This window comes from Delphinapterus leucas, chromosome 3 (assembly GCF_059928025.1).
Source record: "Delphinapterus leucas isolate spDelLeu-1000000601 "Yukka" chromosome 3, BTC_Dleu_Yukka2, whole genome shotgun sequence".
NCBI classification, from domain to species: domain Eukaryota; kingdom Metazoa; phylum Chordata; class Mammalia; order Artiodactyla; family Monodontidae; genus Delphinapterus; species Delphinapterus leucas.
In genome coordinates, this window is record NC_143131.1 from 159,772,521 (window position 1) to 159,906,086 (window position 133,566).

Below are 133,566 nucleotides of genomic sequence, written 5' to 3' on the forward strand. Positions count from 1 at the left end.
AGGTAGGGGAGGAAGCTCAATATATATGTGATTTTGGTGAAGGGGGAGTACATGCAATCAAGCACTTTTTTTTTGCAGAAGGTCTTGTGAGGCTTACTGCTAGTCATGAGGAGCAGACGTCACCATGAAGGAATTTAGTGCTTTTCTAGATATGAGGGGATGCAAGAATTGGGCTCATAAAGTCAGGTCCTGAAACTATCCAACTATATCTGAAGACCTGATCTGCCAGTTTTTCCAGAGCAGAGAGTGCCTCATTCCTGATCTCCACCCTGAATTCTTTTATTTATTTATTTTTGGCTGCGTTGGGTCTTCGTTGCTGAGCACAGGCTTTCTCTAGTTGTGGCGAGTGGGGGACTACTCTTCGTTGTGGTGCATGGGCTTCTCATTGCGGTGGCTTTTCTTGTCGCAGAGCACAGACTCTAGGCGCGCAGGCTTCAGTAGTTGTGGCTCACGGGCTCTAGAGCGCAGGCTCAGTAGTTGTGGTGCACGGGCTTAGTTGCTCCGTGACATGTGGGATCTTCCCGGACCGGGGCTCCAACCTCTGTCCTCAGCATTGGCAGGCAGATTCTTAACCACTGGGCCACCAGGGACGCCCCTCCACCCTGAATTCTTTCAGGGTGTGTTGAAGGTCAGCAGCTGCAGTGGCAACTGATTTAACTGATTTGTAGAAGTAGATGGCAAGTGCCCATGGCAAGTGCCAATTTGTAGTTGACACTAGAATAAAAAGATAAGCCATAGACTTAGAGAAAATATTTGCAAACATATGTTTGATAAAGCACCTGTATCCAGAATATATAAAGAACTCTCGCGTGGTGATCACTTGTAATGTTTAAAGATATTGAATCACTATGTTGGACACCTGAAACTAATATAATATATTGAGTCATTTATACCTCAAAAAAAAAAAAAACTAAAAAAACTAAAACTCTCCTACCTTGTTAGCAAGAACACTGACCTGGGTAAATCAGGCAGATCCCTTTAGGGGCGGATGGAGGAAACACTGGCCATGCATTGCAAAGTTTTTACGAGGGCCCTGGCCTTGACTTCAGTCAGTAGGTTCTGGGTCTGAGAAGTGATTCAGGTCTGGAAGTGGGACAACGGATCATGAATTTTCCCGGGGCGGCTAACTTGGCTTTCTGCTTACCCACCTCTCTTGGCTGCAGCTGTTTAACAGTCCACCCTGTCGACTGCCCATCTCTCCCATCCCTAGGAACATCGTTCTGTGAGCCGTCCCTCCATATCCCAGCATCCTGATCTTGCTGTGACCATCATGGTCATCACTGACACTTTGTTTCTGACAGTTCTGTGCTGCCATCTAGCCTCTATTATTTCTGATTGTTATCATTTCCATCTTTCCCATGGTACCCAGTTCTATAATGGCATTTCCTATCATCCATCCCAGACTGCAGAGGATGGCCACTATGGGCTTTTGAGCAATGTTCCTGCCCCCTCACCAGTGCATCCCTTGTTGCCTTGGTAAATGGCATTCCCTAGGGAAAGAGCAATACATACTCTCGGGTCTTTGAGGACTGTGGGATAGAGAATTGATTTAACACTGACACCTAGGGACCCAAAGCACCATCACTGGCTCCATTCTTAGTGCAGGGGTGTACTGTGGGGGTCAGGTGACAATCCAAGCGTGTTCCAGGCCCTCCAAATAGAGTCCTAGCCCAGGTCCATTTCACAGGAACCCACTGGGTCCAAGACCTCTGGGTCATTTCCCTGGTTTCTGGATGTATCGTTAGAATGGTCATATGAGGCAGTTGGCAGTGTACAAAACACAGCAAACACAACAGTCCTGAGACTAATGCCCTTGCAACCTGCTTGCAAGGCTGGCCCTTGGCTGGTGTCTGGGAACTTCGATTTTGGGAGCGTTCCCACTACTAACTGATAAAAATAGCTCACTGTGCCAACCTGTTTGGGTTTACGTTGAACAACTGCTTTCCTTTTGGGACTTGAATTTTAGTTCATGTCAGCAGAGGGTACTTAGGTGACCAGCTGCCAGTAAGAACCCTGGGTGCTGAGTCTCTTATGAGCTTCCCCGGATGACAACATTTCACACGTATTGTCACAACTCATTGCTGGGGGAATTAAGCGAATCCTGTGTGACTCCTCTGACAAGGGATTCTTGGAAGCTTGAGTCTTGAGTTATCATATTGATGATGTGGTGTGAATTGGCCTGATGAGCAGGAAGTGTTGAGCACATCGAGGCTTTGTTAAGACACAGGCCCTCTGGAGGGTCACGGGCTTGTCCCCTCGGTGAGGTCACTAGGCAGCGGCATGTCAGACATCCCTCGGAATTAAATACAGGCTATTGCACTTTGCACCTCCCACCACGATAAAAGGAAGACAAGACTTGGGTTTTGGATGCAGCATATTCCACACTTGGGGACACTGCCAAGACACATTTATCAGGTGGCACAGAAGGCTGTCAGCTGTGAAGAGGACCCAGAGGAAGTAAAGGGCTTTGCAGCAGGGCCAAGCTGCAGGGCAAGCAAACTCCTGCTCAGTCCACAAGGTCCAGCAGGTCCCCTGGTACTAGAAGTAGACAGAGATGTGAGGTGTTTCCGGCAAGTCCCAGTAGGAGTCCTAGTGCACACCCTCAGGGTCCTGGAGCAAAGCTGTGCCTTACCCAGTGACTGAACACTGTTCCAAAAATGAAGCTAAACTTGACCATGGGACCTTGGGACATTGGGGCACCAAGTGACTATGTGGCCAGATCAGCCTGTCACATGAGCTGGTTCTGTGGGACCAAACATTCACAGCAGTGGCCCATCACACCATGGAACGGCTGGGTTTGTGGCACAAGTAAGAGTCACCCACCACTGTGGCCACAGCACTTCTCCCTTGGCCACTGTCCAAAGCCAGCTTGGGGAGGGACTCCCTCTGACCGGAGGCTAGTGTCCGCAGGGTCCACATGGTGGCTTTTGGTACAGGAGCTCTTAATTTTACTATAAGACATTAATCCATGTTTTACATTATGGTTAACTCTTTTCCCATCTTGTTTAAGAAATTCTTTCCTACCCTCAGGTCATCAAGATATTCTCCTACATTACCTTATTGTAAAAGCTTGATAACTTTCACACTGACATCTTTAATCCACTTGGAATTAATTTGCTTATGATGTCAGATTGGGCTTGCATTTTTCCCCCCCAATTTTTTTAAAACATAATTTCATACTTAAAGAAAGTTTGCAAGAAGAATACAAAGGGGACTTCCCTGGTGGCACAGTGGTTAAGAATCCACCTGCCAATGCAGGGGACACAGGTTTGAGTCCTGGTCTGGGGAGATCCCACATGCTGCCGAGCAACTAAGCCCGCGAGCCACAACTACTGAAGCCTGCGTGCCTAGAGCCCATGCTCCGCAACAAGAGAAGCCACCGCAATGAAAAGCCCATGCACCGCAACGAAGAGTAGTCCCCGCTTGCTGCAACTAGAGAAAAGCCTTCACGCAGCAACGAATACCCAACACAGCCAAAAATAAATAAATAAATATATAAATACATAAAAAAGAAAAAAAAAGAATACGAAGAATTGCAATATAGCCTTAACCCAAGTTTCTATTGTTTTAATGCTGTATTTGATCTGTCTCGTCTCTCTCTTTTTCTCCATACACACAGACACACACAAACACACACACACACATTATCTTTCTGAGCCATTTGAGGGTAATTTGCAGACAAAATACATCTTTGCTCATCAATACTTCAGTGTGTATGAACATTCTCTTATATAGCTACAGTACAATTAGCAAAATCAGGAAATTAATATTAAGACAATACTATTATCAATATACACAAATATTGAATCATTATGTTGTTACACCTGAAACTAATATAATGTTATATGTCAGTTATGTCTCAATTTTTAAAAGATAATACCATTATCTAATCAATAGACCTTAGCCAGATACTGCCAATTGTCCCAATACTGTTTGTTTTTAATTAATTTATTTATATTTTATTTTTTGGCTGCATTGGGTCTTTTTTGCTGCGCACTGGCTTTCTCTAGTTGCGGCGAGCAGGGGCTACTTCTTGTTGCGGTGTGCAGGCTTCTCATTGTGGTGGCTTCTCTTGTTGCAGAGCATGAGCTCCAGGCACGTGGGCTTCAGTAGTTGTGGCACATGGGCTTAGTTGCTCCACGGCATGTGGGATCTTCCTGGACCAGGGCTCGAACCTGTGTCGCCTGCATTGGTAGGTGGATTCTTAACCACTGCGCCATCAGAGAAGTCCCCAATACTGTTTTTATGGACTCCAGGATTACATGTTTGTTCAGCTGTCAAGAGTCTTCAGTCTCCTTTAGTCTGGAAGAGTTCATGAGTTCATGGATCTTTCTTGGTCTTTCATGATCATAGGTCAGTTATTTTGTAGAAATCTACCTATTGGGGTTTATCCAAAGTTTCCACAGATTATAACTGATGATACTCTTTGGGTGGGAATCTCAGAGAAGTGGTGTCTTTAGAGCACCATCCGTAATGTCAGTCTGTCCCATACCTGGGGATAAACCTGTGCTGTTAACATGGTGTCTGCTGGTTTCTATACCGTAAAGTGAGAACTGCAAGAACTCTCAGCCCACCCTCCCTGGACAAACCCCTCACACTAAGAGGTTTTGCCCAATCTCAGCCTAAGGCTCCACATGTCCCTGGGATGACCCAGCCCCCTTGAGTGCCAGGAAAACTCAAGGCTGACACAAGAATTTACCATTTGTTCCAGCCAACACCTGAAGCTAGGCTCTTGACCTCCCTGTTCTTAGAGCATTTATTTAAAAACCCTACAATTGTTAAGAACTTCTTCTTTCCCTTTAAGATGTATTTGTATCTCCTACAACCCAGGAGTGTCCTTCTCAAGGAGCTGAAAGTCATCCCCTTGAAAAGTCATCATGAGCTAGGCTGGGGCCTCTGTCTTCCAATCTCTGAGGGAGGAGAGAAATCTAACTTCAGTAGTGCCAGTTAGCAGACAAGGATGGCCTAATCACTTTGACACTGGCCAACCCTCTTACCGGCCTTTTGTAATCTTTCACTTCCTGTACTCTCCTGGAGTCCCCACTCTGTTACCTCCCTTACCTAATGTGTGACTTTGTTTATCTTTGACAAAAGTAACTTTTTTCCCACATTGAAATAAGTATCTTTGTAGGGCCACAGTTTGAGATTGTGTAAAAAATTCTGTTTCTTCTCATTCACCCCCCAATTTTAACAAGTATTGTTGATTCATGCCTGAATCACTTATTATTTATTATTAGATGATTGCCAAATGGTGATTTTCTAATTCCATCATTCTTTTTACCTTTATTACTAAGAAAGAACTTTCCCTTCTTCTCCACTTAATTACTTAACTGAATCATTGTGGATTCATAAGTTCTTAAATTAAAAATAAATTCTTATTTTACTTAATGGGTTATAATTCTTTATTGCCATTATTTATTTTGATGTACATATTGTCCCAGATTTGGCTAGTGGGTACACCTTTGAACTGGCTTCTGTATCCTTTTTACATGTCCCCATCTTCCTTTGAGCATTTCCTTATTTTCTATCACAACAGGATTCTCAGAGTGCATCTAAGTACTTTCCTTATTCCAGCTCTGGAATCAGTCATTCCTCCAAGGACAAGAAGACCTGTTCTTTTTAGTGGACAATGGTATTTAGAAACCAAGATCTGGGTCCAGGTGTGCTCACTGCTACTCTGATCTCATTGCTTCTATGCCTTCTCAGGAGAAAAAACTGGGAAAGAGATGTATGTATACACATACACACATACATACAGGTGTGTATGTATGTATATATATAAATATATATAGTGTGCATATGTATATACACACAGATATATATAGAGATACATATATTTACATATATCTCTATGTACATTAAAAACCATGAGTTTACACTAAGTTTTAGTTTTAAATCTGAAACCACAGGGTGCATTCTATCCCTCCTCCTTTCCATATTTATAACTCTATCTTTCTCTACTAGTGAAAAATCTGGCTCCCATTATCCACAATGTTATTTACTTACTTGCACAGGCAAGAGTTCCAGAATTGGTAACTTATGCCTCCAGAAACCTACAAGCTAGAGTTGCGCATTTGTTTAGCTTTCCCTTTGTCTTCAGCCTGAGGGTATGTAGTCCAAATGTTATACATTTGAAAAACTGGTTCATGTGTTTGTCATCCTTGTTTACTTTATTTATTCTCTTTTATTTGTGAATGTAAAACATTCACAAGTCTCCAAAAATCGGCTCAGAGAAACATCTCTGCTTCCATCCCATTTCTTCAGTCTTTCCATTCCATCCCCACCCGCACTCCTAGTAACTATCCCTTCAGTTTCTGGCTTATCTTCCCTTTTTTTCTTGTTGCACAAATGAGCAGACACATGCAAATTTTCTTATTTCCTCTTTTTTCTTATACAAAAGGTAACATACTAGATATGCTCTTCTGCACTTTGCTTTCTTTCCTAACGAAAGAGATCTTAATTCTTTCTTACGGCTGCAGGCAACCCCATTGTGGGGAGATCCTGGAGTTTATCCAAAGATCCTGCTGCATGGGTAGTTAGGGTGATTCCAATATTTCGCAATTACAGATGAAGCTTCAGTGAATACTTAGTTGTATTTTTTTTAATATAATGATTTTAGAAAATTTAATTTTTATGAATAGCTGATACATTCACTTGAATAAAATATAAAAATACAAAAACCAGCTATCTTTATAAAATGAAATTACATCGATACTGATTTAAACATCATAGGCAGTAAGACTTTTTGATGACGTTCACCAAAATTCTCTACCTGGCAGTTTTCTTTTCTTTTTTTTTTTTTTGGCCATGCTGCATGTGGGATCCTAGTTCCCCGACCAAGGATTGAACCCGCGCCCCCTGCATCAGAAGCTCAGTCTTTTTTTTTTTTTTTTAATTTATTTTTTGGCTGTGTTGGGTCTTCGTTGCTGAGCGTGGGCTTTCTCCAGTTGCGGTGAGCGGGGCTACTCTTCGCTGAGGTGCGTGGACTTCTCATTGCGGTGGCTTCTCTTGTTGCAGAGCACAGGCTCTAGGTGCATGGGCTTCAGTAGCTGTGACGTATGGGCTCAGTATTTGTGGCTTGCGGGCTCTAGGGTGCAGGCTCAATAGTTGTGCAACGGGCTTAGTTGCTCTGTGGCATGTGGGATCTTCCCGGACCAGGGCTCGAACCCATGTCCCCTGCATTGGCAGGCGGATTCTTAACCACTGCGCCGTCAGGGACGTCCGAAGCACAGAGTCTTAACCACTGGACTGCCAAGGAAGTCCCTACCTGACAGTTTTAAGAGAGTTTAAAATCAGAAGGAAACATTCCACAACACTGAAAATGTTCATTTCGCAGAAGCCCCACACACATGCTGGGAGGCCACAGTGCTGGGAAATAGCTGTTCTCATTCCTGTAGGCTATTCTAGAGGCTGAGGAGGGTGGGCTTTCAATTGACCTGTTTTGGGCTGCAAAAGCCTTTGAAACGCTGATAAATCTACCCTCAACAAAAACATACTTAAATGTAAAACCTTCCATTTTTATGGATTGAGTTCCTCAGAAACAGAGGATTTGTGTGCGAGGAGTTTCTTGGGAATGGGGCCTGGAAACATCAGCTGTAAAAGACAGGAGGAGAGTAGGGCAGGTCACAGGGAGTGTTGAGCTGTGATGTGGTTGCAGCCAAGCTTCAGCTTGCCCCAGAGAGGGCCCTGGAGCTGGAAAGTCCTTCAGAGTGGCCCCAAATTGGGGCAAGCAGGTTAGGCCTGTGCATCCCCCACACAGGGACCAGGCATTGTACGCGGGCGGCCCTGGGTCGGAGTTGTAAACTGGGGCCAGACAGCTCCCTTGCCAAGGTGATTCCCAGGGAAGGGATCCTGCTGCCATGTACCCATGGTAGCACTGCTGTGGAGAGGGTCCCTTGGTCCAAAGCAACATAAGATGTATTCTGTACTGGCAGGTCAAACACTCTGATCCCTTGGATAGCAGTGCTGGTCCCCACTTACCTGCAGGACAGGCAAAGCCACACCCGGACTTTGTGCCCATTCCAGGAGATGTGAATAGCTGGTGCCAAGAACATAAACAACAAAGACATAGGAACTGTCACAGACCGGGGATACTAAGGAGACTTGACAACTCACTGCAGTGTGATTCTGGATAGGATCCTGGACCAGAAAATGGGCATATGAGACATTTGGTGAAATTTGGATAAGATCTCTCCATTTGGGACTTCCCTGAGCCTACAAGCCACAACTACTGAAGCCCGTGCGCCTAGAGCCTGTGCTCTGCAACGACAGAAGCCACTGCAATGAGAAGCCCGCGCACCACAACGAAGAGTAGCCTCCGCTCACTGCAACTAGAGAAAGCCCGTGTGCAGCAACGAAGACCCAACGCAAAAATAAATTAATTAAAAAAAACACATTTGTCCATTAGTTAACAGTCTTTGTTTCAATATTAATTTCCTTTTTTTAAATAATTGTACTGTTGCTATAAAAGATGTTAACATATGGGGAAGCCGGGTGAAGGTATATAAGCATTCTTTGTACTATTTTATTTTTTAACTTAAAAAATATTTATTTATTTGGTTGCATTGGGTCTTAGTTGCAGCAGGCAGGCTCCTTAGTTGTGGCTCGTGGGCTCCTTAGTTGTGGCAAGTGAACTCTTAGTTGCGGCATGTGGGATCTAGTTCCCGGACCAGGGATCAAACCTGGGCCCCCTGCATCGAGAACGTGGAGTCTTAACCACTGTGCCACCAGGAAAGTCCCTCTTTGTACTATTAAAAAAAAAACTTTATTGAGGTATATAATTTATATACTATAACATTCAGCCAATTAAAATGTACAGTTCAGGGCTCCCCTGGTGGCGCAGTGGTTGAGAGTCCGCCTGCCGATGCAGGGGATGTGGGTTCGTGCCCCGGTCCAGGAGGATCCCACGTGCCGCGGAGCGGCTGGGCCCGTGAGCCATGGCTGCTGAGCCTGCGTGTCCGGAGCCTGTGCTCCGCAACGGGAGAGGCCACAACAGTGAGAGGCCCACGTACCGAAAAAAAAAAAAAAAAGGTCAGTTCAATGACTTTTAGTAAATTTACCCAGTTGTGCAAGCATCATGATAATCTGATTTTAGAACATTTTCATCTCCCCCATAAGATCCCAGTCCCAGGCCACCACTGATCTGTTTTCTGGACGTTTCATATAAAGGGAATATACAATATGTGGTCTTTCATGTCTGCCACAACTTCACATAATGTTTTTGAGGTCTTTGTATTACTTTCACAACTCTTTTTGTAAGTTTGAAATTATTTAAAAATGAAAAGCTGCAGGGAGGGAAAAAAGAAGGAAAGGAAAGAAAAAAAAGACGAATGTCTTCCCCTTTTCTGCATGGAAGGGACCAATGTGCCACCAAGTAGCTAGTTGGTCTCCTCGAGGGATAGATTGACTCAGAGGCTTGGCATTGGTCTCTGTCACTGGCAGGATGGACATTCAGCAGTGACAGAGCTAGAGTAGCCTTGGTGAGTTGGGGCAATACTGCTGGGATCATGTGGAGCCTCCACCACTGCCATCATAGCTAGTCCATTCATAAGCCCCTTTTTTCAGCACCAGGGTGGTTGATGGCAGAAGTTGGCTGATGTTCATCGCAGCTGCAGTTTGGACTCAACTAGGCTGAGTTTGCAGCAGTCCAAGTTCTCTGGCAGGGACTATCTGCTATTTGTAGTGGCTGGTGGATTAAATGAGCATATGGGAGGGAGACCACCACCTCTGCATCCTATAAGGCTTTTAAAACGGTGGCACTAATCTCTGCTTTTCCCTCTGGAATGCAACATTGTTTTTTATATACTCTCTTGGCTGGGAGGAGCAGTTTCCAAGGCTTCCACTTGGCCAGTGGGAGGGTTCTGTAATGATAAGGTGTGTCCACTCTGATTAAACCTCAGGGCTAGGGAAGTAGTCAGGTGCAGCTGTGAATCCAGTGGTCCCATCGTGAGCTAGACCTGGGCCAGGGCTCCATTTCATGTATTGCTCTTACACCCCTAACCTAACTTGGGAGCCACGAAGACTCCTGGCACCCCCAGTTGTCAATGTCAACTCAGACTTCATATCCAAGTAACCTAGCAAAATCTAGGTATTCCTCCTCCCTGGGGTATGGTTGTCTGAGTAAATGACTATGGGTCCCTTTGGGGAGGACAGGGAGAATCATTACTGTGTCACTCGCAGTGATGGCTGCCTTTCTGGAAACTGGGCAGTGTTTTGTAACTTTTGTTTTGGGACAGCTTCCCTCAGCCAACCAATCAATGACCCACTGTTGATTCCTTCTGCTTGTATAAAGGAAGCCAACCTCTTGTCAGCTGCCCTGCACTACACTGTTGTCCCTGCACTACATTGTGATCCATTAATAGCTCCCTAGTTCTCTGTGGGTTAGGTCCTCCAACCTGGCCGCTCATTATGATAACTGTTCACATCTGGCTTCTGAAATGTCCATGCTGCCACCTGGCCCTATTGCTTTAGGATTCCCCACAACCCCACTGCTATCAGGGAGGCTGGTTCTGTTATGCCTTCTACTGTCAGTCTGGGCCTTGGAGGAATGGCCACCCAGCTTCTCAGTGATGTGGTGCCCCTCTCCAGTGTGCCTTCTCTTTTGGGTAAATGGGATGTCCTCTGGGTCCTCTTGCAGAACATAATTGGCTGGTAGGTTTTGTGGCCCATCACAGTCTGTCCACTCTAGCATGTCCTTCACCGAGCGTGTGGAGCCCTGCCTCTACTGCCTGCTGCAGCAGCTCCTGCATTTCTACTTCCCTGAGCACAGGCCATGGCTTTCTCAAAGCTTCCAAGAGCCAAGCTAGGGGCCTATTATCAATGTTTCCTGGGAGTGTAGCGTTCAGGGTAATAAGTCCTGTGTTACAGCAGGGCACTCCCATATGGATAAAGCCCTCCCTGGACCGATTTCCTGTTAGCACTGCCTTCCCCCCACCCCAGCCCTTTCAGTCCCACACACTCCTGGCTCCTGCCCATCCATCTTGGCAAGGTCCTTCAGTGCCTTCGGCATATTGTCCCTTTCTTCTCTCAACAGGCCCAACACTTGCCGAGACAGGTTGTAATTACATCACCCTCATTATTGATCCAGTGGCCAGAAGGGGAGGTGGGGAAGAGGTCTGTGCATGATTTTTAAGCAAGATGAAGGCACCAATCCTTAAGAGGGAGAAGCAGGCTGTGTTTGCAGGCCCAGGGGTTGCAGGGGGACCTGGGCTTCCAAGGCTTTCTAAGGCATCAATCAGATGTTCCCATCCCAAGTGTCAGGGACCCTCTCCTTCCTAATGAGGACAGTGACTTTTGTGTAGGAGATTTGGTGGGTTGAAAGTTCAATCTGCCCTCTTAACACCTAAGGCCTGGCTTGATCCCCTCAGCTTTGTCTGCCCTTCTCAGAGCCTGCCAAAGAGGCCCTCTGATTTCACACTCAGTCTTTTTTTTTTTTTTTTTTCAGCCGCTCCGTGGCATGTGGGATCTTCCCGGACCGGGGCACAAACCCGTGTCCCCTGCATCGGCAGGCGGACTCTCAACCACTGTGCCACCAGGGAAGCCCAATACAGTATGCTTGACTGCTGTTATAGAGCAGATCTCTAGAGCTTCTTAGTCTTGCTTCACTAAAACATTTCGCCTATTCATTGGCATCTCTCCATTTCCCCTCCCACAGCCCCTGGCAGCCACCATTCCACTCTGATTCTGTGAATTTGACTATTTTCAGTACCTCATCTCATGTAAATGGAATCATACAGTATTTGCCTTTCTGTGGCTAGCTTTTTTCACTTAGCAAAATGTCCTCAAAATTCATCCCTGTTGTTGCATATGGCGGAATTTCTTTTGTTAAAGGCTGAGGATATTCCATTGTATGCATGTACTGCACTTTCTTTATCCATTCATCTATGGGTGGACATTTAGATTGTTTCCACATCTTGGCTACTGTGAATAGTGCTGCAATGAACATGGTTGTGCTAATATCTGCTGATTTCTGTACTTTTGGATAAATAAATGGCCAGAACTGGTATTGCCTCATCACGTGGTAGTTCTAATGCTTTGAGGAACACTCATACGGTTTTCCATAGCTGCTGCACTATTTTGCATTCCCACCTTCTCCACATCCTAACACTTTTTTTGGCTTTTGTTCCACAGTTCTTATAATTACTCCTTCCCTTAAACTTCTTGGAGGCGTAGGATATTGCATTCCCTTCTCCAGTATCCTATCCCGGTATCACCATGCTGAAAGCCTGTTAACTTCAGCATGCTAGTGGCTTTTCCTGCCCCATGGTTACCAGTGATGGGGCTCTCATGGCCGGGCAGCTGGCAGTAAGCCAGCTCCAGCCAGCTCTGAGAGCACTCCCCACTCCTACTGTCTCAGGTTGGCTTCCCCAGAAGCAGATTTTGGTGAGTAGGCAAGGGCAGCTGGACTGGGCAGAGGGGTGTTGAACCGAGAGGCAGTCGCAACAGAGGCCTCAGATGGTCCCACTGGCACCGTGGATCTGGGTGGCCCTTTCATGCCCCAAATTGAGGAAAGGGGCTGGGCCTTTGTACCCCCATATTGGCCAGGCTCCAGATGTGGGCTGCCCCTGAGTAGGGGGCATAGCCACAGGCAAGGCAGCTCCTTTCCACTGAAGGCAATTCCCAGACTCAGCTGAGAGCTGGCAGCAGCCAACATTCCTGGCATTTGATGGAAGGAGCCCCTCGGTCCTGAAGAGTCAGCTGGGCTCACACCTTGTCTGTAGTGGCAGGATTGGGCTCAGACAAGCCTGTTCTCTTGTTCTAGTCTTCCTATAACACTATGGCAGGGCTAAAAAGTTGGATGGATGGAGAGAGGAGCCAACAGAGGAGGCTGGATAGGTTCAACAGAAGGAACGAGAGGCAGCAGCAGAGTTTAAGCGTCTTTTACTGCACAAGCAAGTATCAAAAAGAAGAAATGGCATGGGGGGAGATACAACTAATAGAGCAGATTTGGATTTTTTTTTTACTACTTGGGTGAAGGATTTTCTTGGGCCTCCAACTCCAAGGGTAATGTGACATGGTAGGAAGGACGGCAACATTTGCAGCTCTTGACTTTGAAGATGACTGTATGTGGTTGGGCTTCGCCCTGCGTTAAAGAAGTGGGTACTTAAAGTATACAACCTATCTAGAGCCTTAAAACTCAAGATGAGAGATGGTGGAGGTGTCAGTAGTGATAAATCCAAAGGTAGGGCAGCAAGTACTCACCTCAGCTGCATCAAGTGGAGCTAGATCCTTCACAACTTATTAAGAATATGTATCTCCAGCTTTTTTTCTCTGTAACCTTGAAAAATTCTGCTTTCCAGATACAAAGACAAATGGAGCCTTCTGCTTGGACTCCCGGCGCCGACCACCTAACAGCCCCGGAATGCATGGTGTGCCTGTCCGGCCAGGACCCGCCGTGTCACTTGCAGCAGAGGACTCTTCCCACCCGGCCTCATTAGACAGGAGAGGGAATCCTGAACCCCCTCACCCCACCCTCGGGCAGCTGTTGTATTTGTTGCCATATCTGTTTTTGCAGCAGATATCTTTTTCTCAGACACCTTCCTATCTTTTTCTCACACAGGTTACTTTTCTCAGAGTTTGCATTCCAGAACATTGACATCGAGGTGGAGCCGTGTGTTCTGTCCTTGCCATGCTGGATTTCACTTTGAGTGAGGGTCTGAAGCTACTTTTTCCAACTTCCATGAAATGGTCTGCAGGTACTGACTAGGGTCTGCAGCCCAGCTAACTGCAACCATTCAGAAGGCAAATTATCTTTGCCACATAAGCATAGCCTATCTGAAAAGTGGCAAGTGCATCACCAGCTTTCCAGTAAGGCAAATTGATCCCATGTGCAGAAGAGCTGACCTGTTTCCAAGACATCACCTACCATTCTTTGTGCTGGTCCCGGAGTACCTGGCACTTTTAGTTGACTGGCCTTGGACCAAGTTCACAGGCAACCACCATTTTGCATCTTTCAACACCTTTACCACTTCCACACCCTCATCAGCTGACTGGCCTTAAGGTTGTCTAATTGATAAAGCTGCTAATGATGGCAGGAGCAGTCCAACCCCAGGGATGAATGTGGGACCCCATCTTACCTTCAGCATCTCCTTGGGCTGGGCTGGCAGAGGCCCCAGAGTAGCACAGGCTTGCACTGCGGATGCTGCAGTGCTGGGGTCACCTGGCAGAGGGGCAAGGGCTCACTCTCCTACTATATGCAACATATGTCCTTTGTGCTTTTAATTGAACATGTGTTGGGCATCTGTTGATTTTACTTTCTCAGCGTTCCTCCCTTCCTGTTAACAGCACCCTCTTCCTTTGGGGAATTTCCTTTCCTGTTCCATGTGGCTGTGAACTGCTCTTCCCCAGAGCTCTGGCTGGCTCCCTTCCAGTACTCGGCCTCAGTTAGGTGTCTCCTTAGAGGGGCCTATTCTGCCCACCACATCTAAAGTCTCTCAGGCCTCCCCTCCCCCACGGCAGCCTCTACCTTATGCACTGCTTTAGTTTCTTCCTGACACCATTTTGAAATCATCTGTCACATGTTATGACATCCCCTTCACATGAGACTGAAGGTCCACAGAGCAGGGCCCTGCTCTCCTATACTGCTGCTACTTTCCCTGCTCCTAATACAATGCCTGGACATAGTGGGTGCTCTATAAACATGAGCTGAGGGAGCTGTGCCTCAAGAAGGCTGCCTCGGTCACCACATGAGTCTGGCTTGTAACTCTCGACAGACTTGGGAAGGTGGTCAGGAAGCAGAGACTGGAACGGCCTGACCCTTGGCACTCCTGAGGCCTGGCTTGTTAAACACCTCCTCTGATTCTGGGAATTAGCTGGTAACCTAAAATACAGACTGGGGGCAGGGAACGTTCAGGGTTTTATTAGCCAGTTTTTCTGTTGGCTCCCAACAGGAAGCCCAACAAAACCAGCATTCCAAGTTGCAATGTTCAAAACCTTCCTAAATATTTAAAGTAACTATATTGTATCTCATCAAGAGGAAGTACTGCAATTTACTTAACCAATCCCCTCTGACAGCTCTTTAGATTCTCCTAGTTTTCTGCAGTTATAAATAGTGCTACTAGGAACACCACTGTGCTATATAACCGTTTTCTGCACTCAGAATTATTTTCAAGGATGGCTTCTCAGAATTGGAATTTCTGGGGTGGACAGACAGCACAAATATTTTAAGGCGCTTGCTACCTTTTTCAAAATTTCTTCCCACAAAAAAGTTGTACAGCAGCCTGCCTCATCACACTGCAGTCAGCACTGAGGATGACTGAGGTAATCTGACAAGCAGAATCATCTCCCTTTGGTTCTGTTTTGTACTTCCTTCACCACTCATGAGAGCGTGTCCCCCACCCCACGCCAAACAACACACACATTCTGTGCATTCTCAGCCAAGACTTCATGAGTCTTGTGTTCTTCCCTTTACTGTGCCTTATATACATGGCTATGTTAGGCTTCATTAGAGTAATTAAACCTTTTAATTCCATCACATGACAGGCTTCCTCCCTGAAGGGTGCTCTTTCCTGCCCTTCTAAGAGCTCCAGCTTCTCTAGGTCTGACCCGCTTCCAGCCTATGGCTGAGGTGAGAGGTCACTGAGAAGACTTGCCTTCCAGGCTCCCGGGATGGCTTCTGTCATCATTTGATGCCCCTTCACAGTGTGACACTGACAAGAGTGGGTGGGTGAACATGCCAGAGCACACACTTTCTTACAATAAAAAAGAAAACGAAACAAGACCTAGAGAACTGCACTGACAGTAAATCTAAGGGTTTAAGCAAAACATCTGAACTGCTAAGGATCTAAAGTATCCCTTAAGTCCAACTTCCCTCACATTAGACTTAAGGGCATGGATGAGGTCTAGAGAGGGGAGAGACTGGTGGCCCTGGGCAATGTCAGTGCTAATTTCCTATGTATCACCAAAAAACAAACCAAACACCCCCACCACCAATGTGCATTAAGAAAGCAGCTAAATCACAAAGGAAATCAACTACCAAACAAAGCAGCTGTGTACTGGTCCACCTCCTGCCTGTGGCACAGCCATGTGAATTGAAATACATGGGCAGTTTCCATACTAGCAAAATACTTTTATTATTTTATAATGATAAAACAGGAAAGTAAAGATTTCTTTTTGGTGTATACCAGAGTTAAGGGAAGTAGAAGAATAAGGGAATTAATAGGACTTTTATGTACTTTGATGACAGTAAAAAGTTAACAATACCGTTTGACATAAAACTTATAGCCCCCAAAACACATATATAAAGGATCATAGTTTTAAAATCTATAAAAGTAAAAAATATACAGTCAGAAGCTCTAACGCTTATTCCATCTTTAATATAAAATTGTAAACATTTATTTACACAAAGCAAGTGTGTATAACAAAAGTCCAAGCACCCTTTTCTTTTGAGTCATGGCTCCTGGAAGATGGGGATTTGCACTGAAGTGGAGTTGTCTCCTTCCCTGACTACCCAAAAACCAGATTCATAAATAAAGCCACAGGCAGCTCCCTGGGGGGACTCCAAGCATCACATTTTATTGCTCTGACACTGCAGCAAGTGAGAAGCCTGCTGTCTGTCTAGGTGGCCCCAGGACTAAGGCAGGGGCAGCCCTCCTCACAAGGGGGAGGCAGAGGCGCGAGCGCCCAGGGATAGAGGTGAGCAGCAGCCAGAGGGAGACCAGGAGAGGAGCAAGGACCCACCACCAGCCTTCCGCCTGCTATTTTTGGTAGAAAACCCGCTGAAGTCACCCTCTTCCCCTTCAGATTGGGGAACTCACTCAGAGGGTGGAGTCTTCACTGGCTTTATGATTCATTCCCTTCTTTGAGAGTTATATTCAGTAACTGGGGAAGGCAGGGAGGGTGTTTAAAGGGGAAATGGCCCAAACACCACCCATGGTGGCAAATGGCTATTAGAGAAGAAGATCTGAGGGTCCAAGTACCCCCATGAAAGGCACTGCTGGTGCAAAATAATTACCAATGTGTGTACAACCCTTTGTCCCCTCAAAGCCACTCAAGCTGGTTGTGTGAATATTTTCCTTGGCTCAATTCTTTACATATGATACTCCTTGAATTATCCATTCTGAGGCTCCAGGGAAATAAAAATGGGGTTGTGGTTTCGCCAGAGACCACTCTGTATATACGCCACTCTTTTCAGTGTACTATTTTCTCTCCGACACCCCATTTAAAAGGGTCTCACCTTGTGCTTACCATGTTGCTTTCGTTACATCGAAGTGCTCTGTCTTCATTTCCCACAAACAGCCCACAGGTTGTTGTGGACTCTTAGCTTAGTCAAGACCTAAAAAGTCATAGACCTTAAGAGAGAAATCCATTTGAATCTTTAGAAAGGATGTATTAGTGTTACAAAACAATTCTCTTTAAAAAGTGCAAGTCATCTGACAAGGGAGTGGCAGAAGTAGTAAAACAAAGTGGAATTCCTTCCTCTGGCCCGGCCTGCGTCCTCCCTGCCAAACAGGGCACACCTATTTTTCTCCTTCCCACAAACCTTTGCTTTCTGGGGAAGGGATACCCAGCTCCTTACTATGCTAGGCTTCCCTAGGGAATTCTAATGACTCTTTCTTTTTCTCTCCAATCCAGTAAATCAGTGGCTTAAGGAGTTTTTCCATTTGGGCTGGAGAGAGAAAGAAGGGGAGGCAGAAAGAAAGGTTATGGGAAATGAAGACAGGGTGCAGGAAAGACATCTGTTCATAACTCGACAATGATCACCTTCCTAACACATTAAAGATGAGTTTTCGGAGAAACAACAAAAGAGGACACAGGAATCCCAATTGTTTCATTTCAGCATTTGGCCTGGGGGCCACCTGGGGTCTTGCTACCAACACATGGGAGGAAGGGATTCCTCAGCCCACATCCTCCTAAATGCCAGCCTGGAAGAACAGCATTCTGGGAGAAGGAGGAGCTGCTGGTAAGACCAGATCTGTGTCACTAACTCTGCTTTCTCATGGCATCCTGTTCCTTTTTGGCACATGCAGTCACAGCCTGCACTTACGGAAATGATTTTCCAGTGAGCCTCCCTTTGCCCTGAAAGCTGACAAAGAGCAGGAATAAAAAAGGCTCTTAATCAGAAGGAAACCCTAAGTTTCCAATGCCACTTATCAATTTAAACCACCACCTACCCTAATCTGTTTTAATACCTTAAAAAAAAATTTAAATCTTTTCTATGCTACAAATTGCAAATAGTTCTGCTATGAAGTTTCAACAAAAATTTGTCCCAAAATTGGGGCAAGTGGAGAAATCTTGGATTAAGTCAACATGATAGCATAGATTTTTATAAGCCTGACATCGTGGGGTTTCACTGTTGGTTTTTTGGTCATTTGGATAGAAAACCACCTGCAGAACCCTGTCCTGCTGTCCCAAAACCAGATAACGACGCCAGCAGATGGGGTGGGGCCAGCCCAACATACCACAACTGCTGGCTGGGAGCCCTGGGCCCCACAGAGCCTTGGAGGACCAGGCCTCAGCCCCATGGCTCTAGCTCTACCTGCCCAGCTCCCCGGGCTGTGGGCTTTTGGTCCAAAGTAGTTGCTCTTTCTTGAATTTGAGAAGAAAAATATAGGCTGTATGAACACTGAAAACACCACAAATCCTCCTGTTACTGAGGCCCTAGAAGGTCGTCCAAATCATTCATCCACTCCTCCGAAGTCCTGTTCTTCAGCAGGGAGTCGATCAGGTCGGCATCTCCGGCCATGCTGGCCAGCCCGCTGCTACCTGGCTGCCCACTGTAGGCAAAGGGCAGTTCTTGGCCTGCGGTCCTCACAGGGTAGGCTTGGGCGCAGTGTAGCCCTGCCCGGCCGCCCACTGTTGGGGCGGGGCTCTGGCTGAAGGCCCCCAGCTCAGGCCCAGCTGGGCTCAGGCCTGGCAAGGCCTGCTGTGGGGCTCCCTGGGGAGGTGCTGGGGCAGGGGCACTGGTCCTCTGCTGTGTGCTCACAGGGGGCAGCATGGACCCTGCTGCAGCTGCTGAGCTCATGGGGGCCATAGGCCTGCTGGGCATCGCCTGGGAGAACTGCGGGCTGGACATTTTCAGGTGGGCCTGCTGCATGTGGAAACTGGAAGCTGCAGTGAAGGGACTTACGGAGTTGTTCCCTGGGGTTTGGCCACTCAGGTTCGGCATTCCCTGATGTTGCCATGTGGAATTCTGGCCTCCCATGGTTGCCGATACCCTTGGGACCTGTGGCTTAGTTAAACCAGAGTTCAGGGTCCCCTTATTGTGCTGTTGGGAGATACCCGAGTTCCCCAGAGAGTTCTGCCCATAGGCAGCTGAAACCGAGGTGTTCGGGCCCACACCGGTCTGCCGTGGAATGTGGGCATGTCCATTGGTGGCCTGTGGCGGGGGCTGGGCAACTCTCTGGGTCATACCAGAAGCCATGCCATAGAGGCTGCCCTGTGGCATGCTTTGCGAGCCAGTGAACTGAACCACACCCCGGTCCTGCTGGCCTGAGCTTGAAGGGAGAGAGGAAACCGAAGTGTGTCCAGGACCCATTGGTATCAGATTCCCGGCCTGAGGGAACACTCGAGGACAGCTGGAGTTAGATGGACCCAAGTTGTTCATGCCAGGCATGGCAGAAGAGGACCCTAGAAGACAGAGAAAATTCTGTCAACTAAGCTAGCATTTCTTCACCACCACTATGGAGATACCTCCAAGACCCATGCTGCAGCTGCTATCCCACAGGCCTGAAAGGCAAAATCAGAACACCAGATACCTCATGATCAGTGGAACCTCAAAGAGAACCCTGGGGGCAAAGGTTTCCCACAGGGTGGAATGGAGGCCAGTCTGGAGCAAAAAGGAGATTAAGACAGGCACAGAGGAAGGGGCAAACTCTATGGCTAGAATGTGGGGAGAGTATCGAGAGATAAAAGGAAGAGATGGTCCCGGCCAGATTCAGAAGAGCTGCAGCCACCATAGGAGGGGACAGGGTTGCAAAGCCAAAGGGTAACTGGACTGTGACTCTGGTTTAGACCTAGCTCGGCAGGGACTGTCAGGATCACTTAGATGAGGCCCACACAGTGTGGCACTGCAGGGCGGTGAAGGGAGGAAGGAGTCTGGACTGAAATCAGAAGATATTTACTGAGCACCTGCTCTGTGGTAGGTTCTGTGCTGGGGAGACAGCACGGAATGGGACAGAGAGGTCCTGTCCTCAGGGAACTTGCTATTTGGGACTCTGTCTTAAGCAGTGGATGCATGGTGACAGCCCTGACTGAGACTTTTGTTGGTAGGTGAGCGATTGTTCAGGGATTGGCCATAACTGAGTACACTTTGTTTCTCCTCTTCCTCTCTCCATCAGCACCTAAACTAAAAACTGAGTTGAAGACAAAAGGGAAATGCTGAAACAGTCCACTTCTCTACCACTGATAGCCCACAACAACATCAGATGGGATGAAGGCAGGAAAGCTGGCCAAGACCCAGGCTTCTGAGATGCCCACAGACTTCAACCCCTGGTCCGTGTTAGCACAAGCATAAAACCCCACTTAAGAGCTTTCCTGGTGGCGCAGTGGTTGAGAGTCCGCCTGCCGATGCAGGGGACACGGGTTCGTGCCCTGGTCCAGGAGGATCCCACATGCCACGGAGCGGCTGGGCCCGTGAGCCATGGCCGCTGAGCCTGCGTGTCCGGAGCCTGTGCTCCGCAACAGGAGAGGCCACAACAGTGAGAGGCCTGCGTACCGCAAAAACAACAACAACAAAAAAAAAAACACCCCACTTAAGTCTCCTCTGGAATGCACAGCTGTGGTCAACTTCTCTGGGACACTTTATAACGAGAATCACTGACCAAGAGAAGCACAGGTTTCGAAGATATTCCAAGAGCTAGGAAGGCAGGTATGGCCTAGATTTTACTGCATTTGTCAACTGAAATCTCTATTTCTGGAGCAACAGCCTGAGCAATGGCAGTCAGGTTCCCTCACATATCTGAGACAAGACAGCTGAGACCTCAGAATGCTTCCTGCCCCTTTCTGGTCAACTGTCTGCTGCTGATACTGCCATCCGTGACACCAATATGAGCAGACAGGAAGAAAGAAAAGAAGCAAAAGGCCATACAAGTGCATTAAGTCTCTCCTTATCTGGAAAATAGGAGAGGGTCATTTTTTGAACAGACACATAATGCTAGAAGCAAAGAACTTTCTTAAGAATTACAGAAGCCACTTCCTATTGATAAGATATCTTCCAACTACAGATGATTTTGCCTCAAAAGATTATACAGCCAGGGACCCAGCCAAAGCACTTAGCCAAAGTAGTCTGCCTCTATGACTTTCTTCTCCTGACCTGTAGGGTAACCAGAACGCTAGGCTCCTTATGCAGAATGGAGTTACAGGAGCATATACATCCATTTAGCATCTATAGCATAAAACTGGGCAGATAGCAGGAACTCAGCATGAGTGGAACAGACTGCCTGTTCTGTCCAGTGCCTGCCTTCCCTTGCCCCACTCCACTGCCTCAGACACTCCTCACCTGTGAACTGTCCAACCTGTTGTGGGAAGGTGCTCTGTGTTGGGTCTTGGTACTGGGGTGGCGGGCGGGTCAGATGGCGCTGAAACTGTTGCTTCTCCTAGAAAATGCCAAGAACAACAGAAAATTACAAGACCCACATAAAACAAGAACAAAGCGATTAGAGAAAAGTAAACTGTCCAAGTTTGTTACTCAGAGGGACTCCTGTGGAGATAATGCTTGTAATCTCATTTGGGGGGCTCTTAATAAATTGTAGTATGAGACAGAAGGATGGGGCAATGATTTAAAAAAAAAAAAAAAGGTGATGTATCAGTTAAAAGAAAAAAGAATGGCAGACCAGGGAAATGCAAATCAAAGCCACAATGAGATAGATACCACTTCACACCTACTAGGATGGCTAGAATCAAAGACAGATAAGTGTGTCAAGGATGTGGAGAAACTGGCCCCCTCACACACTGCTGTGGGAACGTAAAACGGTGCAGCTGCTTTGGAAAACAGTTTGGCAGTTTCTCAAAAGGTTAAACTAAAGAGTTACCATATGACCCAACAATTCCATCCCTGGGTGTATACTCAAGAGGACTGAAAACCTATGTCCACAGAAAGGGGAAACAGCCCAAACGTCTATAAACTGATGAACAGATAAATAAAATGCAGCATATTCATATAATGGAATATTATTCAGCCACAGAAAGGAGTGAAGTATGGATACATCCTACAATATGGTTGAATCTTGAATGCATTTTATATGAAATGTCCAGAACAGGTAAATCTATAGAGATAAAAAGTAGATTAGTGGTGCCCTAGGCTTGGGAAGATGGGGGAACAACTTTTAATGGGTACAGGGTTTCTTTTAGGTAACGTTCTAAAAGTGGCTGTGGTGATGGTTTGTATAACTCTATGAATAAACTAAAAACTATTTGAATAATACACTTTAAATGGGTGGACTGTATGTCATGTGAATTACATCCCAATAAAACTGTTATTTAAAAAATGGCAGAATTGAGGCAGTAATGTGGGCTTTAAAGTCATCCTCAATCAACTTTATTCTCTGGGTAGCTAGTTCTCTTATGTCTTAAGGATGTAATTTAAAATCCTGAGAACTCCTGTAACCTTGGTACCTGAACACTACATTTGGTGACCAAGTGGGTGAACTGCAGGACTGGGAGGGGGCTTGTCAGTCCTGATTCTTGAACCCCAGGACCTCAGGGATGTCTTCATTTCCCCGCTTTATGTTCTCCCTTATAGCAATCTCTACCTTTACAAAAAAGCTGGATCCCACAGCAAACTGGTGGACCAAGTGAGCTCAGTGCTTTGGTAGCTGCTGACAAGGGACATGGAAAAATGTTCCTAACACATACAGTTTTAGCCACAGATTCGGCCTTCATTAATCCCCACTAAGTGACATAAAGCTGCTCTGACACAGGCTACCACTGTCTGAGAAACATCACACTCCTGTTTCAAGGATACTCTAATACCGGGCATACAAACAATCACAAATCCACATACATACACACTGGAGCTTGTAGCCACTGCAGTGACTTGGGAGGCAGGAAAACATGGGAAGGGATGGTGGGGTTTTCTTCCACCTTTCCCTTTACCTGTTCTGCCAGAAGGTGCTGTTGCCTTTGCAAAAACTGCTGTTGTTGCAAATGCTTTTGTTGCTGCTCCCTCTGTTTCTGTTGGTCCAAAAGCAACTGATGCTGCTTCATTACAGCTGCCTGCTGCTGGCTACTGAGAAAGGAGGTGCTACTGTGAGTGCTGGCTACGGACACGGCAGGTGGCTGAGTCCCCACACTGGCAGCCTGGGTTGGTACAGGGACGCTGGGAGGGTTCTGGTCCTGTCAACACAGAAAAGGGGGTCTCAAGTCAGGTGGGACACACTGAAGACTATAAGCCCTGATCAGAGAAGATGAGCTGCATCCAGTGAAAACCTGGCTCAAGGCTCTCTCTTGAAGCCTCTTCTTCCCTGCAGGCGACTCCAGTGAAACCACCCTCCAGGGCGGGGCTGGAGACCAATAGCACTAACACCTGAGTATCCAGGCATGGCAATGAACAGTCACTAGCTGCATGTTAGGTTTGTTTCCTATGATTCACCAGTGGCAAAGGTGTGATTTTACACTTAAGCTCGTATATTTGTATACATAGTTCCAGTGGCAACTGTAGCTTATAAATGCTCCCTTACTGGAATGCATGGGTGTGGATAGGCCCCCAGAGGAGGAACTTCTGAGGGGCTCTGGTCGATGGAGATGCTACATTCTGAGTGTGCAAACCTTGGGCCCCTGGTGGCAGGGCTGTCCCTGAACCTCCTGAAATTATATGGTTTGTCCACATGTGTACAGCATTTTCCTGGGAAGAGACTGCTTGACTTTTGTCAGATACTCATGCTCAAAAAATACTGAGTACCAATGAGAATTTTAATGGATATTCTCTATTAATACCTGGACCTAAAGTGAGAGTCATGTCAAAGGTTACCACAATATTACCCCAACATCATTACTTACCTTTAAAAGAAAAGGAAAAATTTTAACTCATACAGGAAAAAGGCAAAAAGCAATTATCATTTGAACAAATTCAACTTTTTGAGCTTTTACCCAGTCTTTATTTATTTGTATGTATGTATGTATGTATGTATGTATGTATGTATGTATGTATGTATGTATGTATGTATTTGGCTGCACTGGGTCTCAGTTGGGGCATGCGGGATCTAGTTCCCTGACCAGAGATCGAACCTGGGCCCCCTGCATTGGGAGTGTGGAGTCTTAACCACTGGACCACCAGGGAAGTCCCTCATTTGTATATTTAATCTTTCTACAAGATTCTAATCTTAGAGTAGACAGATTCTGAAGTAATCTCCTCACTCCAATCACCAGAAGCTTATGGACTACAAGAGTGCCTTGTGAGGTGCAAAGTACTACTGAAATGGCAGGCATCACTGTGCCGCTCTTTCTTTAGGATGCTCTCAGTGGCTGTGTAGCAGTTTAGTGGCTGAAATAATTAGAAGTATGAATGTTTACACATGCATTCTTCTGCTGACAGATGCTTAGACTGCTTCCAGTTTTTGGCTATTAGAAATAATCATGCAATTAGTATCTTGTATGTAACTTTCTTCCTTTTTTTGGATTATTTCCTGCGGGGGTATATAATGTGTCAATGCTTACGAACATTTTTATGGCTTATGAAAAATACGAAAAGTCAAATTACTTTCCAAAAGCATTGTGCCCATTTACACAACCTCACTACTATCTGAACATGTCAATTTCCTCATGGTATTACTAGCATTTTTTTTAATTTTTAAAATTTTAGAGTGTGCTACAAATAGACTGCAGGCTTACAGCAGTGAAAGAAAGGAGGCAATGCAATACACCCAACTGCATGTGACACAACTATTGTCACACAAGTGTTAAAAAGTATCAATGGATCTATATAAATACGTCTTCTATAGATATAGAAGACAATCCAGGACACACTGTGTAGTAAGAAAAGCAAGTGCTAACTTTGAGGAAGTCCGGGAACACTCTGTGTTTGTTTACTATACAAGCCCTAGGCATGAGAAGGCTTCCAGTGGGGAGACATTTTAGAACATATTTGAATGTGAGTAGAAATGCAAATAATGATCATCATAGAATGGTACTTGACCATTCTCCACCCTACAAAGCCATGTGATTCTGCAAGGCTTGAGTGTTTTGACTAAATAACCTGTTAGGAAGCAGCACTCACCTAAATGTTATAAGCTTACTAAAACTTATGGTATTTTGAACACACATGTTTGAAAAGTGGTATAAAAAAAAAAAGCAGAGCCTCTAAGGACATTAAATGTGATCTTGCCACAAATAACTTAAGTTGTATGGCATGAAAGAGACACTAGACCAAGTGCAGGGGATTCCTCAAATGAGTATACAGTTAAAACCAAGTTACACTAGGGAATTTTACCCTATTTTTGTTTATTAAGAATCAATCCTCGTTTGCTTGGTCAATTTTCACTCCCAAGGGAGTCAAAGGAGGAAAGTACCAGCTCCCTCCCTCCCTTTGTTCCACAAGTACCTGGGACCTGGTAACCACACTAGGATGGATGTGGATGCAGAGTAACAGAGTAAAGCCCCATGCTCACCTGGCTAGGTGGAACCAGTGATCGGAAGGGCAAATTTCCTGGCTTTGGTTTCATTAGAAATAAGGAGTTCTGCTCATTGTTCAGATGAGACAGCTGCTGGGGAAGATAAGCCATCAGGGCCGGCTTGCTCTGGCCAGCCCCAGGGCCGCCTTGCCCACAGTCTGCTTTGTAGTGAGAAAGGGGTTTGGTGTTGCCGTAGTCCAGCACGGATCCTTGGTTAGCCACGGGATTCTGATTCAAGTTACTTGGTGGCTGGTGACTCAGCAGGTTCACATGGCTGGGCTGGAGGTAGGGGCCTCCTGGCCGAGGGGAGCTCTTGTTCACACTGGGTATCATGAGCAGTTTGGAGCTAGTGAAGTCTTGCTTGTAACCGGGAGGGCTGGCAGGTTTTTCCATGGAATAAGGGACATTTAAGGGGCTGTGGGAGGGGCCTGTCTGCTGCCACGTGGACATCTGGCCTGGAGCTGGTGCTGGGGCAGCCTGCTGTGGGTTCTGGAGCATCTGCTCACGCTTCTGCTTGGCAGCGATCTGCTGGAGTTGGTGGGCAGAGGACAGCTCTGAGCTCCCGCCTGGGCCCTGGCTAGGCAACACCACACTGGAGAGGGCTCTTTGTGCATTCTGGGCTTGGGCTGATGCTGACATCAGGTTGGGACTGGGATTGTCCACCCCAGGCTGACCAGAGGTGTGGAACAGGGGCTGAGAGCCCCCTAGGCTGGGTGAATCTGTGTTCACAGGGCCAGACGAAGGCCCCATAAAGGTCTGTCCTGCAGATCCAGCCCTCACTTGTGGAGAGCCTAACTGTTCTTGTTCAAAGGCTGCTGGAGAGAATTCTGTTTTAATATTAATGTCCTGTGCCAAGGGGGTCTGTGTGGCAGAACCAGAAGACTCTGGATCCTTCTTCTCTTCAAAGTCCTCATTAAATAGATCCTTCATGTCTTCATCAGGCACTGACCTGTTCAGCTCCTCGATGAGCTCCTTCCACTCCTGCTCATTAAGGTTGAGGTCAGGCATGAGGTTGCTTTGAGATATGGAGCCTCCGGCCCCTGTGATCATGCAAGGCAGGTCGTCCACGGGCTCCTGCTTCAGTTCTTTGTTCAGGCTCAGGGGAAATGGCTCACTGGGGTTGCTGCCTCCATTCAAGTGGAGGCTCGAGTCTGCCAGACACTTCTTGTTGATGGAGTCCAGCCCCAGTGAATGCTTCCCGCTGGCCTGTAGGGCCTCTGTGCCAGGCTTGTCAGGCTGACCAAGGGGGGAGGCTGGAGGCAGGCCATTGGAAGAGACGGCAACTCCCAGAGGGGCCTCCCGGCGGGTCTTCTTATGCCCAGGAAAGAAGTCTCCATAGCCATTCTGTTGATCACCATTCTGAGGGGATGTGGCACTATCGAGATTCCTCTTCACTGTATCATGGAGATGCTGAAAAACAAGAAAAAGAGTGACTTATATATACACCACGTATGAGGCCCATCTGCTTCTCATGGTGACTTAAACCAGGGGCCTGTATCCCTGTAGTGCTCTCCTGCCGATTTTGCTTGCCCAGTTTACAACCCTCACTTCTGGGAACACACCCCCATTCCCCCTCCAGGGTTGTCTCTGCCTCTTCCTCTCTTGTGGCCTTGCCTGAGTGAAGACTAGCTCAGCTGTGGGAAAGTAATCCGGCTGCAGTCAATGTGTCAGTCCCTGGACTCCTGCAGCTCTTTTTGCAGGACACAAGCCTGATGCAGCCCACAGTCGTCTAATCTGAGGGTGTGACTGAGAATGGAGCTAATGAGAAAGAGCCAAAGGATACATATACATTCTTGAGGACATCATTTGCATCCCGGATCTAGGTTATACACGAGACCAGCCATCCCCCTGGACTTTTCACTTATGGGAACCAATAAATTCCTCCTTGTGTTTAAGCTGGTTTAACTTGGATTTCTGTTGCCTTCAGCTAAAGGAGACTGGGCTAGTATAGGCTCTTTTTCAGGCCTTGTTGCGGGCTGATCACAAGCTCCAGGCCTCCATCTTGGTGCACAGGCATTTTCATGCCCTTCCTCATCTTTCTAGGTGCCCTTGCCCAGCTCCACCCCTTCTCTCCAGGCTAGGCTGCTTCCTCATATGCCTTACAGGCCTCTGCTTTTCGGCTTTTGTCCCACTCTGCTCCCCACCAACCGTGAGCATCTTCTAATCCCCTGCACCCAGTCACCAGCCCTCCCAAACCCTGCCACTTCTTAACAAGACCATTAATTTGAACACAGTCATGTCTGTCTGGCAGTTACTTACTTCCCCATGTTCTCCTCAACTGGATTTGTTCAACTAACCTTATTAAGAGTCTACCGTGTGTCAGGGACAAGTGCTGTGGGGATATCAAGACAAATGAGGTGGTCCCTGCTCTTCATGGGCTTCCAATCTTCTAGGATATGGGACATACATGGACATGGCTACAGAATAAGACAAACACCATATGCAAGCCGTAGAGCAATAAGCACCCTGAGAGTTCAAGGGCAGGAGTTTCATGAAGAGAACATGACAGGGAAGAGAAGAGGTGGTATCTTTCCGTTATTTCCCAGCCTCGTTTTCAGCTACCAGGACACAATTCTTCCACTAACAGAGGCACCTGCACTCAGCCTCTATACATGTCTGCTCCTTTCCTATGTTTACTTCTGTTACATTTTTGTCCTTTATCCCCCACTCTCAATTCCAACCTCCCCCCCAACCACTGGCCCTAAGCATTTATACTGTGCTATTTACAACATTCCAATTACAGCTTTCATTATTAAAGATAAGCAGATTTCAGAGGAATCAGAGAGTAGCACAGGACACTCTGTGCTGCTTTCTTCTGCTGCAGAGAAGGGCCACAATGACCCACCACATCCACCCCAGGAGGCTGAGCACAGAAGTACCTGACGCCCTGGGCGGGGGGTGGAGGGAAGGAGGGGGCCAAGGGCACCAGCTCTCAGCAGCAAACTACCTGTAGACACAAATGTGTAATGAGCAAGAAAACAAGGAGGGCAATTTTATCACTCCCTGAGTTCCAATTTTAATGTTCCATTCCCTCTCCTTCAAGATTTTCTTATTTCTTAACTGTTAAAGCTGACTGCACAGTGTTCTATAAATCCTGGCTAAGTATTTCTTTAAATGCATATCTGGGTACTTAAGTTAGCTCAGAAAAGGCTAGGAATGCTCAATAAATGGAACTGTAGGGCAGAAGTATAAGCAAAACATGATCCTAGGACTCAACTCAAGAACACAGCCCCTACGTATAGAGGGAACATATCTCAAGATAATAAATTTATGACAAACCCACAACCAATATAATATTCTGTGGTGAAAAGCTGAAAGCCTTCCTGCTAAATTCTGGAACAAGACAAGGATGCTCACTCTCACCTCTTCTATTCAACACAGTACTGGGAGTCCTAGCCACAGAAATCAGACAAGAAAAAGAAATAAAAGGTATTCAAATTGCAAGAGAAAAGGTAAAATTGTCATTATATGCAGATGATATGATACCATACATAGAAAACCCTAAATACTCCACACAAAAACTACTACAACTGATAAACGAGTTCAGCAAGGTAGCAGGATACAAGATTAACATACAGCAATCAGTTGCATTTCTTTACACCAACAATGAAATATCAGAAAAGGAATGTAAAAAAAAAAACCAATACCTTTTAAAATTGCACCCCCAACAATAAAATACTTAGGAATAAACCTGACCAAGGAGGTGAAAGACATACACTGAGAACTATAAAACATTAATAAAGGAAACTGAAGATGATTCAAAGAAATGGAAAGATATCCCATGCTCTTGGATTGGAAGACTTAATACGTTAAAATGGCCATACTACCCAAAGCAATCGACAGATTTAATGCAATCCCTATCAAATTACCCATGACATTTTCCACAGAACTAGAATAATCTTTTTTAAAACATTTTTTTAAAGATTTATTTATTTAGTTAGTTTATTTTTGGCTTGAGTTGGGTCTTGGTTGCGGCACGTGGGATCTTCATTGCAGCACATGGACTCTTTGTTGCAGCATGTGGGCTTCTATCTAGTTGTGGCATGTGGGTTTTCTCTTCTCTAGTTGTGGCACGCGGGTTCCAGGGCGTGTGGGCTCTGTAGTTTGCAGCACGCAGGCTCTCTAGTTGAGGCGTGTGAGCTCAGTAGTTGTGGCACATGGGCTTAGTTGCCCCACAGCATCAAACCCATGTCCCCTGCATTGTAAGGCAGATGCTTTACCACTGGACCACCAGGGAAGTCCCTAGAACAGATAATCTTAAAATTCATATGGAACCATAAAAGACCCAGAATTGTCAAAGCAACCCTGAGGAAAAAGAACAAAGCTGGGGGCATAACCCTTCCAGACTTCAGACAATACTACAAAGCTATAGTAATCAAAACAGTGTGGTATTGGCACAAAAACAGACATATGGATCAATGGAACAGAGGGTCCAGAAATAAACCTACACACCTACAATCAATTAATCTTCAACAAAGCAGGTAAGAATATACAATGGGAAAAAGACAGCCTCTTCAGCAACTGATGTTGGGAAAGTTGGACAGCTGCATGTATATCAATGAAGTTAGAACACACCTTCTCACCATACACAAAAGTAAACTCAAAATGGCTTAAAGACTTAAATATAAGACATGACACCATAAAAATCCTAGAAGAGATCATAGGCAAAACATTCTCTGACATGAATCATACCAATGTTTTCTTAGGTCAGTCTCCCAAGGTAACAGATATATAAACCAAACCAAACAAAAAACCCAAACAGGACCTAATGAAACTTACAAGCTTTTGCACAACAAAGGAAACCATCGACAAAATGAAAAGACAACCTATGGAATCGGAGAAAATATTTGCAAACGATGAGACTGACAAGGGCTTAATTTCCAAAATATACAGACAGCTCATACAACTCGACAAAAAATGGGCAGAAGGGCTTCCCTGGTGGTGCAGTGTGGTTGGGAGTCCGCCTGCCGATGCGGGGGACGCGGGTTCATGCCCGGTCCAGGAGGATCCCGCATGCCGTGGAGTGGCTGGGCCCGTGAGCCGTGGCCACTGAGCCTGCGCATCCGGAGCCTGTGCTCCGCAACGGGAGAGGCCACAACAGTGAGAGGCCCGTGTACCACCAAAAAAAAAAAAAAAGGGCAGAAGACCTAAATAGACATTTCTCCAAAGAAGACATACAGATGGCCAATAGGCATATGAAAAGATGCTCAACATGGCTAATTATCAGACAAATGCAAATCAAAACTACAATGAGGTATCTATCACCTTACACCAGTCAGAATGGCCATCATCAAAAAATCTACAAATAATAAATGCTGGAGGGCTTCCCTGGTGGTGCAGTGGCTGGGAATCCACCTGCCAATGCAGGGGGCACGGGTTCGAGCCCTGGTCCGGGAAGATCCCACATGCTGTGGAGCAACTAAGCCTGTGCACAACTACTGAGCCTGCACTCTAGGGCCCGAGAGCCACAACTACTGAGCCCACACGCCACAACTACTGGAGCCCCTGTGCCTAGAGCCCATGCTCCGAAACAAAGAGAGGCCACCGCAATAAAAGGCTCACGCACCGCAATGAAGAGCAGCCCCCACTCGCCGCAACTAGAGAAAGCCCACGTGCAGCAACTTAGACCCAACGCAGCCAAAAATAAAATAAATTTATCAAAAAAAACACAACACCCTTTAAAAAATAAAATAAATGTTGGAGAGGGTGTGGAGAAAAGGGAACCCTCCTATACTGTTGGTGGGGATGTCAGTGCAGCCACTGTGGAAAACAGTATGGAGGTTCCTCAAGAAACTAAAAATAGAATTACCATATGATCCAGCAATCCCACTCCTGGGTATATACCCAGACAAAACTATAATTCAAAAAGATACATGCACCACTATGTTCACAGCAGCACTATTCACAACAGCCAAGACCTGCAAACAACCTAAATGTCCGCTGACAGATGAATGGATAAAGAAGATGTGGTACATATATACAATGGAATACTACTCAGCCATAGAAAAGAAGGAATAATGCCATTAGCAGCAACATGGATGCAACTAGAGATTATCATACTAAGTAACGTAAGCCAGAAAGACAAATACCATGATATATCACTTATATGTGGCATCTAAAATACGACACAAATGAACTTATCTATGAAATAAATAGAATCACGGACATAGAGAACAGACTGGTGGTTGCCAGCGGAGAGGGGTTGGAGTGGGAGGTTGGGGTTAGCAGATGTAAGTTTTTATATACAGAACGGATAAGCAAGTTCCTACTGTATAGCGCAGAGAACTATATTTACTATCTTATGATAAACCATAATGGAAAATATAAAAAAAGAATGTATATATATATATGTATAACTGAATCACTTTGCTGTACAGCAGTAATTAACACAACATTGTAAATCAACTATACCTCAATTAAAAAAAAAATACATGCTCCCAATGCAGGGGGCCCAGGATGGATCCCTGGTCAGGGAACTAGATCCCACATGCCACAACTAAGAGTTCACGTGCCACAACTAAAGATCCCGCTTGCCGCAACAAAGATCCCGCGTGCTGCAACTAAGACCTGGCACAGCCAAATAAATAAATAAATATTAAAACAAAACAAAACTAAGAACACAGCCCCTACAACACAAGGACATGTGTGCTTTACTTTCATGTAGGTTTTTCTGCTTCCTGCTGCCACCTAGGGGTGAGAGGGGGAAAGGAACCATAATCCTAAAATGGACCCTTTATAAGATCCTTTGTTTTAAAAGTTTCCTTCTGGGAAGGTAAATTCATACCCATTTAGTCCGTCAGAAGGAAATAAAAATGAGTTGCTAATTTTAGGGGGGGTTATTCTTTCTATTCTTTCTTTTTTTTTTGAAAATCATTTGTTCCTCAGTGTCAGGTTTGGGCTCTGTAAACCTGGGAACTCAGTTTTCTATTTTCCTAAGGAGGAAGATGGACACCTAAGAGGTCAACGCACCTGATGGGTCAGCTGATTGTCCCAGATTAGAAACAGAATCCTTCTTTGCCATAACAGTTATAAAAGTTACCACGTCCTCTTTCAATATCCACATGCAAACAGCTGCAGACAAGTTCCAAAGTAACAACTTAATTTTGCAATACCGATTGCTTTTAGCCAAAGGAAACGCCAGGTCATTTTCTCAACTGTGCACAAAATTTAACTGGAATGATATAGGTGGGCTTGGGAAGTGTGGAATACGGTGGCTCTGGCAGATTTTTGAGTCTTGAGCATTTGCCGGAGTGCCTGATATGTGCAGGGCACTGCAGAGGAAGACAAAGATGAGTAAACCATGGAACCTGATCTCCAGGAATTTATAACAGATGGGAAAATGGTCTGAACTGATTATAAATTATTTAAGAACAAACGCAGTAAGAGCTATAAAGCATACAAGACTGGCTGTCCTTGTGCTTGCCCTCAGTGTATCTGGTACTTCTGGGTACTCAGCTCAGAGGTTTCTGTTGTAACTACCTAATGGTCTCCTGATGCACAGGGTTTCAGGAGGATTCAGTTCTGGGATAATGTGATCTGGTGCTCATTTCCTCCACAAGGGGGTTTTGTTGAAGAATACTTCATGCTTGATGGTAAACTGGAGGCCTTGCATGCTCACCCAGTCAGTCCTGACTCCTACCCTAGCCTCCTAACCCATCATCTTCTACTCTGCGAGAGGGGCCCCAGGATATCAACGGTGAGTCAAGCTGGAGTTGCCACACCTTACGGACACCAAATCAGTATACTGTACCCACACACCCACTAGATCTCACTTAGTGAGGACAGTCCCTCACCTAGTCTCTACTTCCACCACCTACCAATGAAATTCCAGTGTGCTTTGTGGTAAAACTTCCCCAAATGAGAGTTCTCTCACTCTGAATTAACAAACAGATGTGGCTGTTTAAGACAGGGGTGGCTCTCTCATCAATGTTCCTTATGCACTGACATGTAGATGAAAGTATAGGTTGACAGGGACTTCCCTGGCGGTCCAGTGGTTGGGACTCTGCGCTTCCACTGCAAGGGGGCGCAGGTTCAATCCCTGGTCAGGGAACTAAGATCCCGTATGCTGTGTGGTGCGGCCAAAAGAAGAAGGAAAAAAAAAAAAAAGTATAGGTTGACAATATACAGGTTCCTCAAAAAACTAAAAATAGAGTTGTCATATGTTCCAGCAATCCCACTCCTGGGCATATATCCAGACAATAATATAATTCAAAAAGACAGGGACTTCCCTGGTGGTGCAGTGGTTAAGAATCCGCCTGCCAATGCAGGGGACACGGGTTCGAGCCCTGGTCCAGGAAGATCCCACATGCCGCAGAGCAATTAAGCCCATGAGCCACAACTACTGAGCCGGCGCTCTAGAGCCCGTGAGCCACAACTACTGAAGTCCGTGTGCCCTAGAGCCCATGCTCTGCAACAAGAGAAGCCACCGCAATGAGAAGCCCACGTACCGCAACAAAGAGTAGCCCCCGCTTACTGCAACTAAAGAAAGCCTGCGCACAGCAACGAAGACCCAACGCAGCCAAAAATAAATAAAAAATAAATTTCTAAAAAAAAAAAAAAGGAAATAATGCCATTTGCAGCAACACGGATGCAACTAGAGATTATCATACTAAGTAAAGTACTTCAGAAAGAGAAAGACAAATACCATATGATATCACTTATATGTGGAATCTAAAATATGACACAAATGAACCTATCTACAAAACAAAAACAGATTCACAGACATAGAGAACAGACTTGTGGTTGCCAAGGTGGGTGGGGGGTCGGGAAGGGATGGATTGGAAGTTTGGGGTTAGCAGATGCAAACTATTATATATAGAATGGATAAACAACAAGGCCCTACTGTATAGCACAGGGAACTACATTCAATATCCTATGATAAACCATAATGGAAAAGAATTTTTTTTTTTTTTTTTGCCGCAGCGCAGGGCATGCAGAACTTCTCCGACCAGGGATTGAACCTGTGCCCCCTGCATTGGAAGTATGGAGTCTTAATCACTGGACCACAAGGGAAGTCCAAAAAGGATTTTATAAAAAAATGTAATATATATGTATAACTGAATCACTGCTGTACAGCAGAAATTAACACAACATTGTAAATCAACTAAACTTCAAAAAAACAGAGTATAGGTTGAAACATATAAAATCATTTAACTTTTTAAGGTAATATTGGTAATTTCAACCTAATACCATGCTCACTTTTCTTTCCCCCATGAGCTCTTCTAGTACCCTGTACATACAGTGAGGACACTCAGGAACCCCGACTGTTGTTGGAAAAGATCCTCTAAAGGTAAAGTGGATCTATTTTCATGCAACATTAAAGGTTTCAATGATTTGAGGAAAAATCAGTGAGGTCCAAAGTAGCAACTCTGATAAGGCACTAATCTGAGCCAAATGCTACAAGGACAAGTCATTACTTCCTTAGTGTGCCTCGAGGACCACTCAGCACCTGCACCTACTATTCCCCACTGATTCAGAATCTCACTCAATCTTCAAAGGTACCCTGAAGATGAGTATCACTGTTTCTGTTTTACGGCAGACTAAAGTCAGATTACATGAGGTTTCCTAAAGTTTGAGCATTCAGAGGTCTTGGGAAGGATCTGCAGCAGATCCCCACAGCCCTGCCCCTCCCCTGGTCAGTCTGAGATCGGGCCCAAATTAATCCCACCTCCACCTGTGAAGCTAAAAGAGTTTGGTAAAAAACAAGCAGCAGGGAGTGAGTCAAGAGTTTCAAACTGTAAGGAGAACCTCCCTGAGACCAAGCACAAAGAGCCCTGTTAAGACGTTACCAGAAAAATGGGCTGTGCTGAAAAATATCTCACACACCAAGGCTACAAAAGATTCTTTGTAAAATATTTAAAGAAAAAAATGTTACAGAACCTTCTATAATTTGCTACTAAAGATTCCCACTCTTAAGACATGTCTTAATAGTTTGGTATCATCACTGATTAGAAGCACACTGAGTACTAAGGAGATCTGTAAGCACCACTCCTTGCCACTAAATCTGCCTACAAGGACATACTGAAAATGCCAAGTTTTGAGAAATGTATTTTCCAGAAAACTTTATAGTTTCGTGCCTAGACATTTTTATCATCACCTTAAAATTTTTTTTTATTTTGAAAGAGTTATAGATTCATAGGAAGTTGCAAAGAGTACAGAGGGTCCTGTGTACCCTTCACCCAGTTTCCCTCAACAGTTGTATTTTACCTAATTATAGCAAAATATCAACCAGGAAGAAGATATGGGTAGAATGTGGGTGTACAGTTCTACGTCATTTTAGCAAATGACTATCACCTTTTTAAAAAAATTTTATTTTATATTGAAGCATAGCTGATTAACAATGTTGTGTTAGTTTCAGGTGTACAGCAAAGTGATTCCGTTATACATATACATGTATCTATTCTTTTTAAAATTCTTTTCCCGGTTAGACTATCACCTTTTTTGATAAGAAAACTTTTAAAAAGCTCTTTTATAAAAAGCTATTTAAGAAAGCAGGACTATGTATTTAACACAATGTAATCTCTTCCTGCAATGGTTATAAAGCAGAAAGTTAAAATTCACACTGTATACTGAGAATCAAAATTGATAAACAGATTGGTTCTCATGCTTGGCAAGCAGTCCGCACATTCTCTTTGCTATAGAAAAACCTATTTGGGAAGCCACGTGAGGCTCAGAAGGTTGCATGGTGTACATGAAAACAAAGCAGGCTACTGCTAACCGGCTGTGTGATCTTGGTTAAGATGCAATTCTTCTAGGATCTGCTTTCATGCCCTATAAAATTAAGATCCTGGGTAAAATGACCTAAAGTTCCACTCAGCTTTAAAGGTCCACACTGCTGTCCTGTTAATATCGATCAATGCCCTGTAGAGGGAGATACCCTCACGGGTTCATGCAGTGCTCATTCACCGAGGTCCTACTATTTGACAGATAATGCCCTATACAGGCTGTGCACAAAATAATGGTGAATTCAGATATTCACTAGGTTTTCACTATATGCTAGGCAGAGCACTAGTTACTGGGGATAAAAAGATAAAGAAGACATGGGACTTCCCTGGCGGTCCAGTGGTTAAGACTCCGTGCTTCCACTGCAGGGGGCACAGGTTCCATCCCTGGTTGGGGAACTAAGATCCCACGTGCAGCAAGGTGCAGCCAAAAAATTAAAAAATAAAAATACTTTCACTTAAAAAAAAAAAAGGACAAGACATAGTTCCGGCTCCACCCCCAGAATCTGATGGAGAATCAATGAAGGCAGGCCCGAGTGTTATGGGAGGAAAGAGAACAGAACAGTGTGGGGATGGCATGCTAGACTTTCCGGAGAAGGGGATGCAGAGAAGTCATCCAGAAGAGGCGGAAGGCACTTCGGCTGAGAGGCAAAGGCAAGGATATACAAATGAGCACTGAATGGCAGTAGATGGAGGGAGGTAAGCAGAAAAAAATGAGTTGTTTAATGTTGATGAAGCATAAAGGGCACAACAGGGAGTACTGAAAGGGAAAGGCTGGAATGGACTATGACTGTCCCAAATGTGATTTAATGAAAAATGTTTAAAAATACACAAAACTAGAGAGAACAGTATAATGAATCCTAATATGCCCATCACTCAACTTCAACAACCATTAGTATCTGGGCATTTTGTTTCATTTCCATCTCCTTATCTTCCCCACCCACCCCCCCCCAAAAAACTGGATAATTTAAAAAACAAATCCTAGGCATAACATCATTTAATCCACAAATACTTCACTATGTATCTCTAAAAAGTAAGAACTCTTAAACATATATGCATGTAACAACACAATGTCATTATCACACCTACAACATTAATAATTCTTTATCATCACCACCTCAAACCCATTAGGATGGCTACCATCAAAAAGCCAGAAAGTAACAAGTGTACAGAGAAACTGGAACCCTTGTGTACTACTGGTGGGAATGTAAAATGGTGCAGCCACTATGAAAACAGTATGGTGGTTCCTCAAAAAAAAAAAAAAAAAAAAAGACTTACTGTATTAGCCAGCAATTTAATTTCTAAAAGAATTCCATTTCCAAAAGAACTGCACAGGATTTGTACATCCATGTTCATAGTAGCGTTATCCACAATAGCCAAAAGGTAGAAGCAGCCCAAGGGTCCATCAATGGATGAATGGATAAACAAAATGTGGTATACCCACAGAAGCCTTAAAAAGGAAGGAAACTTGGACACATGCTGTAACATGGATGAAACCTGAGGACATTGTTAAGTGAAATAAGCCAGCCACAAAAAGACAAATACTATATGATTCTACTCATATAAGACACCTGAAGCAAATTCATTAAAGACAGAAAGTAGAATGGTGGTTACCAGAGGCTGGAGAGAGGAGAAAATGGGGAGTTATTGTTTAATGGGTATAGTGTTTTCAGTTTTGCAAGATAAAAGAGTTCGGAAGAGGATGGATGGCGGTGTGGTTGCAGACAATGTGAACATACCTCATGCCACTGAACTGTACACTTGAAAATGGTTAAGATGGTAAATTTTTATGTTACATGTATTTTACCACAATTCAAAATTTTTAATTCTTTATTATTATCCTATATCCCATCAGTGCTTACATTTCCCTGTCTCATCAATATCTTTTGCAAACAAAACAAATAAAACAAAATTAAGCATAATAAATTATGGAAAATTTCAAACATACAATACAGTAGAAAGAAAGTACAATGACCCCCATGTACCCATTGTCCAGCTGAAGCAACACAGCCCATCTTGTCTTATTCACACCCTACCCATGCTCCCTGGACTAACCTAGGAATCACACCATTTCTCCTTAAATACTTCAGCATGTATTGCTAAAATATAAAAGCTTTTTAAAAGACAATCACCAAAGAACTCTCCAAGCACTTTAAAAATATGATCTAAAAAACGTTGGGACTTCCCTGGTGGTTCAGTGGTAAAGAATCCGCCTTCCAATGCAGGGGACATGGGTTCGATCCCTGGTCAGAGAACTAAGATCCCACATGTCTTGGGGAAACTAAGCCTGCGCGCCGCAACTACTGAGCTCCCGCGCCTCAACTAGAGCCCCCGTGCTGCCAACTACAGAGCCCACACACTCTGGAACCCGCGTGCCACAACTACAGAGCCCACGTGCCGTGGAGCCTGTGCCGTGGAGCCTGTGTGCCACACCTAGAGAAGAGGAAAAAAACCCCACACACCACAACTAGAGGGAGGCCCACACACCACAACGAAAGACCCTGTGTGCCACAACTAAGACGCAACGCAGCCAAAAATAAGTAAAATAAATAATAAAAATCTTATAAAAATAATAAAAATAAAAACGTTATTAGGGATAATCAAGCCACTTTACAGATGGGGATATCAAGACTTGGAGAGAGAATGTATGTTGCTGAAGGTTGCATAGCAAAATTAATGGAAGATCTGGACTGCCTGATGATGTTTCAAAAAAATATGGTCTACACAAGGATGATTCTAGTTAACTGAACCTTAATCACTTGTAAGCAGCATGGTGTTAGATTTTTTAAAAATACACGCTTTCAAATAATATAGACTTCATTTAAAATCCACCTCGGTCGCTAACAAGCTATATGATCTTAGGCAATATGCTTTACCTTTTGAAACTCATTTCTTTCATTTATATGCAGGGACTAATAATATCCATTCCACAGACTTGTGAAAAATAAAGTATGTTAGAAAAAAATTATGGTTAAGTACTTACCTTAAAATTTATGGCTAACTACCAAAAAAATAGAAATATGGTTTTTAGCTTTAGAACCAGCAATAGAACAAAAGGGATCACAGAAAACACTATCAATCTATCCAAAAGTAGGAAAGAAAAAGGAAGAAACAAAGAAGGGAGACAATAAACCAACAAGTACTAAAAGAACAGAAATAGTTTCAAATATGTCAGTGATTATATAAATGTAAATGCATTAAATTCTCCAATGAAAAGTTAGAGACAAAAAAAAAAGATAACCATAACACCATTACTGAATGTTAAAAAAAAAAAAAATTGTTGCTACAGTTGGTTTATTCAAATCAGTATCCAACACACTGCATTTGGTTGACATGCTCATAAGACCTTCAATATGTTAACAGTTCTTTCTCCCTTTCTTCCCTTTGTCATTTATTTGTCCAAGACGTTTAGTCACTTGTCCTGTAAAATTTTCCACTTCCATAGTTGGCTGACTGTGGCCCCGTGGTGCCCTTTACAAGTTCTATCCTCTGTATTTTCTATAAACTGGTAGTTAGAAGCTCGATCAGATTCAGATGGGGGGGTGGGTGGGGCATAAATACTTATAGGTGATGTGTTGCATGTCATTTTAATGGGACCTTAGCAGATGAGGTCAGATTTGTCTTTTTATAAGCTCTCTATAATGACTGTGTGGTGAATGGATTTCGGGGAGGGAGGCTGAGGGAGGCTACAAGCCAGAGTAAACAAGTAGGTAATTGCAGAAATAGTTCATGAAAGAGATGAGGATCTGACATGGGTATGGGAAAAAAGAGATGATTTCAGATTTAGGGAGGAAGAAAAGTCAGCAGATACTGGAAACCGATTTCAAATTGAGGGTGAGGGAGAAAGGAGTTTCTATCTAGTTTGCATACATGGGTAAGATAGAGAACAAAGGAAAAGCAGGGTTTTTTTGGGGTGGGGGGAGGGTTCCGTCAGTTTTAGCCACAAAGAAATGACTGGACCATCCAGGTAATGTCCATGAGGCAGTGAATAATACTGACTATGAGTTCCATGGAAAGACGGTCATCAGCAACACATGCAGCTAAAACCAAGAGCAGATCCATTTACTCAGAAAGAGTGAGAAGCCAGCCAAGGGGCAGATAAAGAGCCCATACTGAAGACAGAGCACAAGGGACAGTGATGGGTTAAATGCATCCGAAAAGTACATTGGGTCTGGTCACTAAACGATCACCAATGTTGTTGCCCAGAACAGTTCCAGAAGAATGACTGGAGTAAAAACCCTTGACTTGAGACGTGAGTTAAGTAGAGAGAATACGGATTGTTCTCTTCCTAGTTTAAAAAGGGAGATATAGAGGACTTCCCTGGTGGCGCAGTGGTTGAGAATCCGCCTGCCAATGCAGGGGACACAGGTTCGAGCCCTGGTCCGGGAAGATCCCACATGCCGCGGAGCAACTAAGCCCGCGAGCCACAACTACTGAGCCCACGTGCTGCAACTACTGAAGCCAGCGCGCCTAGAGCCCGTGCTCCGCAACAAGAGAAGCCACCACAGTGAAAAGTCCGCACACCACAACAAAGAGTAGCCCCCACTCGCCGCAATTAAATGTGAAAGGGTTAAAGGGGGGTTATTTTGGAATGATACATGAGCTCACTTAAAGAACAGCAGATAATTACTTATCGATTAGACTAGATCTCTCTGAAATTCTCTGGAATTCTGTTATTCTATGAATGCAATCAGGCACAGGAATATGAATATGAAAAATGTATCATAACAACTACCTAAAGCATAAACACCATGATCTTCCTGTTTATGGGGAAATTCTGACTTAATTAGGGACTGTGTATATAAAATCAAGGCTATGCCCTTCCGAAGCCAAGCCCTCCTCCACTTGGGTTCTCTACCCCATTTGGCCTCCTCAAGGTTCTTGCTCATTCAATTACCACCTTCTTCTCTATTTCCCATTCATCTCCCTCTTTACCAGTTCCTTCCTCCCCTGAGCACTGACACATGCTCAGTACCTCCCATCTTTTAACTTCCATCCTACTCTCCATACCATTTAGCACAGTGTTAAGAGCACAGCTAGGCTGGGTTTGAATCCTGGTTCAGTTGCTTAACTGCTGTGTGCTCACAGAGAAATTGCTAAACATCTACAGAAGCTCTGGCTCATCTAAAAAATAAGGGGTGGCGGTGGTAACAAGAACCACTTCCAGGGGGTGGGGAGGAGGGGCTGTGAGGCGTGTCACTACCAGTTATTGAGCAGCTAACGTTCTTACTGTTCAGCTAATCCTCTTCCTTCGCTTCAGAGCTTCTTCAAAGAGCAGTCTCTACTTTGTCATACTCACCAAGGTGATCTCCTGGTTCTTAAATCCAAGGAACTCGTTTCAAACTGTATCTACCTGACCTTTTTCAGGCACTGAGCTCTGACCTTCTCCAAACGTCTTCCTCCCTTAAGGCCCACACAACCACACTGGACCTGCTCCTGCTTCCAAGGCCACTGTTTGCAGGCTGCTCCTTCTCATGCCTGCTCCTTCAGTGATGACACCTGCAAGGCATTCGTCCCTCTTCACTGCTGTCACCTCACCAGGCAACCCCGTCCACGGCCTGACAATCTGGCACAGGCACGCACCCAAATATTTACTAAGTGAACATTTCCCAAATCATCACCTTTGGGCCCAGCCCTCTGTCCTGTACTCTAGACAACTGTAAACTGGTAATCTCCAAGTGGATATCAGGCAGGATATCCTCCAAACTCAGCTCTTTGCCTTCCTCCCCAAATCCGTTCCTTCTCCTTACTCCCTGACTCGGTGCATGGCTCAATCCTTGACCTCTTGGATGATCAGGCATTGATTTCTGCTGATTCTACCTTTTTAATCGCTCTCCAGTAAGATCCCTCCACACCACCTCCATCTTAGTTCAACTCCTCATTATTTTTTTAACCTAGATTACTGAAGTAACTTCATGCTGATCTATTCTCACTCTGTTCTAACCCACTCTTTATGATGCTTTCAACGTGATCTCTAAAAAACACACATATTTGAACCATTTAAAATTCCTTACTTCCCCATCACTTACACATGAAGTTCCAATTCCTTAACCTGGCATGTACAGGCCTGTTTGATCGGATCTCAATAAACTCCGTTCAATCCTCTGCTGTTCCCTTGAAGCCTAGACTTAAATGAACTCCTTTCAGGACTGAGAATATATCTCTGGCCTGGCGACCTCCTACTAATCTTTTAAGATTTAGCTCAAACCTCAACTCCTCTAGAGCATTTTTTCCCTGGCCACTTACCCCAAACCTGGTCAAGTTCCTTATTCCATCCCTTAGTGCTCTAACAAACCTTTGTACTTGTATTCCATGACGAGTCATACTGCAAATACTCACTGATCTATTTCTCTACATCTCCCTCCATCCGTGGAGGGCAAGAGCCCTGCCCTTTTCACCCCCAGTACCAAGTCCAATGCTCAGCAAGTTACAAGCACCCAATGAACATTTCTAGAATTAACCCTCCCACCTTCGCCATCACTCCCTTTCACAGTCACTCTATTGTTCTTTAGCCCCATGGATATTTGTCCTTCAGTTTTGTGGGATCTCTGCCCAAAAATGGAGGCAGTACTGGTTCACCTAATCTCCACAACTACCTATGGGGTGGGCTTATAGTGAATGGAAAGTGAGTGCTGAACCAGGATTTGAACACAGATCTATTTGATTCAAAGTCATTTCCCAAAGTTCAACTTCTGTGATTCCTTCAAATGTACCTCTTTTTCACCTCAAAACTTAATGTCTTTACTTATCAACTCTCTTCTTTCCCTCTTCTCTGAGAGGGAAACATCTCTCCTTGCAAAGATTAACTCCCTTCAGCTGCACCTTCTTATTCCCTCTGGACCTGCCTCATCTGAGACTTTTCCCCTTCAAATTCTTCCCCTCCCCACCTCAAAAAATAATTTCAACCTGTTTTGTTCTAGAGCAGTGGTTCTCAAAGTGTAGTCCCAGACCAGTAGCATCAGCATCACCTGGGAACCTATTAGAAATGCAAATTCTCAGGCATCAACTTGGGTTAATGAGACTCACTGAGTGAGAAACTTGGGGTTGGGCCAAGGAAACAGTTTTAAAAAGCCCTCCAGGCGTAGTCACATCAAAAATAAACAGGTGAAGCTAATTTTAATAATTTATTTAACCCAATATATTCCACTCCAAATGTAATATTTAAAAAAGATTTTGCATTCTTTTTTGGTACTCAGTTTCAAAATCCAGTACATATTTTACACTTTTGGCACAATTCAATTTGGACTAGACACACTTCAAGCACTTAACAGCCCTCCGTGGCTGGTGACTACAGTACTGTACAACGCAGCTCTAGAAATTAGCTCTGAACCTAAGTGTTCAGGACAGCACTAAGACGAAAGGGAGCGCCCCTAAACCTGCTGCCTGCTTCTGGCAGCAGGCTCCTCACTGCACACAAGGCTCCTCGTCACAGCCTACCCTCCTGTGTCAGGAAAGCTGAACTTCAACATACCAGGACCCTTTGTGCCTCTGCATGGGCGGCTTCCTGGCTGGGAAGCCTCTACGTTGCCCCTTCTCACTTTCTCCCAAACTGCTTCTCATTATCTCATTCAGGGTATTCAACCAAAATCTACTTAGAGCTCATCAAGCCAGCAACTGTCTGGGCCTTGGGGATATAGCAGGGAAGGAAACAGACAAATCCCTTGCTCTCCTGGAGCCTACATTCCTATCAACTTGTGCTCCCAAGGAAATAAAGCACAGAAAGGGAGTTTGTGGGGGCTTGTGATTTTTAAAATGTGCTCAGTAAAGGCCTCACTGAGTGTGAGAAGTTTGAGCCAAAATCTGTGAGAGATGAGTAAGAGGTGCCATCTCTGGAAGAGGGTCCAGGCCTAGGGAACAGTGATACAGAGGCCGAGTGGGAGCGTGCCTAGTGGTGGTGGTGATGGGGAGCCTGAAGTGATGGTGCCAGAGGCGATCCAGGGGGAGGAGACCGAGTGAGAGAAGGCAGGAAGGACAGGAGTACCAGGCTGCACAGGGTCTGTGGGCCCTGGTTAAGGGTTGGTTTTATCCTCAGGTGAGATGGAAAACCTGTGGCAGGGTCCAGCAGGGGAACAAGATCACTCTGGCTGCTGGGCAGAGACCAGATCATAGGAAGATTAGGGCAAACAGGAAGACTGATTAGGAGGCAATAATCCAGGTAAAAGAAACAATGGCTTAGACTGGGGTGGTAGCAGCAGAGGTGGTGAGATGTGGCCAATTCTGAATGTATGCTGAAGGTGGAACTGTTGAGGTTTGCTGATAGGGTTTTGCCCAAGGGTCTCTGGGAAAAGAGTGTCCCTGGCAGGCTCATGTGTGGCTAGAGCACAGTGAGTGATGACAGGTGGCAGCAGAGAGGTCAGGTTCACTGGTGCTATTCTGATGGACTCTGAGGCTGGCAGTGGGGAGAGGCCATGGGTGTGTGGCAATAAGGATGGAGGTGAGCAAGCAGAAAAGTGGATGTGCCAGGAGCACAGGGAGCTGTGTGGGCATCCCCCTGCACTCAACAGTAAAGAGCACCTAGTGCCCACCTTAAAGTCTTCCTCAATTCCCAGAGGCGACTGCAGAGTTTGCCACTGGCTTTTCGTGCCACCCTCTAATGCAGCACATGTAACACAGCACAGTGATGTCCAGTCCAATCCCGCATCTGTCTCTGTCAGCTCCAAAGGCAGGGTCACTCCCTCATTCACCTCTGGTCTTTTCAGCACCAGAACGGGACCTGACTCATTAACACTGCTCAGTAAACAGACCCCTAAATTTTGTTCGTTGGGATTGGCTAGTTTGCCAAACCAGCTTATACCTGATTTGATGAAAAGAGGCAGGCAGGAGATCAAAAACAACAACAAAAAAAACAAACATTTAAAAAGAAATCTCCTAAACCAGTAAGAGCTACCAGTTATTAGGCACCTATTCTGTGCTAGGCAGAGCAACTCTGCAAAGCAGGTATTATCACCATTTCACAGGGAAGGGAACTAAGGCTTGGAGAGGGTAAAGAGAGCAAAGAGGAAGAAGATTGGCAGTAACTGTAGCTCAGAAGCAGTATCAGAGTGTGTGTGTGGAGTGAACATGGGAGTGATAGCTGCTCACATCTTTTTTGAAAAAAATTAATTAATTAGTTTGTCTTTGGCTGCATTGGGTCTTCATTGCTGTGCGCGGGCTTCCTCTAGTTGCAGCAAGCAGGGGCTACTCTTTGTTGTGGTGTGCAGGCTTCTCATTGTGGTGGCTTCTCTTGTTGCAGAGCATGGGCTCTAGGTGTGCGGTCTTCAGTAGTTGTGGCAGGCGGGCTCAGTAGTTGTGGCTCGCTGGCTGTAGAGCGCAGGTTCAGTAGCTGTAGCGCACGGGCTTAGCTGTTCCGCAGCATGTGGGATCTTCCCGGACCAGGGCTCAAACCCATGTCTCCTGCATCGGCAGGCGGATTCTTTTATTTATTTATTTATTTAATTTTATTTAAATAAATGGTGCAGTGGTTGAGAGTCCGCCTGCCGATGCAGGGGACGCGGGTTTGTGCCCTGGTCCAGGAAGATCCCACATGCCCCGGAGCGTCTGGGCCCATAAGCCATGGCCGCTGAGCCTGCACCTCCGGAACCTGTGCTCTGCAACGGGAGAGGCCACAACAGTGAGAGGCCTGCGTACCGCAAAGAAAAAAAATAAAAAATGTTTAGGACAAAGGTGTAAAAAGGTTATATTCTTTTTGCTTATTTTTTGGTTTTCCATACATTTGCCAACCCCTGACTCTATGCCAGTGTTCTAGATGTCTCTCGGGATGTGCATTCACATAAGACATTGTCTCTTCATCTTCTGGCAGAGTCTGTCCAGGAGTCCTCTGACAAGCTCTTGTGTGGACTGGCTACTGTCATCCTAAGGTCCCTCTTATCTCATATCTTCCTCCTTCTTGGTTCATTCCTTTGTTTTATGAAACACACTCTCCCATAATTTCCTAAGAAAAAGCATGTAGATTAATTTTTCACATGTCTGAAAATGTCTTCCTTCTACACATGCCCTTGACTCGTATTTTGTCTGGATAGATAAGTCCAGTATGGAGATCATTCTTCAGAATTTGGAAGGAACTGCACCATTGTCTTTTAGCTCCCTGTGTTGCTGTTGAGAAATTCTAAGTCATTCAATTTCTTAACATTTGTTCATCAACCTGACTGGGCCATGGGGTGCCCAGATATTTGGTCAAACATTATTGTGGGTGTGGCTATGAAGGTGCTTCTGGGTGAAATTAATACTTGCATCAGTAGACGGAGTAAAGCAGATTGCCCTCCTGATTTGGATGGATCCAATCAAGTGGGATCCTGAACAGAATAAAAAGGCTAAGCAAGAAGGAACTCCTCCTGCCTGATTGCCTTGAGCTGAGACATCGTTTTTTTTTTTCCTGCCTGTGAACTCAAACTGTAACACTGGCTCTTCATGGGGTCTGGAGCATGCCAACATTCCGACTATTGGTTCTCCTGGGTCTCCAGCTTGCCGACTACAGATCTTGGGACTTGTCAGCCTCTGTCACTGTGTGAGCCAATTCATTACAATAAAACCAATCAATACTCCCCTCCCCTCCATATATATATATGTCTCCTAATGGTTCTGTTTCTCTGGAGAACACTGATTAATACAATAAAGTATGCAAGGCTTTTATGATTTGACATGTTTACATCTCCAGGATTTTTGCTCAATACATCCTTCTCATATTTTCCTTTGCAATTAAAACCTTTTTGTTGTGAAACGTATCACACATACGTGCATACATCAAGAGTTAACAATAAAATGAACACTGTGCATCAACTGCTCAAATTAAGAAACAGTAATGGCACTTTAGAACACTGGCACTCAAAGTATGGTCCCAGGACAGAACTAGCATCACCTGGAAGGTTTAAAAACTGCTGAATCTCAGCCTCCCCCTGCTCTGGCTTAGAATCTGCATTTTAACAGGGTCTCCAAGTGATTCACACGCACATTAAGTCTGAGGAGTTCTCCTTAGAAGCCCCTGTATCCCTTCTCTTCAACCCGTGACACAGATATCTAATACCCTGATTTTGTGTTAATTGCTTTTAATAATAGTTCTACCACCAACATTTAATCTATCCCCAAACAACATTCCACCTAGTCTTGAAAAGGGAGGGCAAGCAAACACCAGCCATGCAAGAAGCAAGCTGCACTGATCTCACTGGACAGAGGCTCCAGAAGGAGGTGAGCAGAGCAGTCTTGGGTCATGGTCTGACTTCTGCTTCTATGGAAGTTGACAAGGTCCCCTCTGAGGAAGTTGCAAGCGAGGTCATGAGTGAGTCTTGGGAAACACAGGTTTCTCCACAGTTGGGCACATGGCAAGACATGCAGCATGTAGACCAGGCGCTGGACATGCAGCAGAAGTCTGGTCAGTGAGAGTGGGCTGCTCTGTACTTCTGCTTCTGACCCCAACGTGGCCTACCTCCCACTCTCAGGGAAAAGCTGAAAACTTCCATGAGTGTCCTTGGCAAAGCATGAAAGGAGAGACATGATCAATACAAGCCATCCTGGTATCACTTATCATCCTCCTCCAAGTAAACCCTTGTCATTTTTTTTTTTGTTGGGTCTCCTGTTTTCTGTATCTAATGTCTTACTCTTTCTTGATTTATTCTTTCAATATTGATGGAGTATTTCTTGCAGTAGCTTCTTAAAAAGGGTGACAGGTAAAATTTTTTAAATCCTTAATTTCTGAAAATGACTTTATTCTATACTCATTCTTGTTGTATACTTTGCCTAGGTATAGAATTCTAGGTTGGTAATCATTTTACTTCAGAATTTCAGCATCGTACTGTTGTCTTCTTGATTCCTATGGTGCCGCCAAGTAGTCCAAAGATACTCTGATTCTTGATATATGACCTAGTACCCTACCCTCCCCATGCTGGAAGTTTGTATCTCTTCTTTAAACTGAATGTTCAGAATTTATAACTGGCGTGGGTCTATTTTCTTCCCCAGTGCTGGGCACAGTGCGCCCTTTTAATCTGGCAACTCATGCCCTTAAATTCTCAAATTATTATTATTTTTAAAATATTTATTTTATTTATTTTCCTTATTTTTTGGCTGCGTCAGGTCTTAGTTGCGGCACACGAGATCTTCGTTGAGGCACGTGGGATCTTTTGTTACAGTGCGCAGGTTCTTCGTTGCAGCGCTCGGGCTTCTCCCTAGTTGCGGCGCTCAGGTTACTTTCTAGCTATGGTGTGCAGGTTTTCTCACTCTAGTTGTGACGTGCAGGCTCCTGGGAGCATGGACTCTGTAGTTGTGGTGCGCAGGCTCCAGAGCACGTGGGCTCTGTAGTTTGCAGCATTCAGGCTCTCTCGTTGAGGCATGCGAGCTCAATATTGTGGTGTGCGGGCTTAGTTGCCCCACAGCATGTGGGACCTTAGTTCCCCGACCAGGGATGGAACCCACATCCCCTGCATTGGAAGGTGGATTCTTTACCACTGGACAACCAGGGAGGTCCCTCAAATTATTTTTTAAATCATTTCTTTCTTCTAGTAACTTCTATTTTTCAGATGTTCAACCTCCTACACTGGTCATCTAATTTTCTTCTCTATTTTCAGCTTTGTCTTCTTTTTCTTTACTTTTTGGGAAAATTACTCATATTTCATACGTATAGTTCACGCACATATTTCATATTTTTATAATATTTCCAAGATTTTGTTTTCTGAATTAAAAAATTATTGTTTCATAAATACAATATATCCTCCTATCCCTCTCATTAACATCTCATTGGCCAAAGCAAGTCATATATCCAAGTTCCAAATCAAGGAATGGGGACGTATACTCTGCCTGCTCTGAAACTATGGCAAGGGTGTAGGTGTATAATATGACCCAAAGAGTGAAGAATTGAGACCAAACCTCCACACAACTAAGGGATATGACATATCCCCATGAATAACAGTGACTCATTTTAGCAGTGATAAGGGATGAAAGTCAGGGGACAGGTGGAAAAGGGAGGGCATCAGTAGGCAAGAAGATATATAGTTAAAAAGTGCCCCAAGTACAGTAGTTCCCCCTTATCCAGGGGGTTGCACCCCCAGTGGATGACTGAAACCGGGGATAGTACTGAAATCTATACATTTCACTTAAAGGAAGCACTTTACACTTTCTCTTTGGCATCTCTGAAATTCTGGCATCACCACTCTTGTGTTTTGGGGCCATTATTAAGTAAAATGAGGGTTAGATGCACTTAAATACCGTGACTATCAATCTGATAACCCAGATGGCTAAGTGACTAAAGGGTGTATAGGGTATACAGCGTAAATATGCTAGACAAAGGGATGATTCATGTCCCCAGGGGGACAGAGCACAAGATTTCATCACACCACTCAGAATGGCACCTAATTTAAAACTTATGAATTATTTCTAAAATTTTCTACTTAATATTTTTGGACAATGGTTGACCTCAGGTAACTGGAACAGTGGAAAGCAAAACTGCAGATAAGTGGGGACCGCTCTAATTCTGATATACATGACACTCTGCCACAGAGTATCCTTTTTTAAATAAATTTATTTATTTGTTTGTTTATTTTTGGCTGTGTTGGGTCTTCATTGCTGCGCACAGGCTTTCTCTAGTTGTGGCCAGTGGGTGCTACTCTTTGTTGTGGTGCACAGGCTTCTCATTGTGGTGGCTTCTCTTGTTGTGGAGCACGGGCTCCAGGCGCACAGGCTTCAGTAGTTGTAGCACACATGCTCAGTAGTTGTGGTGCATGGGCTTAGTTGCTCCACGGCATGTGGGTTCTTCCCGGACCAGGGCTCAAAGCCGTGTCCCCTGCACTGGCAGGCGGATTCTTAACCACTGCATCTCCAGGGATGTCCTGATATGCCTTTATTAAGAAGCCCTTATTAGGGACTTCCCTGGTGGTCGAGTGGTTAAGACTCTGTGCTTCCAATGCAGGGGGCACTGGTTTGATCCCTGGTCGTGGAACTAAGATCCCACATGCCAGCAAGGTGTGGCCAATAAATAAATAACTAAAGTCCTTATAATTGCTAAAAATTTTCCAAGCATATGGTTTGGAAAATCATAGTTTTTGTCTTGTAATTAATTTTTAAAAAATTGTGGTCACAAATGAACCTATCTATGAAACAGAAGTAGAATCAGGAACATAGGGAATAGACTGGTGGTTGCCAAGGGGTTGGGGGGAGAGGGTTGGATGGGGAGTTTGGGATTAGCAGATGCAAACTGGTATATATATACTGGGAACTATATTCAGTATCCTGTGATAAACCATAATGGAAAAGAATATGAAAAAGAATGTATATATCTATGTACAACTGAGTCACTGCTGTACAGCAATAAGTAACACAACACTAATTCAACTATACTTCAAAAATAATTTGTGGTCAAAAACCATATCATAAAAGTTACCATCTTTTTTATATGTACAGTACAGTAGCGTTAACTATATGCACACTGTTGTGCAACAAATCTCTAGAACTTTTCATCTAGCAAAACTGAAACTCTACGTCCACTGAACAACTCCCACTCCCTCCAACTTCCCTCCAGCCCTTGGCAACTACCATTCTACTTTGTGTTTCTAAGAGTTTCACTATTTTAGATATCTCAGATAAGTGGAATCATGCAGTATTCCTCTTCCTGCAATTGGCTTATTTCATTTAGCATGATGTCCTCAAGGTTCATCCATGTTTCAACATACGACAAGATTTCCTTCCTTTATAAGGCTTAATAATAGTCCACTGTATGTATACACCACATTTTCTTCATCCATTCATATCTGTTGATGGAAACTCAGATTGCTTCCACCTCTTGGCTATTATGAACAAGGCTGCAATGAACATGGCAGTACAAATCAGGGTCTACTGTCTTACCTCTGTCAACTCCACCTCTGAAATGATCCCAGCCTAAAAACATACAGCTTCTGACTCTTAATTCAGGGCTCCTTCCACAGTATCATTAACATTCGTTCAACAGATGCTTGCTGACTGCCAAATATGTGTGAGGTCTGGTGCTAAACTACTGGTCTTGCTCTCAGATTGCTCATAGTCTAATGGAGAGCAGCAAACACGCTAATTAAAGCTCAGTGTGATTGTTCTGGCACAGGTTTAAGTAACTAGCCTGGCTAGAGGAGGGACTTAGGAAAGAGGTCCTAGAGGAGATGGCACATGAGCAGAGTTCTGAATGGTGAGCAGGTGTCAGGCATTATGAGACTAGGGAAGGGCATACGCGTAAAGACACCTAGAGAAATTAGGCCATTTTCAAAGAACTGCATTCAAAGTATTTTAGGGAACTTGGAGTGTTGCACATGGGTTTCATTCCCATGGTGCCAGATGCCACCCCAATGACATGCTGCTCCAAATGTTCACCGTATACCAGTCTCTTCTGTTGCTCTGCTAGGCACAATAGTTCTTCACTGACTTAAGGGCCCTGAGCACTTAAATTGCCAAAGTTTGGCCTGCGAGTTGGGATGCTTTGAATTAAGACTGCCATAGAGTGGGCAGCAGGAGTGGTGATATTTTTCATTTAAAAACATCATTCTTCCATCCTCAACTAACCAAATAACATATAGCTCTTCAAATGAATGCTTAATATGAATAAAATACATGCAGGCAATGCACAGTATTTTATGCAGGCAACAAAACTCATGACAAGGCTCCATGCTCTTGAACTCTCCCTTAGAATTCAGAAGTGAGATGGTACTCACAGGGTTGTATAGTATTATTTGTATTTGAAAAATGAAGCAAACTTTTTCTGACAGAAAGCTGATTAACTTGAAAATGGAGACTCATTTTGCCAATTAGGTAGACATTTTTCATACATTAAACAAGCTACAGTCACAGCTCTAAGGTTCTGATGAAAATATATCTAAAGCAAATAAAAATATTTTATCAAAAAATACTGTATTGGCAAAGGTGTATTGAAATGAACAGTATTTTGATTTTCCCAACCAATTTTGAGTACATTAGGTTAAACAAGGTCCTTCTAAGTGAAAGAATAACAGGTATAATCAACAATCAATTGATAAATGTAAAGCCTTTGTGTTTCATTTCTCCATAAATGAGAAAGTGAATGACTGATGACTAGATTATCCTTTTGTAAGTGAGATGGTTTCTAATTCTCTGCTTTCATTAAAGTTGAAAGTATACCAAACCAAGCTGTCGTCTAATTGGTAAACTAATTTTGATGATACATATCACTGTGTGATTTTTGGCATACCAACTCAAATTTCAAAAACTTGATTAACATTGTATAATTAAATTTCTTCCTTTCTTTTATACTTATATGAACAAGGATTACTGGAACTTAAATGTATAAAAACAAACAAAAAATAGGAAAAGAATTAAGAACTATCATTTTGTCAACAAGTAATATTCATCCACAGTTATGTGAACAAATTGAGGTGGGAAAAGCCTCATCCATCTCATTAAGGGAGGCATGTATAATAAACCTGTACTTTTTTTGCTTAATTATTTATAAAAATTTATAATGTGCTTGTTATTTGTTGTATAATAATTTACTGTAATTCTACTTACTGAAATAAGAAATATATATAACACACAGGACCTATAAATGCTACATACATTCTTTTGTATAAATCGACTTTTTTTCTGGCCACGCTATGTGGCTTGTGGGATCCTAGTTCCATGACCAGAGATCAAACCCGGGCCCTCAGCAGTGAAAGCATGGAGTCCCAACCACTGGACTGCCAGGGAATTCCCTATAAATCAACTTTAAAGAGAGCAAAAAGGGAATTTACTGTATAGTAATAACCTATAAGAGACAAGAATATGAAAACGGATATATATGTGTGTAGGGCTGAATCACTTTGCTGTGTGCCTGAAACTAGCACAGCCTTGTAAATCAACTATACTCCAATTAAAAAAAAAAAGAAAGAAAGAAAGAAAAGGAAAAAGAAATGCAAGTTCCAAGAAAAAGGAATGATTTAACATTTCTGTTAGGACTTCCCTGGTGGCACAATGGTTAAGAATCTGCCTGCCAATGCAGGTGACATAAGTTCGAGCCCTGGTCTGGGAAGATCCCACATGCCACGGAGCAACTAAGCCTGTGCGCCACAACTACTGAGCCTGCGTGCCACAACTAGTGAAGCCTGCACGCCTAGAGCCCGTGCTCCACAACGAGAGAAGCCACTGCAATGAGAAGCCTGCGCACCACAACGAAGAGTAGCCCCCGCTCACTGCAACTAGAGAAAGCCTGCGCACGCAGCAACGAAGACCCAACGCAGCCAAAAATAATAAATTAAAAAAACAGGGACTTCCCTGGTGGCGCAGTGGTTAAGAAACCTCCTGCCAATGCAGGGAACACGGGTTGGAGCCCTGGTCCGGGAAGATCCCACATGCCGCGGAGCAACTAAGCCCGTGCGCCACAACTACTGAGCCTTGCTCTAGAGCCCGCAAGCCACAACTACTGAGCCCGCGTGCCACAACTACTGAGCCCACGCGCCTAGAGCCAGTGCTCCGCAACAAGAGAAGCCACCGCAATGAGAAGCCCACGCACCGCAACAAAGAGTAGCCCCCGGCTTGCCGCAACTAGAGAAAAGCCCACACGCAGTAAAATAAATAAATTAATTTAAAAAATAAATAAATAAACCTTGTTAAAATAAACAAAATTTCTGTTAAAGAAAAGCATTCTTTAAATGGTTGATGAAAGCATATCACTAAGGTATTCAGGTTCCACTGGCGACATTTTAAAAAATGATATAACCATTTTATTTTTAAATGTTAGTATTTATAATTCTCTGGAAGTTATATCCTCTGCAACTATAAACAGCATTTTTACCCTTTTTCTTTTCTCTTTTTAAAATAGTTGATTCACATTAAACATATGTAGCACTTATGTGTTACATAAATTTCTTATTTCATATATTTCACTTAATAAATTGTTACAGTAATTTAATATACAATTGATTAACACAACCAATGCATTACAATTTTTCATAAGCTTAAAAACTTAGGATGAAAAGTTCAAAATGTCAACATAAAATGTGTGAGGCAGGATTCAAAATGTTTCAAAATTATTCAGTCCAAACACCCAGTATCAAACACAAAGCTTTTCGTGATATGACTCCTACCTTTCCAGTTTTATCTTCCAGCCTCTCTGGCACTTTAAGCCTTAAATTCAAAGATTTACTCACTGTCATAATTTTGTGCTTTTGCTTAGTTTCTCAAAGAAATCAAAATCCTATTAGATGTCCCCTGATAAGAGCTCAAGTCCGCATGCATATTAGCCTATTAAATGTTTGGAAATATCCTAAATAAAGGAAACTTTAAATTTGTTTATCCCAGTGTCACCCAAATTTGCTCAACTCTAGAACTGTTTTAACAGCCCATGAAATTAGCGTTTCATATAACGCCCTTTGGGAAAACATCTGGCAAAATATTAAGACCCATTTTAAAAGTCAAGTCTTTAAAACTTTCCCAACTTCACCCAAGGGGCATCCCTTTTCTAGTATTCCCACAGGCTTTTCAGCCCTCAACAGGGCTTTGCAATGAACTGTTTACCACCTACTCCCCAAGAGACTGCATGACACACAGGTCTGGCACCACCACAATTTCTGGCTCCCAGCAGGAGCTCAATGTTGGTTGAACAAATAACCAACTTAAAGACGGAAATAGAGACTTCCTTGGCGATCCAAGTGGTTAAGACTCTGCTCTCCCAATGCAGGGGGCACTGGTTCAATACCTGGTCGGGGAACTAAGATTCTGCATGCTGCAGAGCGTGGCCAAAAAAAACCAAAACAAAACAAAAAAAACCCCCCAAAACACAAAACTCAAAAAAACAGGAAATGAAGAAAAGGAGTGGATAATTCCCAAGTTTCTACTTTGGATGACTGGACTAGGGAAAATACTCTGAAGAAACATAAGACTGGCAAGAAAAAGGGAGAGTCCCTTTTGGACATGTGGGAAATCAAAGTGGAAATGTCCAAGAGACAGCTGGACCTGAACCTTGGTAGAGATATCTGGAGAATCTCATTATTACAGGTGATAGATGAAGCCATGAAAGAATCAATGACAGGGACTTCCCTGGTGGTCCAGTGGTTAAGAATCCGCCTTCCAATGCAGGGGATGCGGGTTCGATCACTGGTCGGGGAACTAAGATCCCATATGTCGCAGGGCAACTAAGCCCGCAAGCCACAACTAGAGAGCCCACGTGCCACAACTACTGAGCCTGGGCGCCCTGGAGTCCGCACACCACAACTAGAGAGAAGCCTGTGCACTGCAACAAAGAACCCGAGCGCCACAATCTTAAGATCCCACATGCTGCAACGAATATCCCACATGCCACAACTAAGACCCGATGCAGCCAAATAAATAAATATTAAAAAAAAAATGACATTAACCCAGGAAAAGAAAACTGAGTGAAAAAAGTAGAGAATTTAGTTAGTTGGGGACCATGAATGTTTAAAAAGTGTGCAAAGAAAGTTTCTCAAGCCAAAAAAATTGGAATTCCCTTCAATGCCTCCCATTTGCCCCCATCCAATCCATCTAGTCCATCAGCAACCTCTGTCACCTCTGCCTTAAGAAGCTGTCCAGAATCCATCTCCTCCTCTCCATCTGCACTACTACCACCAGCCCCAGCCTAGACAGTGCAAAAGCTTTAACTGCATCCACTCTTGCCCAGACCAATCCCAGACATCCTCCATCTAGCACCAGAATGGCCTTTAAAAAATGTTAGATCATGTGATGTTTTTGCTTCAAATCCTGCTATTGCTTCTCGCTGCACCTGATCTGATCCTTGCTTACTCATACCAGCTGCATACCTGCTGCTCTGGCCACACTGACCTCCTTTCTGTCTTCATGCAAGCTCAGAAGGTTCCTGCCTCCGAGACTTTGTGCTGGTGGTTCTAACTGGAATGTTCTTTTCTGAAACTTTCAGCTGATTCATAAACTCCTGTCATTCAGGCCAAATTAAGACAAAGCTGCTACTACCATATCTAAAGCTGCTGCTACAAATCACTCAGTATCACATAACTCTTTAAATTTTTTCTTAGCATTTATTATAACTTAAAATTAATTTAAAAAATTATTGATCTCTCTCCGTAAGAGTAGAGTTTCAATCTGTCTTGTTCACTGCTGTATCCCTAGCAACTAAAATATGCTCTGGCCCACAGTAGGCACTCAAATATTTGTTGCATGAATTAATAAGGGAAAGCAGGAAGGAGACAGAAAAAAAGTCAGAAAGCTGGAAAGAAAATCAGAAGAGAGTAGAAGCTAAGAGAAGAGTCTTAGGAAGGAGGAAGTCAAAAAGAATGATGACTAAGAAGCCACTGAATTTGGTAATTCCATCTTTGGTGTCCTTTAAGGGGGCAGCTTTGGAAAAGTAAAAGAGGTAGAAGGCAGATTACAATGGGGCAATGAGTAAATGGGAAGTACAGTGGAAAGCACAAAGGGAAGGAAGGAGATAGAATACTATTTTGAGGGTGAGAAAAGACAAAAGAAAGGAGAATATGTGCTCCTGTTTCAAGCTAAAGGGAAGGACCCAGTGGGAAAGGGGATACTGAAGATAAAAAAGGAAAGATGGTACTATGACAAGGCCGCAAATGTTACAGGAAGAAATGAGATTCTAAAGCCACATTAGTCATCTGTTCTCTAAAATTATCCCACATGATTACAGAACAATGTCTGTTTTATGTTTAGAAATATCTACTCCCTGAAAATAATTTGTTATTTACATAATTCCTACACAAGTTCGGTCTACAAAATCATTATTAAAATTTCACACATCTTTCTTAACTCTTAGAAGGTACACACTGGGTGCTTGGGGTAGAGAGCCATATGCACAGTGTTCTCACAGGTGGTTCAGAGAACAAAAGTTTTAGGGAGAAAGAGAAGACAGAAAGAGGTATGTATGCAAATGATAAAGCAAATGGGGCATGATGATGACAATGGGTAGAATCTAAGAGGAGGGTATGCAGATGTTCTTTGTACTATTTGTGCAGTTATGTATCTATGTATCTTTTATCTATAAAAGTTAAAAAGAGAGAAGAAAGAAAAAGAGGAAAGAAGAGAGAAAGGAAGGAAGTTACAGATTAACATTTTTCATGAACTTAAATGCAAAAAATCCTCGACAAAATATGAACATTTTGAATCTAGAGATATATAAAAGAGTTCTTAAACATAACACCAAAACACAATTCATAAAATAAATGATTATAAACTGGATTTTATCAAAATTAAATTTTTCTGTCCTGTGAAAGATCTTATTAAAAGGATAAAAAGAAAAAGAAAAAAAAGAGAGAGAGAGAAACACTGCATGCCTAAACTAAGCAGGAAAGGCAACTTCCATGAATGGTTGGCATGCAACCGTCAAATTTCTTGGTAGACTATCACAACGACTTAAGGAGTAAGCAGCAAAAGTGTGACAATGGTGGATAAGGGGATGTGGCATAAACCTTTATAACATTTTACTAAAAGAAGGATTTCCCTGGTGGTCCAGTGGCTGAGGCTCTGCACTCCCAATTCAGGGGGGCCCGGGTTCGAGCCCTGGTCAGGGAACTAGATCCCACATGCATGCTGCAACTAAGAAGTCCACGTGCCATGGCAAGGATCCCGTGTGCTGCCACTAAGACCAGGTGCAGCCAAAATAAATAAATATTAAAAAAAAATTTTTACTAAAAGGAAATGTTCAAGCTATTGTAGAAGACTATTTTCATGACAGAATGAATGTATAAAGTGAGTGGATAATTCTCTATTATCTGGCATCCCTAATACAAAGAAGTCAATCTGGACTTCCCTGGTGGCGCAGTGGTTAAGAATCCGCCTGCCAATGCAGGGGACACGGGTTCCATCCCTGGTCTAGGAAGATCCCACATGTCGCGGAGCAACTAAGCCTTGTGCCATAACTACTGAGCCTGTGCGCCACAACTACTGAGCCCACGTGCCACAACTACTGAAGCCCACATGCCTAGAACCCGTGCTCCGCAACAAGAGAAGCCACCGCGATGAGAAGCCCGTGCACCGCAATAAAGAGTAGCCCCCAATCCCTGCAACTAGAGAAAGCCCCCGTGCAGCAATGACGACCCAACGCAGCCAAAAATGAATAAATAAATTTTTAAAAAAGTCAATCCTATCATTAGAAAACTACTATTTGGTTTTTAATGAGCACACACAGTATGAAGAAAACCTAATGAGGTAATTCCTTGACAATTAGAGTAGAAAAAAGTCTGAAGCACTGTTTCTGATCCATCTCTAACAGTATCTACAGTAGGAAGATAGTGGTCAAGGTTTTGTTGTGGTGGAATATCCTAAGAAGGGGAAAAACATAAGCAGAAGGTGTACTCTACTAGTAATTTGACTTGATCCCTTTTCACTTGTACAAATGGTTTACCGATGGTAACTTTGCTATGAAATGACTGCCTAAGAGTACTACAGGACATTTGGAAAAAAAATAAGAATAATATTCCTTATGTAAGGAATATTAATTAGATCAAATACATACGCAGAATTGTCAAAAATAACAATGACTAAGAGGCACTTTCTCCCCTCCATTTCTCTGGCAAAGCTGTGCTCTCTCTCCAAGCCAAAATCCTACCAAGGCAAGGACTCTCCCCCTCTCTGAACTGAAGGAGCCACTAAAACGGAACAAGCCACTGTGTTCTTAGTGACACTGATCTTCCATTCCTAAAACCCCACTCCAAGGCCAAAGAGCTCACCTAGAATCACTTGGAGACTGAAGTGAAAAAGGTCCTTCTTCCTAGTAAGGAGGTTGAAGAGCAATTCCATTCTAAAGTTTAACTCATGAAATCCATGGGTCAAGGTTTAATGTGATAAGACATCAACATAACATGGCACACCTAATCACCCAAAAGAATGACTGACAGGCCAGACTCAAGTTCTAACACACTCAGAATTAATTTCTCTTCAAACAGCATGTCCAATTTCTCTCTAGTAGTTTAGGACTAAAAATATCATAGGGGATCTAAATTCTTAGTCTCTTTAAACAAACTGAATCACTACTAATATACATTCTAGGGGGTGGTTCAAGGTAACTATGTGAGTGTAAAATTGAGATTTTTATGAGCTTTCACTATTTACTTAGACGGAATTACCACCCACAACTCTTTTTTAAAATTAATTAATTTTTGGCTGTGTTGGGTCTTATTGCTTCGCGTGGGCTTTCTCTAGTTGCGGTGTGCGGCCTTCTCATTGTGGTGGCTTCTCTTGCTGCAGAGCACTGGCTCTAGGCGCACAGGCTTCAGTAACTGTGGCACGTGGGCTCAGTAGTTGTGGCTCACGGGCTCTAGAGCGCAGGCTCAGTAGTTGTGGAACATGCGCTTAGTTGCTCCGCGGCATGTGGGATCTTCCCGGACCAGGGCTCCAACCCATGTCCCCTGCATTGGCAGGCGGATTCTTAACCACTGCGCCACCAGGGAAGCCCACCCCCGACAACTCTTAAAAGTCTTTCCTTTGACTGTGAGCTGCACCCCTCCCTGTCTCCCAGGGCTTACAGTCTGTTTGCAAGACATGTCCTAAAGTAGTATGTGACGTTGTGCTTAAAATAAATAGCATAGACAATACATTTCCTAAATGTTTTGACAAAGGAGATTCTAACTGCTGTGGGGTAGGGTGGAAACTGGTTTTAAAGAGGAAGATGAGATGGCCCTGAAGGATGTCAGGATTCTGAAAGGTGATGGGGGAGGGTCCTGCAGGCAGCCTTTCCATTTATGAAATATTTTTCACATCGACACTCATTTCTTTTGAGTCTTATAAAAATCCTAGAGGAAACCAAACACATCCTCAGTTTACAGACAAGAAAAGTGAGGATGAGAAGACTTGACTATGTAAGACTTGATAACAATAAGCAATGAGATGTCCAGTAGCCCAAGCTAGTGTGGGAGAGAATAAGGAAAATAATTCAAACAGAGCATAGGGGCTGTGACACACCTAGCATTTAAAGGGTGAAAGAGACTGAACACCTTAAGACTAATTAGGGAAGAGTACTGCAACAGCCCAGGTGAGACCTTAACAAAGGCATGAATTTAAAAACACACAAATTAAATTGGTAACATTTGTTCTAAACTTAAAATTACCAAGAAAACAACAGCAAGGAACCTTATAATCAGTCTCAGGAAGGAAAACCTCTAACCAACAAATTTCCTGAATATCTACTGAGAACCCAAAGGGCATAATACTTTACCAACAAACTCTAATATCATCAGAGGTTTTAAACAGGCTTATAATGAAAACTGGCTTTGTCAACAGTATTGCTGGAATCACAAATTCACAAATTTCAGGGTTGCCTAAATAAAGAATACCTTTGTACACCTCAATGAGCAGTACTATGTCTTTACTAAGATTTCCAAAGATTCTTGATTTTCCATGCAGAACAGTTTGGTCAACTAAAGGCCGTTTTATTTCCATATTTAAGCCCTGACCCTGCGAAGAGCAAGGACCCAATGAACATTTGCAGAATAAATGAAGCCACTATCACAGGCAACTTAAATGCCAGTCTCTTCCAAAATAAAAGTTCTCAAAATTTCGGAATCCAGTCTGGAAGAAAAACCTTTCACCGACAGTTCGCCAGCCTTCCCACCCGGGACCTTAACGTAAGGTCCTTAGGGTCATGTTTTCCCAAAGTAACGCCACAGTGCCATTTCCCGCAGATGACAACCACTCAGTCCCTGCCATGTTAGCCTCCCCCGAGTCAGACCAGAGAAGTTGCGGGCACTGGGGAAGTCTCAAAGGGCCCTGGGCGGCGTCAGGGGCAGCGTCTCCCGGGAAGGGGCTGCTCCCCGAGCCCTACTCACCGCGACCGGGAGGCCGTGCTCTGGGCCATCGGCGGCGTCGAGGCGGGGGGCCGGGGCGGGCGCCGGGGCCGGGGCCTGAGCTGGGGCCGGGGCGGGCGGCTGCCGGTGCTTGCCGGCGCGCTTGGCCTTGGCCTGGATGCAGCGCTGGTGGAGAGCGAAGGTGTGCTGGCGCTCGAGCTCCAGGCGCTCGGGCGATACGGCCTCATAGCGGGCCTCGCAGGTGCTGTGGTGGCGCCGGCACAGCTCGATGCGCCGGCGGAGGCGCTCCATGACCGCGCTGTGTCGCGGCAGCGCGAACTCCGCCATGGGGCAGGTGGGCAGCACCATGGGCCGCGGGCTGCACGGGCCGGGCCCGAGGCGGGCCTCTCGGGGCCGGCTGGCACGGCAGGCTCCGCTCCCCGCCGGCTGCCCGGCTGCCTCACGGCCACGCCATGGCTCCGCGAGCTGCGGAGCGGGCTCGCGCGCGGCGGGGGTCTTCCTCTGGCCCCGCTCGGCCCAACCCAGGCAGTCGCTCGCTGCCCACCTCAGGCCTCGGCCTGTCCCCGCCGCCCCGGCCCCATTGTTTTCCGCGCCGCCGCCGCCGCCATCTTAAAATTGTTTTCAGGGCTCTCGGAAAAGGGCGGGGCTCCGGCAGGCGAAAGCGGCGTCACAGCTGATGAACAGGGACTGCGGCCAAACAGAGAAGGAAGAGCGGGCCACCCGAGGGGCGGGGCCTAGCACGCCAGAGGCGCGCTAGGGCTGCTCCCGTGCGCAGTTTAAAAGGAACTCTAAAGTGAGGCGGAGGGAAGCAGGTGGGCGGGCTTCGGTCCTCCTCACCCGTGTAAGTGACCGACAAGAGCCGGCTCTAAACGCCGCCTCACGCGGACAGGCCCTTCCGGGTCCGCCGCGGAAAGACGGCCAGTCGGCGCGGCGTAACCCGCCAGATCCAGACGCTCCCGGCACCACAGCGCTTCATAATTTTATTCCTCCTGTAGCTTCTTAAATGGGGCTTTGATAAGTTAAAAAGTATCCAGGGTTTTTCAGTGTCAGCTGTTTTCGTTCGACCTCACGGCTCACATTCAGCCTCACAATTGGTAAGAATTGTACACGGGTGAGGTGAAGAGGTTTCTTCTCGCGCTGTTCTGAATCGAGACTATATAATCTTCCCTTATATAAATTTTGAACAAATTTCAGAAGTTCAATTACTACAACAACAAAAGCCCTAGCAGACAGGAAGAAGAGGATGTGAAGGAGTCTAGCTTCTTTTCTGGTGTGTGTGTGGGGGGTAGAACTGCAAAGGATGATGCTTCAGTAAAAAAACAGGGAGCCTGGCCTGCAAGCTTTACATTTAAAAGATGGTCTGTTAGGTAAAACTGAATCTCAACAAAATACAACTAAAGACAATTACACTCTAGTATTATACCTAGTAGGCAAAGGGAGTGGGAGACTGTAGGGGAAAAAACAGGAGCAATGAAACTACAGACCGTCTCTGTTGGGCCAAGACAAACTAGAGACAGGTATTGGCACCCTAACTGCTAAAAAGTTAACAGGAGGTGCCAAAAGGCTGCACAATGAGAGACACCATAAACAGCTCAAACTTTGGTATAGTAACTTATTACTAGGCCAATGAAAATGTTTTATTTTAAAATCAGAAGAAAAAATGGAGTCCTTATTCAAATAGTACTTGTTTTTATACAAATGCAGTAAAAAATACAAGTTGCCCACCAAGGCAATAGTGCTTAGGGCTCATGAACGCCATAACATAGTCTTGCTTTTACCATTCTTCAAACATAAATTTTACACCAGAATTAAATAAATTTCTTTTCTAATGGGAAAGATAATCCTAACTAGGAGCAGTACATTTTGGGTACTCTTCAGTAAGCAATTCAAAAGCCTAATAATACTGCATAAAAAAGTTATGGCCTAATGTTCAAAAATATCTCTGAAATATGTAGGAATATATAAAAGATGGAGTCTGATTCTGAACAAAGATTTATTTTCTAATAAATGTTTAAAAGTCGAATGGTTCCCATAAATCTCAAAGAATAATCTACAAATTACCATTCCCTTTCTGAGCTGCTATACCTATTACAGAACTGAAATACCGAACCCCAATCCAGCAGGAAAAGGATGCAAAGCCTACTCTGAATTATATTCAAATCCACGTGGTGAGATGTAGTAATTATTTCACCGTCCATAATAGTTTCTGCAATATTAGAAAATTTCATGTAGTAGTCAATTAAAGGAAGATCAACCCACTATTGAGCCAGTAAAACACACAAATTGAAGGTTATTATGAAAGAAGGTCAGTCAAAAGCAGATGCTTAACACAGGGCTTTAATATAATACCATTTAGTAACGCAACAATTGGAGAAAAATGAAGAGTATTTTATGGATGAGAGAAACTGAGGAACACATCTGATGGAGTGGGCATTTTACAACAATGGGACAAATAACCAGCATGTAAAATCATAATGTAAGTGCCTTTTAAAGAGCTGAATACTGCTGCTGGTCATTCATTAATGTGTCAGACTTCTAATCAGAAGGCTGCACCTTCAACAAAGAGTGAAAAGAAAACCAAGAAATGACTTTTTGTTTTGTCTTTCTTTTTTTGGACAAACGTTGCTAAATTACCCTTGGAAAGGCAAATGAACAGTCTACTGATTTATACTTGTTATTCCACAGCTCAGCTGGAAGAAACCGTAATGTCAATGGAGGGTAAAGAAGGCAGATTTCTGGAAATGCAATGATCCCACACACTTGCTTCAAGGAGAAACCTGCAGACATATTTTCAGGTCTTGCTAAGTAACTGTTTATTTGCACTCAATACATTTGGGAAAGTCTGCTACATAGCTAAGGTCACTGTGACCACAGAACAACAGATGAAAAGGATAAAGCACTGAACAGTAAGAAAAATGCATCCCACCCTCATAAGAATTTAAGTGAACCAGTAAAAAAACTGAAGATAAACAAAATAAACAGATACAGCCTTCATCTTTTATGAATATACTTCCTCCCCAATATCTCCCCAATATAAACACTCTGGAGTGTTTATATATTCAGTGCAAGGAACAGTATCATCGGTACATTTGAAACACCTCTGAAAAAACAATAAAGCTAAAAAAAAATCTAATTCTGAATACATTTCAGTGTGGTGTAATAATGATGTTATTACACTATAGTGATGGGGGAGAGGCTCTGATAGCACCCATCTGCATTCCACATGAAAAAACAAACCTAAGATCATTTCTTAAAAATTATACAAGCCACATACTTAAAAAAAGTTTTGAACAGGACTGCTTTATCATGTAATTTAAGACAGAACTGTTACATGAACTGCAAATAAAGACTTAAAAGATTTAGCAGCTACAAAAATCAGAAAACTCATGCTAAAAGTCACTTCTCCATAAATACTTTTAGCCTGTGTTCAATTACAGTCAATTCTGAATTGGCTCGCCTCTGGATTAGACTTCTAAAGTCTTTACACGGAGTAAAAGAAATGGTAAAGATGAAGGACACTATTCTATCGTGTACTTTGACCCTGGAAAGGTGTGGGTCTGCTTAATAAAGGAAGAAACATACACATAATCACAGTAAAGCTTAACACTATGCAGAGCTCATAAGCATTTTCAGCAACGGACTGCAAGCTGTGCTGTGAAGACAATGCATAGCAGAGAAGAAAGCTGGGAATTTGGGGAAATTGAGAAGGTAAAACAGTGTCAACACAGTGGAAGATGTGATGAAAACATCTGCCTCTACTCTGGTAGCGTTCCTTTAAGAAGCCACCTGCTTGAGAAGGCTGGAGCCCAGACACTCCCAGGGTGTGAAGAATGAATGCCCGAGCGCCACATTATGCCACCTCCTCCACTAACTGCAAAGCTGTCTGGGAACTGAGCTGTTCCAAAGGCAAAAGAACACACATACTTCATGGCCTAACCAACATCAAGTGAAAAGTTTTTTTCTTTTTGTATGTCTATTTTTAATACAATTTTAACAGAACCTTTATATAAATTTGGGCTTCCATCCAATCACTCTCCTCAATTTCCTTAGGAGGAATTGAATAATGGAAGCAAGCAAAACAAGATTATAACCACAAATGACTGCACTTTAAACATGATTATCAATTTTAAGGGACAAAGACACGTGAATATTTTGTAATACCAAACTTAAAAAACAAAATCAGTTACTTCAAATTCAGCCCCCTAGCATTTTTAAAGGTTGGTGTTATTTCTGCATGGACAGATTAATATATTAAATTAAGCCAAGATTTTTAAAGACTGACAAAGTTCTATCACTCTATTTTAAAAAACAAAGATGTTTAAAAACAAAAAAATACAAGTTAGTTGCTTCATGTTACATTTCACAACCATTATGTTAAATGCTTTCTTTCTACAGAAACAGGGTCCTTTATGTCACAACTGCAATTATTTACTGCTAGATGTTTAAAATTACACGGGCTAGTGTTCAGCTGGAACCTGTTGATGGTGACTCTGAAGGTTTTCTGAGTTTCAACCTAAGATGTGCCAGGTCCTCTCCTAGGACCCACACTTTGCAGGGGAAGGGCAGGGAGAGGAAATCACAGATCAAGTTCTTAAGATTGTTTCACTCTCTTCGCGGCTTTCTGTTTCTTGGTGATCTGTTCAAAATTTCATCCTCCTGTTGGTTGAAAAAACAAGAAATTCACTATAATTAGCATATTTTTTAAAAAAGTAAAAGTTCACCAAGTTTTCAAATGAGCCAGGCTGAGTATAACCCATCTGAGGAAAAACAGGAAAAGAAAAATGATTGGAAGAAAATGCATCAAAAACAATGTTGGCTCAAAGGTGGTGGGATTGTATGTGTTCTAATTCAGTCTTTGTTTTCTAAATCTAACCTATAAGCATTTTCTTTAAAAAGGACCAGACACCAGGCTTTCACATGTTATCCTGCTTAATCCTGAATAACTACTGGCCTGTGGACACATTAGTCCCACTTTGAGGCTGAGAAAGCCTCAAAGATTCATGAGGACTAAAGGCTATCAAAGCTGAGTCCCACATAAAACTCAAGACTACAAACCCAGTGCTCTTTCTACTCTACACACACTTATTGTGTGAGGAAGTTTGGGGTATATAAAAACAGACTGGTCCCTACCTGAAAGAACTATGCATTCTAGTTGAGACAGAATACGTCCACTGAAAATATAAACAACATTGACCTTTATCAATAGAAGGGCAGAGTTGTGGTAGCTGTAAATGGAAACTGGGTAGTTTCCAGAAAGGATCAGAATGAAACAGCAGTGCTTAGAAAAGGGACCTTGGTAGACTATTCTCTTTCCCTCATACCTCATATCCAATCCACCAGAAAGTCCAGATCAGAAGCTCACATCCTTCTCTCCTATCACCCTGCTCTGGGCCACCATATCTTGCCTGGATTATTACAGTAATCTCCTAACTAGGCTCCTTGATTCTCCCTGGTCTGTGAAAAACACAGCAGCCAGAGTAATCAGGTCTGATCACTCCTTTGCCCCAAAGCCTACAATGGCTGCCCATTTCACTAGGAGGAAAAGCCAAGCCCCTACAACAGCCTAGGAGGCCTCACCTAATCTGGAGCCTTCCCCATGTTCCTTTTCTCCACCCTCTTAATCTACTGACCGTACTGGCCATCTAGACTACCACTTCAGGCCCTTGTACCGGCTGTCCTCTCTGCCAGGAATGCTCTTCCCATGGACATCTCCATGGCAAAGTCCTTTATCTCTTTCAAGTCTTTGCTCAAATGTCACCTCTCCACTGAGGCCTACCTACCATCTTTTAACATTACATACAACACACCCCGCCTCCAGCATTTCCAATACCTTTTCCTGTACAACTTTTATTTTTCATAGTCCATTGCTTTTTAACATACTGTTCTCATTTACTTCCTTATAACGTCTACTGCTTACTGTCTGTTTCCTTCCACTAGAATTTAAGTTCCCCAGATGTAGCGTATCTTTGTCTGTCTTGTTCACTAACAATACCTGGTACACAATGGGTACTCCACAAATATTTATTGAATGAACGAAAGAATGACTCCATCAGCAAAAGGGACAAAAATTTTAGAATGCAGTGATTTGTCCAATACATATTTTTAAGGGCACAGTGAGGAGAGGTAGATGATGACACAGAACTGTAAAATAATAACCTGAAGTTGCCATCTTAGAAAGCATTTTGTTAGTCTTTCCTTACCTTCTATTTATTACAGAAAACCATTTTCAGCACAGAAAATACTTTTGAGATTCAGATGTAATTTGAAATTTAATTTTTTAGTGCTAAGAATTCCACTTTTACAAAATTGGCTGTAATGGAATTTTTACTGCCACAGCCATTGAAAATTACCCTATGAAAATACTCTCTACTTAAATGTACCTTCACTGAGTTGCTTGAAACATTAAGATATACTCTTCCCCTTTCTATTACCTCTGCTTTAGGTTTCCTATCTTCCTCCTCTTGACTGACAGTGCCACCATCTTCTTCAACGTCACTTTTTTGCTTCTCTTCTAAGACAGAAGACAAAGTAAAACAACTGAGCAAAATCTTATACTTGTTTTTGGTAACTAGAAAATCAGCATTAGAACACACCTCTAGAGTCTGAAACAATCTTGACAGTAACTTGCTTATAAGGGTTTGAAACGTCTTCTTAGGATGTTGTTTTAAAGCAGATATTTTGGGGTCTACTTCTTACCAAGTTTCTCTTCACCTTCCTCCTCCTCATCTCCCTTTTCCTTTTCCTCTTCCTTTTCTTCTTCGTCCTCCTTCACATCTGGTTGAGGAGCATCAGTCTTCTTGTACTCCACAGGACTGGGCTGTTTCTGAAATATTCCCCCAAAGCATGACAGTTTTGTTCACATTTTATATATTACGTTACCATATAATTACCGAAGGCCTATGAGCAAAGTTCTGTACAAAGGCTATATGCTGGGGTAGATACAAAGAAATGAGTAAGATGGAATTCCTGCTTGAGAGCTTCCTCTTCACTGAGCATGTGTATGGTTCAAGGTAGAAGGAACAGTAGAAGCTAAGGGGTCAGGCAGGAATGTGCAAATCTAACTAGTCAAAGGTGACTGAGGTACAGATATGCAGAATAGTGGTGGGGGGATAAGGCTGGAAAGGAAGATTGGGGATCAGGTTACAAAACATCTTGAATGCAAGGTGAAGCATAATCCTCATTTAGTAGAAGTAGAGGGTCTAAACAAAATTTTCTTTTTTTGATTGCATATAACAAAGGCTAAAGAATAAGGCTGTATCAGCCCTACATGTGTTTTGCGGGGGAACGGAGGGTAGGGATGCTGAGGGAAAAATGGATAATGAGAAATCAAAGACTGAATTATAAAGTATTTGAATAGAAACAGCTATGCCAGAAGGAAAAGCTAGTTTGTGCCCAGATGGCTCAGTTTTATATCTCTAAGTTGTTTTTTTCTTTTCTTTCAGAAAGCTTCTGTCAAATGTGAAGGAGAGTAATATAGTAGGCTAATACTATTAGAAACCGAGGGGCTAACAATCCTACTTCAATCTGGGCACAATAAATGGCCACTGAAAGTAGTGAACAGGGTTTCAGAAGTCAACACCAAATGTGGCCCAGTCACTACTGAGCTGCTACAAAGAAAAACCTCAGGCAATGTATCTTAGTTATTTTTAACAATATAAGAGTGAATCAAAAAAAAAAAAAAAAAAGAGTGAATCAAAATAAAAAAACAAAGCAAAAACAAACCAGCAACAACTCATACCTTTCCAGAACAGCAGAAGAGGATGACAAGAAATACGGGCAGAGCTACAGTCAAAATGTAGACCACCCAGAGCCATGGGCGCTCCTCGGCTGCCTCAATCATCTGCCCCACTACACCTGGCTGAAAAACAAGACAGGACTCATTTCAAGTTTTGGCTTTTGACACTAAATACAGGCTGTACTGTCCCACTGTTCAATTACCGCATGGCACTACTCAGGCACCTTTTTCAGAGGATTCAAGCCTAGATGTTCACACAATGTAAAAAGGAAATAAGAGAAAAATTTCGATTTTCCTGCTCTCTTTATCATCAAGGGGATTTCCCCTTCCTAGGTGTGAAAGCTGGCTTCTTAATCACCTACAAAGGTTTCCTTAACCTCAGGGACCAGTGAATGAAGAATTTCTTGATCTCAATGTCTCTCCAATTCCCATCTTGGCCTTATGACCAATTATGTGAAAATTCCATTTATTGGGTAAACCAAGATTCAGTATTTAAGAGTGCATTAGCATATACCCTAAATGGCAAATTTTGTTAAATATCTTAAAAAAATTTTTTTTTAATTGGAGTATAGTTGATTTATAATGTTGTGTTAGTTTCTGCTGTACAGCAAAGTGAGTTAATTATACATATATCCACTCTTTTTAGAGTCTATTCCCATATAGGCCATTACGGAATAGAATTGAATAGAGTTCCCTGTGCAATACAGTAGGTTCTTTTTAGATATCTATTTTATACATAGTAGTGTGTATATGTCAATCCCTGTTAAATGTATCTTAACACAATTAAAAAAAAAATACCCTACACATACCACAAATACAGACTCTAAAGCCATTATATTGGCCTAATGAAATCATGTCCAAAGCCCCAGTATTTTGTCTTTAGCAGACAAAGGTCACACTTTCTATGCCAACATCCCCCAAAAAGGGAAAAGACAAATCTTAGAAGATAGCTTTTCACAACAGAAGCAATTAGTTACCTGTAATAAAAGACATAAATGCACAATAAACAAGCAAGCACAAACCTCAGCAGCCCCATCCGCAGCTTTCTTCAGACCCCATCCATCATTGGCCCAATCGTCAACTACTCTTCTATCACCAGAAACAATAAAGTTGTCAAAAAAAATGTCTGAGGTCATAGACCACAGTTCTAAACCAATAGCACTAAAAGGAGTCATCTTGAAAGGCTCCAGATCTTCAAAGAAATCTGGATTTGGTATTTTCCGGGGTTTCCAGATTCCCTAGAGAAAAATATTTTAAAAAATCATTTCAGATAATGATCACCACAAATTTATGGTGAACCTAAATAAGAATTAAGATGAATTCTGCATTACCTGCGAGTTAAGTGCTGACCTTGTAAAACTTAAGTAACAGGAAGAAAACAATAAATGCTACTGATGCCTCTAAGACATCTGGACTCCAGCTACTTTCAATTTCATCCATGACCTTGATCCAAACACCTTGCTCTACCTGGCACATTCCAACAGCCTCCACTCTTATCAACTAACTGCTGGTAGGAGTGGGAGCATAAATCAGTACAGACTCCTTCAGTGGTGATTTAAAATGTACACAATCTTCAACCAGATATTTCACCTCAGATAACTACCTAGAGAAATAGTTACCACATATACTCAGACATTTACAAGGAAAATTACTGCAGCAAGGACTCTAAAAGCAAAAATGGCAATTCACCTAAATGGCCATCAACAAAACAGCTAAAGCGCAATTTTTAACTTATCTTATTGCTTGCACAAGTACATTTAAAAACAGAAAAGTATATACATAGTAGATACATAGAGATACAGACCTACACTTTACATTTTGAAGTGTGACAGAGTAGAAATTAATGATTTTAAATAATTTGACTAGAACAGAAACAGAAGTGAGACCAGGGTCTGAGTTGTTACATTTCCATAGTAAACTTAAAGCTTTAAAATATCACCACCTGTATTACCATCTCATTTGAGCCTCACAGTCTTTTTATAGTTGAAGATACTGAGGTCAAGCAATGAGCTGACTTGTGTTCCCTGACTTGTGGTCAGGCAACCAACTCCCATCATAATCCTCTATCCACCCTACCACAGAGATTGCCAAGTTGGATTCACATGGTAGCAGGGTGCCCAAACCACAAGTTTTCCATTTTTTGTTTGCTTTTAAACACAAGTTACAAAGCAATTATGAAAGTTCTTTCTAGTTTCTAGGTTTACCTTTTCAACACTTAACACATAAGTTTTCTCTCAATTTTGAAGTTTACTTTGTTTTCAATTCAATAGTTTGAATACAGGGGATCAACCTGGCAGCCTCACTATAGACAAAACTTCTATCTGAACACAAAGAGATCTATGAAACCACAGAGAGGTACAAACCTGGTAGTTAGGATTGTCAATCATGGGCGGCTTCCATTTGCCCTTATAATTAGGGTTGTCAATCATAGGTCGCTGCCAGACACCACACCCAGGAGCCGACTCACACTTAGGGTTGGCAATCTGAGGAGCCTCCCATTCTCCATCCATATCTTCATCCCTGTGGAGGTACAAACAAACTACAAATGGGTTCTGTGATGCAGGACTGTGAAAAGCTGCCCCAGGGCTTCCCTGAAATCCTGCAGAAATACTTTCACAATGTCGTACTACAGAGCATCATCTTGTTTCCACATTTCCAGTAGTAAGGGTTTTTCATGACAGATGCATTTAAAAAAAGAGATGAAAATGTAATCAATTTCGTTTGTTGAGCTCTACACTTAAATTTGAGCAGTTAGCTGTATTTAAATATTAACTTTTACTTCAATAAAAAAGCAGGCAATTTCAAAAGTTAACTAAAGCTCATACCAATCCTCTGGCTTCTCTGCATCTGGGTCAGGTACATATTCAGGTTCATCATCTAACCAGCCTTCAGGCTTTGTGGCTTCTTCATCTGGAATCTTAGCAGGGGCATCTTCATCCCTTAAACACAAAAGAAAAAGCCAATTACCGACAACATTGGCCAGAGAATCACAATGTGGTCCCACTTTGTGAATCTTAAACAGGGCAATCTAAAAATATGTAGGCCTTACTTAATCAAAAAACTTAAAATAGTTCCTCCTATAAATATCTAAAATCATATACAAGGGCCTAGTATGCAGAATTTATAAAGAACTCTTACAACCTAATAATAAAAAGACAACTCAATTTAAAAACCAGCAAAGGATTGAATAGACATTTCTTCAGACATAGAAATGCCCAATAAGCACATGAAAATATGTTCAACATCATTAGCCATCAGAGAAATGCAAATCAAAACCACAATAAGATACCACTTCATACCCAGTAGGATGGCTATAATAAAAAAACTGATAAAACTAAGTATTGGCAAGGATGTGAAGAAAATGAAACCCTCATACATTGATTGTGAGCAAGTAAAATGGTACAGCCACTTTGGAAAACAGTTTGGCAGTCCCTCAAAAAGTTAAACATCATTACCATATGACCCAACAATTCCACTCCTAGGAATATACCCAAGAGAAATGAAAATGCATATTCACCCAAAAACCTATACATGAATGTTCATAGCAGCATTATTCATAACCACAGCCAAAAAAGGGAAACACCCTAAATGTCAATCAAATAAGGAATGGATAAATAAAATGTGGTATTATCCACACAATGGAACAGTCTTCAGTCATAAAAAGGAATGAAGTACTAATCCATGCTTCAACATGGATGAGTCTTAAGAACATTATGCTGAGCAAAAGAAGCTAGACACAAAGGACCACATATTATATTATTCTATATCCAGAATGGGCAAATCCACAGAGACAGAAGGCAGATTAGTGGTTGCCAGGGGCTGGTGGAAGGGAGAAATACGGAGTAACTGCTTCATGGGTATGGGCTTCTTTTTGGGTGATAAAAATGTTCTGGAATTAGACAGTGGTGATGGTTGCACAACACTGCAAACATACTGTAAAACCACTGAACTGTACACTTTAAAGGGTGGATTTTAGCATGTGAATTATGACTCAAACAGTTACTCTTAAAAGTTCATCAAGAAGTACCTAATTTCAAAGCTTTATGCAGTTATTGTTAGAGCCACTTTAGCTGGTAAGCAGAGACATCTTCTATTCTTGGTCAGGATTATGCTTGGTTTTGAAATTTGCTAGTTTAAAATTGTGTAAGAACTTAAACTTGTATATCATTCAGCTGATCTTTCAAGCTGAACATTCACTTCTCCACCCCCAAAATAAAACAGCTAGTTAAGGAATACAATACTGAACAAGGCTGAGTCGAAATATACAAATAAACTCACCCACTACACCAGTGCAGCATAAAAGTATCAACTAGAATTTAACTGTGAAGCCTAAGAGGATACTTACAAGTGGAACATCAGTTTTATCACTTCTCTTTGTTCACTTCCTGACATTTCCAAAAGTCACCATACCAGAGTTCAAAGATGGTCACATACAAGAGTACAACCCACCTGTTTTCTTTTCTTACCACTCTCCAATTTGCACCTTATGTAAAAGGCTACTCAATTTCCCTCACACGTGTTAAGCTCACTCCTATTCCTCTACTTTTGCACATGATATTCTCCTTCAACCAGGGAATACCATTTTCCATCTTCACCAGTTAGTTAACTCTTGCCCACTTTCAGTTCTCAATTTGATTTGCCCAACTCCAAGAAACTACTGAAGTTAGGTATACCTGGTGCTCTGGTCACAAGTAACACATATTAGACCATTCACCCCATGCATGCCAACTTCAAGTGCCTGTCTCACAACTAGACTGGGAGTTGTGTAGGCAGCTGGTGTGCTTGTGGTTTTGTATTCCAGTGCTCAACACAGAGCAGAGATCTCCTGAGTATTGTTTAAATAGGAAAAAGGTTATTTTTCAAATTAAAATTTACAATTTTAGGACTCCAGCTTTAAATGTGAATTCATGGAAGCATTGGAAAGGCCAGGCCGAAAGACCCGAGGTTCTGCCACAAACCAACCGTGTCACCACAGGCAAACTCTATCATCAGTTTCAGCATTTGGTGGCTTGTAAAATGGTATGAGGCAGCCCAGATGATCACGATGGCCCTAGTAATCACTAGGTGGTCACTACTATTTTCAGCTATAGTAGTCTACATTTTTCCTAACATTTAGACTGCATCACAGATTATCCAAATTATCAGATTTCAACCACCATTCAATTGTTCAAGCCAAATGGAATGTATGAAATGCTCCACTGCATTCAAAGACAGGTCCCAAAGACTCACCAGTCATCTGGCTTGACAGCATCAGGATCTGGTATTTTTGGTCTTTCATCCCAATCTTCAGGCTTCCGGTCTTCTGGGTCCTCAATTTCACGTGAAGGATTTACAGGAGGAGTCATGTCATTTAACAGATTCCCACTGTTTACAACAGACTGGTCCACTAATATTTCAAAACTATTATCTGGATTCAAGACTGAAAAAATTAAATGCAATTTTAAAAAGTTAATTAGCCACTCATTCCCAAGCTCTCTTTACCACAACACAAACAATCATATTTCTAACAGAAAGCAGAAGTATGGAGTAAAGACCTTGGGCGTTAGAACATGGTCATGGAGCCTTAGGCAAGTTAGCACGCTTTTTCCTTATCTGTAAGTCGTAAATGTTAGTTCTTCAGGTTTTTAGGAATTAGAACAAATGACAGGTAAAATTTTTACACACCAAAAGATTCCATGTATGAACATTAAAAACATCAAAAAAAACCAAAGGTACATAAACTAATGCAATATTGGTTTGACACAAATGGTTACACACCAGTCAACAGGCAAATAAGTTTATTTATTATAACTGTCCCCCAACAGAAAAGGCCCATTTCCTCATTTTTTGAGTTGGTATTACCACTATGTTGCCCAAATTTCAAATTACACAAAATTTCAATTACATGTGGTTTATTAAACCACATGTCTACTCAGGTTGTACTTTTGGAATCCAGTGAAGAATGCAAACATAATTTTAAATCCATAAAGGTATCTTAAGTGTGAATTATGCTAAAGCCTGGATCCTACATCTAAATGCCTAATAGGCAACTGACTAGGTCACAGCACATCCACAGTACTATGGAAAATGACAGAGTGCTATGCTGCTGTCCTCAATGACAATGAAGGTTATCAATGTTATCAGTGATATCTACTCTCACAGAAAGATTCTCATGCTTTTGTGAAGAGAAAAAGTGAAATATAGCACACTTAACTTCTAATAAAAATTACATGTGTCTATACATATATACATGTTTATTCACATATAGCCAAATACATATCACAGTGTTGATATTTCAGATAATTTTAAATGTTTTCTTTTTGCTTTCTTTTTCCTTTTAAATTCCTATGCTGAATATATATTACTTTTGTTATAAAGAAGAAAGGTTATTGCATTCTTTAGGAAAAGAGGCATGTCTATATGTGATCTTAAAGCAGCAGGAAAAACTTCATTAAATAAAAAGACCCATTCCAATGTCCAAATGATTAAACTCAACTATCTAGGTGTTGAAGCATCCAAACAAGTTCAACTAGAAGATACTTTGAAAAAAACTGTACACATATTTCTATTGTATGTCCTATAACTTAACATCCCATCAACAAGAAAATAAACAAAGGGAGGAAATGAAGGGTGAGGATCAAGCAAAGAAGCTCTTTATGGGACATACAAGCTTATTCTTAAAATTGTTTCAAACCCTAGCTCTCAATTCAACCTAAGGAAGAGACATTTTAGTGCTGAGAAATTAAGTTCTTCTCACAACTAAGATATTAAGTCAACAGAGATTCTTATTTGCAGGCTTACAATCTTTAAATTAAATGGATGATAAATGTGTAGTGCCATAAAAACCAAAATTTATTAATAGTTTTTCTTACTTAATGTATAAAGATGTGTTTTCTTATCAGTAAAATAGGTCTTCAGATCTGCATCTGGCCTCTTAGCATGCTTTTCTTCATATACACCCGTTTTGGGGTTTTTGTGGCGAAAGATGAAGTGCAATTTATAGTCCTCTCCACATTTATCTGGACCAAACATAATCGTGTAAGGGGTCTTGTCGTGGAACTGATCCTTCAGAAACAAAAATGGATTAAGTAACTCAAAGTGTTGAAAAGCAACCTTTCAAAAGTGTGATATGTCCTCTTATAAAATCCCAAATAGTGTCCTATTAAAGGAAAAGTTTATTCATTTATGAGGTTTGTACAGATACCAGTGAAAAGGAATAACCAGAAATTACCGGGAAATTTTACATGAGAATATATGAAAGTGCTTAAAAACACAAAATAATGCATATACCTAGATAGTTACTGCTTCTTTCATAAAACAAAGAAATAAGTTTGCTAAAACTAAAAATTACACAGGACAGAAACCAAGGATAAAACAAAACAGCTTTGAAATTTACATTTCAAATAAAAAGCACAGAAATGTCAAGGTCAGTATTTCCAGCCTCCAAAATATTTCAACAGCAGGAAAAATGGCCTTATTTTCACTGGTCTTAGAAAATTTTCTTTCCTTTTATCTGAGATTCTTAAAAGGTAACTGTGGGAGGCCACATAAAGAAATAGGAAGTACCTACCAGGTTGAGCTCTGGGGTTTTGGAAAGTAGTTTCACATAGGCACCACCACATTCTATTCCATTTTGGAAATTAACCTCATACCTAATTTCAGAGAGAAAGGCAGAGACCATACGGCATTTTGAAAGATCAAGTTTCTTAATTTATTTCCCTTTCCCCCACTTTGGTCACATGTCTTATCACAGGTCATATGTGAAGATTCCATCTTCTATTGTTATACTTACCCAATCCCCCAAAATTAAGTAAAAGAAAATTAAATCTTAATGCAGATTCCCAGTAAATACTGTTTGCAAAATCCAGAAGTTCATTTGCTATCAGTAGGAAAAATAGCTGAGTTATTTCAAAATAATTTACTGGGCATGAAAAAAATGTTACATTACAGGATGCTTAAATACATCCTAAAATTCCTACTGTAGCATGTAATTATTCTCATAATTTTTTTTTACATAGAGTAATAGTTTTATAATATAATGTCTTCACTCTTCCTAGAAAGGGTCTATCAAGCAATTGTTTCACTCACTGAATAATGAGAGGCTTGGTATCAAAGATGAAGGGCTTGTTCAGTTTAGCAGAGATAGCATGATGCTTGGCTCGAGACATCAATACAAGTCCTTTATCGCCTGGAAGTTTTGTTTCCTTCATTTCATCTACCTCCCATTTTCCTGCAAGACAACAAAAAAGGTCCCACTCCCTAATTACACCTCTGAAGATCCTGAAATCGTAACAAACAAAACTCCAAGTTGTGCAAATCCATCATACTGACAAATGTTTAACATGTTCCATTTACCTCTGAGAGCTGGTCTATTAATATTAAACACACATAATTGACAAATGTTAGGATATGGTTTTTGAAAACCTATAGCACATTCATTCTACCAATGCCTAGAAAAGACCTTCCATTTCCAAAATACAGCACCATGGGTAATAAATCTCCTTCCATTTTATGGTGTAAAAATAAACATTAAACAGGTCTAACCCTATAAAATACAATAGAACACACAAAGAAAGCAAACTTCCAGTGAAAAATCTTAAAATGTATACATACTCTTTTTTTTTTTTTTTTCCCGGTACATGGGCCTCTCACTGTGTGGCCTCTCCCGTTGCGGAGCACAGGCTCCGGACGCGCAGGCTCAGCGGCCATGGCTCACGGGCCCAGCCGCTCCGCGGCATGTGGGATCTTCCCGGACCGGGGCACGAACCCGTGTCCCCTGCATCGGCAGGCGGACTCTCAACCACTGCGCCACCAGGGAAGCCCTATACATACTCCTTTTAAACTAGTCTTGAGAGATACTATGGAAATACATCAAACCTCAATCTGCTACTATATCTAAATCAAATGCAACTCTCACCATCATATTTGGCAATTTCGTCATCAGTGTCATCTTTCTTGGCTTTGGATAAAATCCACCTGTAATTAAGACATACCCCTACATTAAGATTCAAATTATAGTTGGCCTGTAAAAAGAAACAATGTAAACAATAATAAAAATAGGAACTATCCAGCTCTTCTTAGCTTACCTAACCACTCTACTTTCAACTTTTAAATGTCATTCAAGTAGTGATAATATATTGTACTCAACTCAAAAATCTGTAAGAAAAAGTACCAAACCCATGAAATAATTTCACCTTTTAAGACTCAAGAGAAAACAACTTTCTCAAAGAACAAAATACAGGGTGAAGGGAAAAGAAATGGAAGCAAGAACCACATGTTCTAAATCACTATTTTCCTAAAAGGGATGAAAGATATAAAATAGTTAAACATTTCACTATATAAAATAATATCCAAAAAGGAATATACTATTCCATCTTATTTATATGATGTCTGCCTCTAAGATTTTTTCCCTCTAAGAAACACTTACCCTGACAGAGTTCCTCTGTCAAAGCAATCAGCAAAATACACTTCCCCTGTTGGAACTGGAGCTTTGTAGGTGACCTGTGTTAAATATAAAAATGAATTAAGAATTGAAATATTCAGCAACACTCCTTTCTCAGTAGGATCTATTCTCTTGATTTGCTTTCAAACTTTCATAGCTGGCCCTTGAATTCAATCCATATAACTTATCTTTGGGACAATATAACAAAGGCTGACAGAGAGATCAATAAAAATTTTAGCAAATTTTGCTTTCCCTGATAAGGATCCAAAATTTACCTTCATCCTTTGGTTATCTCAAGAGGCAAAATGAATAGATTCAAAGACCACTTCAAACCTTTGGAGATGGAGGAGTGCTGGTATCTGCTTTCGGTTTTGAGTCTTCTACCTCTTCAATGACATCATCAAGGTCATCCTCAATGTCAATCACATCATCTTCATGTCCATCATGAGCCTGAACAAGAGCAGTTCCAAGGACCAGTAACACACACAGCAACCACTTCCCTTCCATGATCTAAATATAAAAAAGGGTACAGTTAAATGCATCACCTCCTTTTAAAAAAATTTTGTAAGACCACTAATCCCTCTCTTATTTATTTGTTTTTGTTTTTTTTTCTTTGCGGTACGCGGGCCTCTCACTGTTGTGGCCTCTCCCGTTGCAGAGCACAGGCTCCGGACGCACAGGCTCAGCGGCCATGGCTCACGGGCCCAGCCACTCCGCGGCATGTGGGATCTTCCCGGACCGGGGCACAAACCCGTGTCCCCTGCATCGGCAGGTGGACTCTCAACCACTGTGCCACCAGGGAAGCCCTAACCCCTCTCTTATTTAAAATTAAGGCTTTCAAATCAGAACTTCATTGTAGTTCATTTTACAGATAAAGAAAGTGAATCCAGAATGATAAAGCGGTTTTCCTAAAATCAGTTAGTTAAAAGATTCAATTTCAATAAAAATTTCAAAATAAAACTCAAACATAAACAGGTGTCCCCATATATAATATCATGTTGGCTACACAAATTTATGGTGTTCAGATACAATTTCAAACTAAATTCCTGCATTTGTAAAGAGCTCTACAATGGACAAAGCCCCTTTTACAGGTTAGTTTAAATGAGTTAAAACATTACAATGAAGTAACAGAGGAGCTAACTAGCCTCACATTAAACACTTAATTTAGATACTGCTCCTCTTGTCCAAAGACCATCAAGTGTAGATATGGTTTTAAATTAGTGTTTTAAGACTCAACAAAAAAATATATTAAGCCACAGACCAGCTATCTTTACCTCTTATTTTCTAAGCCTGTAAGTGCCTTATGTATTGTATTAGACTGTCATGGATGGTAGTCGGTCCTTTTCCCAAAACCGCAGACCTAAAGATATAAAAACTGAGCCACATGGATGCACAAAAAGATTTGGTAGTAGGTAGTATAGAGTTTCAATTCTCCAAGAGGAAAAGAGTTCTCTCTGGAGATGGATGGAGGTGAAAGCTGCACAACAATGAGAATGTACTTAATGCCACTGAACTTAATAATGGTTAATATGGTAAGTCTTATGATAAGCGTTTTTACTACAATAAAAAAGATTTTAGGGGCTTCCCTAGTGGCGCAGTGGTTAAGAATCCGCCTGCCAATGCAGGAGACATGGGTTTGAGCCTTGGTCCAGGGAGATCCCACATGCCACGGAGCAACTAAGCCTGTGCGCCACAACTACTGAGCCTGCACTCTAGAGCCCGTGAGCCACAACTACTGAGCCTGTGTGCCACAACTACTGAAGCCCACGTGCCTAGAGCCCGTGTTCTTCAACAAGAGAAGCCACTGCAATGAGAAGCCCACGCACCACAACGAAGAGTAGCCCCTGCTTGCCGCAACTAGAGAAAGCCCGCACGCAGCAACGAAGACCCAACACAGCCAAAAATAAATAAATAAAATAAAAAAATTTTTTTAAATTTAAAAAAAGAAAATAGCTTAATTTTTTTTTTGGTGTCTTATACATCAACTTATTCCAATGCTGAATTTGATGCCTAATTCCTTATAAACTCTATAATCCTTTAAAGCGAGTAACAGTATGTAGAACTAGATTTTCACATATCATTTGGTGGTATTTGTTTTATTTACATATCTTGGGTACTGTTTTCACAAAATGAAAGAAGGTAAAGTTCACTGGATTCCTAAATGCTTAGCATTTAGGCAGTAAAGAAAATAAAAGTGCTAAAAAAAAGAAGTGCTAAATAAAATCATTGATAATGTTTCCTAGGACTGGTATTAGTTTTTAGGAGAAACTCTCAATGTCAACATTCTGCTCTAGTTTCTAATATACTAGGAATATCAGTAATTTCACTTATTCACTGGAAAGGCCTCTATTCTCTACTATCAAAATAATATACAATGGCACAGCAACATTGCTTTGATTTACAACTACAAGGGATTCTCTAAAACTAAACAGGTTGATTCAACACTTTTATCTAAATCAACTCTATACAACTCCCAAGTCCTCACAGAAACAATGCTATAAATGGTAGCTGGGTTCCCAGGGATAAGCTACAAAACCAAATTAGCCCAAAACATAGCTAAAACAATATATGCATACAATTGTTAAAACTTTTTAAAAGACAAAATGTGGTAAGCCTAGTAGTAATTAAATGAAGCACAAAACCAGTGGATTAATCCGGACTAAGTACTGATGCTGGAACATCGCTGCTCAAGGAAAAGCTAATCAGGGAGATGAGCTAACTACTTACCTTTTAAAAAGGTAAGACTGATTTTTTTTCCCCAATAATTTTTAATTTGTTGATACATTACTGTTGTGGGCTTAACTGTGCCCCCCTCCCCCCATTCACATGTTGAAGTCCTAACTCCCAATGTAATATTTGGAGATAGGACCTTTAGGGAAGTAATTAAGGTTAAAAGAGGTCATAAGGCCTAATCCGATAGGCCTGGAATCTATATAAGATGAAGAGAGCCAGAAGTCCGTGTGCACATAAGTCCATGTGAGAGGACACAACAAGATGGTGGCCCTCTGCAAGCCGAGGAGAAAGTCCACACCAGAAACCAACTCTGCCAATGCCCTGATCGTGGACTTCCAGACTCCAGACTGTGAGAAAATAAATTTCTGTTGTTTAAGCCACCCAGCCTGTGGTACTGTTACGGCAGTCCAAGCAGACTAATACAACTGTCCTTAGGTTAAGCATAATTTTATATAAGGCAGTGCTTCTCAAACTTTAGCATGCATCAGGGGGCTTTTTAAAACAAATCACGGGCTTCCCTGGTGGCGCAGTGGTTAAGAATCTGCCTGCTGGGGGTGGGGTAGTGGTGGTGGTGGTGGTGGGATGAATTGGGAGATTGGGATTGACATATATACACTAATATGTATAAAATGGATAACTAATAAGAACCTGCTACATAAAAAAATAAATTAAATAAAATTCAAAAAGAGAAATCCGCCTGCCAATGCAGGGGACACGGGTTTGAGCCTTGGTCCAGGAAGATCCTACATGCCGTGGAGCAACTAAGCCTGTGCGCCACAACTATTGAGCCTGTGCTCTAGAGCCCACGAGCCACAACTACTGAGCCCGCATACCACAACCATTGAAGCTTGCGCGCCTAGAGCCCTTGCTCCGCAACGAGAGAGGCCACCGCAATGAGAAGCCCGTGCACCGCAACAAAGAGTAGCCCCCGCTCGCTACAACTAGAGAAAGCCTGCACGCAGTGACAAAGACCCAACACCACCAAAAATAACTAAAATAAATAAATTTATTTTAAAAATTAAAAATAAATTTAAAAAATTGCTGATTCAGTAGATGTGGGCTGGGCCCAGTGGGCTAGGACTTCACATTTCTAACAAGTTCCAGGGGATGCAAAGGCTGCTAGCTCAGGAATCACACTTTGAGAACCACTGATTAGGGTTTATGAATAATCAATTTGTGCTTTGTTTTCCAGTTAATAAAAGCACTTTCACATAGGCACACTGTTTCGCATAAACCTCCCTTGAGGTATTACTCTAATTTTACTTTACATATTAATAACTAAGACTAGTAAAATGAAAATAACCCAATCATTTACTCATTATCACAAACAATAAGAGTCAAAGAATTCATATCCCATATTTCTATTACGCTAGACAAAATGTAGTTGAATACTGAGGAGGTGTGATAGAGACAGGACAGGAAGACTAGTCAGTAAGGGTACTAAAGGGAGTGGTCTGGAATAGGGGATTCAGGTAGGGTTTAGTGAGGGAAAATGCAACTGCAGAACAGCTAGCCCTGGTTGGTGGACCAAAGATCCTGGGAAAGGAGGCATCTGTGTGGGGGAGGCAGAATGACCCAATGAAAGGAAAACAGTTTTCAGGTAGGAGAAGGCTACCATCCCTGTCAGGAACAACAAAGGGATAGGGAGTCTCCAGCAAACTTCAGGAAATGCACTTCGCTCCACCACCGTTTCCCCTACACCCTGAGTTGCAGGACCCAGTTTTTCAGAAGTCTTAGGCACATATCTGTTAACTTTCGCATTATCCAGAGGGTTGTAAAGCTGTGGAGGAACCACTACTGCCAAACCATGGTAAACCGATTCTCATAGCTGTGCACTGATGATCCTAAGCCACTGTTAGTTTTACACATGCTATTTCAACATTTGTAATTTGCCAAGACTCCTGAGAAATTGCTACAGCAAACAGGTCTAGTCCCAAGAGCCACTATGAAGCCAACCCAAACATTTCAAGTTTTGTTAAAGACCTGATCACACTTACAAATAATTCAAGACAATATATTTTAAGGTGATATTAATTCTCTGCTTCATTAATGAAAATCCAATACTACCAAGAAACAAAATCTACCCTCATTTCAATCCTCCTACCCACACTCCTTATATCAAATGGAGTCCAAAAAGGATGTTGCACTATTACGCTTTCCATATGAAAACATAAGAGAAATTTTAAGTGATCTTGGGTTTGACAATGAGTTTTCAATACAACATCAAAAGCAAGATACATTATTTGCACAGTATATCTTTTCCAATTCTTTTATTCAACCTTTTTGTACCATTATGTTTTGTTTTTTAATAAATTTTTAAAAATTAAAAAAAAGCAAGATACATGAAAGAAAAAATTGGTTAAACTGAACTTTATTAAAATTTAAAATTTCAACTCTATGAAAGAAACTTAAGAGAATTAAAAAACAAAACAAGGTAGGAGAAATACTTGCAAAATACATATCTAATAATGAACTGGTTTTCAAAATGTACGAAGAACACAACTCAACAATAAGAAAACAGGGACTTCCCTGGTGGTCCAGAGGTTAAGACTCCGTGCTCCCGGACTTCCCTGGTGGTGCAGTGGTTAAGGATCCGCCTGCCAATGCAGGGGACATGGGTTCGAGCCCTGGTCCGGGAAGATCCCACATGCCGCGGAGCAACTAAGCCAGTGCGCCACAACTACTGAGCCTGCGCTCTAGAGCCCGCAAGCCACAACTACTGAAGCCCACACACTTAGAGCCCGTGCTCCTCAACAAGAGAAGGTACTACAAAGGCCGTGCACCACAACAAAGAGTAGCCCCCCACTCGTTGCAACTAGAGAAAGCCCACGTGCAGCAACAAATATCCAACTCAGCCAAAAATAAATAAATTAAAAAAAAAAAAGACCCCCGTGCTCCCAACGCAGGGGGCCCAGGTTCGATTCTTGGTCAGGGGACTAGATCTCACACACCACAACTAGGAGTCCACATGCCGCAACTAAAGATCCCGCATGTCACAACTAATACCCACAGCCAAATAAATTAAAAAATAAATATTTTTTAAAAATAAGAAAACCACTCAATTATAAAATGGGCAAAATATCTGAACAGATACCTCACCAAAGAAGATATTCAGATGGCATATGAAAAGATCAAACATCATTTGCCATTAAGTAACTGCAAATTAAAACAACAATGAGGGCCTTCCCTGGTGGTGCAGTGGTTAAGAGTTTGCCTGCCCATGCAGGGGACACGGGTTCAATCCCTGGTCCAGGAAGATCCCACATCCCGCAGAGCAACTAAGCCCATGCGCCACAACTACTGAGCCTGTGCTCCAGAGCCCTTGAGCCACAGCTACTGAGCCTGCGTGCCACAACTACTGAAGCCCGCGAGCCTAGAGCCCATGCTCTGCAACAAGAGAAGCCACCGCAATGAGAAGCCCGCACACCACAACGAAGAATAACCCCCACTCGCCGCAACTAGAGAAAGCCCGCACGCAGCAATTAAGACCCAACACAGCCAAAGATAAATTTTAAAAAATAAATAAAATAAAACAAAACAATGAGATACTACTATACACCTATTAGCATGGCTAAGATTAAAAAAACTGGCAAGGATGTGAAGTAACAGGAACTCTCATTTCACTGCTGGTGAAAATCCAAAATAGTACAGCCACTCTGGAACATAGTTTGGCAATTTCTTACAAAGCTAACTATAGACTTAGCACAGGATTCAGCAATCATGCTCACAGGTACTTGCCCAACTGATCTGAAAGCTTACAAATGCACAAAAACTCGCACACAAATGTTTATAGCAGCTTTATCCATAAGCACCCAAAACTTGAAGAAACCAAAATGTTCTTCAGTAGGGGAATGAATAAACAAACTGTAGTACACCCATATGATGGAATATTGTTCAGAAATTAAAAGATGAGCTATCTAAAATGAATCACTTTGCCATACAGCAGAAATTAACACAACATTGTAAATAAACTATAAACTATACTTCAATTAAAAAAAATGAGCTATCAAGCCAAAAAAAGACTTGGATGAATCTTTAATGCCTATTGCTAAGTGAAAGAAGCCAGTCTGAAAAGGTGACATGCTATAGAATTCCAATTAGATCACATTCTGAAAAAGGCAAAACTCTAGATACCAAAAAAAAAAAAAAAAAGTCAGTGGTCGTCAGAGGTTTAGGGGAGGGGGTCAGGTTGAATAGGTAAGCACAGGGGACTTTCTTAGGCAGTGAAACCATTCTGTTATGATGCTGTAATTATGGATACATGACACTATCCATCTTTATAGCACGAAGAATGAATCTTCATGTATGAAAAAAAATTTTTTAATGTATTTTTTTAAACTTATTTTATTTATTTATTTTTGGCTACATTGGGTCTTCGTTGCTGCACGCAGGCTTTCTCTAGTTGCGGTGAGGGAGGTTACTCTTTGTTGCAGTGCGGAGGCTCCTCATTGTGGTGGCTTCTCTTGTGTGGAGCATGGGACCTAGGTGTGCGGGCTTCAGTAGTTGTCACACGCAGGCTCAGTAGTTGTGGCTCGCGGGCTCTAGAGCACAGGCTCAGCAGTTGTGGCACACGGGCTTAGTTGCTCGGTGGCATGTGGGATCTTCCCGGACCAGGGCTCGAACCTGTGTCCCCTGCACTGGCAGGTGGATCCTTAACCACTGCACCACCAGGGAAGCCCCATGTATGAAAATTTTTAAAAAATCACTGAAGAGGTTAAGTGATCCAAGGATGGCACACAGGATGTGACAAAACAATCTAACTGTATTACAAACATACAAAACAACCTCACTGAATGGGGTGGAGGGAAAAGATGTCAACCTAAGTAACTCTGGAAATGAGTGGAGTCTGTAAAACCAGACTGTACAAAAGCACTGTTCAAGTTGAGTAAGTTGTTTCACGTGAATATACAGGTTAAGAATTCGGATACTGCTATATATGTATATCAAAATTTAACAACTAAATAAATGGATTGTGGGAGCCACTTTCAGTGTTGGGTGTGTGAATTTTACAGATAAGCAAGGGAAAGAGGCTAAAATAATCCTCATGGTAATTGGCGAGAGAAACTATAGTATGAATTCATGTTTATCTTAATATACAGAGGGTTACACAGAGAAGTATTTATAGATATGTGCATATATACCAGTTAGTATACACACATATATTTCCTTGCTCTGTCAGCTAAGAGGGCATACAAGAAACTGCTACACCCCAGTAGCAATAAATACACCTAGTAGCAAGGATCTTGGTTTCCAATATCATCTCGAATAAAAGGAAACAGTGTTCCTTGGCTGACTCTAGGATTAGGGCAGGAAATATACAAGACGAGCCTGGAGCATCTTGTGGTGCCAGAAAGGGAAGTGTTCAAAACAAAAACAGAACACCCACAGTGATGGGGGCTATGTCAAAGGAACACAAGAAAAAGCAATGGCCAAAGCTGGAACAATACAAGCAACAAAATAAGTGGTACTGGATTATACCTCAAATTATAAAATAAATGCCCATGAATCTACACAATACAAATATATTATTGAGTAAATAAATAAATGAGGAAGAGACAAATTTCCCATGAAGAAATATTCCAAGTAACAGATGTAGATACTCCACTGTCAAGGAGGTGGAACATAACCCCCCACTCCTTACGTGTGGGCTACACATAGTGATATTGATATCCTTCCAAAGAGCACAGTATGGAAAGGGGGAAAAACAAAAACTTTACAGTGGAGAAACCTAGCAAACACTACCTCAGCCAGCTGATCAAGGTCAACATCCAAAGTAATAGGTCATGTTGATAGTATGTACCCTTGATAAAATGTGATGAAAACAGTACTTTAACCTCTGTGGTCTTCTTCCCAAAAATCCATATTCCCTCTCGTCATGAGAAAAACATCAAAGAAATCCCAACAGAGGGACATGCTACAAAATAATCTGACCAGTAGTCCTCAAAATATGTCAAGGTCATCAAAAAACAAAGAAAATCTAAAAAACTGTCACAGCCAAGAGAAGCTTAAGGAGACATGATGACTAAATGTAATGTGGTATCATGGAACAGAAAAAGGGCAGCAAGTAAAAACAAAGGAAATCTGAATTAAATATGGGCTTTAGTTGGTAATTATTTATCAATATTGGTTCATTAATTATAATAAACGTACTATACTAATGTTGTTAATGATGGCAGAAACTGGGTATGGGTTATATGGGAATACTCTGTACTATCTTTATAATCTTTTTGTAGATCCAAAACTATTCTGTAAAAATTAGTTTTGTTTTTTTTAAAAAGATGTTCCATTATTATGCACCAAATGTGATTGATTTGCCAAAAACCAGTTATTGGCAGAATCAGGATCAGAGGCCAAGTCTCCTGTCTCCCAATACCTTACTTGGTAATTCTATACTGGTTTTGTCTTAGAAACACAAAATAATTTTTCACATTTTAGTGTCTAAAAAGATTTCAGAGGCTTTTTTCTCCCTTTAAAACCCTTCATTTGGGGACTTCCTTGGTAGCACACTGGTTAAGACTCCATGCTCCCAATGCAGGGGGCCCAGGTTCAATCCCTGATCAGGGAACTAGATCCCACATGCATGCCACAACTAAGAGTTCGCATGCCACAACTAAGGAGCCCACCTGCTGCACATAAGACCCGGCACAACCAAATAAAAATAAATAAATATTAAAAAAAGAAAACCCTCTTCATTTGTCTTAACATTTACAGACTCCTAAGCAGAGAGCGTATTTCTCTGTTGTCACCCACTATTTCTAGGATTATCAATAGGAAATACGTAACAAGTAATACGTAACAACAACAAAGCAATTATGCTTTTAAAAAACAAATAGCACATCTCCCCCACCCCCAACTTGCCCAAAGCCACAGAGCAAGTGATTCCTAGATCCGGAATGCTCAGGAATAAAAGTGAATAAAGAAATTAGGTACCTTTAAACCGAGTAACTTTCCAGCAGTAAATAAACATTTACTACATTTTCTAAGTCTCTTCTACTTCACAGTTCATGCTCACTAAGCTACATTAGCTCTTCTAGTACAAGATTTCTCATATTCCTGAATGCCATTATAGCAGTTTCTCCCATAATTTTACTTTCTGCTTGAAAGCCATCATTTTCTTGGAGCACTTCATTTCCTGGTTTTCTTCCAAGAGCCATTTTCTCGCTCTAATTTTTTTATCACTGCAAGACCGTTACTCTACAGCAGTGCCCCTTTGAGCTAGGGTGCAAATGCTGGGTGGATGTCTAACTCATGACTAAGCTGCTTAATGCCACAAACTGTCCCACAGTAGGCCCATTTAAATTCCTGTCTTGGCCAAATTACAAATTACTTACAGGCATAGACCTCCAGAAGAGCCAGCAATTAAAAATCAAAACCACGAACAAGAAAATCTTTTAATATTTACGAGTCTACTGAAGTGAACTTTTCTTTAAAATACCTTGTTATATGTAAATTTGAGTTTTTAACTAGAGCAAAGCCTAAGTCAATAAAACCAATACTATGAGGGCCAACACTATATAGTCCAAGTTCTGATTTCTGTTAATCCAGAACTTGATCTACAAATAAAACTTACAATTTCTAGGTTCTAGAGAAGTGAACAGACTGCACTTCCTTCAAATACTCATCAATAAATCTCTCAACTGGACTTTATCTTTTTTTTTTTTTTTGGCCGCACTGCACAGCTTGCAGGACCTTTGTTTCCCCACCAGGGATCGAACCCAGGCCCCAGCAGTGAAAGCACTGAGTCCTAACCACTGGACCACCAGTGAATTCTCTCAACTGGGCTTTTAATAAATGCTGGGTGGCAGAGTTCAAGACTGTTTTCTGGCAGTCACAAGACTGAACTGTCGGAATTCTGCGTTACAAAGGGTTAAAGGAGAATATATCTGATGCCCATCAGAAAACCCAGCACATGTTAGAAACTAAATGAATGTTTGCTGATAGTGGTCAATTCCATGAGTGTCAACTAGTTACTAAGGATTAAAAAAAAAAAAGTCTCTGACCTCCAGGGTCAATCTATATAGGGTGTCCTTAAAGTCTGGAAACATAAAAAGTATTTGCCCATGTTTTCAGAGTTTATGAATATTCTGTAGTATTAGTTCTATTAATCAAATGTTGGGGGTTTTGGGGGGATAATACCAAAATAAACTCATAACCTTTTATCTAACTAGGAAAAAAATGTGCATAGGTATGTTAGTACTACTTAACGCTCTAGCTTGAGTATTTTCCTTCTATTAAAAAAAAGTCAAATAAAAATTTCAAAAATGAATTAGTGTCATGATAAAACTGCACATAACTATGTACACACAAGGGCATATAAAACCTGGAGAAATCTGAATAAGGTCTATAGACTGTACCAGTGCAATTTTTTCCTAGTTTTGATATTTTACAATAGTTATCTATCTATACTACTATTGGGGGAAGCTGGGTGATGGGTATAAGAGACCTCTCTGTACTATTTTGCAACTTTCCGTGGGTCTATAATTATTTCAAAATTAAAAGCTTCTTTTAAAAAATTTATTACTGGATCAGTATAGATGGTTCTTTAGACTTGATCAAAGTTGTCTAGAAAACAGCTTTAAATTCTAAAGCACAGAAGTACAGAGGAAGACTCAGAAATGAGTTGGATTAGAAATATGAACCTCTTACTCCCTTCCTTCCAGTTAATAAGTGTTTTGTTTTTAATAATAAAATATAATTATCAACCTATATCCAAGTCAGAGAAGCTCTACCCTCTGGGATCACATAGACAAATGTACACAAAGCCAAGAAAACAGGAGCTAAACATATGCACATTTGTAATATATATTTATAAATAATATAAATGATTTCTGACTTGCTTCTCAGTTTCCCAAGGACAGAGCAAAAAACCCAGTTCTCAAAATCTGAGTCAGAAGGATTCTTCAAGAGAAACTAATCTACTCATTTTTAATGTTTCAGTTCACTCTTTTAACTTTTCAAAGAGTGAATTTATCTTGAATTCTAGAGATGGAAGTTTTCTATTTTAAAAACTAATGATTCAGAAAATGAACTCCTTATACAAAAGGCAGTATGGTGTATGTGATGGTGTAAACTGTCAAGTCAGAGAAAGCTGGGTTCTAGACTTTCCTGATCCTCTTTGTGGCCTTGGTCAGCTTACTGAATTTCCATGAGTCTTTTTTCCCTATTTTATAATGTAGCTAGTAGTATTAGTGGCTCGAAGGCTTGCTGTGAAAATATAAAAAGATAATACAAAGTCTATCAGAGTCCAGTACTTCATAGGAGTTCCCAAATGGTTTATTCTTTGATACAAAATTAGTACAACCACAGTGAATACATTTTCAATTCCCAGAATGGGCCAAAAGGTGTAACTGTGCCCGTACACCTCCTATATTTCAACAAAGCTGAATGATTTTATGTAACAAGAAACACTAGCTTTCCTCTGATTATATTCTATGATTTCGTCTTTAACTCTTCCTTGCAAAGGTGTATATACAATTACAGCATTTGGACAGGGAAATATCCCTATTTATCTGTGATTTTCTTTTTTCCTGCTCTTCCACCAATTTTCTTTATGAAGTCTCCCAAATTTAACTTATTTTTGGTTAATGATAATTCTGTTCTCAACACACATTCTAAAAAAAGTCCATATTATTTTACTATACACATTTAATAATGTACATGAGACTTCAACTGAACACAAAATATTCTATTTAATGGAAACAGACACATTCTGTATTGAATTTTAACAAATCCAAAATTGATCAACTTTAGGAATGGGCAAACACTAAAGAAATATTACATTTGTCACCTCTCATTGGCAGAATCTTTATGCTCAGTAAGGGTCCATTCAGAAAAAAAATCTTTAAAACAAAGGGAGGCTCAAATTATTTTTAAATTAAATTTAAACTTTAATATTTTCAAGTTAGTCTAGTTTTGCATCTATTTTCTTAAAAGATGTATCGGTCTACGGTTTTCTTATGAAGTCTTTGTCTGGTTTTGGTATCAGGGTAATATTGGCCTCATAGAATGAGTTGGAAAGTGTTCTCTCTTGTATTTTTGGAAGAGTTTGTGAAGGACTAGCGTTAATTCTTCCCTAAGTATTTGGTAGAATTCACCAGTGAAGCCATTTGGTTCTGGGCTTTTCTTTGTAAGACTTTGTTTCTTAAAAGTAGTTAGGAAATTTCACCTCTAATTCCTTTAATCCATGAGAAATTAGAAAGAGGAACAGAAGGAATCCCACAGAAGGGATTATTTGTCTCAAGAGGGCTGAGGAAGTTCCTTTCTATTCCTAGTTTGTTGAGTGCTTCTATCATGAAAGGGTGTTGCACTTTATCGACTGCAATGATCATGCGGTTTTTGTCCTTTATTAATGCAGTATATTACATTCTTTATTATAGTTTGGTGAACCAACCTTACATTTCTGGGATAAATCCCACTTGGTTGTGGTGTATAATTTTTTTTTTTAATTTTTAAATTTTATTTATTTACTTTTGGCTGCACTGGGTCTTCGTTGCTGCACGCGGACTTTTCTCTAGCTGCGGCAAGTGGAGGCTACTCTTTGTTGCAGTGCGCAGGCTTCTCATTGCTGTGGCTTCTCGTTGCAGAGCACAGGCTCTAGGTGCTCGGGCTTCAGCAGCTGTGGCACTCAGGCTCAGTAGTTGTGGCGCACAGGCTTAGTTGCTCCACGGCATGTGGGATCCTCCCAGACCAGGGCTCGAACCCGTGTCCCCTGCATTGGCAGGCAGATTCTTAACCACTGCGCCACCAGGGAAGCCCTATAATTCTATATGTTGCTGGATCCCATTTGCTAGCATTTTGAGGATTTTTGCATCTATTTTCTTAAGGGATACTGTTCTATGTTTTTCTTTTCCTGTGAAGTCTGTGTGGTTTTGGTATCATGGTAATAATGGCTTCATAGAATGAGTTGGGAAGTGTTCCCTCTTCTATTTTTTAGAAGGGTTTGTGAAGGATTGGTGTTAAAACCATTTGGTTCGGGGCTTTCCTTTGTGGAATTTTACCTCTTAAAAGTAGTTAGGAAATTTCACCTCTAATTCCTTTGATCCATGAGAAATTAGAAAGAAGAACAGAAGAAGTGGCCTAGCTGGTGTTCTAGGTTTCTGTGGGGGGGGGGGAAGATTTTTATTTTTTGGCCATGCCGCATGGCTTGTGGGATCTTAGTTCCCCAACCAGGGATCGAACCCCGGCCCCCTGCAGTGGAAGAGCCAAGTCCTAACCACTGGACTGCTAGTGAATTCCCAAAGTGATTTTTTTTTAAAAGGCAGTGTGTAATAAAAAATGAGGCAGTCTTTCTTTCATGTAGGCTATCCATTCATCTATTAATATACCCTTTTATTTTTTAAATATATTTATTTATTTATTTTGGCTGCGCCAGGTCTTAGTTGCAGCACGCAGAATCTTCGCTGCGGCATGCGGGATCTTTTAGTTGCGGCATGCATGTGGGATCTAGTTCCCTGACCAGGGATCAAACCCGGGCTCCCTGCATTGGGAGCACAGAGTCTTAATCAATGGACCACCACAGAAGTCCCAATATACCGTTTAAAAATGTTAAGTCTTACCTTAGGTTGTCTAATTTAACCCTCAGAAGAACCCCAGGAAGTTCTATCATCCCCATGTGACACACGACAAAACCAAGGCTAAGAGAAGTTACATAAGCTGTCCAAGGTCACAGTTAGGCGTAGAACATAGAATAGTGTTATGAGCAGGAACTCAGAAGTCACAATCCCTAATCGACTACTTAATAATTTCAGGGCCTCAGTTTCTTCACCTCTAAAATGAGAATAACAACACTATGTACTTCTTAGGATTGTTATATAAACAAAATGCATGTTAAGTGTTTATGTCAGTACTTGGCTTACAGTAAATGCAACATTAGCAGTGATTTCTACTATTACTAGGTATTGCCTAGTGACACCATTTAAGTTTTGATGGTTCTAAAACGCTGAGTTTTAAGGCAATAAGAAATTTGAAGTCCTAGATTGAAAAGGAACCACTTAAAAGGAATTTGATTCCAGTCGCAGATAACCATTTTAATACTACTACTTTCTGTCCCTCTGATATTACTACATGTGCATCTAGTCAAAATATAGAAGCACTTAAAGGGGGAAAAAAGTACATAAAATTCAAAGTGGTCTTTATTGTAAATGATCATCCACTTAAAAACAGATATATACTACTGCCTAGTTTACAGTTTTGAATTTTGCTTTTCACTGACAGGAACATTAAAATCTATTTTTCCATAGCACTTTCTTTTCTCCTACAAACTAAGTAGGTTTAAGATGTGGATACGCAAAACATTGCTGAAGATTCTAAATTATTTAAAAAACAAAATTCTCCAAATAATTTTCACAGCGCACAGTTAAGCTTAATTTAAAGGCACATCTGTTTTAGTTAACAAAGCATTCAACATGCACTCTACTGACAAAGTTCTACGGTAAGCTATATAGGTTATAACTATGTTCAGGCACTTTTATTATTTCCTAGGAGTTGTTATGAGCTGCCCATTCTTCTATTTGCACAGTTCACTATGCCATTCAAAGTAATTTCATGTTCACCATCTTATTTGTCCCTCCTGGTAAGGTATCCAGGGCACTCTTCATTCCCATTTTAAAGAGGTGGAAACCAATGTAGTTCATTAAGCTAGTTACCATGCTGGGCCTGGAATTCAAGTCTCTCGAGCCTGCATTTATGCTTACCAACTGTCACTTCACCCCCTTCAGCTATCTCTCAGGGCAAAGTGAACTCTGTAACTGAAAGGATGCAAGAGCATGATTGCCAAAACTGCAGCAACAACTTCCGTCAAAACGTTTACCCCTCGAGGTCCTTGAAAGATAATGTGCTAGTTGAAACTGCTGAGTTAAGATAGTAAGGTATGGAGGGATGCTAACACCCATTATCAGATAGGTCAGAAAATCTGTTTGTTGTGCGACACATTTGCTCCAATACAAAGTTCATTCTGGCCATCTCATAATCCAGTTCCCCCGCTTATTTGCTTGTGTACTCTGGGTGGTGCACAGAACTCCCCACACCATCTTTTACCTCTGCTCTAACTATAGCAAATGTATAATTCAGCAGTGATTTTATTCATGGCCCTTAAACAGCACTGTCAAAAGACTGAGATACAGAATGATTTTAAGATCAATACAGTTCCTCTCTTAAAAGAAACTAAACCAAAACAAATCAAATCCTCCCAACCCACCAACTCTACTTATTAAAAAATTAAGCAAAATGTTCCATTTCCTAAATTAGAGGTAAAGAGCCTAACTGTGGCTCACCTTTGTCCTCCCAACCTTTTAATATCCAGCTCAGTTTAACTTCCTTCAGCCAGCATTCACTTGTGTCATGCCCAGCAGTTAATCCACTAAATCAGTTTCTTCCTCTATCTCCATAAATGTGACTTTAGGTCCCAGGGCTTAACCAACTCAAAAAGTAGGATGCTGGTGTAGTGGACCAACATCATTCAAACCATAACAATTTATTTCAATCGTTTATCAAGCAGTTAGAGTCCTTTTTTATACACAATTTAATTCTAACAACTCCACCAGGTATTATACCCATTATTTGGAGAGAACTGGGGCACAAAGGGGAAGTAAACTGTCCAAGTTCACATAGCAACAAATTGCTGATGAAGGACTTGAATCAGGGCTTAGCCTTAACAACTACACCAAATCTGCCTCAACAGTAATTCCAACGTGATCATAAAATTAATCGCATGACCTTGAGCCAATCATTCAGAGTTCTGGGCCTCAGTTTCCTCCACTATAAAACAACCTGCCCACAGAGAGCTTTTGGGAGCTTTCCTGCTTTAAAAATCCTGTGAATTTACTAGTTTACTTACTCCCCATCCCCGAACAGATGTAAATGTTAGGACTGAAATTTTTCAACCACTGCGTGTTCTAGCACATTCTCTATACTCGTCAGGCTACTAGAGTCCAGTCTTCACTTTGTGGTTTTAATTTTCAAATACTGAACCCGTAATGCTAATCCTAAACATTCTCTCTCGGCCCACTATCACCCTTCCCCACTACTAGGGATACCGACTAGGCCCGGTCCTATTCCAGACCTTTACCCGGTTACACCAGAACACCTCGCAGCTTCACAAGCAGCCAACAATAGGCTTAAGAAAGCCCTAGAAGCAAAGCCAGAAGGAGAAGTTAGCTTTCCCAGAGGTCAAGAGAGGCTCTAGGGCACCTGCCACGCCTCCCGACCCCGCCGGCGCGGCTTGGGCCTGGCTACCCAACTCAGGCGGCCCAGGTTCGGGCCTCGCCCTTCATGGCCCGAGCGTCCGCTTGGGCCTGAGCTCTCGAAACCCAGCCGGACCCCTCGGCCCCGGCCACGCCCGGCTCCTCGGGCCCTCGGCCGCGGCGCCGCGTACCCAGGCCCCCAGGGGTCCTCACAGGCCCGAGAACACGAGCAGGCCTCCCGTCTCACCTCGAGCCTCAGGGGGACCGCCGGCGGCGCCGCGTCTCCTCCCGCCCGCACACCCAGCCCCGCGCTGCAGTAAAGACAGCGGCTGAGGCAGCACAACCGTCACGTGCTGCTGAACCAAGAGGCCTTGACTACCGCGACCGCCGCGCGAGCGAGCCCCACTGCACGAAGCCCGGCCCTGCGTCCGCCCCTCGCTCCTGAGTAGCTGCGGCCAGCGCTAAATCCCGCCCCCCCGCGCAAGCTCCGGGATTCGGTTGGTCGATGAGACCATCGCTCTCTTCACTTTCCCATACGCCCCCTAGGGCTATTCTTCGTGGAGAGTGGGGATTGGCTGGGAGTGAGGCAGGAAGTGGCCGTTGGTTGGGCGGGAGGGAAGGGGTCGGGCTGCGGCGGAATGGAGTACCGCCCGGAGCGCGCGCCCTGAGGCGGGGCCGGCCGGGCCGGCGTACCCGCGCCGTGTTGCCTTCGTTCCTTACTGGGCCCGCTGCCCGGCGTTGCATCCCAGTCTCTGTGGTTCCGACCCCTCCTGGGCCTGGACCCGGGTCTCGGGGTCTGGCATCCCGTTTCCTTCTCTGGAGGGGCAAATGGCAGCTGGCAAGAATGGGTGGGAAGTCCGGTGAGATATCGGGAAGGGCCTGGTCCCCAATGCAGCGAGTGCGCGGCGCTGACGGAACCCGTCACGGCTCCTTAAGTCAGGCCTGAGGTCGACTGCACCACGCTGTGTAACCAGGCGCCACCGTTCCTGCAGAGTCACTGCTCTGGGCCCAGCAGCCTGAGGCCACCCTGTTACCCAACATCAAATACAGTCCAGAACACTACCCTCCAAGGTTATTTCATCTTTCAATTTGTGATGTTTCCTTAAGTAACATTAGACAAAGAGGGCACAAAGACACACTGACAACAGGATTGAAAGAAAAGGATGGTGCAATGGAAAAATTTCAAACACACCACAATTTTTGTAACTCACTTTTAGCACATCTTCAGTTTTCAGTATACTGAGAACCTCAGAAAATGGAAGTGGTCTATGGTTTTTCTAGACCTTTATAGGTCCTGGTCTCTGTCTTCCATTTGTTTGGATACCCAAAGGCTGAATGCTAGGCAGGGAAAAACTAGACTCAGTAGGTGTATCAACTACCCCAGGAGCCAGCTTTATTCCCTCCTGCCATGTGGAAGGGAAAATGAGAAGTCAAGAGTTTGGTGTTTGCATGAGTTTAGTATTCTCCAACTCTCATCCCCCAAATTTGTGTTAAGAGCATTTGCTTCCTTTTTACGTGGGGAAGTGGATATTCGAGGCAAAATGATGTTCTGGATGTCACAGTTTCCAAACAATGAGCTTAAAATGTAGTTACAGGAACTGTATGTGACCAAAAGAGCTACTGCAGCAAAGGTAACTGCTAAAACATGGTGGTACTGAAGAGAATTTAATGGGATTTTGAGTTGGGAGGAACTGCTTTCATCTAGAATGGACAGGGAAATAGGTAAGACTTGAGCTGGGCCTGGTAGGATATGCAGGATTTCTATAGGTGGAGACTTGGAGAAAGGCTTCTTTGGATGAGGGAATGGCATATGCAAAGGCAGGGAAGTGGGTATTGTGTTTGGGGACACCATGTATGAGAGTATTTTGGCTGGAGAAAGGTGTTCAAGAAAGTAATAGGAGATCGGTCATCTCCAGAGTTGGGTTAGGACCTAGCCAAGGAGTCTGTAGAGAGATAGTTTAAATTCTAGGTTTGGATTATGATTTAGATATTTAGGGAAGCTTTTTTTTTTTTTTGGCCACACCACGTGGTATGCAGGATCCTAGTTCCCCAACCAGGGATCAAACCTGCCCCAGCAGTGAAAAAGCCGAGTCCTAACCACTGTACCGCCAGGGAATTCCCTAGGGAAGCATTATTTTAATATTATTCCAGGGCGCAATGGATAAGAATCTGCCTGCCAATGCAGGGGACACAGGTTTTATCCCTGGTTCGGGAAGATCCCATATGCCGAGGAGCAACTAAGCCTGCGTACCACAACTACTGAAGCCCATGTGCCTACAGCCCGTGCTCTGCAACAAGAGGAGCCACCGCATGGAGAAGCCCGCATGCCGCCACTATGAGGCTGGTTAGGAAGCCACTTCTTGAAGTTGATTAAAGGGCAGAATTAGGGAATGACAGGGTGTATAGGAACAAAAGCATTAAATGTTGATGCTGAAGAATGCTCCACTGGATTCAGGAGGCTAGGGAAAGAGAAGAACCAAAGGCAACGATGAGAGTATGAGCCTGAGTGACTGGTGGTAAAGTATAGAGCCCCTAAAAAAAAGGGAATTCAGGTTTAGCTGATCCTGGGAATCCTGGGTCTGGGCCCAAGACAGAGCAGGACTGTAGGTCCTGCCAAGAATCTTGGAATTCTAGGGGTTTTTCTGCTAAAGCATAATGTTCTTAAAAAGAAGTTGAGGACAAATCCCTGCAGAATGAGTTTTTAATTTTTTTATAGTCTGAAATCAGTCACTGTTTATTAACTGACCAGATTACAAAAATAATCATGGTAGACACACCTCAGTTCATCCATCTAATAAGCCTGTTAGATCTGTTGATCTGGGCTCCTGGAAAAGGTAATTTGAAGGGCCACAGGAAGCCCTTCAAATTAGACCCTCCATGTAGATGATGCCATATTTACCAAGGGATGGAGCAAAGTGTTATCTGTCAGGGCAATTCTCTTCTTGTTGATTTTGCCATAACAATAATTGTAGATGCATTCATTTTCTGACTTCAGGTTCAGGTACCCCCATGAAATATGTGGTTCCACATTCCTCAAGTCTTAACTGAAGCCTTGCTGAGCTTAACAAATGTGCCGTTGAAGATGCAGCGAAAACGAAGAAGCTGTAACACCTTTCAGATCTTCAGTGGGCTCACACCACTGATACCTGTGATCCTGATGAGGAATGCCCATTTGGGTCCAGCAGGTACACCAAACTTGCCCACTTTTCTTGTCATCCTTTCCTTCTGAATCTCAGTTCTATCTGCCTATATTCCTTGTGACAGTGATTAGCTTTTTCATAGATAAGCTTCTTCCTTGCCTTTTGAAGCATCTTTTGGGCAAACTTCTTTCTCAGGCACTCGATCTCAGGCTCTGTAAAATCCCTCCACTTGTTTCTTAAGGCTTTTCCTTCTCTTCTACACCCACCATGGTTCCAGTTGGAAAAAGGCATAAGATCTTTTCTTGATAATGCAAAAGGTACTTTGAGGTATTGGAGTATTTCTTTAAAAGAAATAATCATTTTATAATTAGATGTCGAACATGTGGGAGATTGGGTTGAATGTATTTTGACCTTATAATCTGCAAGATGATTTTCAAAATAAATTATTTATATTCATTTAAAAATGCACATATGGGAACTTCCCTGGTGGTCCAGTGAGTAAGACTCTGCGCTCCCAATGCAAGGGGCTTGGGTTCGATCCCTGGCCGGGGAACTAGATCCCACATGCATGCATGCCACAACTAAGAGTTTGTGTGTTGCAACTAATAGTTCAAATGCTGCAACTAAGAAGCCTGCATGCTGCAACTAAAGATCCTGTGTGCTGCAACTAAGACCCAGAGCAACCAAAATGAATAAATTAAAAAAAAACTTTAAAAAATAAATAAAAATAAAATAAAAATGCACATATGCTTTGGCCCAGCAATTCTACTCCTGGGAATATATCTGTATCTATATCTAGGTTTGATAGAATATTCACATGATGTACTTGTGTTTAAAAATATACACGGGCTTCCCTGGTGGCACAGCGGTTGAGAGTCTGCCTGCCGATGCAGGGGACACGGGTTCATGCCCCGGTCTGGGAAGATCCCACATGCCAAGGAGAGGCTAGGCCCTGAACCATGGCCGCTGAGCCTGCGCGTCCGGAGCCTGTGCTCCGCAACGGGAGAGGCCACAACAGTGAGAGGCCCGTGTACCGCAAAAAAAAAAATTTATATATATATATACACACACAGTGATGTGCATTGCAGCATTGTTTGTAGTATCCAAATCCTAGAAACAACCTAACCACCATCACAGAGAACTGGTTAAATAAAATATAGCTCATCCATATAATGGTTCTGCATTGGAAAGCATTTGGTGAACACATATGTATATAGATATGATTGCCAAGATTTAGTGTTATGTGAAAAAGCACTGAGAAAAGTATGTTTCCTTTCATGTTGCAAAGGGAGCTATATTCTCATGGATATGAGCTTGGACAAACAAGCTTTCTGGAAAGGTGCAGGAGAAACTGCTAAGAGTGGTTGCTGCCCAAGAGGTGGCTAAGACTTTGGATATGGAAAGGAGATATTTTTATAATGCGTATGTTATTTTTTCAATAAGTAATCAAATTTCTGCTTTTGTGCTTAGATTTTCAAAAAAGATAGAATATATATTAAAAATCCACCATAGGGCTTCCACCGCAAGCCTAGAGCCCATTCTCCGCAACAAGAGAAGCCACCGCAGTGAGAAGCCTGAGCACTGCAATGAAGAGTAGCCCCCACTCACTGTGACTAGAGAAATCCCGTGCGCAGCAATGAAGATCCAACACAGCCAAAAATAAATAAATAAAATAAATTTTTTTTAAAAAGTAATCTTTTGATGTTCCGACTACCTGGTTTTTGTTGCAAAACCCCCTATATATCTTGACTCCTACCTTACCTCTTTGGAGCAGTCCCTCTGAGCTATCTGAGAGGCTATTCCCTGGGCTTAAGTCCTCAGCAAGCCCACCAAATAAAACATAATTCTCAACTTTTAGGTTGTGCAATTATTTTTTTTCAGTTAACAGACTGCTCTTCAGCCACTGTCACTGGACCTCCTTGTACCTCCTCCTGGGTTCAGATCTCCTGTTTCCTCAACTCCTAGACCCCACATTTTAAAAATTCAACTTTATTGTACAGTTCCATAATTTTGGTAATGTACAGCACATACCATGTAACCACTACATAATGAAGATATAGAACATTTCCATTACACCATAACTTTCCTCTGAAGTTCCCCAACACCAAATATGAGTTCTCTTCTGACACCACTTCTGTCAGTTCAATTCAATTTTGACACTAACTACCCGGTTAGTCTCAGACACCACAGGTTTAGAGGCTAAGACTGCCCCCACATCAGATGCCCAGCTGCAAATGAGGTGCACAGGCTACCCACATGTCTGCTTGACCAGCTACAAATTTGGGGGTTCCATGACACCCCCCCTTCAGGTTCAGTAATTCAAGAGAATAACTCACAGAACTCAGGAAAGTGCTTTACTTGCTATCACAGGTTTACTAAAAAAGCTACAACTCAGGAACAAATGGAAAAATGCATAGGGCAAGGTATGGATGTGTATGTGTGTGAATGTGCAGAGCTTCTGTACTCTCTCTGGGCATGCAACCTCCCAGCACCTGCATGTGTTGACCAAGCTGCAAGCTCTCTGAACACCATTATTTAGGAGTTTTTATGGAGGTTCCATTAGTAGGCACAATTGATAAATCGTTGACCATTGGTGATTGTACTCAATCTCCAGTCCCTCTCCCCTTCCTAAAGGTCAGAAGTGGAGCTGAAAATCCTACTCCTCTAAATCACTTGGTTTGGTTTCTCTAGCACCCTTATCCTGAATTGATCAAGGGGCCCAGCAATAATCACCTGATTAGCATAAACTCAGGTGTTGTTGGAAGGGGACATCATCATAATGATATGAATGATGATATGATATTCATAATGATGTGAATAACAAAAGGTTCTCATCACTCAGGAAATGCCAAGGGTTTTAGAAGCTCTGTGCCAGGAACCCAGAATAAAGACCAAATGTATTTTTTATTATACCACAGTTTCCTCATATCCATTCCCATTCCGTCCCCACCACCAGCATCAGGCAAAAAATTGATCTGCTTTCTGTTACTATAGAAAAGACTGGTCATTTCTAGAGCTTAATATAAATGTAATTATATAGTATATAGTGTTTTGTATCTGGCTTATTTCACTCATATTGTTTTGAGATCCTCATCTGTGTTGTAAAATGTATCAGTAATTTGTTGCTTTTAATTGCTGAGTAGTAGTCTATTGTACAAGTATGCCACAGTTTGTTTATCCATTAACCAGGTAATAAGACAACTGGGCTGTTCTCAATTTTTGGCTATATGATATACAACTGCTATGGACATGGTGTACCACTCTTTGTATAGACATATATTTTATTTTTCCCTTAAAACCCAACATTTTCACTTTTTCTTGGTTTACTACCTCAATTAATAGTTACATCTATCCCAAGAAAGACTGTGTAGTAATTTTTTTTGAAATCTCGCACATGTAAAAGTATCTTTATTCTACCCTCACATAGTTTATTTAACTTTACTGAAATATAATTTACATACCATAAAGTTTTCCCACTGTAAGTGAATGATTCGTTGATTTTTAGTAAATTTATAGAATTGTGCAACCATTACCACAATCCAATTTTAGAATAACTCCACCACCAGACTTCCCTAGTGGCGCAGTGGTTAAGAATATGCCTGCCAATGCAGGGGACACAGGTTGGAGCCCTGGTCCGGGAAGATCCCACATGCCGCGGAGCAACTAAGCCCATGCAACTCAACTACTGAGCCTGTGCTCTAGAGCCCGTGAGCCACAACTACTGAGCCCGTGTGCCACAACTACTGAAGCCCACGCACCTAGAGCCCGTACTCCACAACAAGAGAAGCCACTGCAATGAGAAGCCCGTGCACCACAACGAAAAGTAGCCCCCGCTTGCTGCAACTAGAGAAAGCCTGCGTGCAGCAATTAATACGCTATGCAGCCTAATTAATTAATTTTTTTTTTAAAAAAAGAATAACTCCACCACCAAAAAGTTCCTTTGTGCCTATTTGTAGTCAACTCCCAACCAACCCAAGTCAACCATAGAACTGCTTTCTCCCACTATTGATCTCCCTTTTCTAGATATTTCACATAAATGGAATCATTATCTGACTTCTTTCACTTAGCATAATGTTTTTGCACTTCATGTTGTAGCACGTATCAAGAATTGATTCTTTTTCCATTATTGAATAATATTACATTGCATAGATATACATTTTGTTTATCCATGGCCACGCCGTGCAGCTTCCAGGGATTGAACCCCGGGCCAGGGCAGTGAAAGTGCCGAATTCTAACTACTGGACCACCAGGGAACTCCCTGTATACAAGTCTTCATATGGACAAGTTTCCATTTGAGTAGTACATAGGAATAGAATTGCTGACTTGTATGCTAAGTTTATGTTTAACTGTTTGACACTACTAAATTGTTTTCCAAATTGGCTGCTGATTTTACATTTCCCATGTAGGAGGATTTGTTTCTCCACATCATCGCCAATAGCCATTTTAGTAGATATAGAGTAGTATCTCACTGTGGTTTGCTTCGGATTCAGTGAGCCCCACTCTGGCAGTGAAGCTGTTGGTTTGTGCAGCCTCCCCAATTCTGGGACAGCTAGCTTGCTGACCAAGCTGGGGGAATGTTAGCAGCCTCAGACAAGAATGCCACAGACTCTCACTGTTCTAACCAGAGTTCAGAAGTTTTTCATGGATAAATGCTTCTCAATTTCTCATTTACTTATGGTCAATTTCCAGAGCCCTAAATCTTTAAAAAAATCTTTTTTTCCAGTTTCATAATTGTTTTCTGGGGAGAAAACTTGCTGACTACTTTTGGTTGAAAATTTTTTTCTCTGTATGTTTTCGCTGTTTCCTTTCAGCTGTTTTCTGTTTGCTTGCCTTGGTCTCTATGTTTTACATTGCAAGGGTATTTTTGTTTTGTTTTTGTTTTTTGCCTTGTCTGCACATTGGAATTACCTGGAAAGCTTTTAAAATCCTAGTGCCCAAGCTGTACCCCCAGAACATTACATCAGAATCTCTGGGGGAGGGCCCAGCCAGCTGAGAATCAAAATAATTAAATGAACTATAAACCACTGAAAAAGAGAACTGTAAACAAATTTTAAAAAGGAAAAGAAAAATAGAATTAATAAGTCTATACCTGTAAAGAAAAAACTTACACTCCTCCTGTGTTGCTTTTTTTTTAAATAAATTTATTTACTTTTTATTTATTTATTTTTGGCTGCGTTGGGTCTTCATTGCTGTGCATGGGCTTTTCTTTAGTTGCAGCGAGTGGGGGCTACTCGTGGTTGCGGTGCGCAGGCTTCTCATTGCAGTGGCTTCTCTTGTTGCAGAGCACGGGCTCTAGGCACGTGGGCTTCAGTAGTTGTGGCTCGCAGGCTCTAGAGCGCAGGCTCAGTAGTTGTGGCGCACGGGCTTAGTTGCTCCGCGGCATGTGGGCTCTTCCCGGACCAGCTTAGTTGCTCCGCGGCATGTGGGCTCTTCCCGGACCAGGGCTCGAACCTGTGTGCCCTGTATTGATAGGCGGATCCTTAACCACTGCACCACCAGGGAAGTCCCCCTCCTGTGTTTCTTCTTTACTGTCACACTACTACCACATTCACATCACTTCCTACACCAGATGTGTGGGAGTTTTCCCCATTGCAAGCAATTCTGTGACACCAGCTGGGTGTCCTACAACTTAATTCTGACACTAGCTACCTGGAGATAGCTAGTGTCAGATCCCACAGGTTAAGGGCTTAGTTCTGTAAGACTGACCCCACTTCACATGCTAATCGCAAGAATTGGATCCTCAGCTTACCCGCAATTTCTGTCCGACTTGGCTATAAATCAGAGGTTTCCATGACTTCCTCCCCCTTGGCTTCGATTATTTGCTAGAACAGCTCACAGAATTCAGAGAAACACTTACCTGTATCAGTTTATTAAAGGATATGATAAAGGATACTGATGAGCAGCGAGATGAAGAGATACACAAGGCGAGGTCCGGGAGGGTCCCAAGTACGAACTTCTGTCCCCGTGGAGCTGGATGTGTTACCCTCCCAGTACATGGCTGTGTTCACCGATCTGGAAACTTTTTGAAACCAGGACTTAGGGGATTTTTATGGAAGCAGGATCAATCATTAACTCCATTTCCAACCCCTCTCCCCTTTGGAGAATGGGGGAGGGGAGGAGGGGATGAAAGTCCCAAGTGTCCAATCATGGCTCTGTCTTTCTGGTGAACAGCTCCTATCCAGGAGCCCACCATGAGTCACTTCATTAGACCAAAAGACACTGCTATAACTCAGGAAATTCTGAGGGATTTAGAAACTGTCAGGAACAGGAGTCAAAGACCAAATATTAGAACAAAAGATGCGCCTGGGGGCAGATATATATATATATATATATATATATATATATATATGTATGTATTTTTTTTCTCTATTATCTCACCATACCAGCAGAGGAGAAAGAAGATCTCTTGCTTACAGTAGAATGCTGAGGGCCGACTGATAAGTATGTGCTAGTGTTGGAAAAGCATAATTTGGCAGTCATAAAGATTGGATCAGGCAAGAGTCACCAGTGGATGCTAACTTTAGTGGGAATTTTGAGGAACAGGACATTTAAATGGTCTTAAAAGTGTCTGCCCACAGTAGGGAAGGTTCCTTTGCAACACTTAAATGCAATACCTATCCCTAGATGGGATCCTGTACTAGAGGGAAAAAATTCTATAAAGGACATTCTTAGTAAACTGACAAAATTGAAATATGGATGGTTGTATTATATCAATGTAAATTCATAAGGTTGATAACTGTACTGTGGTTACGTAAGAAAATACACATTGAAGTATTTAGGGCAAAGGACTATGATGTATGTAAAAGGTTCAGAAATGATCAAGGAAATAGGGTAAAATGCTGAGTGCAGGGGAATCTAGATAAAGGGTATACTGGTGTTCCTTGAACAATTTTTATTGAAAAAATTTTTTTTTCCTTGCACAATTTTTAAATTTACAACTTAAAAAAAAAAAAAAAGCCAGGGGATTTTCCTGGTGGTCTAGTAGTTAGGATTCGGCGCTTTCACTGCTGTGGCCAGGGTTCAATCCCTGGTCGGGGAACTGAACTGAGATCCTGCAAGCCACGCAGCAAGTGTGGCAAAAAAAAAAAAAAAGGTCAGGCTCTCACAATTCAGGACAACTGTTCAGAGCTGTTCAGATCCTATAGAGCCTATTTTGGAAGTTAGAAGCCCCCAAATAATTCTGTTTTCTGCAGGAAGCCTCAGATTTTCATTTAAATGATAACAGGTACCTGTATAAAAAGGAATATTCAGGACAACTATATATGGGCTAATCAGAATATTAACCCACCACACATTCTTGTTTAAATGTCTATAAACATAAGCCTACCTATTTACAGCTGTTATACAAATATAAAACCACAATAAATTTATAAATTACCTATAAAGCATTTAAATTAACATTTCAATATGACAACAAAAGATGTTTTTCTGCTGAAAATAAGTGCTATTTGACCTGTGATCTGCTCCCAGTGCCCTGAGGCAGATGTTTCCAAATTCAGCTGGCACACACTCTGTACTGTGTCATGATGCACATTCTAAGTCCACTTTTCACTCTTCAGAAGACTTTGAAATCTTCCATTCTCAGGGGAACTCAGTGCTCTCATGCCTGTCTGCTTACCTTCCCCTCTGGTTAGCCACTACCACTCAAACCCAGGTGCAGACTCTCAGGTTCCAGGGTGCTTCCTGATGGTTATCTAGAGCAAATAGAACATCATCAACACTTTTTTTTAGTTATTTTTTAAAACAAAATTTAAACATTTTCTATAGAGTATTGCAGATTCCAAAGAACATGCATGTAACTAATTTTAAGGCAAAATGGCTTGGGAGCAGCATGGGTATGAGAGAGGAAGCAGTAGCAACACTTAGACCACCACTGTGGTTACCCCTCATGCTGCATCCCACCCCTGCTGAAACTACCAAGCCCAAGAGGAAGGCCGAAGGAGAAGCTAAAGAAGAAAAAGCCCAAGGGAAGGATGAACCACATAGGGGATGGGCATCCTTTCATGCATCCTAAAAAGGCACCGTGCAGAAAATGGAAGTACCAGGTGAAGCATGTGCATTTTGTGTAACTATGTTCTTCTTGTGTTCCGTACTACTTGAATTACTGTTTTAATCAGGTCTTATACAAATGCAAATATTTGTAGTTTTTAAAAAACTATGTTAGCACAGAGAACCCCTCATTGTTTCAGAGAAGGTTAAATATCACTAACAGATTATCATAGAAGCTGGATTGAAATGGTCATGAGGGTAAACAAGATTTTGCTTCCTTGGTTTTGGAACTATTACTCTTGGTTGCCAAGAGAAGGGATCCACTGACATTTACAGCCACTATGGCTGTGAAGAAATTAAAATTCTTTTTTAAGTCCTCTCTCCTTTCCTCTGTGCCATCAGAATGAGCTTTACGTCCTTAAACTCAGACCTGTTGGGACCTGGTACTCCTTTCCTCACAGGCTCCAAATCTGGTCTTTTCAGTGACATTTAGACGGAGTGCCTCAAAGGAGCCAGGAACCATTGTTATTGACTGTGCATTTTTAAATTCTACAGTTTTCGGGACTTCCCTGGCAGTCCAGTGGTTGGGACTCTGCGCTTCCACTTCAGGGGTCATGGGCTTGATCACTGTTAGGGGAACTGGGATCCGGCATGCTGCACCGTGCAGCAAAAAAAACAAAACAAAACAAAACTAGTTTTCATTAAATTTCCTCAAAATCAAGGTCTGTTTGTGAAAGGAGTTAACATGTTAAGTGGGAATTATTCCTCCTCTAAACTTTTCCTTTTCAAATCATCAAAAAAGACTTCCTTGGGTTTTGTAGCTTTTCCTCTTTTGTAGACCATGGAAATAGGGAAATTGAAAGTTGCTGAATACCATTCCTGATATCACTCAGGACCTTCCTGAAATGTCATGAGTGTTAATGAAAAGTAGCTTTAATAACATAGACACAATTGGGGGGGTGGTGGAAGAGGGAGTGAGGGAGAGAAGGCGAATATGTGATTGGCTGGGTTAAAATATTCCTGGGCTCTGATTCCATGTCCATTAGACAACCTTCTGAGGGCTGATTCAAGCTTATCCTGATGATAAGAGAGAGCTTTGAACAGTGAGCATAAAGGTTTATTTGTGGAAACTGACATTCTAATTCTAAAATTAGGATAGAAATTCAATTACATGGAATTGAAATTATATGAAAATTCCAAGGACCTAGAAAACCAAAGCAGTCTTAAAAAAAACTGTTTGAAGATTTACATTACCAGATAAAGACTTACTGTAAGCTACAATAATTAAGAAAATATGGTATTGGTACAAGAATAAAAAGAACAATAAAGAGAATAGAGAGCCCAGAAACAGTCATACATACACAGTCACATGATGAACAATAAAGACATAACTGCAAATAGTGGGGAAAGGCTAGTCTTTATAAATGGTGCTGGGTCAACTTGACAACCATATGAAAAGAACACTATCAACAAAAATTAACTCAAAATAGAACACAAAATGTAAAGCTAAAATGGTGAAACTTTTAGTTTGGCAAAGCGTTCTTTAATATGACATGAAAAGCATGACCTTTTGAGGGTCAAAGTAAAAATTGATAAATTATTCTTTATTAAAAACTTTTGCTTTAATAGGCAAGCCATAGACTGGGAAAAAAATATTTGCAAATCATATCTGACAAAGGACTTTTATCTAGCATTAAAGAACTTACACTCAACAAGACAAACAATCCAGTTTAAAAAAAAAGGTCAAAAGACAAGAACAACTTCAACAACAAGGGTAACAAGCACATGAAAAGACACTCAACATTATTAGCCAACAGAGAAATGAAATCAAAATCACAATTTAGACACACCCACTAGAATAACTAAAATTTTTTTAATAAACTTATTTTATTTATTTATTGGGTGCATTGGGTCTTCGTTGCTGCACGCGGGCTTTTTCTAGTTGCAGGGAGTGGGGGCTACTCTTCGTTGCGGTGTGCGCAGTCTTCTCGTTGCGCTGATTTCGTTTGTTGCCGAGCACGGGCTCTAGGCGCACGGGCTTCAGTAGTTGTGGTGCACGGGGTTAGTTGCTCCGCGGCATGTGGGATCTTCGCGGACCAGGGCTCGAACCTGTGTCCCCTGCATTGGCAGGCGGATTCTTAACCACTGCGCCATCAGGGATGCCCATAGAATAACTAAAATTAAAGGGGTTTACCATACTAAGTGTTGGCAAGTATGTGGAGGAAAAGGAACAGAAACTTTCAATGATGGTAGGGATATGGTACAACCATTTTGGAAAAACCTTGGTAACTTCATAAAAAGGTAAATACACCTACCATATTACCCAGCCATTCTACTCCTAGGTATTTATTCAAGAGAAATTAAAGCACGTGGCCACACAACGAGTAGTACACAGATGTTTATAGCAGCTGTATTTGTAATAGCCCCCCAAATGGAACCAACCCAAATTTCCATCAACAGGTGGATGGAAAAACAAATTGTGGTATTTCCATATAATGGAATACTATTCACCAAAAAAGGAATGAATTGTTAATAAATGCAACAACATGAATGAATTTCAACTTAAAATAATTATGCTGCAAGAAGCCAGTGCAAGGACTTCCCTGGTGGTGCAGTGGTTAAGAATCTGCCTGCAAATGTAGGGGACACGGGTTCGAGCCTCGGTCCAAGAAGATCCCACATGCTGCAGAGCAACTAAGCCCGTGAACCACAACTACTGAGCCTGTGCTCTAGAGCCCACAAACCACAACTACTGAGCCCGCGTGCCACAATTACCGAAGCCCACGTGCCTAGAGCCCGTGCTCCACAACGAGAAGCCACTGCAATGAGAAGCCCGTGCACTGCAACGAAGAGTAGCCCCCACTCACCACAACTAGAGAAAAGCCCGCGTGCAGCCACGAAGACCCAACGCAGCCAAAAATAAATAAATTTATTTAAAAAAAGCCAGTGCAAAAAAAACAGTACATACTAAATAATTCTATTTATATAAAATTCTAGAAAATTCAAATTAATCTATATAGTGATGGGAGCAGAGGAAACTTCTGAAGGTAATGTGTATCTTCATTATCTTGATTTTGGTTATGATTTCTTACATCAAATTATCCAAATATATCAAAGTGTGCATTATAAATATTGAATATATGTAGTTTATTGTGTCAATTATACCTCAATAAAACTGTTACAGAAAAAGGTTTCCCAGAAGGTGGCACTACCACTTGGCTCTGCCCTATGTTGTGAGCTCCCTGGAGCTGGGTGACCCCTTCTAGAGCCATCAGGATGCTGGATTAACTAGGAGGCCCCTGCAAGAGACCCTTGGGGTCAGGAAAGCCAAGTAAACGTGATGGCAATTGATTGGGTGTGGCTGGCGAGTAGGGCTGACTTCATTTCCTTCCACAGCTCAACACAGCACTTGTCCTTCAAACAAGCCCAACTCCTTTGTACCTCTAGCCCCTGTCTTCATGTAGCTAGAGTCTCTCATCATTCAGGTCTTAGTATGAATATCAAGTGCCTTCATCGAGTGCCAGGTCTAAATTGGTTCCTACACCTCATTTTGTCCTAAAGTCACTTTCTGTATTTCTCTATTTTCTTCATGGCATGTATCACAATCAGAAATTCTTATTCATTTAGTTATTTCCTTTCATTAAAAAAAATTATTTATTTTTATTTCTGGCTGCTTTGGGTCTTCGTTGCCGCGTGTGGGCTTTCTCTAGTTGCGGTGAGCGGGGCTACTCTTCGTTGTGGTGCGCAGGCTTCTCATTGCGGTGGCTTCTCGTTGCGGAGCACAGGCTCTAGGCACGCGGGCTCACCAGTTGTGGCTCGCAGGCTCTAGAGCACAGGCTCAGTGGTTGTGGCACACGGGCTTAGTTGCTCTGCGGCATGTGGGATCTTCCTGGACCAGGGCTCCAACCCGTGTCCCCTGCATTGGCAGGTGGATTCTTAACCACTGTGCCACCAGGGAAGCCCCATTTCATTTTTATTACCTATTCTCTTCCTCCCTCGTTTTTTTTTTTTTTTTTTTTTTTTGTTGGTTTTTTTTGTGGTACACGGGCCTCTCACTGTCGTGGCCTCTCCCGTTGCGGAGCACAGGCTCCGGACGCGCAGGCTCAGCGGCCACGGCTCACGGGCCCAGCCGCTCCGCAGCATGTGGGATCTTCCCGGACCGAGGCACGAACCCGTGTCCCCTGCATCGGCAGGCGGACTCTCAACCGATGCAGGCGGACTCTCAACCACTGCGCCACCAGGGAAGCCCTCTTCCTCCCTCTTTTATGCTGTTGACATCCTACAAATCCCTTTACTGGGGGTGCACCCACCCCATAGGTGCCTTAAGTGTTGGCTGACAAACTCACAGTTGCCCCTGACAATGACTGACTGAGGGCTGGGTGGGGGAGAAGCGCACAAAAGATTGGCTCCCTTGCAGTAAGGAGACCTAACTCTGTGGCACAATTTCTACAGTTCCCCGTGAGATCTGGCTAGAGCTAGTCTCCACTTGAGGCCACATTCCTGCTTAGCTTTAGCTCTTTTCCCTGCCCTGTCCTGCTTCCCTTACTCCCTTCTCCCCAAAACACTTCCCCAGTAAATCCCTCAATAATTCTCATCTGAGGCTCTCCTTCTAGGAAACCTGACCCATGACACCCTTGGTTAGCTTCATGAGGGACTGTTTTGTTCAATCCCCTAGAACAAATTCCTATCTTAGGCTCTGCTTATGACCTTCTCCCCCTTAAGAATGATAGCTTGATGACGGAAGATCTTCCTCACGTTGGAAGAACAGTGTCTGGAACAGAGAAGGCACTCAGTAAGTGTGCTGAATGAATACAGGGGAGAGCCCAGGGGTCTGTTTTATAGATTAGCTGATCTGGCCTAGAGGCATTGTGAGTCATAGCCGGTAGACAGCAACTGAGTGGTTCAGAGATGGGGCCAGGCCTGGGACAGCAGCTTGGCACCTCCAACACATCCTCCAGGTGAGGTACAACATGTGAGTATTATCGGGGAAGGATCCTCTGGAAAGATGCAACCTCAAGGGTGGGCCAGGTTCTAGCCTTGGGCTTCCAAGAGACATGTCCCTGAGCCAGACCTAGGGGGTAGTACTGCCCAGCTATGTGTGAGGAGTAAGTGTGTGTTGAATTAATGAAGGCATGACAGAGGTAACCCTGTCCCAGGGTTCCTTCTCTTTTCACTCTCCATTGGGAGAAGAGGAATTCAAAAGAAAGCATACAGTCTTCTTTCTCACACAACAGAATCAGCACATACAGGAATGGGGGGAGAAGGAGTATGGAACATGTCTGTTATCTGGACTTTAGTTTCCTTGAGCATGTAGTCTGCTTTGGATAACAGTCACATCCAGTCTGCGCAACCCCTTTTGGCTCAAGCCCTAAGCATAGGTCCTAGCCCATGGCACATGCCCCTACTGGACTGACCACACCAGACTGTGATCTACACACACACATCTAGCTTCCCAGCTGGACCAGGAGCATCTTCAGGGCAGGCATAGGCTGTGCTGGCACCCTCTACCCAGACCAAGGCCTGGCACAAAGCAGATGCCAGTCAGTTCAAGGTTGTAAAATAACTGAATGACGAGGGCAGTAATGCTGTTGGGTATGCTAGACATCCACCAGATACTTTTCAGAATGTAGATCCAGCCCTGGCTTTGCAATGCTTCAGCAGCGCCCTCTAACCCACGGAAGGAAGTCTAAACTTTTAAGCCTGCCTGTACAGCACCCTCATATAGTGTCCTGGTCCCCCTTTCCAGCTTCCTCTTCTGCTATTTCCAGCTCAATACCCTACACCAATCCTACCCCAAGCTCTTCCTCACATGTGCAACATTCGAGCCTTGCCTAGCTCTTCACTCTGCCTAGCGGCTCTCCCTTACCCACCCCCAATCTACCTGTCAAATTCCTGTGCATCTTTTAAGTACCTACTTGTCTCTGCTATCATTCCTTCCTCCCTTAAGGGCCTATTAACCCCTTCCAGCAGCCACCCAGCACTCAGAGAGCAGGGTTCTGGTCCTTCACCTGCCCATCTATCCCCAAAGCCTGACAGAGTAGTCTTTGGGGAAGGGGGTTTCGGGGAGACTTCTGCTAGTACGAGTGTGCAGGGATGGACTCCTCAGTGGCCAGCAGCTGGCTAACCCTGAGCGCCAGCTGCGGGCCTGAGCCCTGCCCACCAGGCCTCGCGGTTTGAGGGGGCAGCACGTCCAAGCAGGTTGCTCACCCAGACTCTTGCTCTCCAGCAGTGCCCCTGGCTCGCCTTTATCATTCTGGACATCGAGGCTTGCGAGGCAAGGGAGCAGCCTGGGTCGCCCGCGTCCTCGAGGCCCTGCTCTGGGTATCCGTGCACCTGACGAGGCCCACCCGGCCCTTGCCCTGGAGGCCTTCAGGTGCTCGGCCTCGGGCCATGCGAGCCGCCTGTGGGAACAGCTGCGGCAGTTCTGGGCCCACCATTTCTCGCGGCGCTTTGCGCCGCGGCGCCCTCCGCTGCGCCACATCTCCTCCATGTCCACTTTCTACCTGCTGGACCACCAGACGCGCCAGGCAGAGCTAGGCCTCAGCTACGGCACACCGCGCACGCGCCTCAGCGACGAGGCCTTCGTGTTCCGCGGCGGCCGGTGGACCGCGGAGGGCCAGCCGGTGCGGTCGCGGCCGCAGCTGCCCTCGCCGACCACCCCGGGCTGGAAGGCGCAGGTGCAGCGGATCAAGAGCCAGGTGCTGCTGGAGGAGAACAACTACCTGAAGCTACAGCAGGAACTGCTCATGGACATGCTGACGGAGACAACAGCACGCATGCACCTGTTGGAAAAAAAAGATATACCACGAGGCAAGCACTGCCGCTGCGGCGCGCGCCTGGCAGAGGAAGATGCGCAAGCGCGAAGGCGCGTGCAGCGTGCTCCTGATCGAGCCGCTGGCTCCAGAGTCGCGGTGACGCAATAAAACCCGTGCAGCGCATGCGCACCTCGCTCCTCACCTTAGGCCCGGGCTCGTTCCTGTGGCCCCTAGAGGGCCCGGCCAGGACTGGGCTCCGGGTGCGCGGGGGTCTGCTGCGCGCCTTCAGGGACCATCACTCCGGGCCTGGTGTGGAGGGGAGACTCAGCCAGCAGCCCGTCTCGGGAGGGTGCGATAGGGCGGTGGAGGAAGATGTTTGCAGCCCGTTGGAAACGCGGAGTGGGAGCCAGGCTTGCAACAGTGCAGCAGGGGGCGGGGATGGCCGGCGATGAGAGGTAGTGGTAGCAATGGCTTTCTTGGCCCAAGGGACGGAGGGCAAAGTCCGCGAGGCAGGAAAACCTGGGCTCAGGGATGGAGGGTGCGGTTGGGCGGGCGGGCGGGCGGGGTCGGTGACCTTACAGTTGGCCTTTCCCTCCCTGAGGCGATCCCGGGAGGGGTTTCAGCCCGAGTCCAGGATAAAAATGTATTTTACGACCTGGAAACTGTTTCCCGAAAGAATCCCTCGAAACTTTGAGCTCTGCCTCCCCCTCCTGGCTGTGTGGCTTTTGGCGAGTCGCTTTTCGTTGCGGGTTTCCTTTTCCTCTCTCTAGAATTATGGGTCGGGGATACAAACAAGCACTGTCCAGAGCTAATCCAGCGCACAGATAGGATTTGCTCGACCCACTTTATTTTACAATTTTGCATGAGTTGCAAACATTTAAGAATTTGGAGATTTCACATTAAAAATCCAGACTTCCCGTGTTCTCCTGAAAACCCAGAAGACTCAGCCATTGCTGGACCTTGGTTTTGCCCAGCAGCAGTTGCCTGAATTGTGGCTGTCAGCTCCTGCTCAGCTTCACTCCTTTCCTCCTATAGGTGTCTGATTTTGGATCTCCTTCTATATCCGTTCTAGATCGATGTTCTCTCCTGGAGCATAGGGAGCCCTGTGCCCAAGGTATCATATAAAGTGCTTTTGGTGAGGGTGTTGTGAGTGATATGGCTGCACAACAAAGGTGATGACACTGGTCCTTGCAATCTGCAACCTTCCCTTGGAATGTAGACAGGCCCTTTCAGCACCCAGTGAAACTTAAGTCCGGTAGGATTCCAACACATTTTCCTAGAGTCATGTGAAAACTTTGAGAGAAGTGGGTGTCCTTCTTCGGCCTAACTTGCTTTCAGGAGAAAGACTAGGGATTACTAAACCACTACTTTGTATAAAAATGTGGCCTAATTAAGTCAGCAAAACAACACAAAACATGTCATTAGACACTATGCTTAAAAACATTTCTTTTGAGCAGTGCTCTTTTGTATTTTAATAATTCTATATATTAACATAGATTAAAATATTTTTAAATAGTTGTAAAATATAATTTCCTTTTAGAATAACTTAGAAAATAAAAAATATACAGAAAAGGAAATGAGAAGGGAATCAAAACAATACCCAGAAAAAAACACAAAATAAGGCACTGATGGAGAAATTATACTAAGTGAAAGAAGCCAGATGCAAAGGACCACATATTGTATGATTTTGTTTATATAAAATATCCAGAATAGACAAATCCACAGCCGGGGTATGTGGGGAGGAAGGAGTGACTACTTAACAGGAGCAGGGTTTCCTTTTGGATTGATGAAAAATGTTTTGGAGCTATAGTGGTCGTACAACATTGTGAATGTTCTAACAGCCACTGAATCGCACACTTTAAAACAGTGAGTTTTATGTGAATTTTACCACAATAAAAAAAGATTTTTTTTAAGGAGGAAAGTGCTTTACATTAAAACATGAGATAAAAACTATGTGGTATGGGGAAATAGCAAAAATCATAAAGGTGATCCAAGAGTACCTAAAGTTTAAGGAATATTGCTTTGGCCAGAGCACTTGCAAACAAATAGTTTATTTTCTAGAACAGAGAAAAGTATCTGCCCTGCCAGATCAGCAGCAGATGGGGAGCCCCATGTTTAGGGAGGGGTATCCAAGTGGATAAAGGACCCAGATCAAATGGGGCAGAATGATATTTTAAGATATCTGACTTTGTTCTTTCTGCTCTGGAACTTCACCCCCTGACTGAGGCAGCAAGCTCATTGCCCCGGGGGTGGGGGTGGGGCTGTATGTGTGTGACAGAGCAGAAAGTAGGAACAAAGAACTCTTTGTGGCTTTCACCTTCTACAGCTCAGAACCCTCTGGGGAACAGAGCTTTGAAAAGGTATTTTTTGGGCTTGAGGAGGGAGGTCAAAAAGGCTGTAGATTTGTCTACAGCAAGAGGAAAGATGAAGGGAAATAGAAGTAGAGATCCTTCCATCTTGGAAAGAAGTCCTTTCTTGACCCTACATTACTTTCCAGCTACTGCCCCATTTCTCTGCTTCCCTTTATAACTAAGCTCCAAAAAGTTGCTTATATTCACTGTCTTCAATTCCTCCCCTCCCTCTTTGCTCTTAGTTCCCCTCAGCTTTGGATTTCTCACCTCCAAGTCTCCCCAGCCTGCTCTTGTCAAGGATGACATTGACTCCAGTGTTGTTAAGTCCTTTGGCTAATTCTCCATCCTCATCTTGGCCCATCAGCAGCATTTCATGCAGTTGACGCCTCCTCATCTTCACTTGTCTTCTAGGATACTACACTCTTCTGATTTCTCTCCTGCCTCACAGTTGCTACTTCTCAGTGTCTTGCTGATTTTACTTCCTTCAGGTGTCTACTTAAATGTCACCTTTTCAGTGAAGTTTTCCCTAATGACTTTATTTAAAAGAGCATGCATTCTCCCCACACCCAACCAAACCAGTACAACTTATCCTCCTTTCCTGCTTTGTTTTCTAGCATCTGTCACCATTTGACATCCTATGTATTTTGTCAGTCTCCCTCCACCTGCTCTGCCCCAACTAGAGTGTAAGTTCCATAGGGTTTTTTTCTGTTTTTTTTTTTTCTGTATCTTAGTTAGAAAAGTGCTTAACACTTACTAGGCTCTCTCCAGATATTTCTAGAATGAACAAAGGTCTATAAGAGACAGGCATCTGAATCCCAGGAGCAGATGGTGTTTGGCCTTTGGTATTGTCATAGGTATCTAATCCTCTAGGAGGCAGGGAAGGTGTACCAGATGCTTTTGGAACTTTTGGTTGCATCTGATAAGCCCACCTCTGATTTTAGCCACAACTATGGTGGATGGCTCTGCGTATACTGTCAGTGCCTCATTTAAAGTGTCTACTGTGGGTTTCTCGGCCTTTCTGCTTCAGGGCTTTCTCCTAAGCCTCAGGAGCTCTCTCAACCCACAGACATAGCCTGGGAGTGCAGGAGAGTTAATGCCTTCTGGGGGCAACCTCCAGTAGAGGACAGAAACCAAAACACACTTTGTTGAATTTTCCTTCTACCATTTTCCTCACTCCCCCTCTCTCAGTTCATGGAATCATCTACCAGATAAACTGCACCCAAGTTCTAAGCTCAGACTCTGCTTTTATGGGGATTCAAGCTAAGGCAGTTAGTAAGAAGTAGCGCTAGAAGGCAGGCCATAGGGAAAGGAATCTAGAACTAGATCACTCCCCATTCAGAAGGCTCACTCACCACTGTTGGTGAGAAGGATGGTAGTAACCCCTAGTGTCCTAAAGCATAAGACTCTTACCTTTGGTAGATTGGAATGAGATAGAAATTGAAGGGAAAGTTTGGCTTATGTAGTAGCTTTGGCACTCGAAATATATGGAGGCAGCTGTAATTACAAGGATTATGGAAGTGGTTAACTTTTCTAACCTGTCTTAGAAGCTTTGAAGAAAGAATGAAAGGCTCTTCTTAGCCCACTCAACTCAGGGCATGATGTGAAAGCTGGAAAGTCTCCCAAGCAACATGTAAAGAACTGCTCACTTCTGCTGCCAGGAAGCAGAGTGTGCTGAAAATAAGGCTCAAGATTTAATCAAGGGCAGTAGAGCTGCAGAGAAGACCCGTGCATCCTTAACAATTTTCCTGTACTAAAGTCAAGCGTTTTAAGGGGAAGGAATGGGACCCTAAGGCCTGGCATGGGGATGTTTGGGTGGATATACCTAAGAAACTTGAGCCCTCAGAGCCCCTGAACCCTTCTGGCCGGTAGCAGCTGCTCCTTCCCTTGATAGAGGAGAACAGCTTTATTTTTCCTGGAGACAATGCAGCGATCTCACCTGAGGTAGATGTCATAAAATGATGCTAATCCTTCTGAAGCTCCACCTCTCGTTTCCTCTAGACCAATAACTAGGATCGAATCGCAGCATAGCCCAAGCAGTGAAGCACAGTCCCTACTCTAGAAGGAAATAGCTTGATCGTCCAAAAGGTTGCAGGACATGTCTAACTGCAGGACCTCTGGGGGAACAGACGTGGGAGTGGATCTAGAGGGTGGGGGTGTATATAACACTGGGTAGGAAGTTGATTGCAATGGAACATTTCCCATAACTCAAGACTAGAGTTCTGCCAAGAGCTTGTCCTAATGTGCTACTAGATGACTCTGGAAAATTGGACACGATGGTGGCCTAAGGTCAATGAGGTGGAGATGCCAGAATTGCCTTGGCTGAGTTTAAAGAAGGGTCTGAAGGCTACAGGGAAGTGGGAATATTAGAATGGGTTTATTACATGAGACCAGAAGATTCACCATTTGACTCTGTTCTCTGGGAGATGCCCAGAGGATGCTCCTTTGGCTAAAGCAGTAGGGAATATGACAGTGAGAGGGGGCATTGCATCATTGAGAAGGTGTTGATGGCTGTCCCCGGTATGCCAGGGTTGACAGCAGGAGATGCTGCCAGGGAACTGGGCTCCCTAGTGTCATTGGGGATGATGGGATTCGGGAATGGCATTTAACCATTCTGGATGGTGACATTTACAGATCAGAAGCCAGGAGGGCATTCTTATCGTACTTTGCAGCAAGAGTGGAATGGCAACTTGGGGGGCCTCGCTTCTCAGAGACCTGTGGTAATGATGATAATAGGCCACAGTGTTCGTAGGGGCAAAATAAATGGGCAGCCAATGGAGGCAGAGAATAAGTGATAGAAAGGGTTGGGGAACAAGGATGAGAGACATGCCAGCAAAGACAGTCTTGCTATTAAAATGCCTTACTTAGTATTAGGTCAGTATTTAGATACATCCTAGGAAAGGTAGGTGAGGAATGCTCCAAATAGACTGAAGTTAAGTTTCCACCACTGCAGCAGAGTGGCAGGTTTGACATACAAATTGAGTTATTGAAAAGCAGTTAAAAACCATGTTTCTTGAACACCCAAGAACATGGAGCAAGATCTGTACCAGCCACAAATACCAACAGGGAGACAAGGCAGTGTGAGATGCTGATGTATGGCATGCAGAGAAATGAATGTGACAGTGACTAACCAAATTCAGACCTTTTGTGGATGTCTTAGTTCAGACTGCTGTAACAAAACATCATAGACTGGAGGACTTATAAACAACCGAAATTAGTTCCTCACAGTTTTAGAGGGTGGAAATCTTAGGTCAGGGTGCCAGCATGGTCAAGTGAGGGCCCTCCTGCCGATGGCTAACTTCTTGTGTCCTCACATGGCAGAGAGCAGAGGTGGGAAGCCAGCTCTCTTGTGACTCTTATAAAGGCACTAATCCCATCATGAGGTCTCCACGTCATGATCTCATCTAATCCTAATCATCTCCCAAGGCCCCACCTCCTAATACCATCACATTGCAGGGTAGGGTTTTGACATATGTTATGGACACATTCAGTCCATAACAGGAGGCAAATCCCAGAACTGGAATCAGGCTCAGCAGGCAGCAGGGAGACCAGGACCTCTACCTGCAGCAACAGTGCTCTGCACTTAACTCACCCCACCAGTCCAGGTGATAAATGGCAGCAGGGACAGTAACATGGGCCAGTAAAAATGGTCAGTGGTTTCACTTTTGCAAGATGAAGAGAGTTATGGGGATGGATGGTGGTGATAATTGTACAACAATGTGAACTAAACAGTACACTGAAAAATGATTAAGATAGTAAATTTTATGTCATGTATATTTTACCATAATAAAAAAAAAAGAAAAAAATGGTTAGTGGTGACTGTGTAGAGATTGGGGTCTAGAATAGAATATTAGCCAGAGGAGCATAAGGAGCAGTATAGCTCTTAAGAGGAAAAACAGACTATCTGAAAAACAGTATGTGTCCACAAAACAACCTGCAAATCCCAGGACAGAAGTGCTTTCGAAAATACATGTAGGATAAAAGGGGAGAGGAACAGGATGTGACTGCCGAGCGGGTGTAGACAATGGTTATGTGTCCAGGAGAGCCAATGCATTGGCCTTGCGTTGGTTAGGTTGGGGCTTTGCCCTCTTGCCTTTTGTAGGGGACCCAGCTGTCTGGTGGTAGCTGATCTGGGGTATCTCCCAGAAAATCACCTGCTTCCCCTGTGTCTGGCCAGGAGGAAAGTGTTCACAGGCTCGCCCCATTTCTCTACTTTTCCTGTCCCCATCTAGCTTAGCTCTGAACAGCTTCCTGTTGTCACTTACCATTGCTCCTGCCTCACCTGCCAGTTCCAACACATGTGTGTCTCCTCCCTCATACTCCTGGGGCCACTCCTACCAGGACCGACCTCCTCACCTGGTCAGTCTGGGAGGCTGTCTGTGCATGGCCTTGCCTGCCTTTGATTCTCAGATGTGTCTAGCACAGGAACCAGATCACTCAGAAGCCTGTGCCCATGGTGTTCCGTGTGCATCTACACACGTGTGGGATGGGATTACCACAGAAGTCCATGGTGACCAGAGAGGATGGGCAAGGACCAAAGGCCCACAGAGCCTGCTTGGTCACCAAGAACAGTGCTGACAGGGGAGGAAGGGGGCCTTGCATGGGATCCTGGGAGCAGGACTGGCCTAGGGCTGGACCAGCACCAGCTGCCTCTGGAGCACAGTTCAGGAGCTTTGGCTCCTGCCCCCTTGGGAGCCAACGCCAGTGGTGTGTCTGCTGCTTTCTGTCCTCTCCTCATATATTGCACCTACAAAAGTTTAATAAAACTGTAGTATCAATATCTTCAAATACTCAGTCTGTTTTCAACTGGTCTATGTCCAACCTAGCTCTAATCAGCCAGGGCTGACATGAAGTAAGGGAAGCAGGGTCATGGGGCCTCTGTGCATTCAACAGGGTCTGGGGATGGGTTTGGACTCTTGAGATCCATGTCCTGGGGTCATACCAGTGGTCCCACAGCTCTCCAGAGAGAAAGCACAAGGCCAGTCAATGGCTTGGGGTGTGGCCTGTGTGTAGCCTAAGAAGTAAAAGGCAGGTGGGAGAGTGGAGCCTAACCCTCGAGCTGTGAGCAGACCTGTAAAGAGACTTAAGAGATATATCAGCTAGTTACAATGCATGGACATTATTTGGCTCCTGATTTTCAAACAAGCTACAAACAAAACAACAGGTCTTTCCTGGTGGTGCAGTGGTTAAGAATCCACCTGCCAATGCAGGGGACACGGGTTCGAGCCCTGGTCCAGGAAGATCCCACATGCCACGGGACAACTAAGCCCGTGTGCCACAGCTACTGAAGCCCGCGCTCCTAAAAGCCTGTGCTCCGAGACAAGAGAAGCCACTGCAATGAGAAGCCTGCGCACCGCAACGAAGTGTAGCCCCCGCTCACCGCAACTTAGAGAAAGCCCGTTGCACAGCAACGAAGACCCAGTGCAGCCAAAAATAAATAAAATAAATAAATAAATTTTAAAAAAAGAAAGAAATTTCTGATTAGATAGATGTCCTCCAAACACAACATCCACTGTTTTTAAGTATTATTATCTCATCCATTTTTTGTAAACAATTAACTGCACATATTTAAAGTGTATAATTGGATGAGTTTTGACTTACGTATATATCCATGAAACCAACAACACAATCAAGTAATGAACATATTCATCACCCCCAAAAGTTCCTTGTGTTCCTTAGTAATTCTTCCCTCCTACCCCTGCCCCAGGACAACTCTACTTTTTGTCATTATAGATTAGTTTTAATTTTTTAGAAATTTATGTAAATGGAATTATTCAGTATGTACTAAAAAACAAAAACAAAACCCTAGTTTCTTTTGCTCTGCATTATTGCTTTGAGATTCATCTATGTTGTTGTATACATCATTTCCATTGTATGGAAACACCACAATTTGCTTATCTACTTGCCTTTTGGTAGAAATTTGGGTTGTTCCTAGTTTTGGGCTATTATAAATAAAGCTGCTATGAACATTTGTGTATAAGCCTTTGTGTGGACGTGTGTTTTCATTTCTCTTGGATATGCTAATTCTGTGTTTACATTTTTGACAAAGTCAGGCTATTTTCCAAAGCAGTCATTTTACATTCCCACCAGTAGTGTATGAGTTCCAATTTCTCCACATTCTCATCAATGGTTGTTATTTTCTGTGCTTTTTTTTTTTATACCCACCCTAGTGGAAGAAATCTCAAAAATTACCATCCATACCCCTCTCACGCTATGCTTACTAAGACTGCAGAGAAATCAATTCAACTAACTCTATATTGATTAAATTAAAAAAAAATTGTGCACACATTTACTTGTTTCCAGAGAAAAAACCATGAAGCAAGGTATATACAGATATGTCTAGCTACACCTCTGTGCCTTCTACCCTGATCATTCCTCCCCATCTAGGTAAATGTTTATATTAAATTTTTTTTTTTTTTTTTTTTTGCGGTATGCGGGCCTCTCACCGCTGTGGCCTCTCCCATTGCAGAGCACAGGCTCCGGATGCGCAGGCTCAGCGGCCATGGCCCACGGGCCCAGCCGCTTCGCGGCATGTGGGATCTTTTCGGACCGGGGCACGAGCCCGTGTCCCCTGCATCGGCAGGCAGACCCTCAACCACTGCGCCACCAGGGAAGCCCTATATTAAATTTTTTAATGTAAATTGTTTCTACTGAAAAATATAAAGCACATATATTTGCATTTCAGGGCCAGCTGCATTGACAAGGCCAGTCAATGGCTTGGGGTGCGGCCTGTGTGTAGCCTAAGAGGTTACTGTGTGCAGTAACCTTTCTTGGTTACTGCAGCATACAGTAAAACCTGTAAACCCTTTTGTATGGTCAGGCCACTCAAGATGGCTGTTCTCTTGCTCTCTGTACATTCCCTTCTCGACCAGTCCCTGCTTCACATACATCCTACTCACATGACTATCCAATCCTCTTAATCATAGGGCTTAATTAGTAACCGCCTAGTGCTTGCCCCTTGCCCCATCCACTGGTTTCTCTGGTAACTGATGAGCCAACCTAACGTCAACTCCCCCTTATAAATGGTATCCTCCTCCCCACCCCCTGCACCCAGGAGTGAAGATTGCTGCCCTGTCTTGCCTGCCATCTGCCACCCACAGTGGGGTGCCACTCCAGGACTCTGCTTCAGACTTGTAAGATTCCCTATCCAATAAATTGTTGATGTCTCTGGGCTCTTTCTTTAATCTCACAGCTGGGCAATTACAAGACTTGGAGTCCCGTGGGTTACAGTCCAACACCCTTACTTTCTTCACTGAGTGACATATCCTGCAGGTCGCACCTCAGCAGGACATAGAGATCCTCCTTATTCCTTTTTAGAGTTGCAATGTATCCCACTGGGTGAGTGTAGCACAATCTATTTCACTATGTATTCAATGTTTGGATTGTTTCTTGTCCCTTTTAAAATTGTGATGAAATACATGTAAAATTTATCATCTTAACCAATTTTAAGTGTACAATTCAGTGGCATGAAGTACATTCACCTTCTTGTGCAACCGTAACCACCATCCATTCCCAGAACTCTTTTCATCTTGCAAAACTGAAATTCTGTACCCATTAGACGACTTTCCATTTCTCCCTCCCCCCAATCCCCAGCTCTTGGTAATTCTACTTTCTGTTTCTATGAATTTGACTAAGTACCTCATATATAGTATTTGTCCTTTTGTGACTGGCTGATTTCACGCAGCACGATACCCTCAAGATTCATCTATGCTGTAGCATGTGTAAGAATTTCCTTGCTTTTTAAGGTTGAATAATATTCCATTGTATGGCTGCACGACATTTTGTTTATCCATTCATCTGTCAGTGGATATGTGGGTTGCTTCCACCTTTCGGCTATTGTGAATAATGCTGCTATGAACATGGGTGTGCAAATATCTCTTTGAAACTCTGCTTCTAATTCTTTAGGGTGCACATCCAGTGGAACTGCTGGATCATAGGTAATCCCATGCTAAATTTTTAAAGGAACCACCATACTGTTTTCCTCAGTGGTTGTATGATTTTACATGCCCACCAACACTGTACAAGGGCTCCAATTTCTCCACATCCTCACCAATACTTCCTATTTTCTGTTTTTGCTTTGTTTAATAGTCATTATCCTAATGGGTGTGAGGCGATCTCTCATTGTGGTTTTGTATTTCCTGTAATTAGCTAATGTAATTAGTATTGCAATGAAGAGTCTAGTGCCATGAAAATCCTTGTGCATAAGCTGGGTGCTCAATCTTGCTCATAATAACAGAAATACAAAATGAAAGTGTACTAAGATGTCATTTCTCACCTGTCAGATCAGCAAAAACCCAAGTTTTTCCAACATATTTCGTTGGCAAGGCTGTGGGGAAGTTGGCACTCACATGAATTGTTGGGGAAAATGCAAAAATGGTACAACCTGCTGGGTATGAAGATTTGACATGTAGTAAGATTGCATGTGCCTTTACCCTTTAGCCAGGCAATCCCACTTCCTGGAATCTATTCCAAACTCATACCAACTTCCCCCTAGTATAAAGGGCCCTGAGATGAAGAGCTTGGTGGTTATTGTGAGTGGTTCCCTAGGGTCATGCTTCCTTTAGGTCCCTTTCTCAGGTGGGGTTCTGAGCGCATGTGCACCTCTTCAGACTCTCGTACCCTCGCTCACCTTTATTCCAGCTCCCACTGGGAAAACTTCCTGGGCAGGCTTTACACAGGTACATCTGGACAGAAGCTCCCTTTAGACCTGTGCTGGAAGAGGGGGTCAGGAGCCAATGGATAAATTCCTTTTCTCCTTCCCAGCAGGATGGTTTGGAGACATTTCATGATGTGCCCCAGAATGTCCTGGGGGACTGAGTGCAGAGACCAGTTTGGTAATGAGGGGTTATTTTGGTGCTCTCTCCTCTACTGCTCACATTCCTTACCTGCTAAATCAATACCCCGTAGGCTCTGCTTTCAGGGGCACCCAGGCCAAGTCAGATACAGAACATACACTCTATCAAAATGATACAAGCTTATAAATGTGTCAAACAGTATGTTTAGTATTTAAGGAGCAGGGGTCCTTATCCTAACCCAGTGCAATTCCACAATGGTAACCAGGGATAATAGTTTCCAACCACTTTCAATGCACTAACAGGGAAAGGACTCCCCTGGGCTGAATCAAGCCCCCAGGCCCAGCATAGCTTCAGGCTTCGGGTGGGAGCGTGGGGATGGGGCACCCCCTGCTGGTTACATGGAGACTGGAGTGGCTTCTGCCTCCAAGAGGGGCTTCTGCCTCCAAGAGGGGCGGCACCTTTCTGGCTCTGAATAGGGCTCTGGATTGGTTTGCACATTGCTGCTCCTGAAACTTCTTTGAGATTCTGGGTGACTCCTCTTCCTGGGGTCCACCAGAGGCCTAAGACTTCTCCCTCACAGCAGTCCTGGAGTGTAGTCGCACCTTCTTCACAGGAGCTCGCAACTCCTCAAGCGTTCCTTTTGGCCAGGTGCCCTTGGCTCTCCCACTGCTTGGAGTGGAGGAAGAGGCACAGGCTTTGGATGTGTCCTAGAGTCTAGTTCCACTCCGCCCACTCACTGGATCTCTGACTATGCACATCTCTGAGCCTGTTTCTTGGAGACTTGGGATTGTTGAGAGGCCCCAGTGAGACAGAGATGGTGAAGTACCCAGCAATGAGGTCTGGCCCTGAAATAGTCATTGAACCCAACGGCCTGAACTTTCATAACCTCCCTCTAGTCTTTCCCAACCCTGGCCCCCCAAGTTTGTGACTAGCCCTCAAACATTGGTTCCTCTGCTCAACTGGAAACGCCCAACCCACTCCCTGTCATTCCACTCCAAGTGACTTTGCATAGCCCTTGGGCCTGACCGTGGGCTTCACTTTTCTTTTATAGTAGCCCAGGGTCATAGTGAAGTCTTACTTTTCTCAGACTCATGTGACTCAGAAGTAACTCAACACTAAAATAATGATTTATCAAATTCTAGGCCAAAACACTAGAGTCTTATCAGTTGGGAGACTTAGCCCTGAATGGGGAAAACCCAGTGGGGAGGGTATGGAAAGTGAGAAACACAAGGGCTTTAGTGTAATGTGGCTGTTATTGAAAGGCCATGCTCTCTGGGGATGCTGCCCTGTCTCCTGATTGATTGATTGGGACAGGGTATTCACTGAGGTGAATGGTTCAAAGGCTAAATGAAACTTAGCAATGCCACCAAGCACATGCTCTGTTTTTACTGCAAGAGGCATTTCCTCTTCCATGAGTGTTTATAAACACAGACACCCCACCTAGGGTGGTCATACTAATTGTTCACTGATACTTCTGGTTCTTCTCTTTCCAGGCTCATAAGATTTAATTCCTGGTGTCAACTGGGAAAAAAAAAACCCCACCATACAAAAACAGTGAGTTTCAGTTTTATTTAGGGACCCTTACTGAGGACTATAGCCTGGGAGATAGCCTCTCAGACAGCTCTGAGGAACTTCTCAGAAGAGGTAGGGGAGGAACTAGTATATATATGAAATTTTTGACTGGGAAATAGAGTCATGCATACATCTTTTTAAAAAAAACTTATTTATTTATTTGGCTGCACCAGGTCTTAGTTGTGGCATGAGGGGTATTTAGTTGCATCATGTGGGCTCTTAGCTGTGGCATTTGAACTCTTAGTTGCGGCATGCATGTGGGATCTAGTTCCTTGACCAGGGATTGAACCCGGGCCCCCTGCATTGGGAGTGGGGGAGTCTTAACCACTGGACAACCAGGGAAGTTCTCAAGTTAAAAATTTTAGTGCTTTTCTATGTATGGGAAGATGCAAGAATCCGGGGTCACTGAAATTCTTCCTTAGATATGCATCTTAACTGTCTAGGAGCCATATATCCAAGACACAGAATTCTTCACCCTATTTTTCTCCATACTGAATTTTCCTCAGTGCACACTGTTGGTGGGCGACTGCAGTGGGTTGTGACTTAACTTTTTTATAAGTGGATGTTGGGCAAGACTCTTCGTTCTTTTATGTTTACATTGGCTTCCTGAGGAAAGGTTTGTCCATGTGACTTAATTGGTTAATGAACTGTTGGTAGAAGTATACGTGTCATTTCTGGGCAGAACCTCTAAGGGCCAGAGTGGTGGTTCTGGATGGTGGAGGCTCCCTCAGCCTAAGTCCTTGAAAGAGGCAAAATGGAGCAGAACCCCTGATCTAAGATGGACATGTAGTATGACCAATGAGAAATCAACTTTTCTGTGTTGAGCCACTGATATTTTGGGTTGTTATTGCAGGATAACCTAGCACATCTTGACTAATGCATTCTAAATCCTTTCTGAAACAAAACAGTACAAACTAGAAAGCCAGCAGACTATTTCCCTTGAGACTGTGAGCCCTGAGAATACAGAATTCATTCTTGAACAATGGATGGCAGGTCAAAGTATCCTCAAATCCAAGCACATCTTTTTCTGAGCCCCATTCCTACTAAAGGGAAACTGAGCAAACTTGCTCTTTAATGGTGACAGTCTCTCTGGATTTAATTTAGTCTTTGGGGTAATTCCTCAGTCTTTCAATTTTTCTTCCTTTCCCCCTTCTCATTCTGTAACAGACACTGGGTTGCCTGCATTATCTCTATTCCCTGCTTCTTTGCCTACAGAATTGTGACGGTTTGGGTTCCACCCTTGGAGAAGGTGCCCCTTATCCTGGTTCAGGGATAAATCCTGACTTGTCTAAGCCAATTATGGCAGAGCCATCTTCCTGCCCTTGGTTGGTTGGGGCTGAGAATGTGACCAAGTTCTGACTATGAAGAGAGACAGGGGAGGTATCTGCCTTGGGGCTTGTTTTTTTTTTTTTTTTTTTGCGGTATGTGGGCCTCTCACTGCCGTGGCCTCTCCCGTTACGGAGCACAGGCTCCAGACGCGCAGGTTCATTGGCCATGGCTCACGGGCCCAGCCGCTCCGCGGCACGTGGGATCCTCCTGGACCGGGGCACGAACCCACGTCCCCTGCATTGGCAGGCGGACTCCCAACCACTGTGCCACCAGGGAAGCCCGGGGCTTGTTTTTAAAAAGAGACACAGGTTAAGAAACTGATTTTGTTATCCAAATATTCTCCCAAAGAAAAATCCAGGCTCAGATGATTTCACTGGTCAATTTTATTAAAGTAGAAATAAACAACAATCTCATACAAACACTTGTAGAAAACATAGTAGTGAGGAACACTGAAGAAACTCTTTTTCTGAGGCCAGCATTACCTAGGACAGAAACCTATGAAGTCATTACAAAAAGAAAATTGCAGACCAATAGCCCTCATGAATACAGACTTAAATATCCTTATAAAATATTAGCAACTCAAATACAACATTATATAAAAATATAACACATTATGACCAAGTAGGATTTATCCCAGGGATGCAAGGTTGTTTTAATATTTGAAAATCAGCCAGTGCATGCTTCTCTCACTCTGCATCCTTGCCAGCCCTGGAGATTACAGATCTATAAGCTCTTATTCAAAATCCTCACATATGCTTCAGAATGCAGAATTTTTTGGATTTTAGATAATTCTATGACACTCCCAGCAGACTCTGGATCAGTATCTCCTAATCAAACTCATTAATTAATGGTTTTGTAGCAGAATATAAGAAATATTCTCACCAAGCAAGATGAGTCAATGCTGCAAAGAGCCTCATATTAGCTCAGGCTAAGTCTTGCTGCTAAATGAACTGGCCTCAAACTTACCATCTTTCTGGTTTCCAGGACTTTATGAATTTTGGATTGGGGATAAGGGATTGTGGACACAAATCGTTCTTTAATTTTAGCCAATCCTGCTGCTGCTTTACTTTGCATTTCTCTGACCACTTGTTAGGTTGAACCCCTATTCATAAGCTTTAGACCATTTACGTATCCTGTTTTCTTATTGGTCTGTTAGAAATTGTAGGTACTTTTGACTTAGGGCTTTTGAATTTTTGTCTTTCACATATTTTATAAATATTTTCTCAGCCTATCATTTGTTTATATATTTTATCTTCTACTAGGAAAACTAAAAATTTGCGTGCAGTCAAATGTATGTTTTTGTGTTTTTTTTTTGCTTTTTGGTTTCCAGACTTAGGGAGGATTTTCCACCCCGAAGTATTATAAATATGCTTGTTTTTTTCTTCTGCTATCTGGTTTTATATTTAAATATTTAGTATGAAATCTTTAACACATCAGAAAAGTATTTTGGTGTTTTGTGTTATTTCAGAGCAAGGTTTCTAAACCACGGCACTACTGACATTTGGAGTCAGATAATTCTTTGGTGTGGGGGACTACCCTGTGCATTGTAGGATGCTTAGCAGCATCTCTGGCCTCTACTCACTACATGCAATAGCAGCCCCCAGTTGTGACAACAAAAATGTCACCAGACATTGCCAAATGTCTGTTGGGGGTAAAGTCCCCCCTAGTTGAGAAAGACTGGGTTGGAGCCCAGCTTGTGTTTCTTTTCCCCATAATCAGCACCAGTCATCAAATTAATCACCTCTTTTCCATCCAACATATATCTGCAGCTATTTCCGAATTCTTGTCCTTTTCTTGGCCAGTTCCACTCCACTACCATTCTTCTATTCACAGTATTCTGGGATCTGCTCAGGCATTTGTTCTTCCAACTGAACTTTAAAATCATTTAAACCAGCTCTAATTGCACGGTATAGCTAGACTCTCTTAACACAGTCTTAAGAAATAGTGGGCATCCTTGTCTTGATCTGGATTTTAGTGGAAACGACTTTGATATTTCCATTTAGTTTGCTTTATACTTTTGGGTTTTGATAAATAGTATTTTCATATTTAAGTATTTTACTTCTATTCCTTTTTAACTTATGATTTTATTAGGGATAGAGATCTATCCATCAATTCTATCTAGTGAGTGTTTATGGATTTTGGTAATCATATGATTTTTCTTCTTAATGTGCAAGAAAATGAACGATCCTTTTTATTTCCTGGACTAAACCCTGTACTAGTTTCCTGATATTGCTATAAAAAATTACCACAAATTTAGTGGCTTAAATCAACACACGTTTATTATATTAGGTTCTAAGAAGTGTAGGCTGGTATTGCATTTGCCCTCAATCTTCTCTGCATTTCTAGTCTTGCTTCCACCCTTTCTGCTCAACCTAAACTGCTCTTGCTAAAGGCACCAGAGACCTAAATTCTGGGGCCTCCATTCCTCTATCTTCTGAGTCCTCTCACCATAATTTGATGCTGTTGACCACACTGTTTCACCTGAAACCCTGTCCTTTTTTTCCTTTGTTACCCTAATGATTCCCAGGTTTGCCCATCTTTCTGGCCACTCCTTTTCAGCTTCCTTTGCTGTTTTCTCCCATTCATTCACTCATTCTTACAAACTCCCAATCTGTAATGTGTGTGATACCTTGTGTTGGAATCTCTAAGAGCCTCTTCTCAAAGGTCAGCCCCTTTATTCATTCCTAAGGTTTTAAATATCATCTGTATCCTGTGACATCCAGATTTTACATCCAGTTTAGATTACTCTTTTTAGCTTTAAACTCATAAAACGCGAGCTGCTTATATGACATCTCCACTTGGATATCTTGGAGGCATTTCAAATTTAACATGTTTAAAATGGATCTACTGACATGCCCCTTCCCTTCTGCCTGCCTGCAGCTCTCCCCATCTTTACTCACTCCAGTGCACTGACCTTCACATGTCCTTTTGCCTCCTCTCCCTAATCCATCTCTCATTCAACACTTACTTGTTCATGCCTACTACATGCCAGGCACTCCATCCAGTGTTAGCAATATAACCAACATTCTAGTGTGGGGAACAGGCAATAAAAAGTAATTACATAGGGCTTCCCTGGTGGCACACTGGTTTGGGAGTCCGCCTGCCGGTGCAGGGGACGCGGGTTCGTACCCTGGTCCGGGAGGATCCCGCGTGCCGCGGAGTGGCTGGGCCCGTGAGCCATGGCCGCTGAGCCTGCGCGTCCGGAGCCTGTGCTCCGCAACGGGAGAGGCCACAACAGTGACAGGCCCGCGTACCGCAAAAAAAAAAAAAAAAAAAAGTAATTAAATAAATAAATAAGATAATCACAGAGTGCAGAAACACTGTGAAGGAAATGAATAGAGGAATTTGATAGAGAAAGACCTGAAGAAGGAGCTAGTGAGGATGAGCATTTGGGGAGAGAGCTCCAGGCAGAGAAGACACCATCGGCAAAGGCCTACAGGTGGAAAAGAGCAGAAAGGAGGTCAGTGTGGCTGGGGAGTAAAAAAGGGGGTGGAAAAGTAATGAGGTGCTGGAGAGGTACACAGCATCACATCATGCAGGACCCTGAAGACCACAGCAAAGAAAGGACTTAACTTGAAGTGCAATGAGAGCCACTGAGGATTTAAAGCAGGGGAGTTACATGATATGACTTGCAGTTTTGAAAGATGACTCTGGATAATGGTTATGGGGTTTCTTTATGGGGTGATGAAAATGTTCTAAACTTAGAATGTGATGGTTGGACAACTCTGTGAATATACTAAAAAAAAATTGTATGGTATGTGAATTATACCTCAGAAAAGCTGTTGGCAGGAAAAAAAATCATTCTGACTGTGGTGAGGGTGACCAGACAAATGCCAAGAGTATAGCCAGGGAGATCAACTGCATTCATCAGATGACAGAGGGATGAAGGAACCTGGGCCAGAGTGCTGCCCATGGGTACAAGGCAGGGTGTGGTGAATGTCATATGGGGTGGGGGAAGGAAGGAGGATTCCTTATGAAACTATTCCCAGCACAGAAGCAAGAATAATCTTTGAAGGATATAAATTGGATCGTGCCACTGTGCACCTTGACCCTTCAGTGGTTTCCTTCTGCAGGTAGAAGCAACCCCTCCCTGCCCATTTGGCCTTGGGGCTGCCACTCCTGCCTTGGAGTCTCCCAGCCTCAAAGCCTCCCCTCTGCCAAATCACTCTCTTCTAACCAGGCCCTATCACCTGTCAAATCCCAGTTTAAGTGCCACCTTCCAGAAACTTTCTCATCCCGCAAATTACATTAGGGGCTCCTGCACAGCACTTGCCAAAATCTGTAGTCATGGACTGAATTGCATATTTCTTAATTTTTTGTTCATCTCCCCCTCTAGGTTGGAAGTTCCTAGGGCAGGGATATTTTCTCCTGTGATCATCATGCCTCTAGGGCTCATCCCAGAGCATGGCGTAGGAACTGTACTGGAACATTTGTTGGGTGAGTAAATTCATGAATAGAATGCATATGTGAAAGCTAGTAAGCAGTGGGTGAAAGAAGCTTCCAAAAGGAGAATGAAATTAAAAAGACTCAAAAATGTAAGGGGCAACCCACAGAGTGAGAGAAAATATTTGTAAATCATATATCTGATAGGGGATTAATATCCAGAGTATATAAAGAACCCCTAAAACTCAACAACAAAAAAACAAAACAACCCAATTCAAATATAGACAAAGGACATGAATAGACATTCTCCAAATGAGATATACAAATGGCCAATAAGCACATGAAGAAAAATGCTCAATGTCTCTAATCATTAGGGAAATGCAAATCAAAACCACAGTGAGATACTGCTTCACACTTTTTAAGACATCTACTGTCAAAAAACAAAAACAAAGCCAGAAAATAGCAAGTGTTGGTGAGGATGAGGAAAGACTTGGAAGCTGTGTGAATTGCTGGGAGGTATGTAAAATAGTTAAGGTACATATCTAGGAATGGAATTGTTGAATCATATGGTAATTCTATGTTTAACTTTTTAAAGAACTGCCAAAATGTTTTCCATACAGGCTGAAACAATGGAAAGCAGGAAATCAAACACAGTTGCACACCAAAGTTCAAAGCAGCACTATTTACAATAGCTAAAAGGTGGAACCAACCCATTAATGAATTAATGGATAAGCAAAATGTATTATATACATACAACAGAACGTTATTCAGCTTTAAAAGGAAGGAAACTGAGGACATGGATAGACCTGAAAACATTATGTTACGTTAAATAAACCATACACAAAAGGACAATTATTGTATGATTCCACTTATATCAGGTACTAGAATAGGCAAATTCCTAGAGACAGATAGTAGAATAGAGATTACTAGGGTCTGCGGGAGCAGGATTGGGGAGTTAAGTGTTTAAAGGGTACAGAGTTTCAGTTGGAGAAAATGAAAAAGTTCTAGAGATGGAGAGTGGAAATATTTGCGCAACACTGTAAATGTACTTAATACCACTGAACTGTACACTTAAAAATCGTTAAAATGGGGCTTCCCTGGTGGCGCAGTGGTTAAGAATCTGCCTGCCAATGCAGGGGACACGGGTTCGATCCCTGCTCCGGGAAGATCCCACATGCCGCGGAGCAACTAAGCCCGCGTGCCACAACTACTGAATCCGTATGCCACAACTACTGAGGCCCACGCGCCTAGAGCCCATGCTCCTCAACAAGAAAAGCCACTGCAATGAGAAGCCCGCGCACCTCAACAAAGAGTAGCCCCCGCTCGACGCAACTAGAGAAAGCCCATGCGCAGCAACGAAGACCCAACAGATCCAAAATTAAATAAATAAAACATTTTAAAAGGTAAGTAATGACACTAGTCATCAATACATTTTGAACACATGGCCGAAGGATTCAACCACAGTGAGTGTCCCAGCTGAAGTGTTGGAAAATCAGGGCCAATACCCTGAAGGTTCAAAACCAATGGTTGTCACATTCTGCCTAAAGGAGATGCGCTGAGAGAACCGAAGAGGTTAGGATCCCCTTTCCAGGTCACCCCAGCAGCTGACCTCACTCCATCAGGAGCGCCAGCCCCTCCCCTCAGCTGTGACGCTGGGCTGGCTGTGGGGACGCCTTTGTTTTTCTATCTCACTTAGGAAAAGTACGTATCAGAATTCACACTGAGCGGTTTAAATGGTTTCGGAGCCCTCACCAGGCGTCAGAGGAGTTCTTATTTAAGACAACCATGATTATGCAGCTGAAAGGGCCGAGCCATGCTGCGCCGGGTTGGGATGGGCTTGGGACTCTGTACCTAGGTTCTAACCACTGAGCCACCGTCGCTATGCTTCCAGTCTCCAGCTTCAAAGTGGGGTCCCCCGGTCCTCAGCACGATCCGGAGGCAGCTGATGCTGTGGTGCTAGAAGGATGGGATGAAACTCACATTCAAACGTTCTCAATCCTTACTACTCAGAAAATTTTAAAGTTTTATAGCTACAAGTAATGTGTTCAGCATTAAAACAATTTAAAATACAGAAGAGAGTGAGTTCCCTGGCAGTCCAGGGCTTAAGAACCCACACTTCCACTGCAGGGCACAGGGGCCCAATCCCTGGATGGGGAACTAAGATCCTGCGAGTGGTGTGTGGCCAAAAAAAAAAAGAAAGAAAGAAAAAGAAGAAAGAGAAAATAC

The 133,566-nt window shown here is 43.0% G+C and overlaps 3 protein-coding genes and 1 pseudogene across 3 annotated transcripts; 1 reads left to right on the top strand and 3 right to left on the bottom strand.

The window, feature by feature from the left end:
- Positions 1-11,290: 11,290 nt before the first annotated feature.
- MAML1 (mastermind like transcriptional coactivator 1) lies at positions 11,291-61,572 on the bottom strand. Its single transcript, XM_022563310.3, has 5 exons — positions 60,982-61,572; positions 25,542-26,954; positions 23,032-23,271; positions 21,437-21,533; positions 11,291-19,566 (listed from the first exon to the last, which is right to left on the bottom strand). Exons 1-5 carry the CDS (start codon positions 61,306-61,308, stop codon positions 18,587-18,589), a joined length of 3,057 nt encoding a protein of 1,018 aa, XP_022419018.1. The 5' UTR covers positions 61,309-61,572; the 3' UTR covers positions 11,291-18,586.
- Positions 61,573-63,281: 1,709 nt separating this feature from the next.
- CANX (calnexin) lies at positions 63,282-95,410 on the bottom strand. The gene is made up of 15 exons (XM_022563311.2): positions 95,277-95,410; positions 78,450-78,626; positions 78,102-78,175; positions 77,592-77,650; positions 76,763-76,904; positions 76,245-76,326; positions 75,547-75,739; positions 73,925-74,114; positions 71,521-71,634; positions 71,059-71,215; positions 69,718-69,933; positions 68,699-68,818; positions 67,657-67,783; positions 67,392-67,471; positions 63,282-65,616 (listed from the first exon to the last, which is right to left on the bottom strand). The coding sequence occupies exons 2-15, from the start codon at positions 78,621-78,623 to the stop codon at positions 65,563-65,565; spliced, it is 1,782 nt and encodes a 593-aa protein (XP_022419019.1). The 5' UTR covers positions 78,624-78,626; positions 95,277-95,410; the 3' UTR covers positions 63,282-65,562.
- Positions 95,411-97,837: 2,427 nt separating this feature from the next.
- LOC111169305 (large ribosomal subunit protein uL30 pseudogene) lies at positions 97,838-99,319 on the bottom strand (annotated as a pseudogene).
- Positions 99,320-110,995: 11,676 nt separating this feature from the next.
- On the top strand, positions 110,996-113,178 carry CBY3 (chibby family member 3). Its single transcript, XM_089909823.1, is given in 3 exon segments — positions 110,996-111,116; positions 112,385-112,949; positions 112,951-113,178. Coding segments are annotated over 3 exon segments (738 nt in total). The 5' UTR covers positions 110,996-111,066; the 3' UTR covers positions 113,074-113,178.
- The last annotated feature ends 20,388 nt before the right edge of the window (positions 113,179-133,566 follow it).

Excerpts from the sequence above, each read along its gene's own strand:
- MAML1 (XM_022563310.3), bottom strand. The coding sequence starts at position 61,308 with ATGGTGCTGCCCACCTGCCCCATGGCGGAGTTCGCGCTGCCGCGACAC. Across the intron at positions 23,272-25,541 it reads CACTGGTTCCACCTAGCCAG|GACCAGAACCCTCCCAGCGT; the intron begins GTGAGCATGGGG and ends CTGTGTTGACAG. Across the intron at positions 19,567-21,436 it reads ACAGGTTGGACAGTTCACAG|GGTCCTCTTCTGCCATGCCT; the intron begins GTGAGGAGTGTC and ends TCTGTCTTCTAG.
- CANX (XM_022563311.2), bottom strand. The coding sequence starts at position 78,623 with ATGGAAGGGAAGTGGTTGCTGTGTGTGTTACTGGTCCTTGGAACTGCT. Across the intron at positions 77,651-78,101 it reads GACAGAGGAACTCTGTCAGG|GTGGATTTTATCCAAAGCCA; the intron begins GTAAGTGTTTCT and ends TCTTAATTACAG. Across the intron at positions 65,617-67,391 it reads ATAGGAAACCTAAAGCAGAG|GAGGATGAAATTTTGAACAG; the intron begins GTAATAGAAAGG and ends TTCAACCAACAG.